General features: G+C 40.6%; 1 protein-coding gene and 3 pseudogenes across 1 annotated transcript in view; 1 reads left to right on the top strand and 3 right to left on the bottom strand.

The window, feature by feature from the left end:
- The window catches only part of FAS2 (Transducin/WD40 repeat-like superfamily protein), a 73219-nt gene extending 21535 nt beyond the window's left edge, over nucleotides 1-51684 (bottom strand). Inside the window, exons 1-8 of the mRNA XM_089432969.1 lie at nucleotides 51454-51684; nucleotides 33146-33257; nucleotides 21796-21822; nucleotides 21025-21097; nucleotides 20812-20915; nucleotides 20467-20678; nucleotides 20263-20365; nucleotides 17189-17261 (exon numbers count right to left, since the gene is read on the bottom strand). Of these exons, the coding sequence (XP_089289095.1) occupies nucleotides 17189-17261; nucleotides 20263-20365; nucleotides 20467-20678; nucleotides 20812-20915; nucleotides 21025-21097; nucleotides 21796-21822; nucleotides 33146-33257; nucleotides 51454-51567 (818 nt within the window). The 5' untranslated portion in view covers nucleotides 51568-51684. The remainder of the gene's footprint in view (nucleotides 1-17188; nucleotides 17262-20262; nucleotides 20366-20466; nucleotides 20679-20811; nucleotides 20916-21024; nucleotides 21098-21795; nucleotides 21823-33145; nucleotides 33258-51453) is intronic.
- A 6713-nt stretch (nucleotides 51685-58397) lies between these two features.
- Nucleotides 58398-141671, top strand: LOC149167393 (uncharacterized; annotated as a pseudogene).
- Nucleotides 91883-93612, bottom strand: LOC149167395 (putative magnesium transporter NIPA4 pseudogene; annotated as a pseudogene).
- On the bottom strand, nucleotides 99717-138140 carry LOC149167394 (putative magnesium transporter NIPA4; annotated as a pseudogene).
- Nucleotides 141672-144179: the final 2508 nt, after the last annotated feature.

Here is a 144179-nt window from a genome sequence, read left to right as displayed (position 1 = left end):
TAAGATATACTCTCTTCAAAGACCTTTAAATTTGTGGGGTTTCCTGTTTGGACCACAATTGACACCCTCTCTCACTTGGTAAAAGATCATACAATACATCTGCTTACCACTAGCCAAGTACCATCATAAGCTTTCGAGTGTATTATGGCCTTCTCTTCTAACTTGCTCATTGCCTTAGCATCCCTCAAAAATGCAATGCAATAACAAAAGCATGCTTTCATTGACCTTTACTTCCTACTACAATGATCAACAAGGAAATGGCCCCTTTGCAACCTCCATGCATTGTTGAAAGTCACTAAAGTAGCACCAAATAAATATATAAATATATATATAAACAAAAAAGGAAAACAAAACGTTCATGGAGCCTAAATCCAATCAGAATGGCTCCCACTAAAAGCTCAAGTGAATCAATAGACTCTCAAGACTCCAATATTACCCAAGTATTGGCTAAACATATGCGAGATCAACTATGCCTCTTATTGGAAACCCTCATTACTTAACAAGAGTAACTAGGTAAAATAATGCATGATAGGATGAGAATGTTCCAACATTTCATCACTAATCAACAACTCCAACAATTATCCAAGCCATAACATCAACCAAAACCCACTATTCACCAAGCAAATTCCATTTTTTAGAAGACTTTTAACTAGACATTAAATTGTCAACACCTAAATTTGATACGGCTCTCAACAATAAGAAGCTCGAATTTTGGATACACAACATGGAAGCTTATTTCATATCCAACCAAACTTGACACCAATGAGACTATGTTCATAGAAGTTCACATGGTGGCAGACCCACAACCAACATTCAACAACTATCAACCAACCATCGATTAACACTTTGGGATACTCTTAACAGCGTCAATTGTGTGATGTGCTAGAATCAAGGTACAGGGAAGCCTCATTGGAAAAGTGGCTATATCTTCGACAAATATAAGGGTGAGTCTACCCAACAATTTATTGATGTCTTCAACAAAGTGACCACCAAGCCCAAGCTATGGATTTCTCTTAGGAAGTATAATATATCTTTTGTAGTTAACTCATAGAAAACTAGACCTAAAATCTTCTACATCAAACGTGTCAATGAAGGGCTGGAACATAGGTAACAGAATTTCTTATTAGGAAGAATGTACCTTTGTTAAGAAAAGATTTAATTGTGATTCAGTTTCCTTTTAAATCCATTGTGGTTGGAAAATGTCATTATGTACCCTCTTCCTCAAGCAAGATTAGCTACATCTTATATTTTCCATAAGTACACCTTTGTATACATTTAGAGGTCTTTAATCATTTGTATTCCTATAAAATTAATTTAGTTTTGGTGAACACCAATATAAGATTGTAGTGGGTTCTTGATTTAGGCCACACAAACACATTAAAAGACACCCTCCTATTGTTATCTTTTCACTCCACTTGCCCAATGGACTTGACACTAATCTTGATCCTCCCATCACTTTTTTAAACGAATTCTACAACATTTGTTTCAAATAAAGCCACTCTTTGTTTCACCTTGGGCCCTTGTTGCCTAAATGTTAACAATCCTACCCCTAACTAAGCCTCATTTAAGTTGGAGAAGAGCCAACCGAAAGTGTGAATAGAGGTAAGATGGCATTGGCATCCCTCTTAGTTGTCCATAGGCTAGTACCAATCTTTTGGACTTTAATCTGAAGGTGTGCTACTTTGTGAGGTAGCATCCCTCGTATTTGCTCTCATGTGCTTTCTTGTAAGTAGTTTCTTACATTGTTGGTATTGTGCTCATACTAAATAGTTTGTGTTCAAATAAGGTTGGAGATCTTGACTACATCCATTCCAATCTTCACTTTACGTCACAAATGAATGATGAGTATCGTTCTAGGCATGTAAAGAATTGGGATATGCATCCCAGGATCCCAACTTGGAGATTTTCTTTGGATTATCCTAATTCAAGTGAACATTCAACTTTGGTTGGACAAACCTCTTGTGTTATAATTCCCACATTTTGTTCCAATCAGGTAGGTATTGTTTTGCTAGAACCATGTCACGAAGGTAGCCCAGGGTTTTGAGAACCCGCTCAAGGCTATCCTTACTAGCTCATCATCTAGCAAGGCTACTCCAATAGCTCTAAGCTCATCTTGAACTTGTCAGATCCTAGTGAGATATGATGCCACAAAATTTGATTCAGTCATCTTCGTCTTTCTAAGCTTCTCCCTTAACACCATGTTTCGATTATGATAATCACTCTGATATAGGCTCATTACAACAGTCCACATCTCATGGGCATTATCCTTCCTTGATATGCGAGGGATCACATGGTCCTTCACCCCATTCATGATGATACATTTGGCCTTCACGTCTTTCAATTCGTAGGATGCCAAAGTTGTAGCGTCTGGAGAAGTTGTAACCTGGATGATTGCAAACTCCCATAGGTTGTTCTCCTTAAGAAACAACGTATCCTCCCCTTCATGGATTGAAGTTGTAGGCCCTGTCACCCACCACCTTGTGGGTGATATCCATAAGAGATAGAAAACAAAACACAAAAGAAAAAATCTCCTAGATGGTCCTCGATCGGCAGCCAATAGCCCCTTGTAGCCACCATATAGCTCGATGTGCCATTTCTCTGCCACTTGAGCCAGCCATGTGGTCCCTTGCCCATCTATTATGATCATGTGTTTGAAGGTGGGCCTTTCGACCCCGACGGTATGGCTTTTCAATGTGTAGTTAGGTATTTTTGTTTACTTATCATGGACACTTTTGGGCATGGATTAGTGGGAGGATTAGACAGAAAGAGTGGTCTTGGTCTATACCCTTGTTTCCTCTGTCCAATTTCATGGTTAACCTTGTATCCTAGTCCCATGGAATCTCCTTTATTGGCTACTAGCTTTAGGGATGGCACTGCATGGGAAACCCCGATTTTGGTTGCGTGTTCCTGCTTCCTAGCATCATATACATCACTCCCCTTCCATTGCAACCCCATTCATCACATTTCCCATCCAGGTCCACATTTGTCCATTGGGTCCACAAGGAGTTAGCCTACCCCTCCCCATGTCCACACCTTGGGTCAGGGCTAGAACAATGCTCCAAAGGTTGATGCAGCTAAAAAGAAAGAAAAAAAAGCATAATTTGGCCTCTCAACAAGAAATGTAACATAAAATACAAAATATGGTCGGGGCATACAAATTTAGCATGTGGGCAAAAGCCAACATGAGCTCTACCCCTATCACTATGGCCATCACCATGGCTCCTAGGGCCCCTCATATTGGCCCCTTACATCATTAATTAACTCGTGATTGTCCCAACCCCTGGTGGGCGATGAATTGCCCTGCCTTAAAGGGGTATTCACTGCTATACCCTACACATCATGCTCTCATCTCCTAGAGCCCCGAGTAGTTATAAATAAAAATCAATCAAAGGCAAAAGACATATGAAGAAGGGTAGAAAAACAAAGGTCGGGGTAGCTCATGTACCACAATTGCTCCCTCCTACATTCATATACCCAAGTGTGGGCTTCCCTTATTATAGCTACCCTTGTACCAAGGCATGTGGCTTGGAGTCTTCCCCTGATGCCGCAATCCATTCCATCGTTATATCACATGCCACCTACCACTTGATGGGTGTACCATGGACATGTCACCCCCTTTAGAGGTTGAAACCACCTAATAGAGTCCTTGGTTAACCTCCTTATTGAGCTTGGAGACACCTGTACATACTAAAGCCCACTATGGAAGGGCATGCCACTGTGAAGTGTCCACTTGGTTCCATGGCTTGTAAGCTCTTTTAATCGATTACTCTAATGGTTTGTTGTATTGGAAGGTGACGGTATGCATTCGATCTTATGCAGGATTGTAAGTGGGTGTCCATCTAGTGTTTGGTCTCCTTATACAGGGTCCAAGCCCTCCAAAGGGCCATATTAGCACTTGTAGAGTGAGTATTGAGAGCCATGGGCCTCCACCATAGTAGAGAGCAGATCGCTACTTCATGGATCCCTCAGCACCATTCATTGATTGCTCGTGTTCCACCTTTTTGGATGGGGATATGCACTTGGATCACCATGCCCAGACAGCTTCACATTTGTACCATACACTTAGCAAATGATCCAAGGCCCAAATGAGGATGTGTCTCACCATAGGAGACAAAGGGAGGGCTTATGTCATCATTCTAGCCCTTACAAACTGTATACAAGTATTATTGATCCCCTTGGAGACCCATGAGGATGTCATTGTGCCCCCACACGCACTTGGGGATACCATATTTGATTTGCTTAGATATCAAGGGGCCACCCCCTTGATCACTATGTTTGGAGCCTATTCTCTCACCTTGGCACACATTGGACTTCACTTGGCTCCTTCAATGGCCCAACGACTCATTGTATATATTATTTTGCCTTCTTGAGAGGCTTATCTTTGTATTATGGAGCTATCTTGGTGGGCTTGTCACCAAGTTTTGTTATTCTTGCACATTATTTTATTATTAAGGGGCATTATTAGGCTAATAGGCTATTCGAACCCCCTTATGGATTGTATAAATAAATGAGAGGCTCATTCATTTCTCTCATCATCATTTTTGGATTGGACTATCTCTTCTTCAGAATTTCAATTAGCCTTTTGATGGAGAAATTGGTGTCTTAAATGCATTTTGATGTTTGGAAGAGTTTAATCTTGTCTTGGAGCTTTAATTTTTCTGCATCTTGATGATTGGAATAATTTCCCTATACTTGTGAGTACTCTTCTTCATGTTTATTCTTGCTATTTGTCTCATGAAATAATCTATGAAATATTTTCGTTCATGAAGCTGGTGAAGTTGCCTCAAAACTAATGTGAAGTTGTTAATTTGTCTTTGTGAGGGATTTTTCATATGATTATTGTGAAGTATTGGTGAATTATTGTCCTAGGGGTACATGATTCATGTTTTGCCTTGATAAATCATCTTTTGCAACATCAAGAAGTATAAACTCTAATGGTGACCTAGTTACAGCTTCATGAAATATACAAAGTTATTAGGAGACTCCTTGGTCGGGATTAAGTATATCTAAACATTGATTTCATTGGACTCCATACTCCCAAAAGGCTAGGCACTAGTCTAGTCCTAAGTGATCATCAAAAGAAAACTCTTTTTCACCTCATCTTCTTTTCTAAGGCATAACCCTAGAGGGTTTCCTAGGGCATCACACAAAATCATTTCTAGCCATAACAAATCCATGAAAAATGGTCAAGAACTGCGTTGGGGTCTTCTTGAGAGATCCTCCAAATTTGAGCTTGATCCGACGATGGAATTTCAAGATATTGCAAGCCTCAACTTGAAGACCATTCTTCCCCTTAGGTTTCCTTGGATTAGTGCCTCCATTTGGATCATTGCACTCAAATTTCAAGAGATTCAATTTCTTTGATCCTATTCTCCTCCCTAACTTGGTCAAGACCATCAATTTGTTGCTCAAATCCAAATCCTTGACCTTGTTTGGGTCCACTTGGGCTTCTTTGTGGTCCCACAAAGGTTGCTTAAGAAACCCTTTTCTTCTAGGATTCCTTGATATTGGGTACCTCTTTTCAAGTAATACTCCTCAACCGTAGGTCTGGGAATCCTCATATCCCTTCTAAGAGAGCCATCCATCTTGCTTCAAAAGCAAGTAAGCTTATTATCTGAGCCTCTCTTGTTAATATGCTTTAAGAATCACTCTTCATCCTATCATTGATCTATCCATCCTTGTGATTCCTCTCATACCGAGACTCCTCCCATCGGTGAAAGTCCGTAAAGAGCCGAGAGTTTTAGTTGAGGTGACAGTGGGCTATTGCTCCATTATTGCCACTTGACCTAGTAGTTGCTCTACAGAATCCCCTCCTAGGACCCCTGTTAGTTTGAGCAGTAACAGGCCCCATACAACCTGTCCTCGTACCTCAAACCAATTGATGCCATCTCAAAATTGGAAAATCGATGAAAACTTCTATCATGCCCTGATTGGTATGATCTCCCTCTCAGAGGTGACATCCACCAAAATCTAGGTCCTTCTAGCATGCTACATGTGGATATGTCTTCCACGCATCCATGTACTCGTTGTCTGGCCACCTGTTCACTCACCTTTCGAACAACTTCTCTATCATTGTATTACCATAGCCCTACCTCGGCTACATTCTCCTCACTACAAAGACGAGCAATCTTCATATCCACAACAACCGTAGTTGGCCTTACCTACACTAGCCATATCAGTCGCTTCAACTACTCAGCTTATTATGTTAGCGAGGTCGACTAGGTTGGTTGCTTCCTCTGCATCCCATCTACCGAAGTCTTTTGCTAGCACAACTAAGTCGTCTCCCCAACCAAATCTTACACGCCTCCACACACCCTATCGCACACCCTTTTTCCTTGCATAGGTGTCTTTCCTTGACGATGATTGCTTCGCCCAACTCTCAAAACCCCTTGTCAATCAGTTCCTTGTGGTAGACCTATCACTGCCATGAGTGTCGCCACAACCTCCCTTACTCCTTGGCCTTATCATAGGCTCTATTACGGCTCCTTTGCCCCAACAACATCTCAATAGATGTCCTACCACTATTGTTGTGGCCTTGACTCACCCTACCACCATTGCATCCTTCATCAACGTCCTCCTATGCTCAGACCTCTACCAATTAGTTGTGGTCACTTGGTTGTTGCGACTGTTGACCTATCCCCTGCATAGCACCACCTTTTTTTGTTTTCGTTCTCTACCAGCAACTACCCAATGCTTACTCAATCAAGGATTGGGTGGCCACCATTTTTTTCTTTTTTTTGTCTTAAACTCGACTGAATTCAACCCTTTAAAAAAAATTGCTCTTCAATTGATTTGAACAACTGACTTCTTCGGCCTCCTTTTAAAAACAAATTTCCGGCTTGTACAATCGTGGTCAAACATAGCACCTATGATTCAAAAATCAAGACTCTTCAAAGTTTTGGCTCGGATACCGTGTTAGAATTCATGCAAACCTAGTACTCAACACTTAATTCCTAGCAAATTAACAATCTACTAATCAAGTGCACAGGTAAGTTCATTAACGCAAAATTGAGCAAAAGCAAAATTTACCAATCTCAATCACGAAAAATGAGATAAAAAATTCTATTTAATCAAAGTTCTTCATTAAATTCTTTAAAACTTACTTAGGCTCTCTTCCTTGGAAAATGGTCCAACTGAGGAAATAGATACAACAACTAAATCTAATCCAGTTGATCAACCCGTCCTTCGTTGATTTGGATCTCCTTGTTGGTCCCTTACTCGGACCCAACTGTGATGCCTCTCTCAACCTTGTGTTGCTATATGGTGACGTATCCCTCTACTTAGCATTACTTTTATAACTTTACATTGAGCTAAATCCCTAAACCTAATCTCCAAATTGATTGACAATCGAGATTAGATCTCGCCTCACTTGAGATCAAGGGCTGAGATTAAAACTTGATAACTAAAGTAATTTAGTTTCATTTTCCGAAGTTTACTTTAGCTCAATAAGCCAACATAATAATTATGTGTTTTTCCAAAGTTAGACTTAGGCTAATTTACAAAAACAACTTGCTCACACCTGAGCAAGTTTTTAAGGATATCTTGGGCAACTTTTGCATGCTTAAATATTTAGGCCTGTACAAAAGTACTCGCTCGAGCTACCAACATCAACACCACAAGCAACACACTCCCAAAATACATCAAACCATTGTATGTCCAATGATCCTAACTAGGATATCTCTCTAGCCTATCTCGATTAGAGTGAAAACTCAACTTCAATTGAACATATTTTCTCCATCTTCAACCCAACAAGCAACTTACTCCCAAATACATCAAACTTCTACATATCAAATGTGTTCCACTTGATCATCTTGACATGTGAAAGTTTTTTCATCTTGTAGATTAATTGAATTGCTAAATCTATAAGTATAAATTCCAAATGCTTATTGCCCAAAATATAGTAAATAAAGGTAAATTTAGTTGTGCAATGACTGGTGAATATGCGATGTTTGACATTTTCTATGTAACTCTACATATTCATTTTCTTTTTTATCAATTTCTTACAATACATACATATATGTATAATTTGTACACACTTGTCTGACCCCATTTCTTCAAATTTCCAAAGTGATTTCGGAAAAACCTACCCATCTTGGACATCATGCACTTTTCTACTCTCCACACTTCAAGCAACTTTAGAAGTTTATGATTACAAGCTAATGCAAGTTGAAAGCAATGCATAAGACTAAGATTTGATTCTCAAGCAATGAATCTGGAAACATCTTGGGATTCCAAATTCAATGCAAAATAAAAATTATGCCTTCAATCTAGAAGGTTTCTTAGATCTTACCCCTCTGAAGTTTTGACCTTAGGGTTGTTGTAAAGATACCAAAGCAAAGGGATAAGTTTCAATCCTTTTAGGGCAACTTATCAGCTAATAACCAAATCTAAAGATACTTTTTACAACAAGTGTAGCCGCAGTGTGATAGGAATAAAATCAGCCCCATATATTCTTCACCTAGATTCAAATCACTTAACAATTGTCCTTTTACTTATGTCAAATCAACAAGACATATATGGTTGTAAATAACAAAGCATAAAAAGACATATAGTTGAAAATTAAATCTGGATTGAATAGTTTGAAACTTCATTAATGTGTTCATGATGGAGTACATGTACATACCATAGCCCTTTTTCGAAGCTAGTACAAGTCCTCTTAGCTCTCCAAATCCTAGCTAGGAAAAAAAACAAAACCCTAGCAACCAAGAATATTCAATGGGAGAGAATCACTCCAACACACCCTCTCCTCTTTTTTCACATTTCCACCCAAGGGTTTTTTCACAAAATACTAATCTCCAATCTCCAAGGATAAATCCCAACCCTAGATCTCCTAGATGCTCCAAGATAATCCAAGAAGACCATGAAACCCTCACAACTCACAAGAGAGAGATAAAGCAGATGTGAAGACTATAGAGAAAGAGAGAGGGGCTAATGTGCTCTTCTCTAAGTCACATCTCATCACAAGAGTGAATACAACTAAGAGAATTGAACGTATATTAAAGGGAAAGACTTTCTACTTCCTCTATTTATATGAAAGTTAAGGGAGGCCAACAAAACAATGTGGGCCTTGGCCCTTGCAAGCAACCTATCATGAGCACTTGTAGACCAACACAAGCAAGACAGTACACTCTAAAATACATGTCCCTGCTTCAAGATAATGTTGTGCATAATAATGGCTCCAATGTGATGTAGCTACACAGGGTAAGTCCACATCCCTCCATCACAAGCCTTCACGATCTCCATTGATCCTCATAAGCAATGTACTCCACGAAGTCAACCATCTCTACAAGATTGTTGTCAAAGCCCTTTTGTCGCCTAAATCCACACCTAGGATTATCATGGAAAAAGTCTCTAACTCCACTTGGTGTTGCCTGGGGGCAAGTTAGGGTTGTTACCCACTTCACAACTCCTTTGTCTATGCTAACTCCTAGTGAAGTCAAGGAGGGTAGTCCCTAAAGGATAAAACTAAGGCTTGATTAGTGATATGCTAAACAAGTTCTGGGAGTTAATATGAGTTACACCAATTTACAATTAACCATTACAAGATAAATATCACATGTGCTTCCAAATAGATGAATTCACAAGTACATAAGCACCACATGTACTTCAACATAAGAAATGACTTTGCAAGAACATCACATATCATTCATAACAAACATATATGAGAGGAACAAAGCAATATAAGCATATGATCAATTGAGAGACCAGTGATAATAATCCAAGTAAATGCTTTGCAACAAAAAGTACTAGGAAATGAAAGGGACTAAAAGCAAAGTACTTGAAATAGAATTTCTTGAAATAAAATGCTTTGAAATTGTAAACCAACTTATAAAATCAAAAGCAGCGATATCTAGTACACAATGTGAAATGTGAAATGTGATGAATTGTTTCTTGGTTGATTTTACAGTTATTAGGTTGTCTCTTATGTTAGATTAATTTGAAGCTACAGCATGCAAATCAAACTAGTTTCAATTCAACTTTCCCTTCCATCCTTATCCTCGTTGGCTTAAGTAAAGGTGCAAGGAGGTACAAAGGAGAAAGCTAAGGCTCTGTGCGCCCCCTAGATTCTCAATGCACCTCACTTGCAAGTAGATCCAACACTAGATTGACCCAGTCTGATTTAGCAAGTCAAGTGTTTACCATTCCCCCAATCCCATAATAAGAAGGCATAGGAGGGAAAGGGTACCTAGATTAAACTACTTCAACCAATTAAGTTGGGGGTTAATTTCCTCTAAGTGCAAAAAAAAATCAAATCTAGTAAAAACTAGCAAGTTAAGAGACTAAACTAAACTTAATTGCTCAAAAGGAAATGAAATGATTTGCAATTAACAAATTTACAATAAGATGCCTTGTATAAATAGATGATGTTATGAAAGAAGGTAACAAGATCAACTTAGATAAATAAGCAAGTGAAATTGCAAATAAAACAAGCTATGAACACTAGTTAATTGCAAGAAAAAAAGATGGATGAAATTTAGTTCTTGAGGCTCATTCAAAAGTATGCATGTAAATTTTAGACACTGTGAACCATGAAATGAAAAGTGAATGGAAGGATTACAACTAGTCTAATCTACTTTAGTGTTGAAGTAATGAAACAAACCAATCAATCAAGCAAATGAAGGCCTTCACCAGATTGGGAAGAGTGGGATGCGAAGGGGAAAGAATCCCCGAGCACCCAAAAGAAAAGGTGATTTTTATTATAGAGTTAAGATCCCCTTATATGATGATGAGGATATGGAGCAAGTCCCTTGGAGAGGTTAACAAATTGTCCCTCAAAAGGGAAAAGGTACCTCTTAAAATTCTAATTAGTTAAAATAAGCAAGTTACAACTAACCACCTCCTCTTGAGAGGAACTAAATGAAAATTAATTACACTTAGGAATCAATTGCTTAGAAATATTGGGAAATTCCAAGAAGGTGAATGTCACAAATACAAAAATGATTGAACCCTCCCTAACAGGGATTTCAAATCTGCCCAAAGGACTGGTTACTTCCCTTTCAAATCTGCCCAAAAAGGGAGCTTGAAGGTCTGTTAAGGCAGTTACAATATATCAGTCCAAAAGAGGACAAATCTGCCCACTAAAATGTATTAAAAATCAGTCCCCATAAGTAGAAAACTTCTGCCAAGCAAAACAAGTCATCACTGCCCAATATCAGTCCCAAAATGAAAGAGAGATCAGTCTTAGGAGACACTTGATCACTGCAAAAAAGGTCAGCAAAAGACAAGGTGAAAGAAGCAAAGCTTACTTAGGCGTCCACAAGATTAGTGATCAAACTAATTTAGAAAAAAATTGACAAGTTAACTACACTATAACTTGAATAAAACTATATCCTATAGCAACCAAGAAATGTTGGGATACACCAACTCTTCTTGGCCAACTTGTGGCTGTTAGAACAGCCACTAAATAGCCTTCAAATAGTTAGATTTTTAATGAATCCATACATAAGGTAACCAAAAGCAATATTTTAGAATTTTGAGTAAGGAAGAATAGACGTTGGGCCTCTTTTCATGTCCTTCTTTTGGATGCCTTTGGCCGCCCCAAATGATGGCAAGATTGCAACTTCCTAAACTTTTGAAGGTTGGTTGATCTAACCAACGATTTCCCCAAACCTCAAATCTTTCAAAAGGCAACTTGTGCTACACTTAAGATACTTGCATTCAATCGATTAGTAAATTCAAGGAAATAGAATTGCAAAAGAGAAATGACAACTTGTGCTATTCACAAGTACACAATATCATCAATTCAAGTTTGCAAATGACTATTAAAGGATAGACAAATACTTGTCTACCTCTCCCTAGGCAATATTACCCCTATTTGGGTCTTGATCTACCAAAAGAAACAAAACAAAATCAATTCAAAATAACAAAAATATACCTTCCATCAAGGAAAGATCACCAACATCACGCCAAGATAGAACCTCCAAAGACTTTTCTTTATTATCATAAGCAAGAATAAAATGACAGCATATACACAAGCATTAGCTTCCCAACCATGAGAAACAATGAGCCCATGGGTTACATTTATAAGAAATTGGGAGAAAATCCCAATGAAAAATTGATGAACAAGTGGCATTGTTGGTGGAAATCCCAAGGAAAATCTAACTCCATAGGAGGCAAATCAAATTGTTGTGAGACTCCTGTAGGTGGCAGTTTATCCTCCCTTGCTAACAGTGTACATCCTTCTCTGTGTTGATTTATGGTAGCATTGGATGTGCTCTAAGCCTCAAAATTTGCAGGGAGGCTTGGACACATGTATTCCACAATAGCCAGAAATCGTTTTGGGAAATTCCACCTGGAATCAATTTTATTAAAATAATTAATTGTTTTTAATGGGTGCCTAAATCTAAACTTAGGGAATTAAAATAATTAAAGGGTATTAAAATAATTAAAGGGTATTAATCTAATTGTAGGTGAAACTTATAAAAAAAGACGAGGATCAAGCCAAAATGATCTGAGCCATTGATTAGAATCTAATCAGGGTCGTTGGTTCTCGACTGGAGGGTTATAAGAGGAGGCTTGATGGGCATTTGGAAAAAACATCGAGTGGGAGATCAAAGATCGAATTTCTGAAGAGAGCAACATAACAATTGCCAAAGAGAAGTTTGAAGTGATTTCTTGCAGTAAGGGACAAGGATAGTTTCGATTGGAGAATTCCCCTGATCCGGGAATACACAGCAGAGGAGGCAGAGAGAGATCCAAGAGAGGCAACGCAGAGGCAGCGCAAAGCCTTGAGGAGATCCATATTTTTGCTGGAGAGGTCAATTTCTGAAGCCGAAAGTCGAGGTGCAAGACCGGGAGGACAAAATCGAAGTCTCAGAGGCAAATCGATCAACAGAAAGGGTGACATCATCCCTAGAAGCTGTGACAATGGGCCTACGCAATGACTACGCAAAGGCAGCAAGGGACAACCCATTATGTGGCTGGCTCAGTCGGGATTGCCAGTGATAGTGTGAGGTATTTCTCAATAATCTTCTGTCAATCACATTCGTTGTACTGGATAGCCAGCAAGGCATCCAGAGATGGTATTCAGAAAATTATTGCTTAATAATACAAACCCTCAGTTGTTGCATTGGTTTTCCCACATTGGGTTTTTCTGGGGACATTTGTCCAAAAATAATTGTGTAATGTGTTGTGTATTTCTTTCTTGCTCACTTACTTGTTTCCGCATATAATTTTAATTGGTGAAGGTTGTGGTGTATTAGTTTTGATATTTGTTGTAGGAAGCAGTAAATAATTGGTTCAGTAATTAACAAATAAAAGGAACTTAATCAGTTGCTGCAGTAGAAATTTGGGCTTCCAAATTTTCACACTCTGACTATGTGTTGCCTTTGTGCAACAGTTGTGAGATGAAGTGGAGAAAGGGGGGAACAAATCCCTATTAAATCAGCATTCAATTTCGTGTGAAATTTTCCTTGATGTTGAAAATGTAACTAGTATTGGTGTTCATAATTGTCGATTGGCTTATGATTTGATGTAATTATTATGTATTTGAAAAGGAGAAGAAAAGAAAATATTGTAAAGATCAAAGAAAAAATATTTTATAAGCATGGGTTTCATGCTCTAATTACTATGTTTATAGGTCAAAGCACCCATTGAGAGCTTCTAGGGTTGAGTCATGAGTCTTAATCCTTTGTCATCTTGTAATAAACCCTTCTTGGGCTTTTTGTATCAAGAAAAGGAATATGTATTTGTGTCAAAAATGTAAATTTACCCTCCTCCACCAAGTCGGCCACAACATCCATCAAGTCGGCCTCATAAAGGGAATTTGACCACACAAGAGACTATATATAAGCAGTGGATTCGACCTATTGAGCATTCATCCGAGAAAGTAATTCGATCTGCAATTTTGGTGAAGAAAAAGTGTGAAATTGAAGAAAAGAGAAGATAACCCCTAGCGAGGAAGGAACAATTGTCAAGCAAAAGAGACTGAAATTATCTCTGTTTTTGTCACGCGTGCAAGAAGTTAGGGGCTACTACACATCTGAATTGTTGCAGGCTGAAATTCAAAAGTTACACAGAGGGTTGGGACCCTTGTTTTGAAAGGGTTGACTTGTGTTGACTTTTGGAGAAATTGACTAGAGTTTGACTAATCTTCTTGGGAGGCTGACTTGGTGGATTAAAGGAGGACTTGTTGTTGTCTAAGGGTCTTGGTTGTCTCATTTGATTTGGTTCTTGAAAAAGAGAAGAGAATTTTTGTTGGGTTTTCCCCTAGAAGAGCCGTTTTTGCCTTGGCAGAGAGCCTACAACCTGTGTGCTTGTTGTTTTGATCTTCATGTATTTATGTTTTGGTAGTTGATGATAAAAAGATAAAAGAAGACATCAAGAAGTTAAATAAGACCTAACGAAGATAACAATACATAACAAATAATTATCAAGGTAAGAAAATATTTCTGCCTTTCTGATTTTCTAACACTTCGGCCATGTGTGTAGCTATTATAGACTCGCAACCTTGACAGGCCTGCATATGACAGCTGTGGGATGTGGGAGTTAACTCCACTCAAACTTTGGTTTTATCTGCCAACAAATCCATCTTCTATTATGACTTCAGCTTTGCCCCTTCTTTTGTGAAGTTTATCCCTTAAATCGTGGGATTTTGCAACCCTAACTAACTATGGGAAAAGTCAATTTGCCCCTCCCATGTGATGGCCCATTTGGCCATCCTATGTGACCCTTCAAATCAGATTTGAACACAACATTAATTTCCACATCATTCTCTTGTTCTTCTAACTTGTAGAACTATTTATTTTTTCCTCCACTTAATTAATTTTTTGAGTTTTTATGCCACATTTTGCCACTAAGATAGGAAAAGTGGGTTTTGAGGGGTTAGAAGTCATTTTTCGACCCTCAAAGTGGTCTTTAGAAGAATGTTGGAATGGAGAGCGTGATTTTTAAGTACTTATATGCCCCCAACATCTTCTAGGCTCACTTATTTACAATTTTTTGAATAATTTAATTAAAAATCCCATCTTGCAAGAATTTTAAATAAATTGAAAAATCCTATCAAAACCTAATCAAATTTCACAACACTTTAGATATGTCCTAGTATGGTAATATACATCAACTCTAGGCACTAGGACAGACACAAGGCTCAATTCTCAAGCTATCAGAAACCCAAGGCTCAATCATCAAGCCATCTCTCCAGTGTTGAATGTAGGGGAGTGAAAAAAATTAGTTAATTATTCATCGTTGAAAAGCAGGAATAATTAGCTAAGTGAAAAAAAACTCTAGAGTATACTCACTTGACGATTGAGTCCCAAGTCATCTAAGCCTTTTACAAAAGGTCATCATACTAGCGACATTTAATACAATTCCCCGCAGGGTTGCGAAATTTGAGAGCGAAAGAAGTAGAGAGAGGAGAGAAAAAAAAGGTCAATAGGTGTTTGTTGACTTCTAGTCTTCTGAAAAATTATGAGTGCCCTATATATTGGGCCATGGGGTTTTCAAGTTTTGCTTGGTGCAAGCCAGCAAATAACAAGCCCCAAGCATCCCCAAGCCGTCTCCAAGCATTATAACAAGAATTCAAGTTGCCATATGCCAAATAAGACCTGATGCCCTCTTCCAAGTTGCACAATGCTCCATGTCCCATGTAAGGCACTCTCCAAGCAACTGTATCCTTCATAAAGCCGCAATGAAGGGCATCCACCAAACTATCAAGAAAACTCCAACACCTAAGGGAAGAACACTAAGCCAGCAACCATATGAAGTCAAGCATCCATTGAGAAAGCTATCCCCATTGTGCAAATCCATCAAGAACCATCTTTCATGTGCCAAACCGTCTCAAACCATCTAGGGGTTGAGCATACACCATGTACCCCAAATCTCATGAAGCACCCCAGCATGTTGTCAATACTTCCAAAGTAACCCTAAAAATTAACAATAAGCTCTATGTTCTTTGAAGCCTTTAACTAATACAAGTCTAGGCATCCCATATCTCATGCGTTTAATCTTCTTGTTTGGGTATGACAATTGAATCTCAATCAACTTACCCATCATGGTAGAAGCAAGAATATTTAAGCAAACTCAAATTTATATTGCTCATATGTTTTTCTTTACCAAAATCACAATTTTTAAATTTGAATTTCGTAATTAGGAGTTTGTAATTTCAAAGTACAACTACTCCATTTTAATCAAATGTGTTCATTGGTGTAGCTTTTGCTTCTGCATTGACCTACAAATGCCCATCAAGCATTCAAAGGCTTGGAGCTAGTCTGAAGCATTGCAAGAACCTTGTCTGTACACATCTGAGGGGAAAAGACAAATGGTTTGAAAAGAGAACTTTCAGAATCTTGAAGCAATAAAAACTGTCACCAACAACACCAAGCACAGGGAAATTTAAACATACAACTTCATAAGCTCTTGTGCATCTTCAAGAAGCAAGAAAATCAAAATTCTGCTTAAGACATCAATATCTTATGCTTATTTCATCTTTGAACCAATAGTTTCCCTTGAGAGGCTATTGTGGTTCAATTATACCTTCTATTTGGTGTTCAAATCAGTGTTGCAAAACTTGGACTATGAAAAACCCTGACTGGGGATATCAACTCAAGAAATCAGGAAACTTGGGAAAATTCAGCAAAAGTTTGGCATAAGCAATGCAAAATACATTAATTTTGTCAATTTTTTTAAATAAGTTGAGCATGATAAAAATACAAGGTTGCTCCTTTGAAACACAAGGGAAGCTTCCTCCCTCTCGAAATTGCACAACCCGCAACAAGAAACAAGAAATCACGGGGGAGCAATTTGCTAAATAGGAGGGTTTTTTCAACCAGCAATTTTTTTCAAGAAATAGCCAAGTTTTTCAAATACCTGACCAACTCACTATTTTTTGCAGACAAGAACTCAGCAAACCTGAAACACTTGGAAAAGACCCAAGAAATGGTCAAGTTTTTCTACACAGATTTAAATTCTAAAGAGAACCATTGATATGAAATATATGCATCCCTGGTGTTTTCTTCAATTTACATTTGCATCCCATTTTGAATACAGAAATGTCAAAACTATTATAGAGCTTCAACGGGTCTGTGCAAAGCTAGAAAAATCGAATTTATTTATTGTAATAGACTACAAATGCAAAATAACTGTAACGTGAACAAGATAAAGTTTAGGAAATGATTGGATGATTAGGACGTGTGATACCCATTGAAAGACTATTCAATCTTATTTAATAAAAGCAAGCATGCAAAGTTACCTAGAAAAGTCCTTTCTAGAAAAAATATACGCCGTGTTGGAAGCTGATGAATCTGCAGAAAACTTGTGAATACCTGAAATAACCAAATTACTTGCCATTTAGAAAGCCAAATCTATTAACAGCAGTTAAGGTGTTGATTGAAATTCCTTATTGCAAAGTAGAAAGAAAAGTAAATACCAGAAACAACCTGCCATTTAGAAAGCCACATCTATTAACAGCAGTTAATGTGTTGATTGAAAATTCCGTATTGCAAACTAGAAAGAAAAGTGAAACAATTTAACTAGTTGTTCCTTTTTCTGTCCTTGGAGCATGTATTGCAATAGAGGAAAGATACACCTTCCAAGAGAACATCTGCAGAAGTTCTGCAGTATATAACTTCTTTATTCAAACAATTAAGATCTCATAAACTTGAGATATCAAAAATGGAATTTAAAACAGCATTTCCTAAAATGGTGAGAGTTTGAAGGATATCAAAGGTATCCCGACAAAAGAAGAGAAGTCAAAATAAGAACTTATCGAACCAAAATTACTAAAACAAAAAAAATCATTTGGAACCATCAGAAGCAGAAAAGCCATGACCAATGAAAGCAACAATTGGAAAGGAAAAAAAAAAACCTAGAAAATGTGCACTTTATAAGACTACATTGTCCAACTGATCCATACGAAGTTTGCAGGAGATAAAGATAAGATAATTTTATTAATGTCCAACAAATTATCACAAATAGGTCAAAGGGACTTTTGACTACGAAAGTATCAATACACTGTCAAAGATAATTCAATACAGTCAGAGAGAATTCAGAAAATTAAAAACCATTGCTCTTACTTTATAAAAAGGACAGATCTTTCATTTATTCATGTTGGGAGGTGTTATGATAGTTGAATGAGTTCTGGAAACAGTTCTTCAAAAAAATCAGCAAAGATGAGGAATGAGCTCAAGAGCGAATTCGAAGGGCCCTTGCTTGAACCACATGCGACAGTAGTAGCGTCCAAAGGCTGACCAAAGCACAGGCCTTTGCAAATCTGTAAGCCACATGCAGGGCTGTGGAACCTTGCACTTGCCACCTTAACCAGGTTATGCAGGTGAACATGCTGGCCAAGCGTTGTTTTGGCATAACTGAAAACCCTCTTGAGTCTTACATACCACATATGAGTCTTGTGTATGGGTATTTGTCTGATGATGAGAAGGAGAAGGCCATGCTTAAGGGTCAGGCTAAATTCCATGACCTCATCCGCGACACGGAATTCCAGGAATCTGCGAAGATGGCATTTGAGGCGACTAGGCTACGATGGCACAAGGATTTAGGGCTCCGTTGCACAGCATCCACTCTCCATCATCCAGATCCTGAGGCGGGAGTGAAGGTCGAGTCAGGTGAGCAGGCGACGAAGGTTGGCGGCTTTGATTTTGGAAGCATGAGGGTTTCACATTTCTTTGGCTCCCAGGTTTTGGGGAGAACTCCTTATCTTTTCCCTGGAAAACCATCATTTCAGATTGGTTATTGGATGGATGAAAAGAGGGCGGTGAAGACATACAACTCAAAGCGAATGGGTTTTAAATCTTGGTCAAAACTCTCAAGGGGCATTCTATCCAGATTTGGGTGCAAGAGGAGCAAAACATGGGGCTCACAAAGCAGATCCTTGAACAACATCTGGGGATCCTGGCAGCTCTACAACGCCTCATCTACGAAGGAAAACAGGTACAGGATCATCTACAATTGAAGTTTTATGGCATATCCCAGGACTCTACACTATTTCTAGTACTGAGATTGCGTGGGGGCATTGTAGGCTCCAGAGCCTCAGCTGCCACAACATCATATAAGGACATAGTACATGGAAAGGGGCCAGTTCAAATGGAACAACCATCCTCCATCCCAAGGCCGTATATTGTGGAGAAGGTAGATGATATGCATCCTTGGGTATTAAAAATCAACAGGTAAACCATCTTTTTTCTTTCCTTCATTCAAGGGCTATCATATGTAGATTTAATGGGTTTTGGCCAAAACCAAATGCATTGCATCAATGGATTTTCACAGCCTCGACAAAAAACTGTGACATCTATCTCTGCTCCAAGGGCTTTTTCATTGTCCAATTTGATACCCAAGAGAATATTGACAAAGTTCTAAACGAAGGACCCTAGATTTGGGGAAGAGCGAGCCTTTTCAATACTCTGGCCATTTTTAACAAAACAGATAATGAGTGAATTGAGCAAGGACTATTTACTTTTGTTCAAATCTGTATTGAAATAGACCTAACCAAAGACCTTCCCAATCGCACAATGCTGAAAAATGGAACATTTCAATGGATCCAAAGTCTAGACTACGAAAACACAGCATTCAAATGTCACACATGCTTTCAAACAGGACACCTGCAAGATTCTTGTCCATAGGCCAAAAAACCCCCAAGGAAAAGGGGCAAGCCCACAATACGAAAGGTTGGCGACCTTTTGATCCCACCTGTTCAGAGGATGAAGAAAAGGAGACCACAACTACTCAAGACAATAAAAATACCCAGAATACTGAAGGCACATCTCAGCCAACACAGAATGAACAAGATGGTGTGATGAAACATGAATCTGGTTATACTGATCCAATGGTATGCCAAAAAGTTGGGATAGACAGCACAAAGAGAGTTCATGAAGCAAGTTCTGATTCTGAAAAAGAACAACCCCCTAAGGTTACTGGGATGGAATTGGCAATAGTTCCTGTCGACTCAACTGAAGGGGGTTGGCAGAAGGTTCAGAAAAAGAAGGACAAGAAAGGGAAAAAAAAATGATTATTATAATTCTTGATCCTTATTTTTCCAGTGCTGATAGGCTTGGAATTCTTATGTAATTTTTTCAGTTTTTTTCCTTTGCACATAAGCCGAGAGGCTTATCTTACTGAATGCTTTCAGCATCTACAGAATGTAATTTTGTTCCTTGTTTAAAGTTGAATAAAATTACAGGTTTTTTCCCTTTGGAAAAAAACGGACAGATCTTTCATCACAATCAAGCAATCAATAAAAAGTTCTGATACAAATCTCTCACTAAGAAAACTATAGCTCAAAGCTTACGTCCATAATTAAGTTTTATGTTCTACCTGCTGGCACCACTAAAAATGAACCATCAGGTGACCATTCCAATCTTCTGAAAAATGATGGCAATGTCTCATCATGAAATAGGTGAAACTTTGTTGATGAACCCTGTTTCGAACACAAATAAGATACAGTTGTGTTATTGTAGAACAAAGCAAGCAAATAGAGCCATGTCTGCAAGTTCAATATTCCAAATGTCAAGAATGTACATCATCCTGTTTTTGCAATTCAGCCTTTGCAATGACGTGTTGGCACACATAGTTCAGCTTCTCCTGACTCTTAGCTCTAGCAGCCTGCGGCTTGTTGATATAAATCCTGCAAGTCCTGTCAGAACTCAATGAAGCAACATACTGGCCTGCTGGATCCCATGCAACACCTTGAACATAGTGCAGATGAGAATCCAAAATCTGCTGCACAGCACCTAGAAAAAAAAAAGGAACTATATTATCAGTAAAAAGAACTGGGTGTCGAGGAAACCAAACCGTAAGCCCTCAAAATATACTGTTCCAAATTCCAATACAGTCCAGAATCATTTGCATAAACAAGCACAATACCTTTGTTAGCATCCCATATAATACATGAATTATCAACTGAACCAGAAATCAAGAACGCTCCATCTGGTGACCATTGTATGTCAAGAATATCCTTGCGATGGAAGCTGCAGTGTAAGAACAGTAAGTAATGAGAAGCACAACCCCAATGAAGCAAAAAATTACAGTTCTTTGTGTTCCATTGACTGGGGAAAAGGACCATTAAAAGCATCTTACGAGAGTGTCCTTAGTACTTTCCAAGAATTTCCATTCTCTGTATAATGCAGTTTCCATATAAGCAGCTCCCCACCTGTAGATTCAACTATGTTATTTATGTTTCTATTACTATAGATACATCTTTCAGCTTAGAGAATCACTTCGAGTGAATACTGCATGCAAGAAAGGTACTACTGGAGAGAAATGGGAACCTGCCCTAATGGTGTGCCTATATTTTACACCATGCAAGCCAAACTATATAGAAGATAAAGGGCAAAAAATCCGAGGTAGTAGATGCATGTACCTATACTATACAACATGATGTTGAAATTATAATGAGCGGCAATTAATTGGAAAAGAGTCCCAGATGGATTGGTTGGTAAGCAAACAGTTAAATTGGGAAAATAACGAAAACTTTGACAAAGAAATAAGGTTTTAAAACATTTTCCAATGGTCAGGAATTTGGGAAAATCAGAAAATTGGAGAAATTTTTGGAAATAACGAGAAAATTTAAAAAAAAAAAAAAAAAGCATGCTAAAAATAAATATAAAAAAACAATATTTGGCATTTGGTGGAAAAGAAAGGGAAAAAAACAACATAACACTGATAAACCATAAGTACAAACTCCCAAAAGCAAGGATTTGAAAAGCTCATTATATCTTCAACTATAGAAAAATTAGATATTGCGCTCAGACTTATACTACATCGCTGATAAATATCAAGTTTCTAAAAGCAAGAGTTTGAAAGAGATTTCACCATGACAAATGCACTACTAGTTTAATAGTTACCTACCATCAGCCCCTGAACCAAGCTGCTCTCCTGCAGAAACAGAAGCTAACTGTTAGGATTCCTCGGCAGAAAAGAAATGAGGGACCATAATCCCTTGAAATATCCATATATGGTGTATTTTCTTTTTATAAATTAGCATATATTGTAAGCCTCCAAAAAAACCAGCATAGAAAATATCACCTCCAAAAGTTCAAAGAAAAACCTAAACTGAATACCAAAATTAATAATGAACTTTATGTGGACATGGCAGTCAGACCAAAGCAATTAATCACATTGCAGAACAAAACTGTAATTCAGAAGAGAACAAATTTCAAAATGAAAATAGTGAATATATAAATGTAGATAAGTTTAGAGAAAATAATTTTATTAATTTCCAAAAAGTGATAACAATAATTAGGTCAGTGCAACTCAAAAGAACAGCCACTGTATAAACTCTGAAAGTTCGAAAGCAGCCCTTATCACTACTCTATCAAAAGAAGAAAAGGAGCTAAATAAGTAGCCAGTGGAAACGAAAAGTAATGCAGATACGAAACCATGACCAGCATAAACTATAAACGTCAAGGTATGCTGGAGGAGACACAAATGAGAAGAGAGAGGAAGAAGATGGATCCCTGACAAAGTCATCAATCACCACAAAGGGACCTGTTGCCCATCCATATACATGGGTAACACTGGAGAAAATTTTATCTTACATTGCAGTTTTCCAGCCAGCAGCCCTACTATGATCCATAGATAGCCAACCTCAGATGCCTCTCATCCATTATCCAGTAAGTGCAATCATTGATCTATCCAGCTCATTCAATGAAAGGTAGGTCATGATTCATCTATTGTGAAGTAATTTAACCATTTTTGCATTCAAGTGCTTTCATTTAATTTAACATGAAGTCCTTTCCTTTAATTTAACCTTACTCATGAGACTCCCACATAAATATGGTGCACATGCTAGCAGCAAAGGCTGTCTGGTCAAGTATGAGTAAGGTAGTATATGCAACCCATTGATGATGGATAGATTACAACATCAAAAGAAGTAGGTCAATCGGCCTAGAATTTCATCCCAAAAGCAACAGAGCTAATGCATTATGAGGATAGGGGAGTGATATCTCCATGGCTTGTTGAATCAAGTCCAACACTTGATTATATGGCACAGGAAATAAGGTGATACATACATACAATTACAAACATATATACAAAATATATCTATGTGCGTGTGTCTGTCTATCAATTGGGTTTATCTCGGGTGTTTGGGAGGACTGATTGCTATCCTCCCCACCTAGGTCCAATTCTCGCAAGTGACATGATGAGCTTTGTTGTAATGGTTTCAAGCCATGTTGTTGAGTCTGAGCAGTCCCTTGAGGACCAAAACATGTATATTTCACATGTGGAATACAAAGATATTTCTCAAATATATATATATAAGCACACAGACACATGAAACAAATTGAAATTTTGTTAAGATTGGAGCCGACCGGTAAGAGTAAATTTAACTAGGCCAACCCACAATGATGACCTGAAATATATATATATATATATACAAAGGTGACCTAACAAAAATAATATGTAGAGTGAGTCGACTTGTAATATGCCTTGAATTAGATATAATGTATCAGGGCCAACCTGATTTGGACCCTAATATCATTATATATTTAGTGAGCCGACCTCTTTGAGAAGTTCGTTTTGAAAAATCCATTAGGGCAGCATTAGGGCAACTTATTTTGATTTCTCTTACTTGACATTTACCTGTGATATTATATTTTTCTTCTGTTGATTATGTTAGTGTTCTTATCATCAATCAAATGTCAAAAACATGAAGATCACAACCATGCAAAAAACGAACACAAGATATAGGCACTCAGCCAGGGCAAAACCCCTCTCTAGGGGAAAACCCAAAGGAATTCTTCTCTTCTTTAGAATCAGATCAAATGAGACAACCTTGACTTTTAGACCAACATTATACTGTCCTCCATCCACCAAGTCAGCCCTTTGATAAATCTCCTTCAATCAGGACAAAAACACCAAAGAGTAGACCATCGAGGACTTTTCCAAACAAGGGCTCGATCTCTTTAATATGGTCTGTAGTTTCGTCTTCCAATAGCTTGGACCTGCAGCAACCTTAACTCACTGCAATTTGCTTATGTTACAGAGACAGAGAAAAATTTGGGTGCATTTCCTTGATGAGTATCTCTTCTTGCTTCTTAAGGATGTTACCTCCTTCTAGCCTTCGCATAGGTTTTCTTTCTTCCAAAGTTGCAGATCAAATTTGATTGATATTGTGTGCATCATAAGGTCAAATTGCTCCTCTATACATAGTGGTCATATCTCCATTATGTGGCCGACTTGATGAGTGAGAAAACCGACTTGGTGGAGGGACTAGACTCGTAAAATAATTTTCTTTCTTGACTTAAAGAGCCCAAGAAGGGTCTAATACATAATGACAAGTACAATGACTTATGACTCAACCCTAGAATCCTTCAATGGAGGCTTGACCTAGAAACAAAAATACAAAGAGCATGAAACCCATGCTCATAAAATAAATTTTCCTTTTATAGTAATTTTTCTTTTCTTTCTTACATCATGACTCGAGAACAATTATGAAGACCGATACTAGTTACATTTCTCAACAGTTCGTTGGTTGTTTTGGGTGCTAAATATTTATTATGAAGGCCTAATTTGCCCACCTTTGGAGACTTTTGAAGGATTGCATGCCCTCTTTGGAGCCCCTCACATATCCATACTTGTATTTGAAGACATTGCTTATTGCTTTTGTCAAGGAGAAAGAGCTTTCAAGGGCCTTTGTAGGTTGGATGCTAACCTAAAAGCCCCCTATTGCCTTTTCATAGGGAGATATATGATATATCATCAGTGACGGTCGTTGCCCCTTAGTTTTGTATGTGTGGCTTGAAAGGTCGATACTTGTATGCAATTTAGATTATTTAATTGATAAGAGGGCCTTTTGCCCCTCCATAGGCTAGAATAGGGTATTTTGACTTAGAAATTAATATTGTATTTGTAAAGGAAGCTGAGCACCTTCTCTATAGATAGAGGTGCACTTCCTCTCATTTTCTCATGGCTAGACTAGGAAAGAAATCCCTTAGCAAGTCTGAAATTCCTGAAATCTTCTTTTGCTTCTTAATTTTGGCTTTGGAGGAATAACTGGAGTGACCTCTTGGAGGATTTTGTTCATATGGATGATCTTCTTTTCATGGATGAATATTGGTAGAGCTTTGAATGGATGCATGATTATCTAAGCAAGTGTTCTTTCTTCATCTTGGCTATGTTTATGGATCATGGTTATTAAATATTCACCAAAGTCTTGTTGTTGTTTTTATCTCATCATCTCTCTTGTACAAACCATCCATCAAGTTCTTTTGACATGACATGAGTGTAGCTATCCTATCATTGAGGAATGTAGGATGTCTAGGTCAAAATTCGGGAGCACATGAGTGGGTCTACCCTAGTCCTTGAATGTAAATCCACTCCATTTATCTTCCAGTGTGTTAATCCTTGACCCCATATACCCCCCCAAAAAATATTAGCAACCTAAGGCACTGATATTCTATCCTCCAACACCTTTTTCTTTTATATAGCCTTCATTACATTTTGTTGGGGCTTACTCTCTAAAATCACCTTGTAATTCCTTGATTGTGCATGTTTGGGAATGTTCCCTTTGAACTCAAATCTGGAAATTACCCTAAAAACCCTAGCAATCCTATTTTCCACCTTAAACCCAAACTGTTTAATCTTTTGAATGGCAATAATTGATGTAGAAACCTTAGGAGCTCATAACTCGGTTTCACAAGGCCATTAGACCCCTAAGATCTACTAGGAGAGAAACCCCCCTTGAGCTAGAGGAGAGTTGGCCAAAAGTGAGAAGAGGGATGGTGAGGAGACAATGGCCCCCTCTTGAGTACACAAGATCTTGCACTTGAGCTTTATGATTTTATCTCGAGAAGTGGGAGATTTTGCTATAACAAGGCTCAGCCTCACAATGAAAGAATGTAAAATTGAGAAAGAAGATAGCATTCTTCTCATTCCAAGATTAGACGGATTGCTTTAGTTCATTGAAACCGTATTTTAAACATAAAGCATGCAAAATATCAATTATAAGACAATAAACTTACAAAATCCTCCACAAAAGGCACTTCTTTCTATCCCAGAACAATGTCTCCATGCAAAAATCACATGGTCTGGCAATTCGCACCAAGAAAGGACACATTTTTGCCAATGTAGCAAAAAAGACTAGCCTGCACTTTCTTAGAGAGGAATTGAATTCAATGTGTGATGATGAGAAAAAGAAACGAGGGGATGTGTTGGAAAATCAAAAAGGCAAAAAGATTTTCTCTTGTTGATAATTACTTGTGATTATTATTATAATATTTCTTATGTTCTTTTATCTTAGTTCATCAAGCAATTACCAAAACCAAACACAAAGATAAAGGACACCAAATGTAGGCGCACATCAAAGGCAAAACCCCTATATTAGGGAAAACCCAATCAAGAACTCTTGCTTCATTAATTCAAATGAGATAGACCAAGACCCTAAACCAACAGACCTTCCTCCTCCACCAAGTCAGCTCTTCCTTATGATAGATGATCTCTTCAAAGTTACCAAGTTCCATCTTCTCAAATGCAGCTTCAACCTAGAATTTCGACCCTTAGCTTCAAAACTTTGACCTAGCTTTAGGACTGCAACTTTGATTTGGCAACTTCAATAGCTCCAGCCTAGCAACTTCACACCTTCGACCTTGATGCAACTTCACACCTTCGACCTCGATGCAGCTTCACAGTTTCGATGCAGCGTCACAACTTCGATGCAGCTTCACAGCTTCGATGCAGTTTCCCAGCATCAGAATTTCGTTGCGCATGAGAGAGAGAGATAGCTAAAAACTTCAATTCCAACTTCCTTCTTGAACTTCGCACTTTTTCTGCTCCCAGCTATTGCAATTCAAGCTTGTGTGTGATTAGTGACAAATGAGGTCGAATTGCTCCAGTATATAGGCTTCTTGTGAGGTTGAATTCCCCTGTCGAGGCTGACTTGTCCTTCCTTGAGTCTGACATGGTGGAGGAGGCCTAAAAGACCTAAAATACAATAAAATAAATTTCTTCTTTAACAAATAAATCCCAAGAAGGGTTATTTACAATATGACATGGACAAGAGCACTTGGCATAAACCCTAGAATCCTGCAATGGAGGCTATGACCTAGAAACAATTGACCCAAGCATGAAACCCATGCTTTAACAAGTCAATTTATTTAATAATAAAAATTATTTTTCTTTCTTTTGATAATATAATACATCATGACTCAAATACAATTATGAAGATCGACACTAGTTACATTCTTCAAAAGGATGCTCGATCTATATGAGACCTATTCCACTCAGTTTTTACAATAATTAGACAAAGAAGCCCTGTTGACAAGTTTACTTGGTGTTCTACAAGAAAGAGTTTCCAAGACCACCTCATGGCTCAAAAACATAACAAAAGTGCCATAAATTCCCAAAAGTGTGGGAGCAAATCCTCCTAAAGCATGACATCATCCTCCAAATAACTTTAGAATCCACAAAAAGGTGTGATATGGGCTAGTGAGTGCTCCATACTCCAAGATGCATCTCAAAGATCATGTGCAAGCCTCCAAAGGGCCTCCATAGCCAACACATCATCTCCATTGTGCCCTACATCACCCTCAAAGGAGCAAGACAAGTTATGTGGCACTCTAACTCAATGTTGCATGAAATGCCCTCCCCCCAAGGATCCAAACCGTGTCACACACTAATCCGTGGGGGATCCATCTTCGAATCCGCGATTCAGAACCGCAGATCAGGCTAGCAAAGACGACTCTTGGAAATTCGGAACCATGTCGGCCCGATTCGCGGTTCCAAATTTCCAAACAGCGGATCAGACTGACAAAGACAGTTCATGGAAATTTGAAACTGTGTCAACCCGATCCGTGGTTTCGGACTTCCGAACCGCGGATACGACGACGAATCGGGCACGGATCCGTACGGATCCTGAGCGGATCCGAAGGGAGGTGGGCAATTCCACATGGTTCTAAATTATTTTAAAATTTTTTCTTTGACTTAAGTTGGGTTAGGGCTTCTCAGACACTCCCAAGGTGCCCCCTTGATGCTCCTTAAATGCTTCCTAGATGCTCCCTCATGGTAATGTTAAATTTTTTAAGTAAAAGTGGAATTCTCCTTTCTTTCATTTTCATCCTTTTATTTAAATTTTTAACACTACCATAAAATGACTCGGGATGTTTGAGAGTGGTTCTAGCCTCATCCGACTTCATATGGAAAAAAAATAGAATTTCATATCCTATTCAAAATGCAACAAACTTAACAGTTTTCAAGAATTCAGGATCAATGGGATTGTGGCATTTTATTAGATTATATCATGTATCAGGGTATGTGATTAGCATTTAATCAAAAGCACCAAGCCCTACATGTACCCTAGTGTTGGTGGTGTTAATTGTTGAATTCCTTTGTCATGCCCTTAGCAAAAAATTACCTTTCAATCAAGTCAAAATCATCAATCAAGCATGTTAAGCTTTTTCTACCATATTTTAAGGGCTTGGATTAGGTAGTTTGACCAAAATTGGGCAATGTTGACTAATATCCCTAGACAATCGAGGTAGAGTCAAAGGCTAGACAAGAGGAGAAGAATCTAGATTCTAGATGGTTGATGCTCGAATAATTAATCATTAATGTACAATGGATGCCACATTTATCTTGATTTATGTACAAATATGCATGTTTCCATATCTGATCAGCCCAACCGTGCAGTCCAGCCCGAATACATTCCCAAGGTTCTATAGTGGAAAGTGAGGTTGAGGTCGAGTTTGAGGAAGTAAGAGGTTCTAGGTCTAGGTCGAGTAAGAGGGCTATGGGTTCTGTCGAGGTCAAGGGTCGAGGTTGCTGCAAAGAGATCTAGGTCGATGTATAGGGTGGAGGGTCGAGGGCCTAGGTTGTATGTTCTAGTGGGAGTTGTAGGGTCGAGGGTGGAGATATACCGAGTGGTTCTAGCCTCATCGGACTTCATATGGAAAACATAGAATTTCATATCCTATTCAAAATGCAACAGACTTGACAGTTTTCAAGAATTCAGGATCAATGGGATTGTGGCATTTTATTAGATTATATCATGTATCAGGGTATGTGATTAACATTTAATCAAAAGCACCAAGCCCTATATGTACCCTAGTGTTGGTGGTGTTAATTGTTGAACTCCTTTGTCATGCCCTTAGCAAAAAATTACCTTTCAATCAAGTCAAAATCATCAATCAAGCATGTTAAGCTTTTTCTACCATATTTTAAGGCTTGGATTAGGTAGTTTGATCAAAATTGGGCAATGTTGACTAATATCCCTAGACAATCGAGGTAGAGTCAAAGGCTAGACAAGAGGAGAAGAATCTAGATTCTAGATGGTTGATGCTCGAATAATTAATCATTAATGTACAATGGATGCCATATTTATCTTGATTTATGTACAAATATGCATGTTTCCATATCTTCTACAACTAATTAAATATTTTGGATGGTTTTTTAATATAAATGCAAAAAAATATAAATATATATACATATAGTAGACGCTTCGCTTCCTAGATTTTTGGGAAATAACGCTTTCGTGGATCCGCTTCCCAAAAATGTCCCCACTTCGTGCAACATTGCTCTTACTCAAGCATCAAGACTCCAAAATGATGTGCAAGCCCTCCCCTATCATCTCAAGGATGACCATCATCATCCAATCTCTGGAACAAGTGATGTCCATCAAACAACGTCAAGGCCAACCTGAGAGCACCCTAGCTCCATTGGGCACATCATCAAAATCTCCAACACCAAGCTTCATGGGCTCAGCGTTTCAAGTTTCAACATCTGGGGGTCCCTCAGGGTGGCAAGCATCGTGTGGGGTCATCAAGTAGCTCAACACTCCACTATGGATGGGCAATGTTGCATCAACAAGGTCATAATCTATGCAATGGATAAACAACCCTCGTTGCTCTACTGAGAAGTTGGGGGAATCACCTCAAGAAGCCTCTGCAATTGTGATGAGAACCACCTGGCAAAACCCTCTCAAGGTAAGCGAAAATCAACAATCATTAGGTACAATAACCATGGATGCATCATAGTGGGCCATATTAATTTGTGGGGCACAAGAATACTTTACACAAAGATCACCTTCAAATATCTAACTAGATCAAGTCTCATATAAGTGTTCCCTCTTTATGTTAGGGATAGTTAGATGGATAACCCTATTAGGTGTTTCCAGCGCCCAAGGAGAAGTGACAAATCCCAAGTTATCCCATCAATCCATAAGTGTATATTTAGATAGTGGCAACGAAGTGGGCATGACTTCAAGGCAAGGTGCCATAGCCAAGTGACTAGCTAATGGTGGTCCAACATCCTGAGTGTATAGATGTAAGGAGGGAGCAATCGTGGAGGCATGAGTTACCCCTTTCCTCGGCCTGCTTTTTCCACCCCTCTAGTGTGCCTTTTACTTCTTTGCTTTGATTTGGGTGCATAGCTCAAGAGCCCAAGCTTGTTTTTGAGATTTAGCATTTAATACTCCTTAATCATGAGGTATTTTTATCACTCATCAAGGTTGGGACAATACAAGGGTTCCTTTTATGGATGGAGTATCATGTGCTCAAGGAACTTGGTGATGGCCAATAAGGGGGAAGAGCTCATGCTAAGCTTTTGCACACATGCTAATCAAATGTCCCAACCATCTTTTACATTTTATATTTTTCTTTCATTGTGGATTTCTTTTGCTTTTAACTTTCTTTTAGTTGCATCAACCTCCAAGACAAAGTTTTCCAGCCTAAACTCAAGGATGAGGATGTGAGGACGCCAATCCCCATGACTAATAACCACCAACGTGAAGATGGAGATGAAATAAAGGGAAAGATGGAAAGTGGTAAGTATGGGCTATCATGGGCACACTACTTCATTCAGAGCCTCCCCAGTAGTGTCCTTCCTAGGACCCGAAGACCTCAGAGGAGTTCCCATTGGACTAGAGTGACTAGAGTCAGAGACTAACCTCTCAAATGAAGTGGGGGAACAAGAATACAGTCAAGATCAATAAAGTATATAGATTAGCCCCTAATTCATATAAGTATGCTCAAAACATTAGGTGAAAGCACATGATTACAAAATGGTTAAATTGCTTGTCGATGAATGACCCACCTTCCTTCAAGAAGGAATGCCAAATGGGATAGAGAAATGTGACCAGAGTAAGATGTGGAGGATCTATGGCATCATGTCATATGCTAATCAATAGGGCTCTTAGCTGGCTGGTTGGTTATCCAAGGAGGAGAAAAATTTCTCCTATGGGTTACCCACCCAAAAATGGGTAACAAGGACAAATCTCCCTAGCACCTTCCAAGTACAACTTCACACAATTTGACTTTTAACAAATCCAAAAGAAGTTTTATGGTTGTAGCTTCAGAAGTATGTTTTCTTAATTGGTATGGGCACTCAATCAAATATGATTGTTATTTTAACATGCATGGTAAGAGGAAGTGTTGCATTGATAGCACCCTCCTAATGTACACTATAATGTTTATATCATATAAGATGCAATTTTCTTCATTAAAAAATGTGTTTTACTAGATACAAGCCTTTAGCTATTACAAGAAGACATAAAATCTTCAAGAAAAATAAGCAAAGAATTAATTATCAAACAGTACAACAGCCATTTCATAAGGACAAAAGATATCAAATTTCAATGAGCGTAAGAGACCAAAATTGATTAAATTGAAAGCAACCTATAACAAAGTCAAGCATAGAAAAATCAACTTACTGTTACAAAATTGAAGGATACTCAGCATGATAAAGTTTTTCCCTCTAAAATAATGTGAAACTTTCCTCATTTTATAAAGCCAAGCAAGAATACCCCACCGCGAGTGCGAATGTAGAGCCCTCAAACTAACAAGACCGCCCTGGGCAGCTTGGCTCTCCACCTAGGGGCCATGCGTCAACCATAGCTCAGTTGTACACTCCATTAAATAACCTCATGCCTGGAGCCTTCACTATCAGTGCAAGCCATTACTACGGAGTTTGGTTTATGATGGAGCATGATGATTATAAGGTCATTCCACCTCAAGGAGAATTGTGTTGGTTTAATGCTCTGGCATGCGAGAAGATTATACATTCATTTGGTTTCATGGAGAACCACAATATGCTTTGGGTTGCCGTTCGAACCATCGTGTGTGTTTATTGCAATGTTGATCATCCTCGCAATTCTCTAGCAGCCAGCGTTGATGTCTGCATGGAGGTTGGGACTCACCATCCACTGGTCACGGCGCAATACATGACCTGTAGAATTTCTATGGATGCACAAGTGACCCAATTCGGCACTCGGGTTCGCCTTTCAAACCAGGGACAACTAGCAACTCAGCGAAGTGATTACATTGGGAGGCATTCATGGCGTTTGAAGTAGCTCCTTTGGGTTATTACTTCTATGCTCATATATGAAGGGGACAGGCTTGAAGCCGCTCCTTTTGGTAATTCTTCTTGTCAAAGCTTAATATGGCCTTTGGTTCGTCGTCCTGGTGTGTTGGTGAAGAGCAAAAGCTCTATGTCAACTGCGTCTGGGAGGTCATAGCATGTGAATGAAGGAGTGCAATTTTGTGTTGCAACGTGTCCGTTCATGGCTCTGTTGAGTTCGAAAGCAAGTAATTTTGGTTCGTTTGTTGGTTGGAGGGACAAGCAAGAGCATGATTACACGTTGGAGACATGTTGCTAGCTCGTTGATGCCTTGGTGGTTGCTTGTTAAGCCAAGGCTGCTCGTCGGTTGCGCTTGGGACAACGTCGATGTTCAAGGCTCAAGGGTGTCGTGTAAGGAGTTCCTGTTGTGCATGGTCGATGGACATAGCTTGTGGCTCGTGACTCTCTGCGGCCCGTCTATGGTCTCAGGTCATCCAAACTCAGTTAATTGGTTGGCCATCCCATATGCAGCTTCGAATTCTTTTACATAGGATAGTCTAGTCATGCTAAGCACCTTTACTGTTAGTTTTGTGGCTCTAGGCCAAAGTTTTGGTTATCATGTGTCATTTTGCAAATCATTTTCACTCCTGCCTATGGTTTTGAAAGACATTTTAGTTAAACTTAGTATATGTAATCTCAAGACTTTAAATTGGTGGTTTTGGGCTGGTTTCGCTGCTGTGCAGCCCTTAACACCAAGTAGAAATGTTTGTACTCATTTCATCAATAATTGAATGCCAAGCCTCTACACAAATAAAATAAAGCCAGGCAAGAATAGATAATAAGCTAGCAGATTTATCAAAACTGTTTGATTTAGCATGCAAATTTTTATTAATGGCTTGTTAAAATACCTACAAGGGCAAAAATATCTCACCAGATGGAGAAAAACGCAACACATTAACAGCAGAACTATGATATGAGAGGCTGCTTTCATAAGATGCCCTAGGGTTCTCCTTCTTGCTTTCACTTTGGTACAATGACCAAAACTGCAAACCAACAAAACAGCCATAACAAAATCAGTTAGCATACAGATCTTAAACCTTCATGAATAAAAAAATGCCTTGAAAATATTCTCACTTTTTAGTTCTCAACAGCACAATATTTATTGCTTAATACTATTGACCATTGTCATGAGCAAGCCTTGTAACAATCATCTTAAACTTCTACAAGAACATCAATCCACTAGAACTGAAAATAAAAAATGACTATAGTGCAAGCTTGGCAGGTTTTTGAAATGAATTAATGATAATTAATCTCTGTCAGGACTTATTGGGAAAAGAAAAACAAGCATTACTAATGCATGCACTACAAAAGCATGTGAAGAATCACATTAACTGGCTTGTGAACACATTTAGAAACTTCCCAAGATATAAACCATAGATGAAAAAATGGGTGAAAAATCACTGACATCATAATTCTTTAGGATGCAAACCCCGAGATGAAAAATCACAGTTTTCATAAAATCAGACCAAGCAATTTTTTGAAAAAATGGGCAATTTTTGGTAATTTTTCATGTCATAATGCAAAAGATCAAGGAGCATGATTTTAACCCTTTTTAAGGCTAAATTTGGTTTTTTTCATTTGTCTTTGCAACTGTTGAGAAAAAGAGAGGGAAGGTGTTCACCATCATCAACAACCAATCTTAAGAGGGCCAAACCTTTGTTCTCACAGCCATCAAAGTTTTTTATTAGACCAGGGATCAATCCCTATCTGCATATAGTTTTCATATTCTCAGCTCCTAAGTACTTCAAATTCCACCCCTTAACATGGTTTTTTCTAGATTTATGCAGGGATTTCAAAGTGCAGGTTGGTTACGTCTTATTATCATTTTTCATGGCTCATGGAACAATTTATAGGTCTGTTTTGTTTGACCGGAAGTTGTTTCTTATTTAGCAATGTTTGATGTTCAACCTTTTCATTTCCTTTTACCCTAGGTTTGAAGTTTGAAATTAAGTATTGCCTTGCCAAAATGCCAAAGCCATTCGACCCATTTGGCAGTATAGTGAAACTAAAGATGGAACAAACCAACAAAGATTGTCTTGTAAACTATGTGGGCAGCCAATGATAGGAAAGATTCGCCAATTGAAGTACACATGGCTAGACTCACAAAAGATGATCTAGGGATTTGTACTACATCAACCTCAAAGAGTATGCAAGATGCCCACGATGCTATTTATGAGAAAGATGGAAAGAAGGAAGAGGCAGCCACTACCAAAGCTAAACTTGTTGCCAATGGAGTGGCTAGATCCTCAAGAACCACAAGCCTATATGGGACTCAAAGCAATGAAAGGGACTCCACAAATTCACCTTCCATGAGGACCTCACCTTTCTTTGTTCCAAGAACCACAGAAGGGGCACGAGCTTCCATTCTATGAACGCTTTTAAAAATAAAAAAGCAAGAAATAGATAATGTTGTGGGGAGGTGTCTTTCGAGATAAACATACCTTTAATTACAAAGATCAATCCATTTTTCCAATCAATGTGTGATGCTATCACTATTGTGGCCCAAGATATAGGTTCCCTACCTACAAGGAGTTGTGAGGGCCAATTCTTCAAGAGGAAGAAAATGACATTAATACTAGATTGGGGAACCTAAATAAGTCATGGGAGGCCATTGGGTTGACAGTGATATCGGATAGTCAAACATATGGGAAGGGTAGGACCCTTGTTAATTAGTACATTGTCATAGGGGGGCAATGTTTGTTAAATATGTTGATGCATCGACACATGTTAAAGATGCAACATTGTTGTGTGAATTGTTGAATGGGTTTGTGAGAAACTGGTTTGCAACATGTGCAAATCATAATAAATAATGTAGCTAATTATGTGGCTGCAAACAAGTTGCTAATGGAGAGGCAACCCACAATGTTCTAGACTCCATTTGCTACCCATTACCTCAATTTGATGCTTGAGGATGTGGGAAATACCTTTTGTCAAGGAGGTCATTGATCAAGCTATAAGCATCACAAAAATCCATATATAACCATGCACTTGTTCTTAGACTCATGAGGAAATTCACAAGAAATATGAAGTTGTTGCATTCTGCAATCATGTGTTCTACCAACAGCATCATTTCTCTTCAATCCATGCTCAAATGTCAATTTGAGTTAAGCATGTGTTTGTTTGTGATGAGTGGCACAATTTACATTTAGCACAAGATAGGATGGGAGAGCCATTGCTAAACTAGTGTACACTAGTTCCTTTTGGGAAGGTGTGTAATCTATTCTTGAATGTCAATTTGGGTTGAAGCATATGCTTATTCATGATGAATGGCACAATTTGCATTAAGCACAAGATAGGATAGGAGAGCCACCAATAAACTAGTGTTTTTTCACTTGGTTGACAAGACTAAACCCACAATAGGTTACTTGAATAAGGACATGGACTGAACCAAAGAAGCTATCCAATCTTATTAGGTGGGAAAGAGTACCTTTGAATACGACAAATACATGATGATATGGGATATGATTGATAGTCGATGGATTGGGACAACCCATCAACCCATTCAACAAATGATACTTTTCCTCAACCCCACCTATGCTTATTCATGTAACTTTGATTTTGAAGGCAAGGTTATGGAAGGGCCCATTACATGTCTCCAAAGGACGGTGCCTACTGCCAGTGCTTGCTGAATAATTAATTGCGAGATGGAGAAGTATAGAGATGCTAGCAAACTATTTGACTTTGTCAATTCTATCCAACAAAGGAATATTTTGATACCACATAAACCATTAGAATTTGGAATTTTAATTACACGTTTTACTTGAAAGTTGAATTACGTTTTCTTTAATTATTGTTTTCCACTGTAATGAAATGTAATTTTAGTCCTTTTTTATTATTTGATGTAGATGTTTGGTGGTGAAATTGCAATGCAAAAGCAACACATTTAGGAAAAGTGCCATTCAGGTCCTCAACCAAACCTGTAGCACTTCAAGATGTAAGCACAATTGGAGTGCGTTTGAAAGAACCAAACCTGTAGCACTTCAAGATGTAAGCACAATTGGAGTGCGTTTGAAAGAACCAAACCTGTAGCACTTCAAGATGTAAGCACAATTGGAGTGCGTTTGAAAGAAATACACTCAAAGAAGCACAACAAGTTAGTACTTCAACTAAACAAATACAATTATTGTAATTTAACATATTTATGATCCTCAAGACTCATTAAATTTAGTGTGATCCTTTTACAGGTTGGATTTCAAATGCCTTAATGATTTGGTATATGTCCATTACAATCTCCAACTATGAATGAGGCATCTAGAGAAAATACTTGATGCCGTTATCATTTCCATGGAGGCATCTAGAGAAAATACTTGATGCCATTGTCATTTCTTTGGAGAATATTAGCAAATTGTGGAGTAGAAGACACGTGAGTAGTTACAAGAAATGCCGCAACAACAAGGGCAATGAAAAGGGAGGGGCAGCAAGTATGGGGAGCAAAGGAGTGCTTTGATAACATGGAGGGTTATGTGGTAGTATCAGCATCACCTTCTACATAGACTGATAAAAGTAGTCAAAATCAAATAGATGATGGGAGACTTTTAGTGGCAGACAAGCCATGACCTTTTCCCGTAAAAGGGAAAGAGAATTTATTCTAGATAGCTAGCCGCCAGATTTGTCATTACAGATGACTTATGATGATGAGATACGTTTAGGTTGTCCACATTTGAGTTCTTGATTGGACAATTATAAAGGTTTAGGATTAATATTGACTTTGACATATCTTTTTATATTTGACATCCACTAGAACATTTATATCAATGTTTTTTCCTTATTATGCACCAATATGTTTACTTGATGATGTTGTTCATTCATGTGTTTAAGAAATTGAAAAAATGAATTTATTTTGTATTTTTTAATGCTTATTGTGGTTTGTTGAATTTTGCCATTTTTCATTGATGTTGTTGATAAGTTGTATTTGAACCCTAAAAGATTTTTTGTTAATGCCGATTTTTTCAACAATGATATAAACCCGCACCTTTACTAAATAAACAAAATACAAGGAGATTGGGAAACCGTAATTTGACAAACACTAAAATGCTATTTAAAAATTAAATAAACAGTGAGTGGAATCAACAACAATGCAGTTGGCGAATCGAGGAGGGATCGGCGAAGATGGCTAGGGTTTTTGGTGCCGCCAACACACTGCAGCACTGCGAAGGAACAGAGAAAACGGAGAGACCCTGGGGGAAATCGATCGCAGGAATAACGGATCTGCACACGCCGGCATGGATTTGGTACTGTAGCGATCTTTCTGCACCAAATCGGTTCCCGAAGGCTGATTTGACTGCACACAGGTCATGGACGAGATCTTATTACCTGTCTAAGGGTTATTTTTATTGTAAACTGCTTACTTCTATTGAAACAGGTCACGGCAAGGATGATACTGCTAGCAAACGACCAGATCCGCAAACGTACTCAGAACACCATCTTGAATCAGAGGCATTATGTGCGTTTATGGGCAAGGGCGAAGCGGAACGACTGGAGATGGCCGTGTGTGCGGGAGCCAAACAGAGTAAGGATGACCAGATCTGGGGCTTTCCCATGGATATCACTGTTAATAATGCTGGATCTGTCGCAGTTCACATAGAATCTGCTACAGCAGCATCGGGTAAATCGCTGGTTGGAGGCGGACCTTTCTCTCCCACAGTGAGAAGATATTTGAACCCCAGATCTGCCATTTTTTCGCCAGATCTGGCTCATAAACCAGTGAATCAGGGCCTACTCCTCATGAACACAGATCTGATCCAGATCTTCATTAAATCGATTGAAGGCAAACATTTTTGCATGAGATTCAGTAAGGGGATGAGCATACACGATTTAAAAAAGAAGATCCAGGGTCATCTTGGAACCCCAGCTCAATATCAAAACCTTATATATTCTGGGTTCAGTTTGCAGGACAACCAAACACTCCAGCACTACGGCATTACCAACGATTCAACCATCATTCTTAATCTTCGACTGTGTGGTGGAAGCGCTGGTACCAGCTCAAAAAATACCAGCTCTTTTCGGGATGCAGTGAAAGGGAAAAAAATGGAAAATAAAACAGCACCACCAACAGAGTTACCAGGACCCTACATTGTGGAACAAAAGCCAGAATCACCAACGTTACAAGTAACTATGCCAGAGGTAACTAGCCTTCACACCGATTTATCTAAAAATGCAGTTATTTGTAGATTTAATGGTTTCTGGCCAAAATCAGATGCCCTGCATCAATGGATCTCTACAACATGGACATCAAACTGTGAAATTTACCTCTGCCCTAAAGGGTACTTCATAGTTAGATTCAACACAGAACAAGAACGTGACAGCATTATTAATCAGGGTCCTTGGTTCTGGGGCAGTGCTGGCCTCTTCCTCACCCCCTGGTTTCCTGATTTCGACGCCAACACAATGAAAGTCTCAACGATGCCGGTTTGGGTAAGGCTACATGGTCTCCCTCTACACTTCTGGCATCATAAAGTATTAGCAGCCATTGGGAATTCCCTGGGAAAATTCCTAAAAATGGATGAAGACAGAGCTATTAGGGGCATATTTACATTTGCCAGAATATGTGTAGAAGTGGATCTGAGTCAGGGGCTACCCGACCACATCACGCTAAACTTCAATAACTCTCAATGGATACAACAGCTCGACTATGAGAACACAGCGTTCCGGTGCAGGGGATGCACGCAAACAGGGCACCTTCAGTATAACTGCCCTTTTGCTCGAAAGGACCCCAGGGGAACCAAGAAACAACAGAAAAAGCCGAAAGGATGGCAGCACACTGAACCATTGGAAGAAGAGGACATAAACGTGGAGTCTACAGAGGAACAGACAGAACCCGAACCCCAAATGCAACAGACACATACTCAGGTAGAGAATGCCCAAAGTTCATACTTGGGGCCACACATTACAGATCTGCAACAAGAGCCGCAAATGGAAACAAGTGGCATCAAGCGAGCACATGGATCTGAGGGCTCAGAATCTGACAAAGAACTTCAACTGATCCCAATGGAAAATCAGCTAGCTATTATTACACCCAGTCCTGACACTGGTGGTTGGCGACGGGTTGAGAAGAAGAAGGGTAGAAAAGTTTAGCTTTGCTGATACATTTTAATTTTTATTTCTATTGCAGTAGTTTCCGGTTATTACAGGAACAGTCATATACTATTTTGTGTCTTTTTTGTTTGCTGCCTGTTACCACAGGTACAGCCATCTGAATATGCCTTATGGCATCTACAAAATGTAATTTTATCAATATGAATAAAATTACGACTTTTTCCTAGGGGAAAAAAAAAACAACAATGCAGTTATGCAAGAAGTATTGGAACTAGAAATAATAGCCTTGTTGCCACAAAATCTAGTAGGCCTTCAAGGGGGAGGGTACCCTACAAGGCTATCACTAGACTAAGTGACAACAATGGGGTGATGACCCACTGTCACCACTGTTGATTTTTTCAGTTAATAGATGCAAGTACTTTTATTTCTGAACTATAATAATTACTTCCAATGATGTATACGTTATTTAGTGCAACAAGATGATCATTAAGTAATTATACTTCAAAAATTCAACCACATAGACAGTAGAACAATAGAGATAACAATGCACAAAGAGAATAAGATTTTACCCTGGGAAAACCCACTGAGGGAAAAAACCCAGCCAACCTTTTCCTTAGAGAATCAATGCAACAAGAGATACATCAAAGTCAAACTAACCAACAAGATGACAACCACAAGATGCCCAATATGCCAAGTCAAATTTCCCAAATCTTCAAGGAGTCTTTCAATGAATTTGCTTTAGGTCTACACTAGGGTCGACTTTCGGCCTCTCTATTGCCTTAGATTTTCAGACCTTTACCACAGAAATTTTAGACCTCCAATCACATGTGCGAGGCCAACAAAAGCATTCACACGTGCAAGTAGACTCTCTCTTCAATTCGGCGTCCTCTTCTTCTCTAAGTTGGGCTTCTTCTTCAACTTCCTTTTGCGTTGTTGGATCAGAAATACACTTGAGGATGTGATGCGAAATTGTGCTTGGAGTGGAGACAAGTGGTCTCTAATATACACGCTGAAAGGGGTCAAATAGGTGCCTCTTGGGCAAGGTCAACTTCAACACTGGGAGGTCAACTTGGGCATCTTGTGGTGTCTAGAATGTAAATTCAAATTTTCATTTTTCCCGCTTTGATAAGGTCACGAAGAACATGCCTTATAATATTTTCTTTTGAATACAATAATCAAAAATATTTTCCTTTTCTTGCAAGCATGAAGAACATGCTTCAAACTAATTTTTCTTTTACAAATATAATTTAATATTTACAAGTACAAATGAACATTATGAAGACTGACCATAGCTACAAATTCCAACAACCACAGCCAAAAGCCCCTGCTATTTATGGATTTTCACCAATGGGAGGAGTCTTGGTATATAATAAGTCACTTAATAGGTCTTCTAACCTTAAAGATATAAGGTGACAAAGAGGCCTCCAATGGAAAGACACAATTTACGCACAAGGCACCAAGAGGGAGCAATTCGCTTTCCTTGAAAAGGCCAAATTAGAGCAACAGAAGACCTAGGGTTTGATTGATATGTTGAGAGTTGGGATTGCTAAAGGTCAAGATGAGAAGAAATGGTTTCTTACAATGTATCTCAACAAGGTTAAGGCACATGAAACCCTCAAGAAGTCGCCAAGTTGAAGCTATAACCAAACTAGGTGATCGATGAGGACATTGTTGAGCATCTAGGGACACCATGTTTAGTGGAGGCATGGCCTCGAAGGGGTTATCAACAGATCTAAGGCAGAGAGAGGGTCGTCCGTAGGATTACTCTTGAGCATTCCGGCAGACTCTTGATCATACTCTTGGACATACCCACCCATCATCCCCCAATGTTGCTTACAATCGCAGAGGGTTTGGTTGTTGCCCTTAAATACTCTGCATTCAAGCAACACGGCATGGGAGTCCACCCTAGGCAATTGGATGAGACACTGTGTCATGGGCCAAGAGGAGACTCTCCAGTTAAGACACTTGGTAGGTACACAAGTTGATGGTTACAGGCTTAGGGATGGCATGGTTGATTGCCAAGGTAGCATATGTTCCACCCCTAAGCTCACACTTGGGGAGGTGACTGAGAGGGAGTTACATGGTGCTTTTTCAACTGCACAACTCGAGGCGTTAGGTGAGTATGAGGTGCAGAGGACAATAGTCCTTGTTAGCAGGATGATGCCTAGGCTTCCGACAGTACCCAAGGACATCATCAGGAGTTGGGATAGCAGATCTTGCAGTGTGATTTGGCAGGCACTAAGCAACTGGATATTTGCAGCACAGGTTCTTGACGCTCAATGCCTACCTATTGTATACCTACAAGAGGCAGAGACAGGGCACAGAGGGGTCCCAACAGCTAGCAGCATATCACAGCGATAGGTAGAAAGGATTAGGGGTTGTGGACCTCCAGTATGGTTATGGGATCCAGTGGATTGGTGGGATATTCCACTCCTCAATGAGCATGGTCAGGATAACAGGCGGACTAATTCATTCACGTGCGAACACATGGGGGATCACCGAAGCCCTCACCATAGGATGAGGCAGATTGTTGCTCAGGATTGGGGCTAGCCATGGAGTGATAAGCGTTGGCACTTTTGAGTCGCTTTGGCAAGATTGGCCTAGCCTCGATCATTTCATAGATTATGGCCGAGAGTTATGGGAGAGAAGGCTTTGGTACAAGCATGCTAGGCAATCAGTCATGACCAGAGTGTCACGATGTCAACAGGATAGGTCCCTTCTGCGACGGGCAAGGGATTCTGGCATAACAAGGTTGAGCAGTTCAGCAACCCGTAGAGGTGATTTGGTTTCTACAAGGGAGGGTCATCCAAATCTTCTATTCAGTTTTAGTGATTCGTTGATGGTGTGGGGAACTTCACCAGTGTGGCAGGGTGATCAACAGGAGGAGATCAGGAGAGGCATGGGTATACGAGGGTTCAATCCCACCAGGATTGCATTGCATCTTCAGGAGTTTACTCTTGTAGTGCATGAGATGGACTACTCAGTAGGGAAATTTCATGGGGAGTTGGGCAGAGTCCTACATTATCATGATGCTCTACTTATTTCTAGTATGCAGAGGGTTTATGGTACCAATTTCTGGTTGGATAGCGAGTGGAGCAAGGTGTGCTCACATTGATTAGGCTGGCCTAGGATCTTGGTATCGAGGGATTCTTTCATGTAGGTACAGTGTTGATATTGGGGATGACTTAATGGTACATTTGGGACCCTAGTATTATTGGTGGTTACAGTGGTGATCAACAGTCAAAGAGGGCACTTGTTCAGGCATTGCTTGAGGACAAGCAATTTTTGGTGGGGAGGACTATAATGTCCCTTCCTAAATTATTTTGGAATAGGATTTATTTGTACATTTTTGGGGCCAATTTTAGTGAAGACGAGGCCCATTTATTTTTGATAAAAGACTTAGGAGTTAGAGGCAAGTTAATTTTATTTTGTTTTGTTTTGTTAATAATATGTGGGGACAACCCACATAAGAAATATGCACTCCCTAAGCCAATGATTCAAAATGCATGAGGGAAAAAAAGGCGAGAAGAAAGGCTCCACGAAAGTTATAAAAGGAAGGCAGCCATTTCATTTGGCATTCTTGGCTTATCAAATTTGATTATGTTGCTCGAGTTGTTTAGTCGGGTCATTTGTTGTTTAGCAAGAGTTTTCCAAGCGGAGAATTCACCCCTTTCTTTGGGGGACTTTGAGTGTCACCCTAGAGAGGTTCATCCATTATCATCCAAAGGAGATTTGTAGAGAGATTTCCAACATTTGTATTCAATTCGCCCCAGCAATCCATATTTCTGGAGGACGCAGTAGTGGGTCTAGTATGGCCATTGCAGCATTCTTCCAGAGGGCTATTGCCGAGAGAAATTAGGAGAAGAAGGCTCAATAGATTTGTTAGCTATTGGGTGAGTTTGAGGGCCAGAAGTGGCAGCAATATTCAGAAGTGATTTTGCAGACTTTGGGGCCAACGCAAAAGAGAGAAACTGGGCATACATGGGAGATAGAGTTTCAACCACTGGAGTGATTGCTTGCCGAGAGAAATAAGGGAAGCATTGGTGGAGTTGATTGCTACATTTCAAGAGTGTCTGGGGAGGATTTTGTTGGTGGTTTGACAGACAGCATGCTTCAACTGCTATTGGAAAGCGCAAGGCTTTTGGGGGTCGATTTTGGAAAGTCAAAATCAGGTCAAACTATTTCTGGGTTTTTGCGAGTTTTGCCTGAGCGACCTAGATATAAATTTGCAGAATTTTCTGAGTATCGGAGGTGGGGTTTTCAGCCATATCTTTGTAGCAGACAGTGCGGAATTGTTGGGGACTACACAGTGCCTATAGGGGTTGATTTTGGGAGGTCAAAATCAGGCAAAACCATTTCTGGGTTTTTGTGGGTTTTGCCTGAGGAGCCTAGATATAAATTTGCAAAATTTTCTAAGCACCAGAGGTGGGGTTTACAACCATATCTTTGCAGCAGACAATGCATAACTGCTTGGGACTGTGTAGTGCAAAAGTTGGTCGGTTGATTGTAGCTCTGGGTTGTCATTGCTTCACCTAGGCTTTGCTCCACTTGCCTTTGAGGCAAGCCCGGGTGCATTCCTTCCAAATTTTTTACTCTTGCACCAGTTTATAATAAAATGGCTCAGTTGCTTCCATATTTCTGATAGTTATGGGCGTTTTCTAATTGTTTTGAAATTTTTGTGGTGAAAATTGTTAATTTGCTTGCATATCATTGTTTTGCATATTTTGGACTTTTCATTTTGACTTTAAAGTATTCTACGCTCCCTCTACTAAACATTTGATATTGATAATAAGAAGAATTGATCAAGGGTTTTCCCCATCTTGGGGTTTTTCCTTGGCTTGAGCCATATTACTGTGTCCTCTTGTCTTGGCTTGTCTTCTGCATTTGATGTATATGTTCTTTCTTCAATTACTGTCAATATGATAATGATTCTAATGAATGGGCTAATATGGAATATTGAAGTAGCTGACCTAAGCAAAGAACATGTTAACTCAACATTAACATGATATCAAAGGACAAGAGAGGTCAAGCCCAAGCAAGAGTAACAAGCAATCTCTGAAGGGTTTGTTGACAATTTTGTGTGGCCTCCTTCCTCTTAGCCCTAGCAAGGAAAGAAGATCACCACAGTTCTAAGACCGAGCTCTTTGTCAAATTCTGGGCAGTATAGGCCAAAATCTTATCAAAGGAGAGTGAAGACTTTAGAGGGGCATTCAAACCCTGATTTCATAGCCCACACAAAATCGAGTTTGTTGTTCAAAAAATCGCAGTCCTGGGCTCAATATATAAGTTGCCCTCTCTAAGCTGCGTTGAAAGAAGATTTCAAAAGGTTTGATTTGAAGAGGTCTTAAGGTACAACTCGTTCTAGCTCTTCAGATGATGGCACGATTTTGCAATTCCTAGCATAGCTCAACGTGATCTGGAATCTATATATGGACTATACTCCTACACAGTCATTAGAAGTCTATACTATCTTGACTCTACTCTTTTGCAGACTTTTCAAGACCACTCTTTGTCTCTCACGGATGTTTTAGGATATATATGATATCTTCGTTATTGAGTTATAGTCTTCATATGGCTTCACTTTATATAAGTCTCCTCTATAGTCTCAGCAATATAATTCCAACATTGTTATTTCAGTACAATATATGGGCAATCTTAGCATCATATATGTACAGTGATCCCAGTATAATGATTGATCTCTGCACCATATGTACATATATTTTCTCGACATTCATATCTACATGGGTTCTCCACATATTTTTCATGACTCAATAATTGGTATGGTATCAGCACAACATTACAGAAGTGTTTCGACCCTTTAAGGTTCTCGACTTGCATTATTTCTATGACTCACATTTGATGATTCACATTCTATAATCTTTGGCCCGCTTGGCGTTCAAAGGCATCACTACAGGTATCTATATACTCCAACAGAAGCAAAGTTGCAAACAACGCTATATTTTTTAATGGCATCACTATATTAGCAACACCTTGTTATCCCCTGTCCATGGTAACATCAATACTACTCTATTTTGTGTCCTATCATCATGGATCACTCTAGTGGTGTGACAGTGACTCATTATGTCTACACAACAACTTTATATGTATAATAGTCTGCTCAAACTCGATGTGACCTATATCGGCCATGATATGATGGATGAGATATGACACATGGGCAGTGATACTCCGCAGGTCTCATGACAGTGACTACAATTCTAGACTCTGACCTATATGTATTGTTGTAACCTCGTGGTATAACATAATTCAGATGTGAGTGATTTAGAGCTAATCAAGCTTGAACCTGTGATTATTGTAAGCTCGGATCTCAAATCATAATGGATTGGATGCTCACATATGCATGACCTTATATGGCTTTGTGATTAGGGCATAAAATTCAAATCGTTTATCAAAGGTTTCTAATGGAAATTAAGACCTTATTTTTTTGCAGGCTAAATATGGCAGACCCATATGCAATATTTGAAGCAATCTGAGATATAAACTAGTCAGAGACGACTTACTCCTGTAATACGGCCTTATCACAGTGCCCTGAAATTTGTAGCAATGATATATGATATATCTCCTAGATCTGGGTTGTAATTTGTCAAGTATCTTGCATAGAAGTATCGTTGACAAGGTTGAGTCTCTAGCACAGTGAGCCCTATAGCTGCTGATATATGATGTAAATATAAATGGCACAATCCTAAGGGTAAAGATGAATTACAGAGGTGTGTAGAAAATCATATAGGGTTTAAGTTGAACACACCCTTGCATTGTGACATTCTTTGAAGATCTAATTTCATTAGTTGAAACGCCTCTATGGCTCAAATCTGAAAAATATAAGTTGAGGTAATCTGTCAAAAGCTTTTTATCTTGTGGAGATCACCCTTGGAACACTGTGATGATTACCCTTTTCACTTGATCATCCATAATTGTTGGTAGCTCACTACTATTGAATCTTGCTATATACCTTCTAGAGTTTGGAATATCAAGTCATTGTCTCTAAAGTAATAGCTCAAAAGGTCACAACAATTGCATCTCCAAATATTCTATTGATAGTATTTCCAAATAGTTACATTTGTTGAAGTGTATTGTGAAAGCCTTGACACTGAGATATAACAGAGTCATTGTACAACAACATCGGAGTCACTGTACAAGAATCGATGTTCTTGGTGTTGCCTAGGGTTTGACATTGAGTAAGATTTGTCAAACTACTTTATAGTTGATATATAATGCTGCTAACTTATATGGCGAGATGCATGTAGCAGAAAATGAAAGATGGATGACTTGTTGGTGTTGATTAGAAGTTCAAGGGCTTGCTTGATAGATTAAGCAGAGCTACCAAGCTTTTTCAAAGTATTTGTCATATGTCTACAACTAAATAGAATATTGAAGTAGTTTATTTGACAGAGATATTTGTATATCCTCGGAGGTCAGAATCTGTTACTACTAGTATGATTATGTATGACAATTAGGCTACAACTTGATGATGTGTGGGCCTCAGATTGTCGGGATTATAATACCTTCATCTTGCATATTGAACCTAGATTTAGTTTGTATTGTTAAGCTAGGGTATTGAGAATAAAATCGATCGTTGAGAATTTAGAATCTGTTGAGCAATAAGTAGATCATATATGTCAAGGCATATATTTGATGACAGTTTAATATGATTTGAGTAGACTTGTTCGAACAAATGATATATTTCAAGATTTGTTGTAGACCAGGGTTATATAACTAAGTTGTTGAACTAACAGTATGGTAAATGGTAAAAGCACATAGAAGTGTTGTGTCTCTTGATTTATTTCTTGAATAATTCAAAGGCTAAAGTTTGTTGCTCTGGAAGCTTCATTAAAGCAAATATATAAAGCAACAAGCATGGCTTATTATGAAGCCATTTATTGAAACTCTTCAGCAAGCCATTTGTGCACATGTTGGAAACCACCATTGTTGTATATTGAAGAATAGAGAATCATATTTTCCACAACCATTCTAAGCATATTGGCATCAGGTACCACCTTATTTGGATATGATACAGACGGGAACAATCAAGCTCCATCATTTCAGGATAGATGTGCAACTTCTTGGTAAGGTCAAGTTTATCTTCCTTCAAAGACAGGATGGGAGTCATAAAAGACCCTACTATGAGGGTCTCGATTGAACATTGTGCTCTGAGAGCTAATAGGGGCCTGGGGTACTTCTTGATGCTATGAGCGACAATAGGGTGAGTGGTTCACCTTCCCCTATAGGTATGCTAGGTACAAGGTGAGTGGTTCACCTTCCGCTGTGATACCTCATGGTGATATATGACACATAAGGTGAGTGGTTCACCTTCCCCTCTGGTGGTTGTCATGTGTGTAGGGTGAGTGGTTCACCTTACCCTACGATTGATGAGATATGCATAGGATGAGTGGTTCACCTTACCCTACGATTGATGAGATGTGCATAGGATGAGTGGTTCAACATCTCCTATGGCATATGATCAAGATGAGTGGTTCACCTTCTCCTATGGCATATGAGCGGGATGAGTGGTTCACCTTCTCCTGTGGACACCCCAGTGAGAGATGCATATAGGCATCTGCTAGTTATCACATGTGGACATGTAGGTGGGACGTGGTTCATCCTTTCCCCACATGTAGGATGCTCGTTGAATACAATCAATGGTTGACATGTGGGTGGGATGTGGTTCATCCTTTCCCCACGTGTAGGATCCTTCCTACGATTATTGATTGGCATGCATGTAGGACGGGGTTCATCCCTTCTCTACTCTCAGTGATTTGCATGCACGTAGGATGTGATTTATTCTTTCCCTACGATGGTTGTGACATGTAACCATAGGATGTGGTTTATCCTTTCCATACATGTGGTTGTGAGCAGGATGTGATTTACTCTACTGTTGCCCCAACATCATCCTACCCATGTAGTCTGGGACACATGGGAAGTACCTCTCATCTGGCCAATGAGTTGGGAAAAGTGGATTGGGACCACAGCACTATCGATGGACGCATCGTGTACTACCATACTCCCTATGTCTAGGATGTATGATGTTCAACAAACTCGATCACTTGGGATAAAGTCTGATTACGGTTTTACACCTGGTTATGTGGACTGACTTTTGTCAGTGGAGAGTGGCAAGGTCTTATGACTCACTCCCGATCAATTCTTCTTCATTATCTATATCAGTGTTCAGTAGAATTGTGACAAGATGCAGAGATGATTAATGATGACATGATGGATTGGCAGGTGGAATTCTCCCTAATTGAGAGGGAGTGTTTAAATTGGCAACTAGGGCAAAATTCCACTTTGAACATCTCATTTGATGGAGATGATTATTGCATTAAATTCCTCTTTTCAAGAGGACCAAAATCGACCCAAAAATCATCAATTTGGATAAGGAGAAATGTGTTTTTGAATTTATGCCCTCCCATGTGTAACTAGTTCATCAAGGTCGACTTGGGGTTAATCAACCAAGTTAAACCCCTCTCCATCTCCTATAAAAGGAAGTGCCCTCCAACCTCATTAGACACATCTAAGAGCATTCATCTCTGAGATAGTCGAGCTTAAGAAGAGGAGGTCAAGTTTGATTGGGACTGTTTTGTGGGTAGTTTTTGTCTCTCCAACAGGTTTGAATTGTAGCAAGGAGGAAGCCGCATTTGAGAGGGAGTTTATTATGTTGTTTGGGCTTATTGTGGTTGGGTTTTTCTCTCCTTCAGCAGGCCGCAACCCTAGTTGTGCACTACAGGTGGGCCACAAGCCTAGATATCCTTGGACATGGGGCCAAAAGGTAGGCAAGAGGCCACCAGCCTTGGATCTCTTGGACGGGAGGTTGTGACACTTATTTTGTGGCTGAATAATAGCCCAAACTAGCAGCAAATTGAAGCATAAGTGTTTGGAGGGATGCCACAATCAAGGAGGTCTGGAAGGTTTGCCAACAACCCTAACCAGTGGCCATACTTGCACCAACCCTTGAGGATGCAAGTATATGTGCAAATCAGCTTGGAGGAAGGGCGCAATCAAGGAAGGGGTCCAGGAACAATGAAAGAGAGTTGTAACAGTTTGCCATCAAACCCTCACCAAAACACCATAATGCAAAAGCTTCTTCAACAATATTTGTCTTTTCCAGAATTGCATTTTTGGGACAGTTATGTATCTAAGGCAGTGACATAGGATCTCCACATTGGCAAATCATCTTGACTTTAAAGTATTGTACTCTCCCTCTGCTAAACATTTGATATTGATAATAAGAAGAATTGATCAAGGGTTTTCCCCATCTTAGGGTTTTCCCTGGCTTGAGCCATATTATTGTGTCCTCTTGTCTTGGCTTGTCTTCTGCCTTTGTTGTATATGTTCTTTCTTCAGTTATTGTCAATATGATAATGATTTTAAATGAATGGGCTAATATGGAATATTTAAGTAGTTGACCTAAGCAAAGAACATGCTAACTCAAAATTAACAAGGCACAAATCAAGGAATCCATTCCTACGCTAATTTTCAACATACAATGGCATAAAGCTCTTTATGAACAATGTTGATGGAAGTATTTGGGTGGAAGGCAGCAAGTTCCAATGCTATATGACTACAACATCTAAAGCATGGTTAGATGCATACCTCTCAATTCTAAAGGTTTGTGTCAAGACAAGAATGTTGAAAACTAGTGCAAGGCAAAGTCCCTTATTGAACGTGTTGAAAGCTTGTCATTGCTTACTAGTTCAAAATAAGGCAAGCTTCTTGCCGTTACCAAAAAGTGTCTGATTTAGCGGCCAAGATATGTGTGAGAATCTAAACAAAAATTGCATGTAGAAGTTTCCCAACACAAGGAAGTTGCAGAGCTCTGTTATTTTCCAAAGTCTCAACCAATATTTGATGGTCTAGATCTTTCAAGATCTGCAGTGTAGAAAATGAACATTTCCCCGTGTTTGCTTGTAGCTTACACTGTTGGAGGGCATCTGACACTTGTCAAATATGCAGTAGGTGTTCATGCCAAGTCTGACCATAGACAAGAGAGTCGTCAAGGTAAAAAAATGAGAAAATGTGTCAGTCTAGTTTCTTAGAAACATGTGAAACATGAATTTTGTTCGAGTACTAAACCAAAAGGCATAGGCCCCATTCATCTTATCCCTCCTTTATCTTGAACATGGTCTTCCAGTTGTTGTTGGCATTAATAGGCACTTGGTAGTAAGTTTACTATAATTTAACCTATTTGAAAGCATTTGCTGTAGTTTACTCAAAGATTCAAGTTCATGCTGTGTTGCAGATCATCCTAGCTCTCACGATTAATGCAAGGAAAAACAGAGAATCAACAGATTTCCGATCAACTAGCTAGAGAACAGTAAATTAAACCATATAACTCAGCAACAGATCTAATCTGTACACACAGTTTCATCATGTGCATCCACTCAATCACATTCTACAGCCCAGGTATGGTGGCAGGTATGTGCGTTGACACTCAGTTGATGTGTTGTTAATATATTTTTTTTAAATATATCTGGAGGAGGCTAAGATGGCGGGCCTGACATTTGATCCATCTTAACCTGGATCTGTTATGTACCAAAATGTATCCAAAAATTCGAGGTGCCAATATCAGCATCTGAGGTTTCTAACAATCCCTTATAAACGGCTCTTCCGAAACAGACAGCCTCTTCTAAAAATAGCTGGATAATGTTATCCCATACAGCGTATTATTATCCATAACTGTCTATATGTAGGCATTTTCCATAACAGTTTATCATTGCAAATGGTATTTTACCAGATTCTTATCATGTATTATCCATCCACCTAAAAGTTAGAGAAACCCATCTGAAAAATATGCATGTCTTAAATAAAACACATCTAAATACAAACCCTCTAATAACGATACGCTCTTTCTTCGACAGCTTACTCCCTGCCCGGCCCGTTCTTTTCAAAAGAAATATAACCCTGGATAACCCATTTTAACGTACTTGTTACCGATCTTGAGTAGCAAATATTACTATAACTTTGATCGTTATTGATCTCAATAGTACAAAATCATTAATTCCTCCTGCTCCTTCACAGTTGAAGCCACGGCTCTTGTCCACATTTGAACATGGGCTTTTAAAAATTTTGTGCGAAATAGATTAGGGAAATCGAAATCGTGACAACCAGTTTCCGAAACAAGAAGAAAAGGCATACCTTAATATCGTAATCGGCACCACCGGTTGCAAGGAATCCTGTGAGACGATGAAAATCGAGAGTGAGTACAGGCTTGGAATCGTGCCACGCTATCTGTAATGTGCCTCCTTTCATGTTTACAGCGCTTCTCTCGCACTTTTTTCCAACCAGCAGTTTCACTGATGACAAACAATAATAACGGAAGAAAATGGATTTTATGGTGGACGCCGGGCTGGGCTTCAGAACTATCAATGGATTGGCGGGAAAAACAACTTATCACAACCATAAATTAAAAATAATATTTTCATGTTTGCTTTTATTTTAATATTTCAATTCCCTATTTGCCTATTTGTGGAGATACGTGGAGGGTTAGAAGCTATAATGCATCATGCAAAGGGAAACAAAATAAGGGTTTGTGATAAATCAACTCCACTCGAAAATGTAAGACATTAGTTGAGGTATTTTCATCCAATCACTCCAAAAAAGTGATACTTTGGAGTAGGTTAAGTTATATATTTAAACTATTATAAGTAAGGATGGGTTGTAAGAAAACTTGTGGGGTATAGTTTGTAATTGGTTCATTGTGATTGAGGTTTGAAAGGTTAGCATCTTCTTTGGGTGGGACTTCAAATGATTAATGATGGGATATGTATTGAAGGTGTTTTAATTTTTATTAAGTTATAGGAACTTGTTATTATTGGCTTGTGGGTTGTTGGTACTAGCTTTATATAACTTTAATAATTAAAATAATATGGGTTTAATGAGTAAAGTTTGTTTAAGACTATTATATTAAGAGAGACATCAAAAAAAAGTGTGCTACAGTAGAGCTCTCTCAACCATGTGACTCTTTTAAAAGTTGTATTGTGCGTACAATCATTGAATAGTTTTTATCCTTGATTAGTAGCATTAATTTGTAGACTTGATTATAGGCAAAGATTTGGGAGATCCTATCAAGAAAGAAAGAGCATGAACAATTAAGCCATTGAGATTCGGCATATTAACTCAAATGGCTTGTAATAATTGCTCGACATAAACTTTACATTGAGATTCGGCATATTAACTCAAATGGCTTGTAATAATTGCTCGACATAAACTTTACATGAAGAAAAAAAAACGAGTTTGTAAGCTCCTTTAAAGAAAATTTCTATAAAGAAACAGAAGATATTTGTAACAAGCCTTATATTAGCCCCTGATTTTGTAATGTTAAATGATGACTATAATTATAAAATAATTTATATTTGGTTAGCTTGAAGAGTGAGATAAGTGATCAACATTCTAAGGGAGAGATGTGAGTGGTATTCGTTGGCATAGTTAAACATGCACCACCAAACAATTGGCAAAGACATGACAGGGCAGAGGAGATGACCATGTTATTCCCTGCTTCCACGACATGAAGGGGAGGGGAAGAGAACAATCCCATGGGGACACCACGAAGAGCCTAGAGGAAAAGGAAATAATGATAAGCAAAACAGGGGACTCGAATAGTAAAACATTGAACATACAGGCACTGGAGAGAGAAACAAGTATGCAGCACAAGAGTAAGGGTGTTGTGCAGTGGAGAAAGCCTATTGAGACTGATGGGATGTAATTTCCAATATTGATGCATTGGAGTTACTAAACTGTGTGTGTTCAAGCTTTAAAGATTGGTGGGAGGCTCAAAGGAGGGATTAGGTGATGAGTGCTTGTTGAAAAGAGCTAATAAACCACTAAGTATTTGCTAAGGAAAGTAATAAACCACTTAATGTTTGGCAAGTAAGTTGATAAGCCACTCATATGCCTGTTGTAAGGGTGATAAACCATTAGGCAGGGTGGAAATCTAGTGGGGTGCTTGCTGAAAGGGCTAATAAACCACTGAGTGCTTGTTGAGGATGCAGATAAACCACTTAGTGCTTGCTAAGTAAACCGATAAACCACCCAAACAGTGTGCTACAAATTCCTCTAGTGTTGACCTTGAAAAATCAAGTTATAAACCACCTATAAAGAAAATACATACTCCTAGAAAACTAGGAATGCCCTAGCTCAACCTAGTTGGAATCCCTAAGAAACAATCCCTTGGATCATGGATTTGCCTTGGGGGTGGATGACTGCAAGAAAGACTATAGTGTAGTTGACCTGTGGTTGCATGGAGAGTTTAATTTCCCACCTTCAGTTTCTAGCGACTCTACCCATTCAGATAAGGGTCATGACTTATGTATATTTGAATATGAGTGATTACATGACTGGTTTGTTATTGGTCAGTGTATGGCTTTCTGTTAACTCCTGAATGGTTATTAAAAAGTGATGCATGTCCTTGATGTGCAACTTTGTATGTATGCCCTTTTGGTTGAATTGAAAAGTCAGTATTACGTGGATGATATAAATGTTTCTTGATTTTATAAGTAAATGTGATTGATTGCATGAATACATGCAATTGACTATTAATTCTAGTACTCTCATAGTCGACATGCTTATGAAATGAAAGACTCGCTGCCTTATTTAATACAATAATGTATTTTGTTATGCAGAGAATGGATTATGCCCTGGTGTAACGTGCAATACAGGCATATGTAACAATTTAATGAGATGATGTTGTAACTAAACTTACTGAGCAATAATCTGTTAGTGCTCAACTCGCGATTAATCTTTGATGGTAGAGTAGTTTTGTGAGTTATTGATGTTATTAATTATTCATATGTCATCTATAATGCATGTTATTTCAAATGGAGTTTTCAATCTGATCGCAGGTATGTGCTAGATCTCGCTCAAACCCAAAGAAAGCTCGATAGAGTCTCAGGAACTCTTGGAGTTTTTATGTCTATGTATTATAGCTACATACTTATATTTTGGTTGTATAAGCCTTTGAATGGCCTTACATGAAATAACTTAGTCTTGACGAAGATCTAAGGGAGAAGACGAAGATTTCCCCGTTATTGGATGGACAAAAAAATCATGACGTATTGCACCTCCCCTGGTTTGTGGCATGCGTTGCCCATTCCGACTAGGGCAATATTAACAGGGTGCAAGACAAAAATATTCTCGTCGTTCGACATCAAACTTCACGTCATGTTGCATCACTCTCAGTATTTGTATACGATGTATGCTTTGGAAACATATGTGTTTGACAAAGGGTGTTGGATATAGTTTCCTTTCGTCACTTGACAATAAATTATGCATCGCACCTCGCCCGGTTGGTATAACACCTTATTGTGGCATTATAAAATTGTGGCAGGACAAAAATATCTCTGTCTTGAGGGAGAGAGAAATGAATTAGCAACTAATGATACAATTGTGTCATGGGCACCAAATTTTGTATAATGTGAAACCACAATTTTGCATGAAGTGTGTGACACCCTTAGAATACTTTCCCCCTTATTTTTGTAATGTAATGTTACTATGAATTGTAAATGGTTGTATTTTTATTAATGGCCTAAAGAGTGGGACCACATATCCATGATCTAAGAAGGAAGAGGAAAATGAACTTGTGGGGTGTTAGTTAGCACCATTGCTTATTTAATGGTGCAATTAACAAGAAAGATTAGAAGAAGGTTCCAAGAGGAACATGAAGAAACACACAAGAAAGATAATAAAAAGGCATTTGGACAGCCAAAGAGGGGATGGGATTTTGATTTTAGTTCTTATTCTTCTTTTGGTCTTTTGATGGATCATGGGTTGAAGGAATTTGATTTGGTAAGGAGCTAAACTTCAGTACATGAGGAGCGTTGGTAAGGCTTGTTAAGGCTGAGGGGATGGATTTCCTTGTGTTTTGAAACTATGGATTGTGTATGTGTCCAAGCTTGGAGAAGCTTAAGAAAATTCTAAGGAGATGGTAGATGAGTGTTTGCTAGAATGACTGCAAATCACTCAAGGTGCTTGCCATAGTCAATAAATCACCCGGTAATGTAAATTCCTACAGTGCTTTCCTAACTAATAAACAACTTGTGTGTGTGTCTGTATGTGTGTGTGTGTGTGTCTATATGTGTGTGTGTGTGTGTGTGTGTGTGTGTGTGTGTGTGTGTGTGTGTGTGTGTGTGTGTGTGTGTGTGTGTGTATATGTATATGTATGTATGTATATGTATATATATATTTATATGTATATGTATATATATATTTATATGTATATGTATATGTATATGTATATATGTACATATACATATATACATATACATATACATATAAATATATATATACACACACACACACACATATATATATAATTCCCATCCTCCTTGAGCTGAGTATGGTTTTTTACTGAAGTTGTCGAAGGAAATCACCTTGGATCGTGGATCTAGCTCGTGGGTGACAACTACAACTGATTTTGGCTACAATTAGTCTAAGGTTGGGTGGAAAATCAAAGTCTCACCTTAAGTTTTTGTTGCTTTATGGTAGAAGAGTGCATTCAGCTAAGATATGTGAAATTAAAGATTGTTTATTGTTGACTTTAATGTATAACTTTGTGGAATATTGCATGATTGTAGGAAATAGGTGCATGACATTAATTGGTTGAATTTCCTTGAATGTCATGTGGATTATATGACTTTTTGCTATGGGGTTATAAGTTAAATGCCTTGAATTCCCATGTAAATTTATTATATTGCATGTGGTCGTGCAGGTTCTGTGATTTACAATTACTTTCATGCTTAATTTGTATGTGAAATTGAAGACAGGTGGTCTTGATATATGTTGAAAAAACGAGGTCTTGATTTTGATATGCATGAGTATATATTGCATGTGGGCATGCACAACCTTGTGAGCATAATTTATTTGATGTTTAGTTGTTTATTGATTTTTGATGAATGTTTGTCCTATTTAATATTGTTAAGGGGTTTCTTGTTCAACTCGTGCGCTTGATTTAAAATAAATGTAGATAAAGGATGGAGCAACATGTTAAAGTCTTGTGAGAGGAACCTTGATCTTAGTGTTTTCGTTCTATAAGAATGTTGTGTTTTGAATTGGAAATAAATTCCCTTTGTTTAATGTATGCAATTTTTGGGTTGGGTCGGTTTTTGAGAGATTTAAATTTATTCTCTGAACTAAGTTCTACAAGCATTGGAGGTGTAAAATATTCATATTAAAATGACAAATTTTCCTTTAAATGTTTCATGAATGCACTAGATGGTGGGGCTCTATTAGACCAAAGGTCGAAGCTTAAGCATGTTTTTTTACCATGCAAATAGCATAAAAGGTCGACCATCAAATGGCTTGATCTGGCCGAATGCGCCAGATTATGGGGCCCAATTAGACTGGAGGTCGGGTCGAGTGGAGGTCGGGCTGAGTGGAGTTCAAGCCAACTGGAGGTTAAGTCATGTAGATGTTAGGGCCCAAGTGGATTTCAGACCTGAGTGTGGATTGTTTAGGTGACAGATGCCACGTAGGCTTAACTATGGACATGTCAGTGCCAAAGGGGTGATGTAGTATTAGTGGGAACCACGTGGCAGGGTTTCTAATGGTGAGACTTTAATTAGTCATAACTTTTGATCCATAAGTCAGATTGAGCCAAAATTTATATCATCAAAAAGCTCTAGATGAGTTGGTTGTGATGGTGGTGTTTATTTTAGATTTCAATAAGGTTGTAATTTGAGGGATTTTGTGACCCCATTTCCATAACAAGACCTAGAGATCGGGTTGGCTCGATGTAACGCCCTCCACTACCGAATATTAGTCTAAGGGAGTAGCAAGGTGTATTACAAAGGGCTTGGCCCTATGGGACCCCCTAACACAGGTTGAGGTGGCAAGTGCCACATAGGTCGAGCAAGGCTACGTGGATATTATGTGGATGGTGACATGGAATATTCTTGATGTGGCGCTTTCGTGGCATGACACATGGTAAGTGGAATTGGCTCTATTGGATGTCCAAAGAGTCAATTTATGGATGACACATGGCACTATTAGAGGATATCATGTGGTAAGGTTACATCACCTTGACGTCAACAAGAAGCAGGGGAGACAAGTGACATGGCATCGGATAATGTGGTCGCCTGGTGGCACCACGGGTCATGCCACATTGGAGGTAATAAAAGGCGCCACACTAATTTATGGTGTTAAGGAACAATAAATTTTATGTTCGCACCACTCATCTAATGTCAAGCTCATTTATAGCACCTGCAGGGTGTGGGTGCGGTTGTTGAAGAGCACTAAATGGTAATTTCTCTACCAAATAATGGGAAATTCACTATCACACTATAGAGGTTTGAGTAGGGTATTTTCTAAAGGAATGGCGTAGTGGTGCTATGATGTGGCAGGAGCCATGCTAGATTTTAAGGTACATAGTAGAGCCATGTGTGTCATTTGCCATTTCCATGTGGTCATGCTTATTGATGTGGAAAGGATTATTAAAAAAAGCTTTAAATGAGCGTAACTTTCAACCCATGTGTCAGATTGAGATAAAAATTATATCATTAGAAAGCTCTTGACAAGTTGAACACGATGGTGCCATTTTTTTTTAGTTTCAAAGAGGTTGGAAAAAGAGGATTCTATGACCCCGTCTCATAATAGGCCTTGGAGATTGGGTTAATTTTCATGTAACACCTTCCACTACCCAGGAATAACTTAAGAGGGTGGGAGGGTGTGTTTGATATAAATGGAAAGTGGCATCCACCCATTGTAACCACTCATGATATTTACCCATGTTATTGTAACTCAAGAATGTTATAAACACTGGGCCTCACTTTATAAAATGACAAATGGGTCCACATATTGTAGTTGTAACAACTTTCCTTATTTAATAATGAGTTTATTTTTATTGCAAAATATGTGTTTCTCTTCTCCCTCTCGATGGTCAAATCCCTTTGATCTTGGCACTTCATGATCTAGATCAGTGGTATCATAACCAAGTTACAACTCCATGACAAATGATCGACCTGAAGTTGATAATAAGCCCTTACCTAATAAACTAGGCAAAGGCAAAACAAGATTATAGCCTCCATTGACCAATCCCTGGTAGTTAGTGCCGCAGAGAAACATACACAATGAATTTAATGTGAGCGAGCATGGTAGAGGCCATGGAAGGCACAATCCAGGCCATGGACATGTGGGCCTTAAAGAAGATGGTGCCAACCTTTGAGCATTGCCTTCACAACAACCTGGAGGTCACATGAAATACGTAGAACAGTTAGACAAGTATGTCGACTCAGAGCTTGAGCTCCACAAGGAGTTGGTTTGGTTCAAGGCCCTAGTGGTGGCACTAGAGCTCTACCCATATCTTGTGCACCACAATGCCACCCCCTTAATTATTGGTCTCCTTAGTCATAAGAACACCAATATATCCATGGATGTGGTGGGACTAATCTAGGACTTAACATACGTGTTTTTTTCCACGATCCCGGTGTCTAGAATAGAATCTTAAGTCTTTGATGCTTTCGAACCAAGAATCACAATGAAGCTACTTTACATAGTGGAACAATGTACAACAATAAATCTACTAGGGCACAAAATATACACACATTTTTACACAATTTTGGACAATAATTCAATCTCTGTTATATTAATATAACTGAATAATGCAACAGTCTTGATCCAAGTGGATATTGGTGGCCACCCACCTATTCCACTTAGACCTCCAGTTGGTTTCATTTGTTTCCTTGATAATAGTAGCATTTACTATTTTTAGCAGTTTTTTGGGTCCTGGACTTCCAGAGTTGTTTTGATCCCCTCAACGACATTTTTATTGAGGTCCTGTTGACAGGCTTAAATGTAATCCAACAACTAAAGGGGTCTCCCCGGTGTGAAGTCCCAATTAGACCTCACATTGTTTGGGATGGGAGCCCCATCCGGTATGTGAGCCCAGCTACCACCATGAATGTTTATGCTCTTGGTTATCAAATGAGAAGGTGTTAGAGTGGGACACGAATGAAATGAAATGCTCAGGCAGTGAAACAAAATCGGCCCAAGATTGACAAATTGTAGAAAGAGGTACAAACAAGTCTCAATGTCAATAAGAAGAGATATGCCATGAGAGGGATTAGTGAGCTAAAACCCCATTAGACATAATAAACGGGAACATGTCAAATGTTAATAGCAAAGCGGTTCACAACAGGTCATCGACATGGCAAGGAACAAGTAAACACAGATTTGAAAGCGAAAAATACATGCAACCACTATGTATCAGTCCATAACATATTGCATATATGAAAGCGCACACACAAATATAGTGAAGTATCAGACAGCTAATACAACCACCATTAGCAAGCATGGGAATCAATGCCAAATATAAAGAGGATCTTATTTATGTCGCTACAACTACAAATACATATCACCCAAATGGTCAAAACCCAATAGTGGAACATGGGCTGCTCATACCATTGCCCAATGCCAAAACCCTAGCCCCACTGCAAACCCACTCTACTGGCTCCCAAGAAATGAGTGGCTCTAGCTCTTAAGCATAAATCTGCTATGTATTCCTAGCCTATCTTCAAGTGTTAAATCTCCCCTCTCTTTTAATGCGACATGAGGGTGCATTTATAGAGGTCAGGTGATGGTTCACCTACCGTGACCTTTGACCTCCCCTCATGACCTTTCAGCTACCCTTGCGACTCTTGAGCTTCCTCCTTACACTCTTATGCCTATTGTTGATATCATAATGAGAAGATTCACACACTAGTAGAAGAGAGAGAGAAGAGAAGTCTTGAGAAACCCTAGGGTTGGTCCTTGTCACTGACATTGTCGTGAAACTATGAAAACCTGCATGAATGGTTGAAATTCTTGTTGCCGTGCCTTGCTTGCATCCAATCATCTTATGTTGTTGTGTTCCCAACATTGCCGCCAAGTTTTAGGAGCTTAAATGGTTCCAGTCAGTCTCATTGAAACCCCTATCACATAGATTTTGTGAAAACCCTAGCTCCCTTTGTTACAAAGAATTTTGTCACTGTCCCTATACTCCTCGTTCCTTGATCCTGGAGGACCTCTACAGTGAACCCCGCATGCTTTACCTTCATGAAGAAACTCCCATTATGTTCCTCTTCGTGAGCAGATCATTTCCCTTTTGCACCGTTTCCTCTGAAACTTCTGTTTTGCCCAATTTACAAGACCGACAGTAATGGCCTTTGTCTCCCCCACGCCGATGTGCATATATTAGCACTATTCATCGCGCCGACCGGAGTGACTGAGCTATGTTCCAGTTGCGCCGATCCTGTTATGAAAAGTTTTTTAAATTAGAGCTGAAGCTTCCAGCTCTAGAAGCTCCACAATGGAAGTCTGGTAAATGGTTTAGCCGGATGGGGTTGAGGATGACAGTTTGGGCTCCTTTCTCCTATAATGATGGAACTACCTCAAGGCATAAGTCCTTCTCCTATGAGAAGAGGATCCATCTCCCATCCATATTTCCTATATAAACCTCCCTTCTTCCCAAGCACAAACCAGTCACAGTTGATAGTTTTTGGCTGAGTGTGAGTGTTATAGTTGCAAAGTGTTGATGCTATTTTGGAGTAGGAAAGCAAGCTATTACTAGTTGTAGCTATCTAGTTGTGTGAGGGAGAAGTGTGTTTTGGTTTGGAGTGAAGCCTAAAGGGAAGAGCTTTTAAACTATTGTTGTTTGAAGCCATCGTGGAATGCTAGCAGAAGTGTGTGGGAACCTGGTCTTGTCAGAGGAAGACTGCAATGTCAAGATGAATGGTTGTAATCTCTCTTTGATATTAATATATGCAACTATCGATTGATTTCCTACATGTTTTGTAATATTACATATCCATGTCTTAATGTTTCTTGACTTGTTAAGTAGGTTGAATTGCAATTTGTCTATTATTATGTTTGTGTGTTGTTGTTGTTTACTTGTTTCAGGAGCTTGAAGAAGGAAGCAAGAGATTGCTGGAGCGAGCAAGCGAGGACATCATCAAGAAGGATAAGTGACCAAGAGGTAGGCCCTCTTGATTGATTTTAACCTAAGGAGATCTTCCATAGAATGTATCTGTTGTGGCTATACCCATTATCGAGCTAGAGGAATTTGTTCGTGTTCGCACTTATAATTTTACTTCACCACAAATTGGCAACTCCGTTGGGGAACCCAATCCTTTTGTTTGTTTTGGATTTCATGATTTCGTGAGGATTTTTCTAGTTTCACGTTTTCCCTTTGGTTCTGTTTCTTTCCTCTTGCTTACTGGCCTAAGTCTAAAATTCATAGTAGCAGATATGGTCCCTGTTTTGAATTTTTATTTTATTTTTTTCCTTAGTTACCTCGGCCAGCGCGCTTAATCCACTGACAGTTGCACCGACCAGCGCGAATTGCTGAGTAACAGTCACGTCAACCAGCCTCTGGCACTTGTTGTCAATTAGGCAGTCACGCTGATGCCTGTAAGTGAAGATTAGGGTTTGACCCCAATCTTGGCCAGTGTGTTCTGCTCTTGTGTTTTTTGACCCCGTAAGCTTTTTGGATTGTTTTCTCCCTGATTAGAAAGCTACTGTTCATTTGGTTTTGCTGCTTGTTGGCTTGTCGTCTTTCTATTTGATTGATTGATTCATTGAGTGGCCAGCAACACTAGGGCATCTAGTTGGTCGCCCATTCAACATTTTGTGAACTCACTAAGTTGGGTTGTAGGTGTGTTTACTCCTTGCATTTGTTTTTGGTCCCTTTTACGACTTTGACCTATTTTTGCACAAGTTTGAAAAAGTTTCGTTTACTAGCTTGAACGTCTCTTTCCAGCATAGATTACATCATCAGCCTTGTGTTTGGTAAAGTCGGTGTTTCTACTTGAATGAACTTCTCTTTTCATGTTTTCATCTACTTGAAGAGCTCATTGTCTTGAAAACTTTTTCATTGAAAGATTGTATGCGAAAAGTTTGTTTCGTTGTTTCATGAGAAAGTGTGAAATTCTAGCTTGTTGCATCATTATGTTATGATAATTTGCATCTTTTTAAAGACTAGAATTGCATCAACATTTGAAAAAGGAAGAGAATTTTTCGTTTTGAAAGGACTAATAGATAAGTGCTTGTCAAGAAATTAGGAATTGGAATGCATTTTTCATTAGTTTATTTTTTGAAAAAGTAAGGTGGTGAAAGATCATTTGGTTTTCAGTTGCTTGATTGCTTGCATTTGATTGAGTAGTTTCTACCCTCTCTAGTGTAGGAATTTCATCGAATTGAAAGGGTCTTGTCTCATTTAGTTGCATTTGAGGTTTTTTGAGTAGCATCGCTAAGACCTGAAAACTAAAACTTAACTCAAGATCAACTCTAAAATGAATTCAATTAACCTAAGGCGCATTTGACATTAATGATCATATCTAGAAGGTCTAGGCTAGAGACTTGTTCCGACGTCTTTAAACCCAGGAGTTGTCGTTAGCTTCGGCATTAGACAACGTTGACACGAATTTGTGTTCCCCGTATTGTCGAGTATATAACGGGAGACCCCACTAGGCTGCAATCCTTTTATCCTTAGGAAGTCGAGTCGGTCGCCTTGCGAACGTGATACACCGAACACAACATTCGGGGAGATTGCCTGCTCGTACTTCTTGGTTTGCCAGGAGGTATTATGCAGTTCATGGTTGCCTGGTAATCCTATTTACCTAGATCATCCAGAGTAGTCATTTGATATTTTTGACTTATTAAATTTAAAAGATCATTCGAGCACTTGTCCTTTCGAGCTCGTTTCCAATCGAAAGCGATAGAGTCATCTTTGTTTCTTTCTTAACTCTTAAAAAATGAAAGAACATCAGTCTTTTATGCATCTTAATAATTGATTGCGCAGGATCCAAAACATCATGTTAGCCTTTTTGACCAAATCGTGAGTTCCCTTAAAAGGACATTTTAAAGCCTTGAAGTTATTTGTTCTCTCGACTAAGACAAGGTCATCGTGGCTGAACCATCTGGGTAACCCAATTCCTCTTCCTCTCCTCCGTCTAAAAGATTGTTTGAGGAACCATTTCCTGAGTTATCAGAGTCACTTGAGGACCAAAATGTTGAACTCGTAATTGTTTTAAGTGTTCAACCATTGTCATCTGTTGATCTTGGCCTAGAAACTTTGAAGAATCCCGTTCGAACTTCAGAGAACCCGCCGACCACTGACGGTCAGCTTGGACTAGTTATCTATCCTCTGAACCCTCTGTTTGACTTTGTTGAGATATCACCACAACATCCTTACAGTCCATACGACCAGCCGTGTGTTCCTTTGGAACTATCCCCCAGTACACGTTTGGTCATTCATCGTCGTTGGTTTGCAAACATGGAACCCAAAGGCGATGCCCCAACCACATCTCTAGATGAGTCCGAAATTTCTACTCCACACATTGTTGAGGGGGAAAAAATCCAATTGCAGTTTCCTCCCGAGGGTTTCCCTTTTTCGGAAGGTATTCCCGCTAGCTTGCCACTCAACTATGTGTCTCTAGGGCACTTAGTTTCAAGCACACCTAGTGCCTCATCACTGTACCACAATCTTGTATGGGCATCAGGCGTCAGGCCTACGTTAAGTCTATTTGTCACGAACACGACTTCCCAATAGGTTGTTACTTTAGTCCTGGTGCAACCTACCATTCCAAATACTCTTGTATCATCGATCCCAGTTACACGTTAGTCGCAACCGGCAGTTTCAAAGATTGTCTCTGTCAGTTCTTTTGTCCCATTAGTCAGTGACCAGATTGTGCCACCTCCTGGGAGGCAAAACCTGAATTTTTCTATGGTGTCAGGTGCCACTAATGTGAGTGGCTCACAAAATCACATGCTTGGTATAAACCAACCCTCTTCTGGTATTATTTATAACCCTGCTGATCCCACTAGATCAAGCAATGTCCAGTACCAACAAGTTCAGAATCTCGTTGGTCCATCTGGATCGAGCAATGTTCAGTATTAGCAGCCCTATAGGGCTCAAGTCCAATGCCAAAATCCTTACGTTCCATATGGTTCTCAAGGATTGGTTAATCAACCTTACACCCTCCAATCTAGGAAGTACATCCAGTCTAGCTACAGCCAGATTGAATTCGGCAATTTCTCGGGCACTGTTCAAGTACCCTTGCAACAGCAAGGACGACCTTAACAACAACCAGGACAACCTTTGTTCCAGCAAAGGCAACCTTTATTGCAGCAAGGGCTCTCCGTGCAACAACAAGGGCAAATTATCCCGCAGCAAGGTCACCTGCAACAACTGCAAAGTCAATCCTTACAACAGTTGCAGCAAGTCGCACAGCAACAGATGCACTGTGCTCCGCACACCTCTCAACCCATACCCTCATAGGGCTAACCTCTGCAACCCCAGGGACAAATTTTGCAACCGCAAGGTCAACCCTTGTATACAGACCAACAAGGTCAACCCTTGCAGGGGCAGGGTCAAGGTAAAGTCCTGCAGCAGCAGGCCCAAAACCCTCTTGTCATAGGTCAACAGGTTTAGAATCTTGCCGACCAAGGGCACCAGGTACAAAACTCGTACGTCCAAGGCCAACAAGTGTATCAACCTTATGCCTAAGGGCTGCAGGTCCAGAATCCTCTTGTTCAGGGACAACAGGTTCATCAGCCCTATGTTCCAGGACAACAGGTCCCATATCCATATGTCCAAGGTCAATAGGCTCAATAGCCTTTTAACCCATATGTTGCCTATAAACAACCTATGCCTAGACAGTTTCAAGGTATTCAGGGTCAAAATCCTCCCTATGGTCAAGGTAATCCGCAATTGGGTCAGCCTTAGGTGACATATAGCCAAAATCCCCCACTGTGGGGCCAATCCTTACCAGCAGGGATGGGCTCCTCCCTTTGGGCACACTTATCGGCCTCCCATGCCTTTTAACACTCAATTACCTTTCTTGGCTACACTCGAGTTGCCGGATGTATCGTGCCTCACGAATGATTTGATTCTTCATTAGTTTTACTGGCCTCCGGTGTCGTCCAAGATACCAAGTGATTGCCCAAAGTTCTATGGAAAAGCTAAAGAAGATCCTCAGGCCCATGTGATGACATATCACCTCTGGTGCTCGTCGAACTCGTACGTGGACGATTCCATTCATCTTCGTCTTTTCCAACAAACCCTCATGGGTGCTATAGTGAAATGGTACATCGAGTTACCTCAAAGTACTTAGCATGACTTTAATTCATTAGCCATGGCTTTCCTCACGCATTTTTAGTTGCCGGTTCGCTATGAAACTAGCACCTATTTGCTCACATCGCTTAAGCAAAATACTGCGACACACATCTCTAATCACATCCATGAATGGAGACGTAGACGTCGCCTGATCAAATTCGAGATAGTTGATCAGTTGCTCACTGAATGGTTTACCAAATCATTCGTAGCCCTAATTGCTCGCAATATAGCTATGGGTGGATGCGTCACTGAAGAGCAAGACATCGCTCGTGCCCAGTACTTAGATCTGGTTTACTCCCAGTCTAGCACTTTATACGAGTTGTTATCCAATGCTCTCCGGCTATCATCCGATCCCGCAGCATCAAAGTCACCAGTTGTTCCTCCCATTGATGGAGTCATTGGTTCAGTGTCCCAGACCCCTACTAAAACTTCTTCCAAACAGAAGTCAGTCTCCAATGCTGCTCCTAACAGTTCATCTCAGAATCCACCTAGCCCTGGTAAAACCTCAGAGGTCCATGTTGTCCATTCTACCGCAGCGGACAAATCCTTGAAAGGAAAAAAGAAAGGCAAAGGCAAAGCTAAAGTCGATGCCTCGAAACAGCGTCCTCCCAAATCGTGTGATGGCGAATCTTCGCAATGGAAACCTAAGTATCCCTGCCTCATTTTTGAGGAGGATCACTACACTAAGGACACTAAGGATTGTCCTCAACGATTCGAAGTTAGTCACCTGCTCAAAGGGACCCCTGTTGTCCTTAAAGAGCCATTTCCATCTTAGTAGACCCAAATGGTAGACCAACCCCGATTTGCTTCCTCCGGATCTCAAGTGTTCATGATGAGCATGCCTATTAATGTGGCTACCCGATCGAAAGATTATCAAACTCCAGCTCCGGCAGCTGGGAAAGAAAAAGAAGCTGCACCTTCTTCTTCTACCCAAGTTTTGGCCCTTTGCAAATTGAGCACCCTAACCCTGATTCCGCTACGCGGCCACCCTCTCGAGGTGTGCTGCGGAAATCCTTGTAAAATCCCAATGCCCAGCTGCTCAACACTACAATATTATTGAGGACTTGGCTCAGGCACCATCAGCCATGTCAGCTCTCGAGGTACTCCAAAGCTGGCCATCGCTACTCATGGATCGATACTCATCATCGCTCCTCGTTCCTGCCTCGCTCGGCGATCATGTCTACCGCTTTCGAAGAGTCCTCTTCTCCTTTTGCGCCACTGACTGTTACTCATGAAGTATGGTCGTAGGGAAATCTGGGTAATATTACCCAAACAATGCCGATTGACATTTCTATCAAACCCGGTGTCGTTGAACATGTTCATATAGGGGTATCTTGTTCCCTGGATGAGATCAAGACATACTCGTCTATTTCACGAATTCCATGATGTGTTTGCGTGGTCTTATAAAGAAATGCTTGGCATCGATCCTAGCATTGTGGTGCATGAAATACCAATGTATCTGCACACAAAGCCCGTTCGCCAATGGCTTCGCCCGGTGCACCCTAGGAACGTCGTTGCTATTAAGGGTGAAGTCGAAAGCTTCTCAAAGATGGGTTCATTTATCCCATCCCCCTTATAGTTTGGGTGTCCAATATTGTCCCGGTGACTAAAAAACAAGTGGTGATCCACGTTTGCATGGATTATCAAGATCTTAATCGTGCCTGTCCTAAAGACAACTATCCAACTCCTTTCATTGATCAAATCATTGATGAATGTGCCAGGAGCGGAATCTTTTCCTTTATGGACGGGTTTTCTAGTTATAACCAGATTAACATCGCACCAGTTGATCAAGAAAAGATAGCCTTTATCTACCCGCAGGGTACATTTGCATATAAGAAGCTCCCTTTAGACCTTAAAAATGTTGGGGCCACGTTTCAATGGGCAATGTCCTACGCGTTTCATGATATTCGTAACATTGTCCAACCTTACTTGGATGACCTTCCTGCCCATTCTCGTAAGCGCCAAGACCACCCAGACCATCTCCGACATATTTTTCTACACTGCAGACACTATAACATTCGGTTAAATCCACACAAATGTGTTTTCTGCGTGGAATCAGGACGACTCCTCGGCTTCATCGTTTCCAAGGACGATATTTGCCTGGATTCGCTAAAAGTTGAGGCCATTGTAAATTTACCCCCTCCTTCTTCACTGCACCAACTCTAGAGCCTGCAAGGAAAGGCCAACTTTCTCCGTCGTTTTATACCCAACTATGTCGGGCTAGCCACAGGATTTACCCGGTTACTCAAACAAGGAACGCCCTTTGCATGGGACGAGGTGGCCCAAAAATCTTTTGATGATCTTAAGGTCGTCCTCATAAATGCTCCTCTGTTGCATCCACCAGACTATTATTGAGATTACTTCCTTTACCTAGTCGCGGCCCCTAGCACCATTGCTATGGTTTTGGTCCAAGACGACGATGAAGGCAGCGAACATGTAATCTACTACCTTAGTCGGAATCTCCTCGACATTGAAACACATTATGTGCATGTCGAGAAGTTGGCTTTGGCTGTCGTTCAGGTTGTTCAACGCTTTCAACACTATATCCTTTTATGTACGACTACAATGATTTCTGAATGCAAACCTATGACTTATATCCTGACTCGTCAGTTGTTGGGGGGAAAGTATTCTAAATGGATTGTTATCCTGAAAGAATTCGATTTGGTCTTCGCTACAGCCAAATCTAAGAAGTCACTTGTTTTCACTAAATTGATTTGTTCCCTCCCCTCAAGGCTCTCCTTGCTGGTGCAAATGAACAACTTCCAGATGAGACCCTTTTCCTGATTAACACCCTTGATCCATGGTACGGTGATATCATCGTGTATCTCTAAACCTCCACGTTTCGGTCCACGTTGACCAAGGATGATCGTCGAAGGATTCGGCATCATTCCAAACCCTACCGTATTATTGGCGATAATTTATACCACGTCGATGTCGATTCTGTTCTTTGTCGATGCCTCACAATCGAGGAAGCTGAAAGAGCTTTCAATGATTTCCACTCTAGGACATGTGGTGGTCATATGTCTAGTTACGCTACAGCTCAAAAAATCCTTGGCGCTAGTTATTTTTGGTCATTTATCTTCAAAGACTACATTCTTGCTGTCCATAAGCGCCACGAATGCCAAATTTACCAACATAAGATGCGCGCCCCACCCGCTCACCTACACCCTGTCATTACCGTTGGTCCCTTTGCCAAATGGGGCATCGATTATATGACATGTAACCCTTGTTTGGCCAGGGGTCATGGCTATATTATCGTCGCTGTGGATTATTTCACCAAATGGCCGAAGCGATGCCTCCATATTCTACATATGGTAATATGATGGCTCAATTCCTTTTTAACCATGTTATTTCTAGGTTCGGTGTACCCCAAGCCATTGTCACAAACCATGGCTCCCATTTTAGAGATTTCATGATGGCAGAACTGACATCTGCATTGGGCTTGTGCCATGATGGCTTGACCCCATATTACCCTCAGGCCAACGACCAAGTTGAAGCTGTGAACAAGGTTTTGGTCACAATGCTTCAGCGTACTATTGGGATGCACAAGTCAAATTGGCATCTCATGCACTTTTCAGCTCCGTGGGGTTACCGAACTTCAACCAAAGACATAATTGGTTTCACGCCATTCCAGCTGGCTATGGTTTGGAAGCAACATTGTTGATCGAATGTGAGATTCCTTCACTCAAGTTAGTTGTTGAACTCCTCCCCAAAACATCACCTCAAGAGGAATGCCTCTTATATTTAGAATGACTGGACGAGACTCGTCGTCTCACTGCCTTGGTCATCGAAGCACAAAAGAAATGGGTCAAATCCCATTTCGATCAGTTGGTCTCCCCTCACGCATTCTCTGAGGGTGATTTGGTCCTATTATACGACCAAGCTAACGATAAGCTAGGGGCAGACAAGTTTGAACCTATGTGGCATGGGCCCTATATTGTAAAACGCGTTTTGTAGAAAGGAGCCTATGAGCTTATTGATTATGAAGGAAATCCTCTCAATAAGCCCCGAAACGGGCTTTACCTCAAAAAGTACTATGCTTAGGTCATATTGCATGGTTACTTATGTACATTAGTGTGTGATTCATTTTTGTACAGCGTGGTTTTGTGTGATAGTTTTCAAATAGCTTTCATGTTTACTATGCTTTTCTTGCTTTGCAGATGTTTGCGACTCCTAATGTTGGTTTCACCGATGGTGCTTGGCCTAGTACCCAGAACCTATCATCCGCGACATGGGCTATCTATGACCCCAACGGTGAGTTGATTGACCTTCAAGGTATCTGCCTAGGTTGTACAACCAACAACATTGTTGAATACAGTGCGGTCATGGAATTGTTATCAGAAGCCATTGCTCTGGGCATCAGAGAATTGGTTGTCAACTTGGATTCATAGCTTGTCATCCTGCAATTCAACGGGCAATATTTCATCAGGAACCCTCAAATATTACGAATGTATCTCCGTATCTGTCTAATGGAAAGACATTTTGATTATATTACATATCATCATATTCCTAGACGCATGAATACATTGACAGATGGATTAGCTAATTACGTGTTGGATAGACATTTACGAAACATGTAAAAGATAAGACAACCAATTTGTACCATAATAGACAAGAAAATACAACATATACATATATGGTGAGAACGTTTGATACATCAGAACCCCAAAAAATAATATGTGTGTCTAAAATAACATCAGCGGCTTGCAGGCCTCATACATTCGCAGCACGTAGGCCTAAAAAAATATGTAAGTGTTGGACCTAGGAACTAATCAGCATGGTGGTCATGGTAGCACGAGACAATTCATGCAATGCGACTCAGCAGTCGGCGAATCCGATCTAAGACTACCACCATGTGCCTGTGGTATTGACGGGGCATGTCTCCTATCCGAGCATGCTCTCGGATACCATGAGTTAACCCCTCAAGGTTCCTTGCGATCTCCTCCTCGTTGTCACTCCCTTCCTAATAAGGGATGACAACATCAATAGGACAGGGGGCATGCCTGTCTATTGGGGACATCTCGGCTGGCTGCTCTGGTCCAACATCTGCATAAACAAGAGAAATGTTATAAGCCCACATGTATCAAAAACAATAAAAAAAATCTCAAAATTAAAAATTTGATCTTTTACCTTCATCATCAAAGTCCTCTCCATCTGGTAAGGGCATATCTGTGCCGCTCTATAGCCAATATTCCACGACAATCTTCTGTTATCGTAGCCATGAGAAGGATGCAGGTCGGTATGACATGTTCTGACCCCCATTGATCCTGGGCATCAAACGACTCCAACAGGTCATCCGCGGATTGCGTGGCGTAGGAGGAGCTACCTTAGTCAACTGATACTGGAATAGTGGCACTCGCTCCAAGAATCAGGTCACAAGTACAGATCCGAAGCCAAATTGCTTCATATTCCCCGCCTTGGCCTTGAACAACTAGCGCTTGATGTTCATCTTCATGGCCTCTGCCCAGTTGAAGATCGTAGGAGCTATGCAGTCAATAACATAAAGGAACTTCGACTTGTTAGTCTCATGTTCCGCCTAGGACCCCGCCACTCTGTTGATAGTCAAAAGAAGCACTCACAGTGTCAAATCCCGCACACTGGAAATCTCTATCTTCCCATTCTTGGATTTCAGGGCCTCAGGGCAGTGTTCGACAAGCAGGGAAGATATGCTTGCCCTGATCGGACGTGACCCATACAAGTTCACTGGCTCACCTTTGTGAGACAGTCTAGTGATGAAGTAGATATCTGAAGTTATCAACTCCAGCTCCTGGTCCCCAATGAGAAAAATCTCTCGATTAATGTCCTAAAGGCTTATCAAGTATTGAAGCAACTCGGGTTGGGCCCGCATCCCTAGTGTAAGGAAGAATTGGAGGAGCCTGCAAGCTGTCAAAGCCTCCAGGCAATTTGGATCATCCATTGCCTGGGTGTCAACATCTTCATGTTCCCTTTCCTTCTAATCCACCATTTTCGGTGATTCTTTCCTGCAAAAGTGGTTAATTTGAGTCAATAATCATCCTTGGCACATAAAATTCAAGACTAAACGGTCATTTTTTGAGAACATAGGGGTTTTCCCTATCCACGGCGTTGATGCGCATGTTTTAAAAACAGTTGCGCCGATCGGCGCGGATGGCTTTGCAAATCACCCTCGACTTGCTCAATTCCGTGCCCGAAAATCACATCAACCGAGGGGGAAAAAGATTTTAAAAAAGCCTCCTTAAAAATCCGAAAGAATGACTAAAAGCATAAATAAATGGCATGGAAGTGGAGCTCAGGGCTTCGGTTGTTACCTGGAACTGGCAGCTCGTCGATTGACCTCTCGGATCTTTTGCAATTTGCTCCAAAACAATTAGGGCAAAAGTGGGTAAAAAGTTTTCACAACAAAGGTAAAATGGTAAATGGTAAAAATATATTTACTTTTCCCCTTTTTATTCATTTTTTCATGAAAATATCAGGTTTTGTAAATATTTTTGACCTATTTTACCTCAAGGACTCGAGAATACACTTTACCTTACTTGTGCAGCGACAAGTGATGGATGTTCGACGATGACGATGAGTCATGTTTCAGCTCTTTTCTCGACTCGTTAGACTCATATGAAAAGATTGTAGAGTATTTTTTCCCTTTTTGACTCGTTAAAGAGAATAAAAACTAGGGGTCCGCTTTCAGCTCTTTTCGGACCCTTTAAAAGCGAAAAGATGGCTGAGCCCTTGTCATTTCGAACTCGTTAACGGATGTGAAACTTTGTGTGCCCAGTATAAGTTTATCCCTTTTTCAGGCTGGGAGGCACTATTTACGAAAAAGGTACTCCTTGACTGAAATGGTCAAGCGGTTCTCTCAAGTATTGTTTTCTACCTTTTTGGGCTCGAGAGACACAAATGTATGAAAAAGGAACATGTGGAGTTTTCTTTTACGTGTCTTTTTCAAACTCTCTAAACATGAAAAAGATACCAAGTTACACCTTTGTCCTACTCGTTAAACTATTAAACGACATCGGATTCATCACCATGACGAACATGAGCTTCTCCCTCCTAGGGCTCGTTAAACTTACTAGGTCGGATTCGTCCTAAGAATGAAATTACAGTGCAAGCATATGATATCCCCTTCAAGCTTGTGATTAAAAAATAATTGGGGTACTCACCAGAAATGGTGGGGGGGAAATTTGGAAATCTATCAGTCATGTCGGCAGCTCACTCTTGAACATGACACTCTTTTCTTCGTGTCGGGTTGGGACATCCTCCTTTGTATCGTTGACCTCCTTGGGTTGGGCTGATCATTTTTGCCTTCCATTTGATCTCTGCCATGTCATCATGACCACGAATCCTATGGATTCAAAAGCTACCAAACTTCCAGTTATGTCACCGATATGTTCAAGAGTTGCCCTTCTGCAGTTACACTTACCTCTGATCTCTGTGTCATTTTGCATCCTGCCGTCTCGCATCGATGATGTGGGATTCATTGTGGCCCTCCTTCGACACAGTCGCTTTCTGTTAACTTCAACTCATTATCTGAGAAGTTGATCGAGAGACTCCCTCCGGTACCTTAGAGCTTGCATGCCCTAATGGCAAGTTCTTCGCACTCGACGACAAGTTCGCGTCATTGGCTTTTGATCGAGTGATTTCATTGGTGTTCGACTTTAGTTATTGTATTCACATTTCGTGAATTGTTCTGATAGTACCTTGAGGACCATTGTCATTATTGATGGTTTCTCTCGCGCTTGTTAACAATTTACATCATTGATTGGTAATCAAGTGACTTTCTAGCATGTTTGATGTCAACACATTCATTCGCATGCTAGAATCTATACTTTGATTGGATCGTGTTGGAGTGCAAGACCCTAGACTTAGATCACAAAAAGTCCAAGTTGTGAACTCAAGTGACATGGTTACGATGATATGCATGTCTCTTTCAGATGGTTGGCTGCGACCAGACCGTGAGTTATCATATGTGATCCTTCTCATTATTGGATGACTGTGACCATACCTCGGTTTCATTATGATCCTCTTTGAGGATGGTTGCACCCATACCTGGATCCATTTACATGATCATTCTCTAGATGGATGTGTCCATGCCATGATTCATGTATCATTTGATAAAGATCTCAGTTTATGTATCTGTACTTGCTTGTAGGTTTTCCGACAGCAGACCGGTTCCCCACACTAACTTATAAAGCATTTCATCCCTCACTCCAACTCGACCTTCACACTTTAGGGGGCATCTGTTACACAACATTTTGTCACTGTCCCTGTACTCCCCATTCCCTGATCCTGGAGGACCTCTACAGTGAACCCCGCATGCTTTGCCTTCATGAAGAAACTTCCATTATGTCCCTCTTCATGAGCAGATCATTTCCCTTTTGCACCATTTCCCTTGAAACTTATGTTTTGCCCAGTTTATAAGACCGACACTAATAGCCTTTGTCTCCCCCGCGCTGATGTGCAGAGATTAGCACTATTCCTCGCACCGACAGGAGTGACTAAGCTATGTTCTAGTCGCGTCGGTCCTGTTATGGAAAGTTTTTTAAATTAGAGTCGAAGCTTCCAGCTCTAGAAGCTTTGCAACGGAAGTCTAGTAAATGGTTTGGCTGGATGGGGTCAAGGATGACAGTTTGGGCTCCTTTATCCTATAATGATGGAACTACCTCAAGGGATAAGTTCTTCTCCCATGAGAAGAGGATCCATCTCCCGTCCATATTTCCTATATAAACCTCCCTTCTTCCCAAGCACAAACTAGTCACAGTTGATAGTTTTTCGCTGAGTGTGAGTGTTATAGTTGCAAAGCGTTAATGTTATTTTGGAGTAGGCAAGCAAGATATTACTAGTTGTAGCTAGCTAGTTGTGTGAGGGAGAAGTGTGTTTTGGTTTGGAGTGAAGCCTAAAGGGAAGAGATTTTAAACTATTGTTGTTTGAAGCCATCGTGGAATGTTAGTAGAAGTGTGTGAGAACCTGGTCTTATCAGAGGAAGACTGCGACATCAAGACGAATGGTTGTAATCTCTCTTTGATATAATATATGCAACTATCGATTGATTTCCTACATGTTTTGTAATATTACATATCCATGTCTTAATGTTTCTTGAATTGTTAAGTAGGTTGAATTGCAATTTGTCTATTATTATGTTTGTGTGCTGTTGTTGTTTACTTGTTTCATGAGCTTAAAGAAGGAAGCGAAAGATTGTTGGAGCGAGCAAGCGAGGACATCATCAAGTATGATAAGCGACCAAGAGGTAGGCCCTCTTGATTGATTCCAACCTAAGGAGATCTTCCATAGAATGTATCTGTTGTGGCTAGACCCATTATCAGGCTAGAGGAATTCATTCATGTTTGCACTTATAATTTTACTTCACCACAGCCTTTTCTAGGCCAATGCTCTCGCTTTCCTCTGCACCCTACCACTGAGATTGACATAATGCCTAGGAAGTCACACAGGTCCAGTGAGAAGTCCTAGCTTCTTCACATAGACCAACATTCTCATCCCTTCCCTCTACTTGGATTTCCTTTTCCATCACTTTTGGTCAAGCATTAGCGCACATAACAATCATCTCCTTCCATATTTCAATCCTGCAAACAGACACACACACACACACACACTAATGAAGAACCAGGATGAATACCTCTTAATAAAATACAAAGAAATAACCACAAATAAACATTAAAAGGGTGAGGATTTACAGCCCTGAGGTGCTGATATGCTAAGGCTCATTTTTCTTTGGTTCTGTTATCACACCGATACTCTCTTCAAGCAATACAACTCCACAAATCAATTGTGTATGTTGTGTCAAGGTGTTTGGAAATCATCATATAACCTTGCTATATAAATTGTGAAGTGAATAAATTCGTTATAGCTTTTCTTTGGGAGCCCAAAATCCCATGGCAAATTTAGTAATGTTATGGGCATTTTTCTTTTTTAGTTTTTTGAACACTTATTTTCCTCTTCCTTCAACTATATTTGTAAAGGGGTTGAAATCATCTTCAATGGAGGAAATCTTCGTATTTGCACAACCCAGGTGTTGGGCTCTAGTATTGCAGCAATAATGCTACAACTCCTGGGACTCCCTTCTTTACTTTTATCAACCTGGTAGTTCGTAACAAACTTGGAAGCGACGGTGCTATATGCACAAGTACTAGCTCTTGCCGCAACTATCACTGGATCAGCTGGCACAAGTCTGCTAGGAGCTTAAGCCAACTTCTATGAGCTCTTAGAAGAAGATTTTAATGGTGATGGATGAAAGCTAACTCAAAGGAAGCTAGTCTACTTGCAAAAAGAAGCTGAAAGTGGAAAAGGAATGTAAACCCTAGCAAACCCTAGCTTTACAGACTAACCCTACCAGTACAAGGAAAGAGATGAAAGCAGCGGAAATGGATGCCATTGAATTCTAGAAATGTAGAATGCATGTGACTAAGCTACTCTTGCAGTGAAATCTAAAAAGGAATGTCTTTTTGTATTTTTGAGTAATCTTGTAGAATTATTATGCATGTGCTTAACTGTTTTGACTGTGCAGAGGTTGATTGATGGAAGGAAATGGTGAGGGCACTTGCAGGAGGTTGGGAAGGTGAGAAGAGGGCCTAAGGGGTCCCTAACACCCTTCCAAAGAGTTTCACAGTGATCGGATCTCGAAAAACCGCTCTCGTGATCTTCTACAGGAAGTCTGCAGGGGTTCTACAGGATGTTCTATAGGATGTTCCAAAAGGAGATTTTGGAGGGTTGATGGTGGAAGAAAGGTGGAGAAGTGGAAATGGAGGTTGGATGAGGGTGTGAAGAGGTTTAGAACCTGGCAAATGAAGCTGAGAAGTGATGAGGATGGTTGGATTTTTTCTAGGAGGGGTAAAGTAATGTTGCACAAAAATATGGAAATTAGGTCAAAGTGAGAAAGTGTGGCAAATGAAAGGCAAGAATCTGAGTTAGGGGATGGAACATGTTGCGCTGATGGAGGAAGGGTAAGTAGGGAGGTTTCTCAGGTGTTCTGCACACTACTTCTTGAAAGTGACCAAACAAAGATCATGCAAACCAAGTATCTAGCTATTCTAACCTAATTTGACCTAGGAACTAGCAACCATGATGAACAACAATCCCTTGGTAGAAAATCATGTGAAATAACTTATGAAAACCAAGCAAGAATGAATTTAAGCATGTAATCACATCTGGTATCAACTTTTGCAAATGAGAAACTAACACTAGCAATTGCATGAAGAAGCAAGAACAATGTTTTTGTGGCAGCAAGGACACCGTGGTCTCAGCTCATGGTCCCGAGGAGGGAGAGGTGAGATCCAAGGTTGCTTGATGGCCCTTTTTCGAAGATCTTTTCTGCTATCAACCTATCACATCACTCTGAAACATGAAAGCTTTTTCAATCATCAAAACTGACCTAGAGAACCAAGCAAGATTTTAATCTACTAACAGAAACTATTTTATGAAGACAGTAAAAAACATATAACAGTACATAGAGGAAGACCTGGCACTTGGGTTGGGCCCAACCCCAAGAGCTACAGGCTCCTAAAAGAAGCTCAGAATTGATGCAACATAAAACTTGTTTCCATTACTAAAAAAAAAACCATGTCCAAAATGTGTTACAGCAGAAGCTCCAAAATGGGCTCAGAAACAAAGCAGCACTATAGTGCGAAATACAAATGTTCAACAAGTAACCTACGAAGGTTGGAAGCCTTCCTACTTATGCAATATGAGGACCTCCAACAGTCCTCATTAATTCAAGGGGCTTGGCTACTCAAAACTGCAGTACTCAGCCACTTCATAAAAGCTGCTTGGTTGCCTTTGGAAATCAACTTTGGTGGGCTGCTGAACTCCGAGCTGATGGTGGAGAACTCGAGGAAGGGATCATTTAGTGCAGGAGACACCCTTCCTATGAATCCTCAGCCTTGTCCCCTCATATTTGGCTATCAAATGGTCCATAAATTCTTGACCTTGGTCCAAAAGTTGTCCAAAAATCTACAACAAACACGTATTAGCCTTCATGGTCAAGTGACTATTCTCATTCATTCAATTAACATAAACATACTTCAAAAGCATACATAAACTATGAAGAATGGTGGATAAATGGAGAGAAATAGGCAAAATGAGCCCAATAAGTTACCCATTTTTGGGGCTCATCATCACCCCCCTGCTAAATGGGTTGCTCATCCTCTGAGCAACTAATCTAGCTCATCATCCTTGATAGCTTTGACTGCCTCCCTCACGTCCCAGGCCTCCAAGGTGATGTCTTCTTCCGATCATGAAATCCTACTTTTCTTTCCACTTCCTCCCACTTCCTGTTTTCTTCTTCTTCCTTAACTCCTTCCAACAATCCCAAAAGCAAGGGAGGACTGAACTTTAGGCCGATCCAATTGGCCTGCAGATTTTGCATTGACTGTTTATAGAGGGGTACCCTTGCCAAGGCCTCCCTAATCTTGGTTGGAGAGTGGTATTCTCTTATTTTCAAACTGTGGGGCAGTGTGTTCCACCTCCTTGTGCAAGAATGAATGCAGTTATCCCCCAACATTCTTTCCATGTCCTCAAAGTGGGCATTGGCTTGAGCTTGTCGTTCAATGTAATCTGGTAAAACCTGAGGGTTGTTGGCCAGGTGCTGATGGGCACATATTAGAGCTGATGTATTCTTTGGTTCTGCCTTGATCATGATATCCCAAATCTCTGCTGTTCATAATATCCCGAATCTCTTCTGCCCTCTTTTCCTCATGATTTAACCAAGAGGCCATGGCCATAAGTTGCACATCTCCAAATGTAGCATTGGGGTCCCAAAGAGTCATGTTTGGAAGGGCCAAGTTGTGTAAATAGAATTAAGATAACTTAGCCTTATCTTCTGCTGAGCTGCTGTCACACAAGGTCATGAATTCATGGTAGCTTTGAAATGGAATGGTGCCCCTTTGGGCCAAGGTGTTAATCTGGAACTGCAACCATTGATCTTTAAGATATAGGGCGTATGACTTGGCAGGTTGCCTACACTGCAAGGCCTCTACTACATGGCCAGTTGGGCTTCCTTTTCTTGTACCTGTTGCTTTAGAGACTGTATTTCCTCAGCTGCCTGTGACTCCTTCTCCTGTAGCTGTTTTGTTAGCGCCTCAACCTCGGCCTGCAGCCCGTCCACTTTTTGTTGTTCATCAGAGGTTTCTTTGTCTGCTGGAGGCTTTTCCTATTGCTGCTGTTCTCCTAGAATGGAGGGCCTATCTTCCTTATGAATTCCCTGTAGCCGTAGCTGCTGTTTCAGCAGCTCATTCTCTTCCTGTAGTTTGGCCCTCTGACTGCTTTCCACATGCTTCACCATGGCCAATTCTTTCCTTGACTCCCTGAGTTGTTCTTCTAGGGGGCCTATGTCTGCCACACCCTTGGACTTGGCAATCCTCATCCAAGTGTGAGTCCTAATTCTTTCTTCTTCCAGTGCAAAGAATAGTGGCACTGCAAATTTCTGGGGAATTATTTTCCCGGCTTCTAACAGGTTATAGTATGAGCCCAAGCTAGGCTGAGGGCTTGGTTCCAATATTTCCTTTGTCCTTTCTTCTTCCTGTGATTGTTTGGCCGCCTTTTCCTCCAATTTCTCGGTCTCTTTTAGCTTAGCCCGAGTTTCCTGTAGAGATTTCTCAGCTTCCTGTAGAGTTGTCTTTGAGTCCATTGTCTTCATTCTCTCTCTCCAGGTGGAAGTTTTTGGGCTTCCTCGTTCATAGGTGACGGATATCTTTGAAGGAGACCCTTCTTTTGGTTTAGGTGTTGTGTCCTCGATGATAATTGGCTCCTTTGACTGCGGCTAGGGTCTGCCTACTTTGATCTGTGTGCTCCTTCTTGCTTTAAAGTACATGGAGGTTTGCCTCTTTCGCTTCCCTTTTTGTTTTGGAGGTGTTTTTAAGGCGACAAGCACAACTGCTGCCTCTCTTGCCAATATTTCAGGTGATTTCCCCCTTTGCTGTTCTTTTTCCATGCTTCCTGTAGAAGTCCCTATGTCAACTGTTTCTGTCTGTATTGCAGCCATTTCAGGATCTATCTTTCCCTTTTGTTTCGGTGTGACTGCTTTCGCTGTGACAGCCTTCACCTGGGGTTTTTCTGCCTTCTCTGCACTCCTTTGCATTCTCTTTTCCCTTGGGGTTTGTGCTGTTGTTTCTTGCTCTGTTTTAGGCTCAGCAATCTGGCCCTCTCCCCCTTTTTCTTTCTGTCCTTGTTGTGCTTGAATGTCCTGTGTTCCTTCACCATTGGTCTTGTTACCCTCTTCAGTGTGTTCTCCCTCCTCACTGTTGGATGAGGTGATGTCTTCGGCCAAGATTCCAATATCGTCATCCTGGGACATGTTTCGAAAGATTTCCCAAGATATGGGGACAGTGTAGGTATGCAGGGAATATTCCACTAATAGCTTAATGAGCCCATGATGGGCCAACTGATCTGGGGTCCCTTCATTCAATTTTGTACCACATTCAATTAGTGACTAAAGAAGAAAATAGGGAATGCTCAACTTCTAGGCTGGAGGTGAATCAATCCCATGCCGTAGTTTACACATCGACCTAAAATGATATCCATAGACAATGCTAAACCTTCCCTCACATGTAATGTACTTCATAATTTGGAAACTGACCTCACTCCAGAGAGGAGGCAAGCTGGTTCTCCTAACCCTATTTTTGTCTTCTACAGGATGTTCCTCTGGTAGGAAGAATGTTTTCTTGGCAACCTGGCCCAATGACCTCTTTTCTTTGGTCCAAGGGAGTCCTAATGGCAGACCAGTAACACGACTGATGAGCTCAGGGGTAAGTTCTAGGGTCAAACCCCTAAAACTTACTGTGGCCTGTGTCTTTGATTGAGCTCTCAAGGACATCAAGAATTCCTCTGTTATCTCCTCGTCATGACCCTGAATTTTGTCAAAAAATGTCATCCAATTGGCCCGGGTGAAAAGGTCCACCACCTCAGGATGCTCGTGCAGTTTGCTGGTGTCCGAGGGTTCTTTCCTTATGAATCCCCCTAACATGGTGAGAGTGTTTTTCTTTTTGCTTTGATCAGAAAAAGGAATGTTGTTTATGGTTTTCCCCCTTAACTCAAGAAGGGATTTCTCGGGTATCAATATTAATTAACAGCTATTCCCTGGTTTTCAAGACTGTTGTTGCCCAGAACTCGGCTGCCTGTTTATGACAGGAAGAGTTTCGTTTTTACAGACAGAGTACAGAGCTCAATTTTTCTCCCCAGCACATATACAGATATACAAATTCAAAATTTTCATACACAGGCTGACCTCCACAGTTTCATATCTTCCTACAGGAGAATTTAAAAAAAAATAGGAACGTGGAGGAGAATTTGGATGCAAAAACAACTGAGAAACCCAGTGCAACACACAGGCAAATGTTTTACTTCCAATCCCCAGGCAGATTTTTCTCTGGTTCCCCACTCTGATATCATTCAATTCACCACCTTTTCAAATCACACCATGCATAAAGAGTTTTTCGAGCCTACCTCCCTTGGAGCTCCAAATTCGATGAAGAAAAATCCCAGGTTTCCTTGCTTCGGAAGGCTGTGATGGGTTTCCTGTAGAACCCTTCCTGTAGAAGACTCCTCGGTTCCTGTAGAATATCTCTGTGCCTCTCAGCGAGCCCGACACGTGGGAGATTCTCGGAAACTGGTAGAAAAATCGGTGGTGGGTGACTGGTTAACATTTTCTAGAGCGGAGGACACGTACTTCAGTCGAGGACGTTGCAAGTGCAAATGAATAGAGGGTAGTGTGAGTTTCAGCTGAGCATCTTTTAACTGTGGCATAATTCGTGGCGAGGGGGTGAGGTGGCCGGACTAAACCGTTGATCCAACGTCACGACCATAATTTCTCTACGTGTCTCTAGCCACCATCACCTCCCCTCTGCCGTTAACCGCTGCCACCACTCCCAGTCCCGACGATTTCTCCCCGAGTGGACACTTCACACGTGTTGGCTACGCGTCTTGTTGGAAATTTGAATGTAACTGAGCTTGTTCGGACCCCACGAGGCTATGTAACTGGCCGAGGGTGGCCAGTTAACTGGCCACCGATCCCATTCTATCCAACCATTTCCATAGGCATGTAGCTCTTTAAAATATAGTTTATGTAATTGACGAATGAGTTTAGACACTTACCTGCGTGGTCACGGCCGCGTTATGCAGATTTCGGGTCTCGGAACCATTTCTTCATTTGCTGCTGCTTCCTGCACGGGTTTTGGAACCAAATCCTTCAGTCGTTGACGCTGCATGCACGTGCTTCAGAATCCATTCCATTGGTTGCTGTCACTGCATGCTCAGGTCTTGCTGGGTTTCGACTGCTGATGATGTTTTTGCGTTCAAGACGAGCTCTTTGCATGTCTCCTTTGCTATTTTTCGGCTGTCCTTGTCTCCAGAGTATGTCTTCCAGAGGGATCAGCTGCTACAGGATTCCTGTAGGGTGTCCTGTAGCTACTTCTCCTCCTAGGATGCAAGCTAAATGAGCAGGGCTATACTGCTGACGATGGATTCGGCTAATGAGGAGTCCAGATGGGGGTTGACAGGTAGGGAGAGCAAAACACCACTGCTAGGTTTGTCACTCAAAGTTCTTGCTGGTAGTATGTGGAAAACATGGGTTTTTTATTATATTTTTTTTGTGTGATAGTGCAAGCATAAATAACATAATGGGTGCAATAGAGGTGTGAAAGATGAAACAGGGTGATGCATGGCGATGGACGTAAACAGGGGTGGTTGCAAGCTTAGCAGGTAGATTCCAACCTTCGGATTCCCTTCCATGATCAATTTATGCCTGTCTAGAGGTTCTATAGGATCTTCTTGTAGAAGATATAGAACTTCCTGTAGAAGGTGAATTCTTAGCCTGAATGTGATCAAATCCTAGGAAAGGGGAGTGGTCATGGAGGAGGTGTATGTGAGGGATGTTTGCAATCTGTGTTGACATTTGTCCTTGTTTTGCGCACCCCCCCCGAACTTGCAATGTCTTCCATGCAACCTGCAATTATTCAACAGAAATTAGGCCTATTTCCTTTTTTTTTCTTTTTTCTTTTTTTCTTTTTTATTTTTTCTTTTTTTTTGTGAGACCGATGGGGCGCCTCCAGGAAGTTTTCACCCTCACTGTCTGCCCCAGGTGCCTCTAAGAGGTTTTCACCCAAGGATATTTTTATTCTCTTCTATTTTTTTTTATTTTTTATTTTTTGATGATCAAGGTGTGGGTGGAGTAGAGACAAGGCCCTGCTCCACTACCAGCACTGACTTATCCAGAGTTTCAATGAACTCCTGCTTGGAAAGGGGCTTCCTGTAGATTTTCAATCAGTGCCCGTTGACAAGCATGGGGATGACTTCTTCATCAATGGTCCTGATAAGGACTAAACCATTGTCGTTGCATTTCTCCATTGCATACGGTCCCAGCCACCTTGTCCTCAGCTTCCCTTTGAAATCCGTGTATCTTGAGTCATATAAGAGCGCCCAATCTCCTCACTGAAATTGCTTTTCGTTAAGGTGTCGGTCATGCCATATCTTTCTCTGGAGTTGAACTACTTCTGAGTGGAGGAGGGCCTGCATTCTCTATTCATCTAATCCATTCAACTGTAGTAACCTTTCCTGTTGCGCATGGCTGAGATCCAGGTCCAGCTGAGCTGCCAACCTTAATGTGTTGTATTCGAACTCTATGGATAATAGAGCCTTCTTCCCGTAGACCAGCTCATAAGGTGTGAAAGCTGTTGTGGTTTTCCAAGTGGTGTTGTAGGCCCAGGTGGCCTCAACCAAGCGATCTGCCCAATCATTTCTGCTACTGCTCACCACCTTAGTCAAAATTTCTTCTAGAGCCCTATTAGTGACTTCCACCTACCCATTTGCTTGCGGATGATAAGGGGTGGAAGTTCTGTGCTTGATCTTGTGATGAGCGAGCAGGTCTTCAATCAGGTTAGAGGTGAACTGACTTCCTTGATCTGTGACTAATTCTCTTGGGTAGCCAAATTTGTAGAAGATATTTTCCCTTGAAAACTCAACCACTTTTTCTTCTGTTGCTGCCTTGATTGCCTTTGTTTCTGCCCACTTTGTCAGGTAGTCTGTGCACACAATGATGTAAGACTTTTGCTTTGAAGGATGGTTGATAGGACCCACAAAATCCATGCCCCACTTCTCGAATGGCTTGAAAGTCACTTGAGGTTGGAGGGGCATTTCATCCCTCGGAGTCAGTTTCCCCATCCTTTGACATCGGTTACATTGGCTGATGTATCTTCTGACATCTTGATGAAGAGTGGGCCAATAGTAGCCTGCCTGTAGACTTTTGAAGGCAGTCCTTTTTGCTGCAAAGTGGCCTCCATAGGGTCCATCATGACAAGTGAGGAGAATGTCAAAAACTTCCTCCTCCCTAACACAACACCTCAGGATCTGATCTGGGCTGAGTTTGAACAAGTTGCCCCCAATCCAAGTAAAGGGGGCACTTTTCCTCACAATTCTGCTCTTTTCTTTCGAGGATAGGTGTGGAGGGAACTGTGCTGAGACCAAGTAGTTCGCTATATCAGCAAACCATGGAGAGAGTACTGAAATAGCAAACAGGTGTTCATCTGGCATCTGGTCATCCACCGTCCCTTCTTCATCTGCAGGCAAATCTAATCTAGACAGAAAATCAGCAACGACATTTTCCTTTCCTGGCTTGTCAACAATGGTTAAGTCAAATTGCTGCAATAAAAGTAACCATCTAATGATACGAGCATTCACATTAGGTTTATTCATCAAATACCTTATCGCAACATGATCAGTGTGTACAAATGTTTGATAACCAATGATGTAGTGTCTGAACTTATTTAGGGAATGGACTACAGCTAGGAGCTCTTTCTCGGTAACAGTATAGTTTAATTCTGCCTTGGACAGGTTTTTGCTGACAAAGTATATGGCATATGGTAGCTTCTCTTCAATTTGTCCTAAAGCTGCCCCTATGGCTTTGTTCGAGGCATCAGTGTGGATGTGGAAAGGTAGGGCCCAGTTTGGACCTCTCAGGATTGGGGCAGTTACCAGTTTATCTTTTAACTCATCCAGAGCCTCTTGGAAGTTGTCAGTCCATTTAAACTCAACATCTTTCCCCAAAAGACCAAAAAATGGTGAGGCTAGCTTACTAAAATATTTGATGAATCTTCTATAGTATCATGCTAAGCCTAGAAAACTCCAGACATCTCTTACCTTCTGAGGAGGTGGAACCTTTTGGATGATAGCAATTTTGTTAGGATCCACCTATAATCCTTGATGAGAGATTGTATGGCATAGCACGATCCCTTCAGTCATCAAGAATTCACATTTTTCAGCACTGAGGGATAGGTTCATCTCAATACACTTGGTTAAAACTTTTCCCAGGTTAGTCAATGCTTCTTGGAAGTTGGACCCATAAGGAGTAAAGTCATCCATATAGATTTCCACCGAATCATGAACCAGCTCAGCAAATATGCTCAGTACTGCTCTTTGGAAAGTGGCCGGAGCATTGCATAGCCCAAAGGGAAGGACCTGGTAGGCAAAGGTACCCCATGAACAAGTGACGGTGGTCTTATCTTGGTCTTCCGGGCTGATTTGTATCTGATTATACCCACTGAACCCATCTAGGAAAGAAAAGAACTTCTTCCCTGCCAGCCCATCTAGCACTTGATCTAAGAAACGCAAAGGGAAATGATCCTTCTTGGTGGCTTTGTTAAGTTCTCGATAATCTACACAGATTCTCCACTTCCCATTTTTCTTGGGCACAAGCACCAGAGGAGAAACCCATTCGCTGTCCGAGATGGGGTAGATGAATCCTGCATCCAACAACTTTTGCAATTCTTCTTTAACAATGTCCTTAAGGGCTGGATTCATTCTCCTCTGAGGCTGCCTAACTGGTTTACAATCCTCTTTAATGTAAACGTGATGGGTACAGTCTGACGGATGGACTCCTTTCATCTCCATATAGCTCCAAGCAAAAGCCTCCCAATGGCGGTTCAATAAGCTACATAGTTCCTTCTCTTGAGAGGGAGGTAAGGATGAGCTGATCTTCAAGGTTCTTTCAGGGCCAAATTCCACATTCTTAACTCTGGGAGAGGTCGGATCAGCCACACAGAGGTCCACTAAAGTGCGGGCTTGGGTACTTTCCACCAACTTCTCTAATGGCAGCACACCGGGAGGCGGATTTTGAATCAAATTCTCAATTAGGTCATCTTCGGTTTGAGGACCTCCCCGGGTGGCTTCCATTGTGCACACTGGTGCAAAGTAGACTTCATCCTCATCTTCCTCCTCCAACTAGAGAGGTAAGTCATGTTCTAGCAGAGGTTGGGTAGGAGGGTATAGGACTAGCTGTTTGGACATAGGCCCATTCTTGATGGTCATGCTCCCAGCTCGACAACTGATGTAAGCATCCATAGTAGCTAACCAAGGCCTTCCCAAAATGAGGGGGTATCCAGTGAGTTTGCCTTTGGCTGAAGGACCAAAAAGTCCGCAGGGTACTCCCAAGAATCAACAGAGACCAAGACATCCTCCACAATCCCTTCGGGAGTCACGGTGGAGCGGTCTGCTAACTGCAGTACTGTCGAGGTCTTTCTTAAGGAACTCTGGAGGTTGAGTTTGAGCATAGTGTCCCTGGTCATCACATTGATGGTAGCCCCTAGATCGATCAGGGTGTGGGGGATTATGGTGCCATTGATGTGGACATCTACTACAGGACTCCCAGGATCCAATTTTTTTGGATAGATTATTTGCCCCAACATCAGATCGGACAGTTGTCCTATGACATTGATAGTCGGGGTTTGCGCCTGCCTGGGTGCCTGAAACACTTCTCCTTGATCAATTTGTTGTAGATTGGTACATCTTTTATGGCCTGGAGAAGTGGGATTTTCACACACAACTGTTTAAGTTCTCCCAAAAGTTCAGTCTCCTCTGGGTTTGGTTGCGTGGCTACTATTAGTCTCTCAGGAAAGGGTGGAATGGCTTTGGGTTCACTTTCCTGTTTCCCTTCCTCATCCTCCAGGGGAGGAGTTTGGCGATCTGGAAGGACCTTTCCAGATCGTAGGTTGATCTCCTGAATCTCCACAGCATAGGTAGGGCATGTCGTCTCTCTAGTGTATACCTGCTAAGCCTGTCTATTGTTGGGGTGCGGGTTCGGTTGAGCAGGCATCTAGGGTTGTCTTGGAGGAGTAGGAGGTAATGGTTGTGGTTGAGTAGGGGGTGGAGATAAAAGAGCGGGAGGAGAGTTGTATTGGGGCCTCCACCCCGGTTGAGGTGCATTCCACCGAGGTTGTGGCTGAACATGAGAGTGAAACGAATGAGCAGCAGGTTGAGTATGGTATTGAGATGGATAAGACCAAGGGGGAGGTACGGACCAGGAAGGATGAGCAGGGAGGCCCCAAGAAGGCATGTGAGCAGATTGGTTGGGGTTGTAATAAGTTTGGGATGTTCCTTGCATCCCCTGCTGGTAAGGTCTGGATCCATGCAGCCTCCTTTGGTTAAGGAAGTAGAGTGGCTCAGTGGCTCCTTCAGCCCCTTGGTACATGGCTTTAAGTCTAGGTAAGGTTGGGCACTAGTTTGTGGGGTGGTCTTCCTCACAAACGAAACATACCTCCACTGAGTGCAATGGACACTCATTCTTAGGATGCTTCCTTGTACGTATCGGACAAAAGATGGCCAAAGCCTTCTCAGCTTCCTCTTTCTTCTGTTGGATTCGGAAGGTATCCAGTTGCATGGAAATGGTCTGTCTCACCTCACTTTTGAGGTCTTCCATTTGATTTGCAAACTCATGCTTGGAGAAGGTGGCACTAGCTAAAAGTGGATTCCCCCTACCTCTTTTCCGTGCTGCCCTAGGGTGGTTTCTAAACACAGTCTTTATGTCCTCATAAGGTAGTTGGTAGATGTCTCCTCTAGCTAGCAGATGGAGGGTATCTAGAAGGTCTTTAGGGACTCCTCGGAGTAGGACCAACTTCAGAGATTCGGGGTCCAGTGTGCACCTGGCCCTTTTATAACTAAGTTGGAACCTTTCTTCATAGTCTTCTAAAGACTCATCACTTCCCATGGTCATTCGAAAGATCTCTCCCTTCGTTTCCTTTAACCTACAGTAGTCCCGGTATTTCTTGTTAAAGGCTTGTTGCATCTGAGCCCAAGTTGTGATATTGTTTCCAGGTAACCCCATGAACCAGCGTAATGCTGCATCCTTGAGGGTAGAGGGAAAGAGTTTCAACTTTTGCTCGTCTTCTGCATAGTCATAAGTTCGACAAAGGACAACAAACTCAAATAGGAAGGTAGCATGGTCTTCAGTGGTCAATCCATGGAAATGAGGTAAGGCTGAGGGACTTATGTTTTTCATTTTCATGTCCCCGTTGGTCTCTCGGATGGGAAAGGCAACTTCTATTCTCTCCTCATCTTCTCTACCGTTTCTGTTTTCAGCCATGGTCTCAAGAGGAATGTTTTCTTGCTCTTCTTCTGTTATATGATCTTCGTATATCTCTGGAGGTTCACCTATAGGTTCTTCTGGATCACTGCCACCGAAGAAGAGAGAAGGGTGACTCGGTGATGTGGTGGGGGTGTTGGGTAAGAATTTCCCTGTAATGTCTCTATTCCTACGAGGCATGAAATGGAATATTTTTGGTGGAGTTTTGGCGTTTTTTGTTTTTTTCTTTTGTTTTCTTTTGTTTTTGTTTTTGTTTTGTTTGTACCTGCAAAACTGAAATAGATTGAACTCCAACTAAGTAAAATCTATCTTGCTGAAATGAAAATGCGGAATTGAAATGAAAGCAGGAAAGGACTAGTCTATTTTGCTAAAATGAAGTTGCAGGAATGAAATTGTAGGCTACACTTACAGAATTGAAATTGCGGAATTGAAATGCTAATCTATGAAAGCGGGAAATATCTAATCTATGCTTGCTGAAATGAAATTGCAAAATGGAAATGAACCAATCTACTCTACGCTTGCTGAAATAAACTACTTAGCAGAAGGTTGTAGTAGAAAATAGAAGAAAAGCAGCAATCATCAATACTCTGACACTTCCCCAGCAACGGCGCCAAAAAGATGGTGGGCTCCAGTATTGCAACAATAATGCTGCAACTCCTGGGACTCCCTTCTTTACTTTTATCAACCCGGTAGTTCGTAACAAACTTGGAAGCGACGGTGCTATATGCGCAAGTACTAGCTCTTGCCGCAACTGTCACTGGATCAGCTGGCACAAGTTCGCTAGGAGCTTAAGCCAACTTCTATGAGCTCTTAGAAGAAGATTTTAATGGTGATGGAAGAAAGCTAACTCAAAGGAAGCTAGTCTACTTGCAAAAAGAAGCTGAAAGTGGAAAAGGAATGCAAACCCTAGCTTTACAGACTAACCCTACCGGTACAAGGAAAGAGATGAAAGCAGCGGAAATGGATGCCATTGACTTCTAGAAATGTAAAATGCATGTGACTAAGCTACTCTTGCAGTGAAATCTAAAAAGGAATGTCTTTTTTTATTTTTGAGTAATCTTGTAGAATTATTATGCATGTGCTTAACTGTTTTGGCTGTGCAGAGGTTGATTGATGGAAGGAAATGGTGAGAGCACTTGTAGGAGGTTGGGAAGGTGAGAAGAGGGCCTAAGGGGTCCCTAACACCCTTCCAGAGAGTTTCACAGTGATCGGATCTCGAAAAACTGCTCTCGTGATCTTCTACAGGAAGTCTGCAGGGGTTCTACAGGATGTTCCGAAAGGAGATTTTGGAGTGTTGATGGTGGAAGAAAGGTGGAGAAGTGGAAATGGAGGTTGGATGAGGGTTTGAAGAGGTTTAGAACCAGGCAAATGAAGCTGAGAAGTGATGAGGATGGTTGGATTTGTTCAAGGAGGGGTAGAGCAATGTTGCACAAAAATATGGAAATTAGGTCAAAGTGAGAAAGTGTGGCAAACGAAAGGCAAGAATCTAAGTTAGGGGATGGAACAGGTTGCGCTGATGGAGGAAGGGTAAGAAGGGAGGTTTCTTAGGTGTTCTGCACACTACTTCTTGAAACTGACCAAACAAAGATCATGCAAACCAAGTATCTAGCTATTTTAACCTAATTTGACCTAGGAACTAGCAACCATGATGAACAGCAATCCCTTGGTAGAAAATCATGTGAAATAACTTATGAAAACCAAGCAAGAATGAATTTAAGCATGTAATCACATCTGGTATCAACTTTTGTAAATGAGAAACTAACATTAGCAATTGCATGAAGAAGCAAGAACAATGTTTTTGTGGCAGCAAGGACACTGTGGTCTCAGCTCATGGTCCCGAGGAGGAAGAGGTGAGATCCAAGGTTGCTTGATGGCCCTTTTTCGAAGATATTTTCTGTTATCAACCTATCACATCACTCTGAAACATGAAAGCTTTTTCAATCATCAAAACTGACCTAGAGAACCAAGCAAGATTTTAATCTACTAACAGAAACTATTTTATGAAGACAGTAAAAAAACATATAACAGTACATAGAGGAAGACCTGGCACTTGGGTTGGGCCCAATCCCAAGAGCTACAGGCTCCTAAAAGAAGCTCATAACTGATGTAAAATAAAACTGGTTTCCATTACTCAAAAAACAACCATGTCCAAAATGTGTTACAGCAAAGCAGCACTATAGTGTGAAATACAAATGTTCAACAAGTCACCTACGAAGGCTGGAAACCTTGCTACTTATGCACTACAAGGACCTCCAACAGTCCTCCTTAATTCAAGGGGTTTGGCTGCTTAAAACTGCAGTACTCAGCCACTTCATAAAAGCTACTCGGCTGCCTTTTGAAATCAACTTTGGTGGGCTGCTGAACTTCGAGCTGATGGTGGAGAACTCGAGGAAGGGGTCATTTAGTGTTGGAGACACCCTTCCTACGAATCCTCAGCCTTGTCCCCACGTATTTGGTTGTCAAATGGTCCATAAATTCTTGACCTTGGTCCAAAAGTTGTCCAAAAATTTGCAACAAACACGTATTAACCTTCATGGTCATGTGATTATTCTTATTCATTCAATTAACATAAACATACTTCAAAAGCATACATAAACTATGAAGAATGGTGGATAAATGGAGAACAATATGCAAAATGAGCCTAATAAGTTACCCATTTTTGGGTCTCATCATTGGGATGCACCAACTTTGGGTAGTGCCCTCTTTATATGTTAACCTGACTCGTCCAAATCCATGGCTTTTGATTACAATAGGTTTTAGAGTTTTCTCTGTTATTGTTGCATTGTTTCAATTGCTCCACCATTTGAGAACCAAGACTGACAATATGAAAAAAGGATCTTTTCGTTACATTACAACTGTTAGCTCCTTTGGGCACTTTTTGTGACTTTCTTACCCTAGAAGGGGTCGCGTAGTCGCACCCAGTGGAGGTTGCATCTTTTATCCGATTCTTGAGACAACGACTTGTGTAGGTCGCCTAGTCACACTTGAGCAGGTCGCATTCCTGACCATCTTAGCGGGCACACATTGCGACCCGAAGAGGTATCGCACAAGTCACACCAGCTACTGGCTTCTTTCAATTGCAATTATGTGACTTAACAACTTTAGGGGAGGTCACATAGTCACAACTTTGGTTAGGTCACATCCCTAGCTATCTAGTTGCGACTCTGAAGTGCGACTTAGCGATCTGCACAATTCAACCCATGCCTTGACTCTCTCGATGCTTCAAGCATCACCAAACAGATGCAGTGTGTTGTGTCGAGCGCATGATGGTGTTGTCACATCATAACGGAGAAGATCCTTTCTGTCATTGGGGATACGAAAATGTTTATTTCGTCTATGTATCAGTGGTCCCTTGCAGCACTTTGTTGCCACTACTTATGATTCATATGTAAGGTGTTGATGGTATGCCCATGTTGTGCCATGACTGCCATGCGAACCTTCTATCACACCTTTTCAACTCCTGTACTACAGCATTACAATTATTTGATACTCCCAAAGGGCATTGTTTCATGTGCCTCAACCAAACTCTTACCTTCTCCCAGGTTTTAATGCTATTGAAACAGGATACAGGCTACGATTATCAGTGTTTTCATTCCGCCATAGAGACCATGGGAAATACTAAGAAGTGAATTTAGCTGCCAACATGGGGTTTCTTCTACCAAAATCCCCTAGACTCCAGCTTTGGCATGTGTCATGAGATGCATGTTTGACAACAACCCCCATATACGCATTTCATGTTTTACGATCTTTTGAAAAACACATCTCTTCATTCATGGATGTGTAAAACATCATAACACCCCTTTGGCGAACCTTGGCATCGTGCCTTTTCCTCCAAATCGACTTGTTGTGAGGTGGTGGTGTAACCACGTCTCTTGGTCGCATAGTTGCCGAAGAAGGTGGGACGGACTGGACATTGGCTTGCCCAAGTGCGATTATGTGACTCGTCTACCACAAAAAAGGTTGCACAGGCGCATTATAGTTGAGGTCGCAGATTCTTGATGGATGAGGGTCTTCCTAGTGCGACTTCGCGATTTTTTGGAGGGGTCGCTAGGTCGCAACTCAAGTTGGGTCACAGATTATGGTTAGGTGTTGAGGGCATGGGATGCGACCTAGCAACTTTCCAGGATACCAATGACTTATGCAGAGACATGGTTTCATACCCATACAACTATTGTAACAAAACCACATGTTTCAATCACAAACTGAGATGAATTTTGTCTATCCCAATCCTTAGACATGATGATACTCGCAGGGTTGTAAGGGATGTGAACTGGAAAATATGGGATATACTGTGACGTTAAATGTATGTGCTTCATTTAAATGATTTACCTAGGCACTAATACAAGTAATAACCACCATGGCAAGGAATCAAGTATGTGGGTATATTAGCAGGTCGGTCCTTGAAAAGCCAGCTTAAAAGGAATATACAATACTTTGACATTCTTAAGTGAAAGCGATCTCACAAGAGAACTAATGCCGATGTACATCAAAGCATGCATATGGCCATAAAATGGCACAGAGTGGAGAATAAGAACATAAGCCCAGGCTATCACAGGGATGCGTAAAACAAAACGTTGGGTCAGTAGCAAGGTTACACACTTCCTCGACAAACTCATTATCCCTTTCCTGGGGCGTGAGTAGAACAAATGTGGTCGAGCCGATAACACAAGGAACACAACCTAAAATGCCAAATATTGAAGTGCCTCCCTTAAATAATATGTGTAAGAACTGCGATGTCAATGATGTCGAGTGCCTTCAATGGAGTCGGAAGAATAGCTGGAGCGAAAGCGTAAGCTGCGAAGTTGGATACCTCTCCAAGAGACATGGTAATCATTCCTGCTCGCCAAAGTGGCTCATACAACTATGATTAGCCTCTTACTCTTTTTCCTCCAAATCTATCATCCCATGAACCCATTTCACCAGCGTTCATCGATGGCGCATCATTGCTCCAGGCATGAAAACTATTCAAGTGAGTGTCCTTACTTTGCGAAAGGGATTCATGAAATCGCTATTATGTTTTTGAGGAAGTTTGGTTTGACCCTTGATGTGACTTCATATCATTTCAACATCAACCTGTCGTTTATGCCTTGTTCATAATTTAAGTGTGGTTGGTTATTGCGATGGCAAAGTATGTGCTTTAGGAGGGCTCTTGGTAAAAGTAATGTCCACAACATACGACTGCCATAAGGATGAAAGGTGATGTTTCAATAGTGCGACCGCAAAGGGGAAGCACTCCTTTGTATAGGGGATGTGGCCCTTTGACTATGCTTTGGCATAACATAGAAGGTGTTGTCTTCACAGCCCTACATAACACAATAATACCCGTGTTATTGTATGATATCTATAATAATAATAATAATAATAATAACAATTCTTCACGACTCACTAGAACCAAAGCCTAGGGTGCATCAATGCATTCTCAATGCTCTTTCAAAAATTTCATGCTTTGGATTTTGGTCCTCTTACACCAGTTTGTCTAGTTTCTGAACACATGAGTTAACCTAACATCCAAGGTGGCGTTAACATATCAAGGGAGGTTCTTGTAATGATGCAAATCCAGTGGGATGTGATGTTAATGGGAGTGTACGCATGGGGTCATAAGGGCGAGGTTGAAGCATGAAGGTGACTCTCATTTTGGCAAGTTAGGGTTTCAAGGATGTGCATGATGAGGACAATGATACTTCAACCCTAATGAGCTTTGAAGGAATGAGGGTGACAGTAACGCGAAGTCATCGACAAAAGTATTCCCATAAGCCCTAACATTTATTGATGTGATCGTGCTTCAAGGTGAGATGATAAGGGTGAAGATGATAAGCATCTTGGAGAGTGAGGATTAATTTAAAACAGGGTTGGGCTTGCAATCACATACCTTTAGAGTTACCATGATGCAAGACGAATACGTAATTCTCGTAAACCCTAATGAACATGCTGAGGTGAAGGATCTACCAAGAACCTGGGGAAAATGTTATGAAGTGACTCTCACCATGATGCCATGTGATGTTGATGAGGATGCACCCTTAGAGGCATGTGAATTATGTAACAACAAGAAGGGGATCACTCCCTTGACAATCTAGGGTTTCTCTCAAACCCTAATATTATCAATCGTAATGAAAGCTAAATTGAATGCATGCTTGTCCAAATATAGGGCATCTACTCATTGTGATGCATATCATGTAAAGGTGAGTTTCAAAATTATGTGAGACTCTCAATGCTTCAATGGAACTGTTAGTGTCGGTCTTGAGCCCTCCATCAGTGATCAATAACTCTTTGCATATGCATTTATAGGTGTCTCATCAGTGTCAGTTTTGCATCCCACTAGGCATGCCATAACACTGAATGGAGGAGCTGGTCTTGGTCCCCTTCTTGGCTTTGCTGGATCAGGTCATACAACAATGTAATTGAGTCAGGCTTGTTCTTGTTTTTGTCTTGAGGTCCCATGGTCTTAGGTCTAGGGTTTTGAGTCAAAATCATTTCAAGGTCATGAGTCATGGTCAGTAGGTGCCCAGCAAGCCGGAAGGAGTCTTGTACATACGTTTCATTATCATTTTCTTCAGCTATAGCTCATTTTATGCCTTGGGTTTAAAAACCCTGTTTTTAAGTCCAAGGCCATGTGGAAATTTGAAAAAATAAAGAAACAATAACCCTGGTTCCTTCGCTACAGTTCATCAGGCGGTCAAACTGCAAAAAGAATGGAGTCAAACGCATCAAGAGAGCTCATTTCAGGACAAAAAGACTCTAAACAGTGTTAAAGAGAAAAGCAAGTTCAAAACATTAGAAAGTGGGTTCTAAAGTTAAATTTTTTTTAAATGAACCTATAAAAGCTAATTTCCCTCTCTAGTCACTCTTATTGTGCACATGAAAGTCAAAATTTCGTGCTAGAGGCAAAGGAGGCAAATCGTGGCAATTTTCTGCAAGTTTCAGCACTTGGGAAGGTGCGCGACCATTCCACAGGTGTGCGCGACCATTCTGGGGAGGTGCGCGACCAAAAAGTCTGCCCGCCTTAAAACTCACCCAAACGCCAAATCTCCCTCAAATTTGCTCGATTTTGTTGAGGTATGTCTCTTCCACGTGTTGTGTGATGGTTTTGTGGTTGCAAAGGAAGGTAATGCTCATGATTTTATGCAAGGAATCAATAGAGAATAAGCTAAATGACTTGATGTTTTGCAAGCAATATGCATGGACAGTTTGTTTGTTTTCAAGGCAATTTTTCCCTTATGTCCCTCCTTTCATTTTCCCATGTAAATTACATATGTTAACATGTCATATTTATTGATCTCATTTGCAAATTAATCATACCAACCCTACCCCTAAATCCTATGAAACCCTAACCCCTTCTAAACCATTTCAAACCCTAATTTTTTACCATGTTATATGCTCAAAACCTAAACACTAGTATACACCGCAAATTATATATCAAATGCACAGCAAAAGAATGAACAGAAAACATTGTAAAAAAACAAATAGAAAAGTGATGACAAGGCATGCACTCAAAAAATTGTAAAAACAGTGAAATATTCCATTTTGCATAGCCTCAAAAAAAAAAAAAAAAAAAAAAATAAAGAAAATGTCATCTTGTTGTATGATGTCAAGGACTTGAAAGCTGAATAAAGTCATGACAAAATTCATTTAAATGTACAGCTGCATAGTTATCAAAAGAAGCAGTCTTGCTGTGGTTAGAGTTTGCAGTAACATGGTATCATCTCCCTTTCCTAGAACTCTGTTTTTCCCTATCTATTCCCTATATTAAAACCCTAATTCAATTGCATTTCCCTTCATGCAAAACTCCTCATGCAAATTGAATGTCCCTCCCTATGATCAAAGCACACAGTGAAACCCTAATTCCCCATGGTAAAAGCATGATGAAGCTGCCACTGTCCTAAATGAATTGCTGTTACGAAAATTAGTTGGCAGTGATTATTAAAAGGGTTTCATTGTCCCCCTAAACCTAATTCCTAATATCCTCTCTTTTCCCTAATTCCCAAGTTACCAATTCCCTCTCCCTTCCATTGTAACATAATCACAGCAATCCCCTCTCCCTTCCTCTTGCAATCAAACACCCTAACTCCCTGTTTCCCAAAGCATCAAATGGCCATTCCAAAAGTTATAAAAAACAGAGTATGCTCCTCAAGGACATGCAAAAGCAAAATGAAATGAGCTGCCTGTTACTTGTACATAAGTGATGCTGCCCTATCCCCCTATGCCCATGACATCAATGCTCTCATTCCCTCCATCATGAAAATTTATATTGTCCTTTCCCTTGGTGATCATAACACAGTTTCCCTAAATAAAGTATTGATTTGCAAATGGTGAGAGATGGAATGACATGTTTAGCATTATGTGATGTTTTCCTTCAAAATTCCCTGCTTATATATATTTTTCCCTTTCCTATATGTTAAATTCCCTCCCCTAACATTTCCCTCATGATTTTTTCCCCTTGAAAACAACATACTTCACAGCATTTTGCAGGCAGGGCAGCGGTCATTTTGACTTGTTGATTCCACCTTGCTCAATAACATCAGGTCAACCAATGAGACTAATGAGCAAGGTGATGACCGGTCTTCTTCAACGGAGGTTGAGACACAGCAGAGGCTTTTAGAGAAGGCAAATCATGACAAAGAGCTGCTACGCAACATGAAAACACATTATTGGGCCAGAATGCATGTTTACAAAGCAAGGATGAAGATCCTTCAACGGCGGTTGAACGAGGCTCTCATGAGGAAAAAGAAAAGGACAATACCCGTATCTTGGCTGGGGCATCCCTCACTCATCATGGTACTCATTAGCCTTGATCTAGCATCAAAATCTGAAAATTTTGAGAATTTTGGAGCATTTTGCAAATTTTTGGTGAAATTACAGGTTTTGCCCACGGTTTGGTCTCACCCCGGGTGAGACCATTTTGGAGGACTGCTCGGAATTTTGAAAACTTGGCATTTTTGGAAAGGGCATGCAAAAAGAAAAATTACCAATACTTGGGAGAAGCCTGATTTTGAGTTTTGAGCCTCCAAAAGCTCAAAATACATCAAAAAAATGACTTTCTGCCCACTTTTTGAGTTGCAGAAAGTGACCTTGGGAGAATTGATTTTTGAGGGGTCAAATCAACACCAAATTCAGAAATTCCACTTGGGATGGAAAGTAGACAGGCCAAGCTTTCCAATGAGCCATCTTACACCTGATTTGGATCAGTGGAACCCACTCAAAAGTAGCTGCAAAGGGGCGCGACCAGAACTTCCAGATTTGCCAGAATTGCCATTTTCGGTCAAAAAACACTGTTTTGACTATGGTTGACCATTTTTACTTGTAGATGATGGATGAATGTAATATTTTCATGGCACTTTGATAGGTTTTATCTTTATTTACTCTTCTAGAAGCTTCTTTGATGTAAATAGTGAATAATTAATGCATGGATGAGTTAGCTAAGTAATAGAGGCAAGTTGTTTGGCTGCCTATTTTCTAGTTCTTAGTTTAGAATTAGTTGCAACAGCTCCTAGGAAGCTGAGCTCGACCCCTAGAGGTGGGGAAAGAGGTTTGACCTTCTATATTATGCCTTCTCTTTCTCATTTTGATGGTTGGACTCTAGAGGGAGAAGTGCTATTGTATTTTTGACTTGTATTTTCTGCAATTTGAGGAAAAGGAAGGCCAGGGTTTTGCAGACTTCATTGTGGATTCTTGTGGATTATTATGTTGATGGTGTGTCTCCTACTGTTATTGTAAGTGTGTTTATGTGTTCCATTTCTTGATCTCTTGCTGCTATTTAAACAAAAGAAGTGATAAAGTTTGAATTCATGCATGCCATGCTCAGCTTTCAATTTTGTTTAAAATTTATGTTTTCCACTGTCTAGAGAGGATTCGAATTCATTGTTTGCCCTCTTTAGCCTCTTTTCTTTCTTCCCTGATCATCTCTTTCAGTTAAAGGCATCAGCATAGACTCCTACCTTGCCCCAAAGACCCACCTGCAAAAACTGAGCTCAATCCCCGCACCCTAAATTGCACTCCCTCCAATTGCCACCAAAAACCCAAAAAATCTTTAAATCAACCCCCCTTATCAATTTACTAGCCTAATATCTTTGATCCTAATTGGTCAGCTTATTATATTATAAGATCTATCAAATCTGACCCGAGAGAGCCTTCTCATACCTCGTAGGGCTAGCTACGAGGTGAAATGGTTTGATGTAGCCTTGAGAGTTTGTCTATCTCAGCCTAGGTGAATTCCAAGCGCTAACAGGAACTACTGACCTTCAAAACCCTAAGGTGATCCTAAGGCATATGTCTAAGATAAAACATGATGTGCAGATGCAATGTATGAAACAAGAGAGGGTGCATCAACAGGGTTTGCTAGGAAGGGTCACGGGGAGAGTAACCGGTTGAAGGCCTTATTGAAACCCTAGTAGCCCGGGGCAAGAAGTGGGGTGCCCAAAATTTTGTATATGCCCAAAACATTTGGGTGGTGTTGTAGCGGCTACAACAGGTCTGTAGTGGGCCTGCGACAAATCTTGTCGTACTAGGATGCACCAACTTTGGGTAGTGCCCTCTTTATACGTTAACCTGACTCGTCCAGACTCGTCCAAATCCATGGCTTTTGATTACAATAGGTTTTAGAGTTTTCTCTGTTATTGTTGCATTGTTGCAATTGCTCCACCATTTGAGAACCAAGACTGACAAGATGAAAAAAGGATCTTTTCGTTACATTACAACTGTTAGCTCCTTTGGGCACTTTTTGTGACTTTCCTATCCTAGAAGGGGTGGCATAGTCGCACCTAGTGGAGGTCGCATCTTTTATCCGCTTCTTGAGACAACGACTTGTGTAGGTCGCCTAGTCACACTTGAGCAGGTCGCATTCCTGACCATCTCAGCGGGCACACCTTGCGACCCGAAGAGGTATCGCACAAGTCGCACCAGCTACTGGCTTCTTTCAATTCCGATTATGTGACTTAACAACTTTAGGGGAGGTCACATAGTCACAAATTTGGTTAGGTCACATCCCTAGCTATCTAGTTGCGACTCTGAAGTGCGACTTAGCAATCTGCACAATTCGACCCATGCCTTGACTCTCTCGATGCTTCAAGCATCGCCAAACAGATGCAGTGTGTTGTGTCGAGCGCATGATGGTGTTGTCACATCATAACGAAGAAGATCCTTTCTGTCATTGGGGATACGAAAATGCTTATTTCGTCTATGTATCAGTGGTCCCTTGCAGCACTTTGTTGCCACTACTTATGATTCATATGTAAGGTGTTGATGGTATGCCCGTGTTGTGCCACGACTGCCATGCGAACCTTCTATCACACCTTTTCAACTCCTGTACTGCATCATTACAATTATTTGATGCTCCCAAAGGGCGTTGTTTCATGTGCCTCAACCAAACTCTTACCTTCTCCCAGGTTTTAATGCTATTGAAACAGGATACAGGCTACGATTATCAGTGTTTTCTTTTCACCATAGAGACCATGGGAAATACTACGAAGTGAATTTAGTTGCCAACATGGGGTTTCTTCTACCAAAATCCCCTAGACTCAAGCTTTGGCATGTGTCATGAGATGCATGTTTGACAACAACCCCCATATACGCATTTCATGTTTTACGATCTTTTGAAAAACACCTCTTTATTCATGGATGTGTAAAACATCATAACACCCCTTTGGCGAACCTTGGCATCGTGCCTTTTCCTCCAAATCGACTTGTTGTGAGGTGGTGGTGTAACCACGTCTCTTGGTCGCATAGTTGCCGAAGAAGGTGGGACGGACTGGACATTGGCTTGCCCAAGTGCGATTATGTGACTCGTCTACCACAAAAAAGGTTGCACAGGCGCATTATAGTTGAGGTCGCAGATTCTTGATGGATGAGGGTCTTCCTAGTGCGACTTCGCAATTTTTTGGAGGGGTCGCTAGGTCGCAACTCAAGTTGGGTCACAGATTATGGTTAGGTGTTGAGGGCATGGGATGCGACCTAACAACTTTCCAGGATACCAATGACTTATGCAGAGACATGGTTTCATACCCAGACAACTATTGTAACAAAACCACATGTTCCAATCACAAACTGAGATGATTTTTGTCTATCCCAATCCTTAGACATGATGATACTCGCAGGGTTGTAAGGGATGTGAACTTCACGTAGAAAATATGGGATATACTGCGACGTTAAATGTATGTGCTTCATTTAAATTATTTACCTAGGCACTAATACAAGCAATAACCACCATGGCAAGGAATCAAGTATGTGGGTATATTAGCAGGTCGGTCCTTGAAAAGCTAGCTTAAAAGGAATATACAATACTTTGACATTCTTAAGTGAAAGCGATCTCACAAGAGAACTAATGCCGATGTACATCAAAGCATGCATATGGCCATAAAATGGCACAGAGTGGAGAATAAGAACATAAGCCTGGGCTATCACAGGGATGCGTAAAACAAAACGTTGGGTCAGTAGCAAGGTTACACACTTCCTCGACAAACTCATTATCCCTTTCCTGGGGCGTGAGTAGAACAAATGTGGTCGAGCCGATAACACAAGGAACACAACCTAAAATGCCAAATATTGAAGTGCCTCCCTTAAATAATACGTGTAAGAACTACGATGTCAATGATGTCGAGTGCCTTCAATGGAGTCGGAAGAATAGCTGGAGTGAAAGCGTAAGCTACGAAGTTGGATACCTCTCCAAGAGACATGGTAATCATTCCTGCTCGCCAAAGTGGCTCATACAACTATGATTAGCCTCTAACTCTTTTTCCTCCAAATCTATCATCCCATGAACCCATTTCACCAACGTTCATCGATGGCGCATCAGTGCTCCAGGCATGAAAACTATTCAAGTGAGTGTCGTTATTTTGCGAAAGGGATTCATGAAATCACTATTTTGTTTTTGAGGAAGTTTGGTTTGACCCTTGATGTGACTCCATATCATTTCAACATCAACCTGTCGTTTATGCCTTGTTCATAATTTAAGTGTGGTTGGTTATTGCAATGGCAAAGTATGTGCTTTAGGAGGGCTCTTGGTAAAAGTAATGTCCACAACATACGACTGCCATAAGGTTGAAAGGTGATGTTTCAATAGTGCGACCGCAAAGGGGAAGCACTACTTTGTATAGGGGATGTGGCCCTTTGACTATGCTTTGGCATAACATAGAAGGTGTTGTCTTCACAGCCCTACATAACACAATAATACCTGTGTTATTGTATGATATCTATAATAATAATAATAATAATAATAATAACAATTCTTCACCACTCACTAGAACCAAAGCCTAGGGTGCATCAATGCATTCTCAATGCTCTTTCGAAAATGTCATGCTTTGGATTTCGGTCCTCTTACACCAGTTTGTCTAGTTTCTTAACACATGAGTTAACCTAACATCCAAGGTGGCGTTAACATATCAAGGGAGGTTCTTGTAATGATGCAAATCCGATGGGATGTGATGTTAATGGGAGTGTACGCATGGGGTCATAAGGGCGAGGTTGAAGCATGAAGGTGACTCTCATTTTGGAAAGTTAGGGTTTCAAGGATGTGCATGATGAGGACAATGATACTTCAACCCTAATGAGCTTTGAAGGAATGAGGGTGACAGTAACGCGAAGTCATCGACAAAAGTATTCCCATAAACCCTAACATTTATTGATGTGATCGTGCTTCAAGGTGAGATGATAAGGGTGAAGATGATAAGCATCTTGGAGAGTGAGGATTAATTTAAAACAGGGTTGGGCCTGCAATCACATACCTTTAGAGTTACCATGATGCAAGACGAATACGTAATTCTCGTAAACCCTAATGAACATGCTGAGGTGAAGGATCTACCAAGAACCCGAGGAAAATGTTATGAAATGAATCTCACCACGATGCCATGTGATGTTGATGAGGATGCACCCTTAGAGGCATGTGAATTATGTAACAACAAGAAGGGGATCACTCCCTTGACAATCTAGGGTTTCTCTCAAACCCTAATATTATCAATCGTAATGAAAGCTAAATTGAATGCATGCTTGTCCAAATATAGGGCATCTACTCATTGTGATGCATATCATGTAAAGGTGAGTTTCAAAATTATGGGAGACTCTCAATGCTTCAATGGAGCTACTGACCTTCAAAACCCTAAGGTGATCCTAAGGCATATGTCTAAGATAAAACATGATGTGAAGATGCAATGTATGAAACATGAGAGGGTGCATCAACAGGGTTTGCTAGGAAGGGTCACGGGGAGAGTAACCGGTTGAAGGCCTTATTGAAACCCTAGTAGCCCGGGGCAAGAAGTGGGGTGCCCAAAATTTTGTATATGCCCAAAAAATTTGGGTGGTGTTGTAGCGGCTACAACAGGTCTGTAGTGGGCCTGCGACAAATCTTGTCGTACTAGGAGAGATCTTTCCAACAAGGTATCGTACGCGCCAAACAGAGATCATATGACCATGTTACGACCCCGGGAAGTTGGCTACCCAACTAACCCCAATGGGGCCCACAAACTATTGGTGTTCCATCTCCCGGGGTTAGGGTTTTGGTTATTTAGGGTTTTCCCTTGTTGTTTGATAATAAAAAGGCCCTTGAGCCTCATTGTAACATAGTTCAAATGCATGTCGTTGCCACATCTCTTCTCAGAGATAAGATACCATCACCAGAGCTAGTTTATTTTCATTTTGTATGTAAGCATATTTTAGTTCTTTGATATTAATGAAATGAATTTTTATAAATGTTGCATCTTTGTGTTTATGTTTGTATCTGTATTATGTTGCATTCCTATATAAGTATGGATCAGTGGTATTAGAGCGGTCTGCTCTCTCTGTTTTTCTTTGCATGTCCCCAATGAGGTCAGGATATAAGGAGTTAGAGCTCAAACTAGTTGAACCTTTACAAGACTAGCCCCGTGAACCATGACGACCTCCCATGGTGGAAGAAAAGAAAGACTAGGGGGCAGGAGATCCTTTCAAAATATTGCTCGAAGAAGCCCTTAAGTGACAGAGGAACGCGATGATGGATAACTTTGCCCAGATCCTTCGGCAGATACCCATAGGCGACACATCTTCATCTAGTAGCCACTCTGGAGGCTCCACTCCCTTTAAGGTACAAGTCAACTTCGACATTCCCATATTTGAAGGCAAGATAGATGTAGACGCCGTAAATAGATGGTTAAATTTGTTGGAAGGATATTTTTTCGGTTCATGACTTTTTCAATTGAGAAAATATTACTTTTTCACTTCTTAAAGTCGGCCCCCATATCAAAGACTAGTGGGAAACCTACTGTGATGTAACACCCTCCTCCCACATCCACCCAAGCAACCATGCCAACCGGGGTAAACATGAGACGAGAGGCTCCTATGATCAGATTCGACCTCCTATGTGACCTTAAGGAAGTGGAATTGACAGAAACATCACACACAATCATCCAACATACATAACCCTCATGGGACATGTCAGCCACTCAAACAACGTGTCCCTGGCTCCCATTGGTGTTTTGGATCTCTTAGGCCATAGTTTCTCTCATGTTATGGGAAAAGGAGCGACCAACAACCTAAAGTTGCTCTCATAGGCTTGCCTGCCAGCAACCAGAGACCAAAATTGCCAGTTCTATGCCAGCGACCTCGAGCTTTAAGCCATTTTTTCAGGCCCAGAGCCCAGGCCATTGCCCAGAATGGAGTGATAGCTTGAAGTCAGTAAAAAGACAGGGAAACATTGATGCAAAAACAATAAGTTGAACAAGACCATAACCAGACCCCTACTAGCCATGCCAGGCATTTCGTCAAACATATCATCAACATGTAACCTACAGGTGTAAACAACATAATTAAGTGTAGGGATCTCATACTTATCTGAGAATCGCTATGAAGCATTGTTCCCTCATGTTATTTGCTGCATAATCATCTACTAGGCCATATATACACTATCCATTCATTTACAAGTAAAAACATGCTGAGAGCCATACATGGTTGTTATCATAAAATATACATATAACCAACATAATAGGAACAAAATTACCATAAACATATCAGCCATCGAAAGCCACATATACATCAATACATTTTCACGTGGAAATCAAGGGAATGAATTTCTCATTAATGAATGCAATAAACCAACCGAAGATGGGACTACCACGTTCCACCCGACCATAGAACGGTTGAACCAAGTCTCTCTTCAACCAATCAGCCCCGTGCCATATTCCAAGCATGAATGTGTGAATCAAACCAAAAGAACCAACTAGGGCATACCGGGGCTAAACCACCTCACCCTCATCAACAAAAACCAGGCTTTACCATAATCCATCCCAGATCACTAGGCCAACACAATGAACACATCATAACAGGCATTACCATGATCTCCACCAAATTTCTCCACCTACACCATGAGGAATTTTCTTGTCTCCTAGTCTCTTGAGCTTTACTGCAATCCAAACCTGAATCATTAGGCCCTAAACTGAGACCCACTCTCCAAGCTTTACCACATATCCCAAGCCTGATATTACTAGGCCCAATGGAGAGCAAACCACCTCTTGGATTTACCGTATATCTTGCCATTCACTGGCAAGGATTCCTAGGCCCACCAAGGCAACATAATCATGGCTTTACCGCAACCCACAGTCTGGCTCAGGGGTCACTAGGCTAGTGGCTTTACTGTGATCCACAGTCTAGTTCAGGGACCACTAGGCCATGTGCTCTATCATTCGAAGATCCACCCCACTCAGCTTCGAATCCATCCAGCAACCCAGCTCAACCAAAACATGAGAACCCCATCACACCATGGCTATCTGGAAATGGCAAGGCTAGGTTGAAAACATTGTTACACCTAGAAAAACCCATGCCATGGTAGAAAAGAACCACATGCATGCCAAAGCTGGAAAGGAAAATACACATGCAATTTGATACCTGCAATGAAGCACGTTGTAGCTGCTTGATCCTGCCTTTCCCTGCTTGATCTTTACTTCCTCTTGCCTTCTTTGCCTTTCTTGCTCCAATGCCAAAGTGCTCCAAGATACTCTAAGTATCCAAGAGTAAGAGAATGAGAGATAATAATGAGAGAGCTCCAAAACTACACTGACAAAAGGTTACCAACTAATCCTCAGAAGCCTTTTTATGGATGAGGTCTCTATTTTCTTCATTTTCCATTATTTTCCTTCATTTTCCTCCTCACATGCAACCTGTGACCTTTCACCTCCTTTTTCTCCTAATTTCAATTATTTTTATAAATAATTGTGCCAAAAATGCCATTTTTCGTTTCCAAAGCCTTAGCCATAGACAACCAAATGAACACCCCCTAGGATGTATTGCCCAACATTTAGCTTGGAATAAGTGTCCCATAAATCGTGGTTATTGTTTCTAACTTTTATTACATGGAATTTTCACTAGGGCTGTTACAGAGGGCTCCCCCTTGGGGGACACCATCCTTAGTGTTCAATCACACATATACCTCAACAACTTGCTGAGAGAAGACATACCGCTCATGGAGCTTTATAACACAGCTTGATGCAGTATTTACAATGAAAGACATGCTCAAAACAAAACATCATGACAACATGATAACATACCGCATAATGGAGCTTTATAACACAGCTCATTACATATTTACAATGATCATCCTATTGAATACCAACCCACATGACATCATAACATCATGATAACATAACCACATGATAGCATAGTAACATGACAACATAGTCATAATGACATAACACCCATACTGCATAGTGGAGCTTTATAACATAGCTCATGGCAGTATTTACATCCATATACATATGTAAATATAGCAACATTACCAAAAATATATATCAAAACATATACCAAAGCATATATCAAAACATATACTAAACACCATATCTAAGCATATATTAAAACAAACATCATATAGCATATACCAAACCATCATAAAGCATATGCCATACCACCGTATCGAAGCTACTTTGCCTCAACCGACAAACAAGGAAGGATACATAGCCCGCATATGATCCACCATCTCCCATGTAGCTTCATCGGGCCCAAAGTGTTTCCACTGCACTTTAACTTGCTCGCTTGCTCAGTTCCAGAGCATGAGCACCTTTTTCCGCAATATACACTAAGGCTCTGACTGAAATTCTCCATCTGGTTCCACCTGCAATACAAACCAGTCAATCACATTACCAATGTCCTTAACATACTTCTTAAGCAAATATACATGGAAACATCATGAACTTTCACTGTCGGAGGCAACGCAAGTCAATAGGCTACTGACCCAATCCTCTCAATGATACTGAAGGGTTCACAAAACTGTGATGCCAACTTAACACATGATCCAATCCACAAGGATCCCTTTTTCAATTTGATGCGTAAGTACACCTGTTCCCCAACCTGGAACTCCTTGAACAACTTGTTCCTATATGCATAACTCTTATGTCTATCATGTGTTGACTTTAGATTATTCTTGATCACTTGCATTTCCTGTTCCATGTCTGCCAACATATATGGTCCAATCAAAACCCTGCTAACCGAATCACTCCAACTTATAGGAGTGTTACAACTCCACCCATACAATGCCTCAAAAGGACTCATCCTCAATGACTCTTGATAATCATTGTTTTATGCGAACTCTACTAAGGGGAGATACTCTTCCCACTTCCACTGCTGACGCATCACATACATCCTCAACATGTCCTTCAATATCCTGTTGACCCTTTCTATCTATCCATCTGCCTGCAGATGATAAGTTGTACTAAAGGCCAACTCTATGCCCAAACTTGCAAATGGCTCCTTCCAAAACTTGGACGTGAACTTTGCATCCCTGTCTGACACAATCTTCTTTGGAACACCATGCAACCTGACCACATCTCTAATGAATACCTGTGCTACATCGCTAGCTAAGGATGTATACTTCACTGTAATTAAATGTGTAACTTTTGTCAACCTATCCACAATGACCATGATGGAATCGTGTTGCTTCAATGTCTTAGGCAACCGTGTGATGAAATCCATGGAAATAACCCCCCATTTCCTCTCTAGAATCGCGATCAACTGTAGTAGTCCACCTGGATGTTTACACCCTACTTTCACTCACTGACAGGCGAAACATCTAGCCACGAACTATGCTACATCCCTCTTCATGTTTGGCCAATAGTAACATCTCTTCACTGTTGTCAGTGTCTTCTGGTAGCCTGGGTGACCTAAATAAGGTTTCGCATGAAACTCCATCAAGATCATCTTCTTGAGCTCACTGCTATCCATACATATAACCTGACTCAGAACCTGACCAATCCATATGCTATAATAAAATAATACATACCTTGTGCACCTTCACCTGTACATATACCTACACTTGCACTTATACCTATACATGCACCTATACCTGCACCTGTACCAATACCCTATTGCAACTTGTGCACAATCTCCATATACCTAACATCCTGTTGACCTGCCTACTGGATCCTATCCTGTAAGTCTGTCCCATAGGAGCTCATAGCTGCCAAGTGATGTACCTATACCCATCTACTGAGAGCCTCTGTTACCCATTCTCTTTACCTTTGATGTACCTAATCTCGAAATCAAACTCGTTGATCGTGGCCAACCATCTAGTCTGCTTGGTGTTCAAATTCAGCTGGTCAAACAAATACCTCAACCCAATATGATCACTCATTAGTACAAACCTCCTGCCAAGAAGATAGTGTCTCCACATCTTCAATGCATGTATGATCATTGCTAACTCAAGATCATGTGTTGGGTAGTTCTGCTCGTGCTCGTTTAGTTTTCGGGACTCATAACATACTACCTATCCATCCTGCATAAGGACTCCACCAAGCCCTCTCTTTCAAGCATATGTACATACCACAAACTCTTTGTCCAGATCTGCAATCTGTAGCACTGGTGCATGTGTTAACAATTGCTTAAGTTGCTCAAAGCCAGCCTCGCACTCATCAGTCCATTCGAACTTCTTACCTTTCCTTTGCAATGATGTGATCAGATGAGCAATCTGCAAGAAGTTCTTGATGAACCTCCTATAGTAGCCTGCCAAACCCATGAAAGATCTCACCACATCCACACTCTTAGGAGCTACGCACTCCATTATGGCCCTTATCTTCTATGGATCTACTGCAATGTCTTCCTTGGAGACAACATGTCCCAAGTAGTGTACCTCAGTCTGAAAGAAACTACACTTGTTGATCTTAGCATACAACTGATTCTCCCTCGACATCCTCAACACTGCTGCTAAATGCTCGACATGCTCTTCCCCATTTTTAGAATATACTAGTATATCATCAATGAACACAATAACAAACTTATCCAAATATGGACACAACACACTATTCATCAATCACATGAATGTAGCTAGAGCATTATTTAAGCCAAATGGAATAATAACAAACTCATAATGCCCATACCTGGTCCTGAATACAATCTTGTAAATGGCCTATTCTTTGATGTGTACTTGATGTTACTCGGACCTCAGATCGATCTTTGAGAACACCGTTTATCCCTTCAGCTGATTGAACAAGTCGTTAATCCTCGGAAACTAATATCTGTTCTTGATAGTCACTTTGTTCAACTTCCTGTAATCAATGCATAATATGAGATTACCATATTTCTTCTTCACGAACAATACTGACATGCCCCATGGTGATACACTTGGCCTAATGTATCCCTTGTCCAATATTTCCTTCAACTGCAACTTCAGCTCAACCAACTCAGGTGTGCTTATCCTCTAAGGTGCTTTTGATGCTGGAGCTGCCCCTGGCACTAACTCAATAGAAAATTCTACCTCCCTCTGAGGTGGCAAATCTATAATGTCCTCAGGAAATACATCTTTGAACTGCTGTAAAACTGGATACTTGTTGAACACATCTACGTCCTTAGCCTCCTTGCCCTTATCACTATAAATGTGTACTGCAAATAACATACACCCTTTCCTGTAGCTATGCTTTACTTGCATAGTTATCGCCATCCTAACTGATGTGGCTTTCTTCTTACCCTGCAAGATTCTTGGTTCTCCATTGTCATCAACACATTCAATAGTTTTGTCATAACAACGTACCTTGGTTCTATGAAGATATGACCAATCCATGCCTAACAACATACTGTATGATCCCAACGGTAATACATTCAAATGTGTTGTGGTAGGCATACCATTTAAATCAAATGCACAAGCTCTAACCTAATGATGAACTCGCTTCTTTGTACCTGTAGCCAACTGCACTAACCAAGACTCTGCATGCAATTCCTTACTCAAACCACACTTATCCACCAAGTAAGGACTAACAAAGCTATAATTAGATCCAGGGTCAATCAAAATAGAAATAAATTGATCACAAAGCTTACCGTCCATCTCAATGATAGATGCTTGATGTTCTACCTGTTTATTGTCCATGAGGAATGCTTTGCCCTACATCCCCAACAATCTGCACTTCTTGTGCAATGTATATATGAGACCTACCACCCTGGTTTTGTGGAAAACCTCTCTTAAGGTGTTCCTTGCCACATGTCCAACACTCCAACTGACCAATACCAACACCTCTATGATGTTGTTGCAGCTCATGTCCCCGTCTAGCTACATTAAATCTCTTTTGCGGTGCCACAATCTCTTTCTCATTTGCATGTGAAGGCCTTGTCCTCTTCGGCTGCCATTTACCTTTACCTTTGTCCATTCCTTTCCATCCATGCTGAGATTATTCTTACGCTTTGATTGTTCATAGCAATGCTTCAGTTTCCCAATGACTTCCTGAAGTGACAGAGGCTCGTCATACTCAATACGATCTTTAAATGCTAATGGAAAACCACTGACAAATCTCTAAACTTTAGCCTTCTCATTAGTAAGATACGATACATACCTCAATAGCTCCAGAAACTTGGTCGTGTACGCTTCGTCTATCATTGATCCCATCTTTAGCTCATAGAATTCCTTAGCATTACTGTCGTAGTACCTTTCTCACAAGTACTTCTTCCTAAAAAAACTCTTGAACTCTCGCCAACTCAAGTCATCTGTCATGATGTCTCTAACCCACTTCACATCTTCCCACCAAATGTCTGCTTTACGTTTCAAGCTGAAGATAGCTACTCTGGCCTTCATGTTATCTGTGTACTCATGAAACTTAAAGAATTTGTTCATTCCAAGTATCCAAGCCCCTGCATCTTCCGACTTCTTCACATATCCATCAAAATTAGGTGGCTTCGCTTTCTTAAACTCATCGGGCAAGTATCCCCTATCATCCCCCCTGTAAGGGTGATAGCAATGACGATCATGATGTATATCAAAACCATAACTAGAATAGTACCTATACTCATCACCCCTCCTATCCAGAATGTCCAACAACCTGCCATCTCTCACTGTATCAGATCTATCTGACTTGTGTCTACCAGGGGCCTTAATTCCATATGCCCCATTAGTTCCATCCCCATGTCCATGGATGATCTGAAGTGGCCCTTGTCGCTTCAAGTCTGAAAAACTCTGAAGAAGTATAGCATTAACCTCTGCTTGCTTCTCTTGTGCTTGTATGATCCAGTCATTATCTGCATTACAATTCCTTATCTCTTCCTTCCAACTTTTCAATGTAACTACCAAATTGGAAGAGTTCCCAACACCATGTTGCTCTTCGGATTCATAGGGAGAGTCTTTGTAGTCAACCATCTTGCTAGCCATTTGAACTCTTTCCTGCAATGCGTAATATGTCACATTAACCAAATAATCAACATACCTCAATATAGCTTGGGGAGGATACCTTCTCTGCAAGATCACCAAATCAGCATGATACATGTATAACATAGACATAGTAGCATATAGTCATACAACAAGTAAGTGCATCAACGTATAAACATCATTCTAGCTAGGGTCCAGTCATCAATGCAAGGCCATATCAACAATGCATGCTATGACCTCATGCATGACAACAACCATTACTCCATTATACACATTGCCACATGCAACCAACAATATGCATAAGCAATGCCTAATCAACTACACATATGCATAAACACATGTAGTCAAACATAAGCGATCAATTCTTGTAATCAACCTACAAGATTGATACATGTAATCAAATTGTTCAAGAATGTAACGTAACATACAAGGATGTAAGTAGGCGACATAAAATCAAATGTAAGTGACATATAATCCATATGTAACTAATCACATACTCATGAATAATACATTTCACAAAATCAATATTAAATTCTCCATGGCAACATTACTACAACCATAACCAATCATCAAGCAAATGCAACAAGCACATGAAATGCAAGTGTAAGAGACACGCATGCAACTGACATGCATGCATGACCAACACACACCGTCCATCGAGTCTAAGGGGTGAATCATGCTCTGATACCACTCTGTAACACCCTCCTCCCACATCCACCCAAGTAACCGTGCCAATCGGAGTAAACAAGAGAGGAGAGGCTACTATGATCAGATTCGACCTCCTATGTGACCTTAAGGAAGTGGAATCGACAGAAACATTACACACAATCATCCAACATCAGTAACAAAACCCTCAGGAGACATGTCAGCCACTCAGACAGCCTGTCCCTGGGTCCCACTATTGTTTTGGATTTCTTACACCATATTCACTCTCATGTTATGGGCAAGGGAGCGACCAACAACCTAAAGTCGCTCTCACGGGCTTGCCTAGTAGCGACCAGAGACCAAAATTGCCAGTTTTGTGCCAGCGACCCCGGGATTTAAGCCACTTTTTCAGGCCTAGAACCCAGGCCACTACCCAGAATGGAGTGATAGCTTGAAATTAGTAAAAATATAGGGAAACAATGATGCAAGAGTAATAATTTGAACAAGACTATAACCAGACCCCTACTAGCCATGCCAGGCATTTCGTCAAACATATCATCAACATGTAACCTACAAGTGTAAACAACAAAATCAAGTGTAGGGATCTCATACTCATCTGAGAATCGCTATGAACCATTGTTCCCTCATGTCATTTGTTGCATTATCATCTATTGGGTCATAGATGCACTTTTCATTCATTTACAAGTAAAAACATGCTGAAAGCCATACATAGTTGTTGTCATAAAATATACATATCACTAGCATAATAGGAACATAATTACCATAAAGATATCATCCATCGAAATCCACATATACATCAATACATTTGCACATGGAAACCAAGGGAATGAATTTCTCATTAAAGAATGAAATAAACTAACTGAAGATGGGACTACCACATTCCATCTGACCATAGATTAGCTAAGCCAAGTCTCTCTTTATCCAATCACCCCCGTGCCATATTCCAAGCATGAATGTGGGACTCAAACCAAAAGAACCAAGCAAGGCATACCAAGGCTAAACCACCTCACCCTCATCAACAGAAACCAGGTTTTACCGTAATCCATCTCGGATCACTAGGCCAACACAATGAACACACCATAACAGGCTTTATCGTGATCTCCACCCGACCACTAGGGCAAACAAGCATGGATACCACCGGATTTATCCACCTATAACATGAGGAATTTTCCTTACTCCCAGTCTCTCAGGCTTTACCGCAATCCAAACCAGGATCACTAGGCCCTAAACCGAGACCCACTCTCCAAGCTTTACCACATATCCCAAACCCAAGATTACTAGGCCCAACGGAGAGCAAACCACCTCTTGGCTTTACCGTATATCCTGGCATTCACCGAAAAGGATTCCTAGGCCCACCAAGGCAACACAATCCTGGCTTTACCGCAACCCACAATCTGGCTCGGGGGTCACTAGGTCAGTGGCTTTATCGTGATCTACAGTCTGGTTCAGGGACCACTAAGCCATGTGCTCTATCACTCGGAGATCCACCCCACACAGCTTCGAATCCATCCGATAATCCAACTCGACCAAAACATGATAATCCCATCACACCATGGCTATTTGGAAATGGTAAGGCTAGGATGAAAACACTGTTACACCTGGAAAAACCCATGCCATGATAAAAAAGAACCACATGCAATGCCATGCATGCCAAATCTAGCAAGGAAAATACACATGCAAGTTGATACCTGCAATGAAGCTTGTTGTAGCTACATGATCCTGCCTTTCCCTGCTTGATCTTTGCTTCCTCTTGCCTTCTTTGCCTTTCTTGCTCCAATCCCAAAGTGCTCCAAGAAACTCTAAGTATCCAAGAGTGAGAGAGAGAGAGAGAGAATAATGAGAGAGATCCAAAACTTAACTAATAAAAGTTTACCAACTGACCCTGAGAAGCCTTTTTATGGATGAGGCATCTATTTTCTTCATTTTCCATTATTTTCCTTCATTTTCCTCCTCACATGCAACCCGTAACCTTTCACCTCCTTTTTCTCCTAATTTCCATTATTTTCATAAATAATTGTGCCAAAAATGTCATTTTGCCATTGCCTTTGCCAAATTCCTTAGCCATAAACAACCAAATGAATTCCCCCTAGGATGCCTTGCCCAACATTTAGCTTGGAATAAGTGTCCCATCAACCATGGTTATCTTTTTTGAATTTTATTACATGGAATTTTCACCAGGGCTGTTACATGTGAACAAAAGGATGAGAGGGAATCCTTGATGTTATCAGTCACACCCACTTGGAATTTTTTTCGAGGCACCATCACGGAACAATATCACCCTGCTAGGAGCTATGAAGATAAATACATAAAGTGGACGATGATGCGGTAGGGAAGGGACCAAGACGTGCCAGAGTTTATGAATATTTTTCATACCCTTCACATGAAGTTGGGTATCAAGGATTCTAAGCGGCACTTGGTATTCAATTACTATGATTATCTACACAAGCACATCCAGGACGAGATGGAGTTCCTAAATATCTTCTCGTTTGGCATCACCTATTGATACAATGTCAAAATCGAGCAGAAAAAGCAAAAGTTTGGATTTGCAAATTCGAAGCAAGGGAAAGGTGCCCCCAAACCACATAACAAAGGGAAAAGGCAAGGCAAGGTGGCCTAAGATAACTCGCCGAAGTCACAAGAAAATAAAAACACCACGAAGACAAAGAAGGACACAAGGAAATGGTGTGAGTTCCATAAGAGCCCCACTCACAACACAAGTGAGTGTCGAGCCAAGTAGTCATTGGTGGTTGAGCTGAAGGCTTCTAAATCAGATGCATGTTCCGACTTTGACTCAGAACCTGACAAGGGGAATGACAAAGGGAAGTAGATTATCAATGTGGAGCCCAATGCCACCATTGCCACCACCAAGATCCAAAAGATTGAGCTTAAAGATTCAAAGGAGGGGGAGCAGATCTTCCACTCACAAATGTGGGTGAATGGTTCTCCATTACAGTTCATTTTCGAGAGCGGAGGCTAAAAGAACCTCATTTTAGTAGAGGTTATGAAGCGGTTGGGCCTACCAACCACACCACACCCGTAGCCATATACCATCGAGTGGCTTCCCCAAGGACGAGAACTCTGCATCAGTCAATAGTGTCACCTTCCCTACATCATCAAGCCCTTCACAGATGAGGTACTATGCGATCTTTCTCCTCTTGAAGTTTGTGATGTATTATTAGGCTAAACATACTTGTGGAAGGGTCATATTGTGTACAAGTATAGGCCTCACACTATTATTATTTCTTTGGGCAATAAGTTATACAGGATACTAGAGGTAGCACCTCCTACTGCCATCTCTATGATCTTTGTGAAGCAATGCAGTGAGATCATTTCTTGGACTAGGAAATTTGCCTTCCTTATGATTCACCCTCAGGGCAAGAAGAAGATTTTTGCCTCTTCCATGACCTCCATACAAGGTTCCTTCACACGGCAACAATAGATGGACAAGGTCGTGGAGGAGTATAGGGACATCTTTGCCTCACCCACGAGGGTCCCCTACACTATCATGTCAAGCACTCCATCGATCTGACCCCAGGTATGAAGCTACCCAATGGGTCGATCTATTGATGTTCTGTTTCGGAAAATGATGAAATTAAGAGGCATATTTAATAGCTGTTGCAGAATGGGCACATCAGGCTCTTGGTACAAAAGAAGGACAGGACATGGAGACATTGTATTGACTATCGAGCACTGAATAAAATCACTATCCGGAATAAGTATCCTATCCCATGGATTGATGACTGATCCAGGTGGATGTTGGTGGCCACCCACCTATTCCACTTGGACCCCCACCATTTTTATTTTTTGTAGCACAATTTACTAATTTTGGCAGTTTTTCGGGTCGTGAACTTCCGGAGCTGTTTTGAGGCCCTAAATGACGTTTTTTGGGGAAAAGTGGGACCAGCATAAGCTTTTAATTAATGTTGGTCATTCAAAAGTTGTATTCCTCAGATAGATCTTTCTAACAAGGTATTGTGTGTGTCAAACGGAGATCGTATGCCAAAGTTACAACCCCGAGAATTTGATGTACCAATTTACCCAAACAAGGCCCATAGATCTCCTAGGGTTAGGTTTTTGGATGTTTAGGGTTTCCATTGTTTCTCAATAATAAATAGGCCTTTGAGCCTCATTGTAACATAGTTCAGAGGCATGTAGCCGCCACATCTCTTCTCAGAGATAAGATACCACCGCCTGAGCTAGCCTTATTTCCATTCTGTTTGTAAGCATATTTCAATATTTGATATTAATGAAATGAAGTGTTATTTCTACTGCATCTTTGTATTTATGGTTATATCTGTAAGTTGTTGTGTTCCTATTTAAGTCCGAATCAGTGGTATCAGAGCGGTCTTCTATTTCTCTATTTTTCTTTGCATGTCCCCAACGAGGTCGGGATATAAGGAGTTAGGGCTCGATCTGGTTGAACCTTTGCAAGATCAGCCTTGCAAACCCTGACGGCCACCCATGGGGGATGAAAAGTAAGACGAGGGGGCAAAAGATCCTATCAAAATGTTGCTTTAGGAGGCCCTCGAGAAACAAAGGAACGCGATGATGGATAACTTTGCCCAGATCCTTCAACGGTTGTCCACCAGCGGCACATCCACATCCAGCACCCACTCTGGAGGCTCCACTCCTTTTAAGGTACAAGTAAAATTTGACATTCCCATATTTGAGGGCCAAATAGATGTAGAGGCCATAGATAATGGTTAAATATGCTAGAAGGATATTTTTTCTGTTCATGATTTTTCCAACTGAGAAAAGATTACTTTTGCTCTTCTCAAATTCGCCCCCCACGTCAAGGACAGGTGGGAAACCTACTATGAGCAGAAGGATGAAAGTACAACCTCACCTTTTTCAGCCGCACCCACTTGGAATTCCTTCTGGGATGCCATTAAGGAGCAATACTACCCTGTCAGGAGCTATGAGGATAAATACATAAAGTGGACAACGCTGCGGCAGGGAAGGGACCAAGATGTGCTAGAGTTTACCATGTTTTTCATACCCTTCGCACGAAGTTGGGAGGAGCGAAAGCAAAATTCTTTTGGTCTTAATCTCAACAGAAGGCATTCACAGAGTTGAAACATCACCTCTTCTCTGCACCAGTGTTCACTTTACCAGACTTGCAACAACCATTTGAGATCGAGACAGATGCCTCTAACTATGTTATTGGGGCAATCCGTACTCAACAGGGGCATCCAGTGGCCTATCATAGTGAGACACTTTGAGACACAGTCCGAAAGTATCCCACTTATGACAAAGAGATGTATTCCATTGTGTAGGCCTACCGACAATGGAAGCATTATATTTTGGGAAGGAAACAGTCATCCACACAGACCACCGACCCCTACAGTTCATATAGATGCAACGGAAGTTGAAAAATGATCGCCATCAGAAGTGGTCCACATACTTGCAACAATTCCATTTGAATATCAAGTATAAAAAGGGTAGCACCAATAATGTTGCATACTTCCTCATCCGACCATTGATCATGGCGTTAACCACTGTGCTCAACTCCTGTGGGCACAATACTTTGATTGGCCACTTATCTACAAAAGCGACCCAGAATTCGGCCACACATACCAGACGCTCTTGGAGGGTCAGCAAGTTCCAGATTTTCACCTCCAGGATGCCCTACTATGCCACTTGGGACACCTTTATGTTCCTTTAAGCGAGCGATCCAGGATGATTTGGGAAGTGCACTACAGTCGAGCTGTTGGCCATTTCGGGGTCGAGAAAACAGTGGCAGTAGTGCAAAAATATTTCTATTGGTTGAATCTTCGACAAGATGTCGGGAAGTACATTAGATCTTGCACTGCCTGCGCCATTACAAAACCAACCATCAAGAAACAAGGCCTCTATACTCCACTGCCTACCCCTAGTCAACCTTGGGAATCCATCTCCATGGATTACATGTTGGGCCTTCCTTCTACTAAGCATGGCAACGATTGTGTTTTTGTGGTTGTCGACAGATTCTCGAAGATGGACATTATGGCGGCATGCAAGAAGAATATCACAGCGGAAGCCACTGCTAAAATCTTCTTTGAACGAGTATAGGTACACTTTGGGATTCCATAATCTATCATCTCAGATCGGGACAACAAGTTCCTCAGTACATTTTGGTCTAGTCTCTAGTCGATGTTGGACACCAAGCTCACTGAGTCCACAACTTTCCATCCCCAAACTGATAGCGAGATAGAGGTCATCAATAGGATGATCGTACACATTTTTCACATGTGGAACTCAAAGAATCCACGCACATGGGATGAGAGCCTCCCCTATGTCCAACACAACTATAACTAGGCACTCCAGAGCTTGACTAGCCACAATCCTTTCCAAGTGGGCTTGGGATTCCAACCACTGTGTCCCATTGATGTGGCCATACCATTTGCAGCTACTCAGGCAGATTCGGCTCATGTCCAGTTGGAAGTTAATAAGGCAAAAAAAATTATTGAGCACATCCAACATGTCTACCAACAGCTCCATGACATTCTGGAGAAATCAAATGTTAAGTACAAGCAGCGGCATGATCAACATCAAGTGCCACACAAGTTTCAGGTGGGCGACAAAGTCTGGTTGCATTTGCAGAAGGAATGCATTACCGGAGTCTATTGGAAACGCAGACCACTCCAATATGGTCCTTACACCATTACCAAGGCTATGGGAGACATTGCATTTTAGCTTCACATTCCTCCATTCCTTGGCCTGCAGCTAGTGTTTAATGTGGACCGCCTTTGACTATACTTCCCACCATTGTTGGACACATCAAACATTACATAACAACTCACACCTACATAGATAAATCTAGATTGCATGGAACAAGCCACAAGTGATCATATCACGGACATGCATATTAAGAACACATGATAACAAAGGATCCAACTATATCGAGTTGTCAAAGCAGGCCAACTCCTTCACTAGGGCAAGTGGCCCAACAAGGACCAGGTTCAGCAGAAGTTTCCTCATCTCATGGAGGAACTCAACGGAATGGGGAACATTACTTCCTAAGGGGGGAGGTATGAACTAAGTAGAGAATGGTGGCCACCCGCCTATTCCACTTGGACCCCCACCATTGTTTCTTTTAGTTTTTCAGTTTCCTTATTTGTAGCACAATTTAATATTTTTGGCAGTTTTTCAGGTCCTGAACTTCGTAGCCATTTTGAGGCCCTAAATGATGTTTTTTTTGGAAAACTAGGACCAGCATGGGTCATTTATTGATGTTGGTCATTCAAAAGTTGTATTCCTCGGATATATCTTTCTAACGAGGTATTGTGTGTGTCAAATGGAGATTGTATGCCAAAGTTACGACCCCAGGAAGTTGATGTACCAATTTACCCAAACGGGGCCCATAGTTTAGCGCTTCATCTCCTAAGGTTACGTTTTTTGATGTTTAGGGTTTTCCATTGTTTCTCAATAATAAACAGTCCTTTGAGCCTCATTGTAACACAGTTCAGAGGCATGTAGCCGCCACATCTCTTCTCAGAGATAAGCTACCATCGCCCAAGCTAGTCTTATTTCCATTCTGTTTGTAAGCATATTTCAGTATTTGATAAATGAAGTGTTATTTCTACTGCATCTTTGTATTTATGGTTATATCTGTAAGTTGTTGCGTTCCTGTTTAAATCTGGATCAATGACTTTCTGGACCACCTCAAGGGGTCCAAATATTTGAGCAAGATTGACTTGAAGTCTGGTTATCACCAAGTACCAATCGAACACTCCAATGAGTGGAAGTCCACTTTCAAATCCAAGGAGGGTCTATTTGAATGGTTGGTCATGCCTTTTGGGTTGACAAATGTCCCACAACCTTCATGAGGCCGATGGACGACATCTTGCGGCCCTTCACCAACTCATTCGTGTTAGTGTATTTGGATGACATATTTATCTTCAGTCAAAGTTGGGAAGAGCACCTCCATCATATTCGACATGTCCTCCAAACCCTGCGACAACACAAATTGTGTGCCAATTTGGAGAAATTCACTTCCAGTAGGACCTAAGTTCAATATCTGGGGTACATGATTGATGAGTAGGGTGTGCATGTGGACCAAACCAAGATACGAGTTATTCGAGATTAGCCAACCCCAACCACTCTAACAGAGCTCTGCAGCTTTTTGGGTCTTGCCAATTTCTACTGTAGGTTCATGTTGGGGTTCTCTCATATCACTTGGCCTTTGAGTCAAGTCACTAAGGGTGTAGCAAAATAAATGTTCTTTTGGTCTGAATCCCAACAAAAGGAATTTCCCGAGTTGAAGCATCGCCTATGCTCTGCACCAGTGCTCACATTACCAGACCTGCAACATCCATTTGATATTGAGATAGGTACCTATAACTATGCTATTGGTGCAACTCTTACTCAACAGGGGCATCGAGTGGCATATCATAGTGAGACACTTTTAGACACAGTTTGAAATTATCCCACCTATGATAAAGAGGTGTATTCCATTATGCAGGCTTGCCGACAATGGAAGCATTGCATCATGGGGAAGGAAATGGTCATCCACACAAACCATTGACCCCTGCAGTTCATACAGACGCAAGGAAATTTATAGAATAATTGCCATCAGAAATGGTCCACATAGTGCAAGACTTCCATTTGAACATTAAGTACAAGAAGGGAAGCACCAATAATGTTGCAGACTACCTCAGCCGACCACCGGTCATGGTGTTGACCATTGTGCTTGACTATTGTGGACATGAGACTTCGGGGTGGGCGCATCTTTACAAGAGCGATCCATAATTTGGAAACACATACCAGATGCTCCTTAAAGGCAAGCAAGTTCCTGATTTTCACCTCCAGGGTGCACTATTATGCCACGGTGGGACACCTCTGTGTTCCTTCAAGCGATCGTGCCAAGATGAGTCGTGAGACGCACTACAATCAGGTCATTGGACATTTCGGAGTAGATAAAAGAATGTGCTACATAAGTATTTTTATTGGTCGAATGTTCAACAAGATTTTGGGAAGTACATCAAATCCTGCACTACCTACGCCATTGCCATATTGACCATCAAGAAGCAAGGCCTATATACTCTTCTACCTACTCCTAGTCATCCTTGTGTAATATCCCTGGGTTAAAAGTTCATGTAATAAAAGCTAATAACGGAAAAGAAGACCAAGGTGAAGCGACATGTATTCCGAGTTGAATGTTTGGGAAAATATCGTAGTGGGCATCACTTGTTGTGTATTATGGCTAAGGGGGAATTGGCAAAGGCAATGGCAGAGGCTTTGAAAAGGGAAAAAAAAAAGTATTATTGGAATTTTTATTTATGAAAATAGAAGAAAAGGGAGGTAAAAGATCATAGGTTGCATGTGAGGAGGAAATTGAAGGAAAATAGAGGGGAAATGAAGAAATTAGAGGCATTAATAATAAAACGACATCAGAGCATCAGTTGGTAGCCTTTGGTCAGTTGATTTTCAAAATTGGTTTTCAGAGAGGAGAAGAGCACCAAGAGGAGAAGGAAAGTAAGCAAGCAAATGGAGGATAAGGAAGGAAAAGGAAGGACAGGAAAACAAAAGAAAGCAAGGATCAAGCAATGAAAGGTTGGATCTAGCAACTTCATGTAGGTAGTAGGTTGCATGTATGATTTCCTAGCTGGTTTTGGCATGCATGGTATGTGCATGTGTGTATTTGGTTTCCTAGCTGTCGGTGGCATGGATTTTGTCGGGTTTTGACAGTGGTTTTTTGCCTTGCCTTGTCATTTATGGATAACCATGGTGTGATGGGATTCTTTCTCGATTGAGATCTAGATTATCGGAAGTTTTTGGATCTGGGGGAGGTAGTCTCAAGAAAATCTCAAGGGTTGGGGGTGGAGATGGTCTTCTCCAGGAAGCCCTCAACAAGTGGGTGGAGGCAGGAAAAATCCTCAAGGGATGATGAAGGAATTATGAGGCATCCAAGCTTAGTTGGTTTTATCATCTCGGGACCAATTTAGATGAGATCACGGTATGGCGAAGGTGGAGGTGGTTTAACCTCTGGATTCCCTTGGTTGTTTATGGATTGGTTTATCCATGAGATTCCACATTCATGCTTGGAATATGACATGGAGGTGATTGGCTGAAATAGAGATTTGGTTCAACCTAATCAATGGTCAGGTGGTACCTGGAAGTCCCTGACTTGGTTGGATTTTGCATATGGTTAAGAAGAGCTAAGTTTCTCTTATCTTTGATAAGTAAATGTAGTTGTTATTATGTGGCTTTAATGGTTGTTTTATCATTGTTAACTATTTGGTTATATGTTGGTTATAAGCATGGTTATATGACAGATCTAAGTATGGCTCTTATCACATTTCATTCAATGAATGTCTGGTTAATGAATGCATGACCTAATTGGTGTTATGACAACTATTGTGAGAAGGCATAAATCCTTCTTGTTAAACCTTAGATAAGTTTTCAAATCCTTATGTTTAGATATGCATTCATGACCTATAGGTTGCATGTTCATCATGTGTTTGATGGAATGTCAGTCCTGGTTGGGAGAGGTCAGGTCAAGTCATGGTTTAATTTTTGGTTTGGAAGCCTTACTTCTATGTGATTCATCATTTTTTGGAAGTTTCACTGAGTTCTGGGAAAGGGCCTGAGTCTTAACTCTGAAAAAGTGTTTTGGAATTTAGGGTCTCTGGCATAGAACTGACTGAAAAAGTCCACATTCACTAGGAAGCAAGCCTATGGGAGTGATTAGAGGGTTACAGACGCTTAGAGGCCTTTACAAAGGAGTGACTAAGGCTCTAGGTCAATGAAACAAAGAGTAAACTCAGGGGTTGGACACTTTGAGGGATTGGGTTGCTTGTGGAGGTCATGTGGCTCCTAAGGGAGGTTAGTAAAGTCTTATGTTTTTGACTCCATTTCCTTAAGGTCATATAGGAGGTTGAGTCTTATCATAGTGATCCTCAGCTCATGTTTATGTTGGGTCCCTATAATACTAGTGATTACCCCATTACTATTGTAGTTATACCCCTTATTTATATTGTTGTGCCCCTATTACCCACATATTGTTATTTCTGTGCCCCATAGAATCCCTCTATTATTATTTTTGTGGCTTTATATTATTATTGTTAGGTTGGCTGGATTATATTGTGACTCCTTAGACTCCTATATATAGAAAGGAGGTTTTGTCATTTGTATCATCCAAGAATTGTTCATTTATGTAATGTAAAGGAGGTTGCCCCCTCGAAGAGGCTGAATTCTAAGGCGTTGATCTTTCTTTTCTATCTTTTCTTGAGCTGGTTTCATAACATTTCGTATCAGAGCTTTGGATTCTAGGGTTTCGCTGCTCCAAACAGGTCATAATGGCATTTTCGCTATAACTTTTTTTCTGTAACGTTTCAGAAGTCGCAAAAAAAAACCCATTTGAGAAGAAATCGCGCTGAACCTTGGGTACGAATTTCAGAGTTTTTCGCGCGATATTTTCGGAGATATGATCTGAGGAAGTTGGTCTTTTTGCAGACTCCTGAATTACACTCAAAACAGGTGACCTGGGGAAAATCGTCATAACTTTCTTTCTGAGCATCGGATTGAAATTTCGTAAGAAGTTACAGAAAGAGGACGAACTGTAGTTTTCTTTTATATATTTTTCAGAGTCAAAGGTTGAAACAGTGACACGTGGCACGTCATACAAGTTCGCTCTACTGAACTAGTCTATAATCAAGTCACTGTGGGAGATTTCGCATAACTCTTCCTTGGAGAATCCAATTTGGGTCAGACTTGTGGCATTGGAAAGAGGACACAGAGGGCTACTACAGGTCACAAATTCAGAACTAGATAATCAGAAAGTACATAGATACATCAGAGGCAATATCGAGCTCCTACAAAGTGAAAAAAGGTGTGTAGATTTTCTTTAATTTTTGCTTAAGCTTGGTTTGAAAATTTATTTTGAAGGAATTCAAAGGGCATATTAGAGAATTATTATCGGTAACTGATGCCCCGAGGAAAGAAAATGCAAACACCTAGTAAAGAGCCTGAAAGCTCTAGCATGACTCATGAAGAAGAAGAAGAAATGCTATATGATATATCAAAATTACAAGAACAAGTGCAACGAGTGTCACTTGCACAAAAAGCAACAGAATCTAAAATGGATGGTTTAAGGAAAGATGTAGAAGCTAAGATGGACGGTTTAAATAAAGGTGTAGAAGCTAAGATGGATGGCATGGAAGCTAAGGTGAATGGCATGGATGCTAAAATTGATGGCATGGATGATAAGATGGATAAGTTGCTACAAGAAATGGTCACTAAGGGTGAAAGAGTACTAAAGGAAACTCATGATGAGAACAAAATAAATGTTAATCATGATTCCATAGACACTAATGTTGGATCGAAGACTCACCATGTTCCAAAAATCGATATGAGGAAGTTTGATGGCAAGGATCCCGCCACATGGATATTACAGATGGAGCAATTCTTCGATCTCAATAATGTGCAAAACACACAAAAGGTACGTATGGCAACTTTATATTTGGAACCAAATCAGTTTGTATGGTATCAATGGCTTTGTTCTCGTAAACAGTTTATCACTTGGGCAATTTTTACGGAAGAATTGATAGCACATTATGAGGATACAAAAAGCAACACTTTTTTTAGCCAATTGATAAGTCTCAAACAAAAGGGTTCAATAATGGAGCACATTGAGGAGTTCCAAAAATTGAACATAAGGGTAAAAGATATTCCAGAGGAGCATAGGATTGATGTGTTCATAGGGTCTTTAAAGGATAATATCCAACAGGATGTGCACCTTTGGGAACCTGATTCATTAGAGAAGGCATTCAGGTTAGCAAGAAAAATGGAAAGCAAAATTATGGCAACTAGGAAGTATACCATTCACAACTATAAAGACGGAAGTGTTGTTGCCCATAGTCTTCCACAACCTACAAGGTTGACGCCACAACAATTGGAAGAAAAAAGAGCAAAAGGGCTTTGTTACAATTGTGATAGCAAATACACAAAAGGTCATAAGTGTGCTGAGAAGAAATTATTCTACATAGATTGTGAAGAGGAAGAAGAAAAGGAGCAAGAAAGGTCAAAAGAAGAGGATATATTCCAGGAACAAAGCCTAGATGAAGAACAAATAAATCCGACCATATATTGTAATGCATTGGCGGGAATTACCACTCCTCAAACCATCAAGATAGAAGGACAAATCAAGAAGAAAAAGGTAATAGTGTTGATTGATTAAGGAAGCACCCACAATTTTATTCATTGTAGGGTAGCAAAAGAATTGAATTGCTTCCTATATCCAACACCAGAGTGTCAAGTGATGATTGCAAATGGAGGAACAATAAATTGTTCTGGAAAGTGCCATAATATCAAGCTATCCATGGGAGAATATGTATTGACTAGCCCAATGCTTTCCATTCCAATGGGAGGTGCTGATGTTGTACTAGGAGTCCAATGGCTACAATCCTTGGGTACAATAGCTTTTAATTTTCAAGAACTTTTCATGAAATTTTCTGTGGAAGGAAAGGAAGTTGAATTAAGGGGTATTGCAGGGAAACCAGGAAAGATAATCAGCTCTAATGGCATGACAAAGCTTCTAAAAAAGGAGCAAAGAGGTGTAATTGCACAATTATGTTCGCTAGATGTTTCCACATTGGAATCATCTATTTCTCCAGATCTCCAAAAAGTCCTGGACAATCATTCCAAGGTATTTGAGACTCCCAAAGGTCTCCCACCTATGCGTGATCATGATCATGCTATTCATCTGATTCCAGGAAGTGTTCCTCCAAACATCAGGCCGTACAGATATCCATATGTCCAAAAAAGTGAAATTGAACGTATGGTTGCAGAAATGCTAGAGGCTGGTATAATTCAACCGAGTCAAAGTTCTTTCTCAGCTCCAGTAGTATTGGTGCACAAGAAGGATGGATCATGGCGCATGTGTCCAGATTATAGGGAGCTCAACAAGCTCACTATTAAAGATAAGTTCCCCATTCCTGTCATTGATGAATTACTGGATGAATTGCATGGATCAATTTACTTCACCAAGTTGGATCTTCGTTCGGGATATCATCAAATCAGAATGAAGATTGAAGACATTTGAAAACGGCATTTAGAACTCATGAGGGTCATTATGAATTTTTGGTCATGCCTTTTGGCCTTACCAATGCACCTTCAACATTTCAAGGTTTGATGAATTCAATTTTCAAACCATTCCTTAGAAAATTTGTGTTAGTATTTTTTGATGATATACTAATCTACAGCAAGTCTTGGAAGGATCATGTTGAACATGTTGACAAGGTGCTACAACTATTGGAGGAGAAACAATTATATGCAAAAAGATCCAAATGTTTCTTTGGAGTCCAGGAGGTGGAATATTTGGGTCATATTGTATCTCATGAAGGAGTTAAGGTAGACCCTAGCAAAATTAAAGCCATTAAGGAATGGAAAATCCCCACATCCATAAAGCATCTGCGAGGATTTCTTGGGTTGACAAGGTATTATCGCAAGTTTGTTAAGAATTATGGGAGAATAGCAGCACCTCTAACAACATTATTGAAGAAAGATTCATTTTCATGGACTCCGGAAGCAACAAAGGCCTCTAAACATCTTAAGGAGGCAATGTGCCAAGCACCAGTCTTAGCTACGCCGGACTTCAAAAAAACCTTTATTGTGGAATGTGATGCTTCAGGAAATGGAATTGGTGTTGTTCTAATGCAAGATGAAAGACCCATTGCTTTTGAAAGTCGTCCAATCAAGGGAAAGTTTTTAAGCAAAGCTATTTATGAGAAGGAAATGTTGGCAATACTCCATGCACTTAAGAAATGGCGACCCTACCTAATGGGAAGACACTTCAAGGTAAAAACGGATCATGATAGCCTTAAATACTTTTTAGAACAAAGATTATCCTCTGAAGAGCAACAAAAGTGGGTCACAAAGATGTTGGGTTACGACTTTGAAATCATCTACAAAAAAGGGAAGCAAAATGTGGTGGCAGATGCACTCTCAAGAAAGGATGAGGATATGGAAGCATTGTTGTGTGCCATTTCTATTATCCAACCAGATTGGATAAACGAAGCAAAGGAGGAATGGAAGAATGACGAAGAAGTGTAGGCACTTATTCGAAATCTACAACAAGATTCAAGTACTTCTGATACATTTAGCTGGAAAAATGATTCATTATGGTACAATGATCGCTTATACCTCTGTAAGAATTCCCAGCTAAAACAAAAGATTCTTATGGAATTGCACACTTCTCCCTTAGGAGGGCACTCATGATTTTTAAAAACTTACCACAGGGTTAAGAAGGAATTTTTTTGGGATCGCCTTAAATCAGATATTCAAAAGTTTGTAGCGGAATGTTTGGTTTGCCAACAAAATAAAGTTGAAACAATTAAGACACCGGGTCTATTACAACCTTTATCCATTCCAAGCCAACATTGGGAGGAGGTTTCAATGGATTTTATCACAGGTTTACCCAAGTCTGAGGGAAAGAGTGTCATCATGGTGGTAGTTGACAGACTTACCAAGTATGCACACTTTTGTGCATTATCACATCCATTTAAAGCCAGTACAGTTTCTACTGCATTTATGGAAACAATTCAAAAGCTACATGGAAACCCAAAGATTATTGTAAGTGACAGAGATCCCATTTTCACTGGAAATTTTTGGACATAATTATTTTCTTGTCTTGGTACTCAGTTAGCTCATAGCTCATCTTATCATCCTCAATCTGATGGGCAAACTGAGATAGTAAACAAATGTTTGGAAGGATATCTTCGTTGCTTTGTATCTGATAAACAGACACAATGGGTAAAATGGTTGCCTCTGGCTGAATGGTGGTATAACACTTCCTTCCATACAGCAACAAAAATGACCCCATTTATGGCACTTTATGGGTACCAACCACCATCAATCACATCATATTTAAGAGAAAATTCTAAGGTTCAAGCAGTGGAACATCACGTGGAACATCAACAACAAGTCCTCCAACTCTTAAAGGATAAACTCGTGTTGGTACAAAATAGAATGAAACAACAGGCAGATCAACATCGCAGTGAAAGAAGTTTTGATGTAGGTGATTGGGTATTCCTACGGCTACAACCATATAAGCAAATGTCCTTAAAGCAAGCTAAGAAGGATAATAAATTATCACCAAAGTATTATGGTCCGTACAAGGTGTTGGAACAGATTGGTACTATGGCATACAAATTGGAGCTTCCTGCAGCTTCTCGATTGCACCCAGTTTTCCATGTTTCATGTTTAAAGAAGGTTATAGGCGACAAGCTCCCAGTTCAAACAATATTGCCAGAACTTGACGAGGAAGGAAAAATTATATTGGAATCGGAAGCAGTCACAGAAACAAGAACTCGGCAGCTACGAAATCGATCAATTTCAGAGTATCTTATCAAGTGGAAGAACTTATCCACTGAAGATTCCACATGGGAGGATGAGAATTTTATGCAGAAGTATCCAGAACTGCTCAAGCATTGAGGACAACACTTTTTTTGAAGGAGAGGGGCATGTTGGGTCCCTATAATACTAGTGATTACCCCATTACTATTGTAGTTATACCCCTTATTTATATTGTTGTGCCCCTATTACCCACATATTGTTATTTCTGTGCCCCATAGAATCCCTCTATTATTATTTTTGTGGCTTTATATTATTATTGTTAGGTCGGCTGGATTATATTGTGACTCCTTAGACTCCTATATATAGAAAGGAGGTTTTGTCATTTGTATCATCCAAGAATTGTTCATTTATGTAATGTAAAGGAGGTTGCCCCCTCGAAGAGGCTGAATTCTAAGGTGTTGATCTTTCTTTTCTATCTTTTCTTGAGCTGGTTTCATAACAGTTTACCTCGGGCAAACCGGTGAAAGTGGGTAAATGTGGGAGGAGACGGTTACACCTTGGGAATCCATCTCCATGGATTACATGTCAGGCCTGTGAAAAAATCTAAATAGAAATCCAACTGTAGTGACTGATATTATTTCTTCTACTTATGATTTCATAAATAAGTTATTCATAGTGTTTCTACAACAATTATCGAAATAATTTCTACAGTAGCCTTCACAATGAAAATACTGCAGAAAGTAAATGCAAGGAAAAATACTAGCACAAATATAATCACAATGATAGTTATTTTTGGACAACTGTCCCCGAAAAAACCCAATGTGGGAAAACCGGTGCAGTAGACGAGGGTTTCTTTATTGATCTTTAACAAAAATCTCGTGTACAAGATACAACCAGTAAAATAGAAGAGGAAATTCTGTGAGAAATATTACAGATGGTATTCTCACACTTCTCAGCTAGATTCTGACTTTGGAGAGGACCTGTTGCCCTCTCTGCGTCTCGTTGCATCATCTTTTGCGTAGGATTGCACAGTCCCAGCATTAATCCCAACATCAAAACCTTAGTGCTGACCCTCCTCTACTCCGCATCTTCTTTCTACTCCTGCCTCCTGACCGATGTTAATGCCCTCTCTCCTTCTCACCTGCAACTCTCCCTTTGTTTTGATTTCCTCTTGCCGAACTTCGACTAGTGAGAAATTAGATCTTTCTTGTGTAACTGAGTATCTGCCCGGTGTGTTCTCCAAATGCGCATCGAAATCCTTCTTATAATCCTCAAGTTGAGTAATCAACAATCCATATTAGATTCTAATCAATGGCTCAGATCATATTGACTTAATCCTCGTATTCTTCTAGAAGTTTCACCCACAGTTTGATTAATACCCTTTAATTATTTTAATTTCCTAAGTTTAGACTTAGGCAACCAATAAAAATAATTAATTCTTTTAATAAAACTGTCTGCGGGTGGAATTTCCCAAAACCATCTATGCGTATTTGTGGAATACATGTGTCCAAGCCTCTTGGAAATTTTTGAGGCTTAGAGCAAATCCGATGATACCATAAATCGACACTCCCTCTTGGCGAGGAATGTTTTCTAGTAATGCAACCTGTTGAAGCATCACTATGATTATGAAACATCTCCCTCTATGTTGCTGATGTCTCACACCACTATCCATCAACTACTGCACAAATGTTGCATTTGTATTGTTGTTGGCCTTGCCACTGCCAACACTGCATCTGTACTGCAACTCCCCCTCATTTCTTGCTACTATAACTGAGAGCCCACTTGTTTGTGCTACCGAACTGAATTGTCTACCATGCCCATTTTCTCCCTAAAGTGAATGAATTTAGCTCTTCCGGAGCTTTGGTGAGTACATCTGCTACCTAATTTCTTGTGGAGATATACTGCAACTGTACTTCCCCATGCTAAACAGAGTCTCTGATAAAGTGGCATCTGATATAAATGTGTTTCAACCAATCATGAAATAATGGATTCTTAGAGAGTTTAATACAACTTTGATTATTGTAGAAAATACTGGTCGCTTCCATCCTCTTCCTAAATAAACTCACAAGCAGTTTTCTAAGCCATATAGCTTCACACGTAGTTGTGCTAGCCACCATATATTATGCTTATGCTGAGCTCATAGCTACCGACTTCTACTTCCTATTGCACCAAGAGATCATTCCTGATCCAACATTGAAGTAATACCTGGAGGTACTTTTCCGGTCTATTGAACTACCTGCCCAATCTGCATCTGTGAATCCATTCAATCTAATGCCATCTCCTCGGGTGTATTTCAACCCATATCCCACTGTTCCACGCACATACATAAGAATGTTCCTAGCTGCTGCCCAATGCACCCATTTTGATTCCACCATGAACTGACTAAGGGTGTTGACAACGAAGGAAATGTCTGGCCTAGTGTTAACCAAATACATGAGTGACCCAATGAGCTGTTTGTACAAGGTGGGGACCACCTCCTTGTCTCTTGATGCATATATTTTCTTCTAGTTGGTGATCATGGTCGTAGCCATGGGTCAACAATCCTGCATTCTGAATATCTTCATAATCTCTGTAGCATATCTTCCTTGCCCAAGGAAGATCTCCCCATTCTTCTGCCAAACTTCCAACCCTATAAAATAATGCATCAACCCTATATCCTTCATGTCGAATTCTGCTTCAATATTCTTCTTATAGTCTTTTATAAGCCTAGATGACCCTATTAGAAACAAGTCATCCACATATAATGCAAGAATAAGTGGCTCATTCTCCACCATTATATAGTAGAGATTGAGATCAACATCACTCTTGATGAATCCCAACTGCGACAAGTAATTATCAATTTGACCATGCCATGCTCTAGGTGCCTACTTGAACCCATACAGGGCTTTCTTTAACCTACATACATGAGTTCTCTTTTCATGAGTTTCGAAGCCTTCAAGTTGTTCTATATACACCTCTTCTTCTATCACCCCATTCAAGAATGTTGTCTTGACATCCCTAGTGAATCTCCCATCCCATTTGAGTTGTTAGGGATATATCGGATATGATAGAAGTATATCTGGATATTGGGGTGAAGGTATCCTCATAGTCTATTCCTTCATGTTGTGTGTACCTGTTAGCGACGAACCTAGCCTTGTAATTCTCTATGTTGCCATCTGCAACATACTTGATCTTGTAGACCCACCTTGATCCTACAACTAATCTATCCTCTAGTCTAGGTACCACTTCCCAAACATCATTCGTCATGATAGAACTATTCTTCTACCATGGCATCGACCCAAACTTGGTGTTGTCCGACTTCCTGAAAGTTGGAGGGTTCTTCAACCTGTGCTACCAAGGCTTGATACCTATCAAGCTATCTAGGAGCTCTAAAAAACTTCTATGCATCCCTCATCATCTTTCGTATTTCCTTGTAGGTTCTACCACTGGTGGTGGGAGCTCGATCAAGTCCCCCTCTTGTTCCTATTGTTCCATCTGCTATGAACTACCTGGATTTCCTACTTATGAGGAAATACTAGTGCTGGTCACTATGCTCGATCTAGGTGTCTGTCCTTCTACTTCTCCTCCTTGCTTCCCCTACTACTGTTGGACTAATGGAACATCTACTGATTGTCCTTCTGCTAGCATCTCTCGAGATTTCCTAAAAGCGCTATCCTCCATGAAATTTCCATCCCGTCTTACTACAATCTTCCTGTTACTATAAATGTAGATTTTGTATGCCTTCGAAGTCTTGCTATATCCTAGAGGTACCCCTTTTATGTAGTCTGATCCAGTTTACTACTCTTCTCGTCTGGAATGTGACCATATGCCACACTTTCGAATATCCTGAGATGACTCATCTCCGTCTTCTTCCCTGTGAACACACCTTCAGGTTTTTTCTTCCCCAATGCTTGAGGAGTTATATTTTGGATATACACCAGTGTGTTGCAAGCTTGTCTCCATAAGAATCTAGGCAAGTCTTGGTCATACAACATAGCCTTTGTCACCCTAACAATAGTTCTATTCTTTCACTTTGCTAATCCATTTTGCTCTGGATTATATGGAGCTAACCATTCTCTTTTGATGCCCTCCTTTGCATTGAAATCTGTGAAGTCTTTGTCCATATACTCTCCACCATTATCTGAACACAATACCTTTATCTTTTTCCCTGTCATGTTCTCTGCAAGAGCCTTAAACTCTTTGAACCAATCAAAGACCTCATCCTTGGTCTTTAAGAAATAGATCTAGGTTTTTCTATAGTGATCATCAATATAGGTGACGAAGTATTTGCCACCACTAAGAACTCTTATGGACGTTGGGTCACATATATATGAGTGTATCAATCCCAATATGCCTTCCACTCTGTTGTTACTTCTGGAAAAAGCTGCTTTAATGTACTTCCCTAGAATGCATCCTTTGCATACATCATCATGCTCAGTACTAAGGATTGGAACTCATGTAACAGTCTCTTTGAGCATCTTCAGTGGTCCATCGTATAAGTGTCCTATTCGCTTGTTCCACAGTTCATTTAGTTCCTTTTCACCATTATGATTGATGCCTATCAGTTCCATTGGAGACTTGAGCTGCAATCTATATAGTCTGTTGCTACGAGCTCCAATTTATCTCTTCTTCTTCCAGCTTGGATGTTTGACATATACTTTCCTTCAAATTAAATATACATTGTATCCCTTGTCTTGTAACTGGGACACTGAAATCAGATTCATTCTTAACCCAGGCACATGCATAACATTAGTGGCTCGAACGCTGGTTCCTGCTTTCGCCTGAAATGTTACGGTGCCTCTCCCTACTGGAGTACAATTCATTCTATTTCCCATAGTAATTTGGAAGTCCATTTGCTCTTCTTGATAGCTCAAGAAATATTCTCGTACTCCAGTCATATGGGTTGAAGTCCCACTATCAATATACCAAACATTTGCTGACGTTGAACTTGACAAGCATGCGAATTCTTCTTCCAATCTGGAAGATAATTCAGAGACATCTTGATTTTCCATCCTTCTTTGTGTTATTTTTCTTATCGATTTCTAACATTTTTTTTGTCCCAACAACTGCTGCAGAAAACTGCGTCTTCTCCTGAAGACTGATTTGAGGAAGCTTCTGTGCTGCTCCCTCTGGAAATGGCAATCTTCAATCTGGAAATCTCCCTCTCTGTCGACTCTCTCAGAGAGAGATTTTCCTGTGAAAATTTTTCCCTCTTAGACTGGACTGCGCAATTCCTCTGGGGATTCGATTTTCTGCCTATGCAACAATTTCAAATTCCCTTCTTCTCTTCAACGTTGGCTCTTCTAGTCTGCACTCCTGCTTAATTCAACTCTGATACCATGTGAAAATTTCTAAATCAAAATCAAATTGCAGTGACTAATATTATTTCTTCTACTTATAATTTTAGAAATAAGTTATTCATAGTGTTTCTACAACAAATATCGAAATAAATTCTATTGCAACCTTCACAACTAAAATATTGCAGAAAGTAAAATCAAGGAAAAATACTAGCACAAGTATAATCACAATGATAGTTATCTTTGGACAATTGTCCCCAGAAAAACCCAATGTGGGAGAACCGGTGCAACAGATGAGGGTTTCTTTATTGATCTTCGGCAAAAATCTCATGTACAAGATACAACTAGCAAAATAGAAGAGGAATTTTTGTGAGAAATATTACAGATGTTATTCTCATGATTCTTAGCTAAATTCCGACTCTGGAGAGGACCAGTTGCCCTCTCTGCGTCTCACTGCGTAGGGACTACGCAGTCCCAGCGTCACAGCCTCAACATTGACCCTCCTCTGCTCTATGTCTTCTTTCTGCTCCTACCCCCTGACTGATGTTGATGCCCTCTCTCCTTCTCACCTGCAACTTTCCCTTTGATTCGATTTCCTCTTGCCGAACTTCGACCAATGAGAAAATTGATCTTTCTTGGGTAACTGAGTATTTGCCCGGTGTGTTCACTGTTCTCTAAATGCCCATCGAAGTCCTTCTTATAGTCCTCTAGTTGAGTAATCAACGACCCATATTAGATTCTAATCAATGGCTCAGATCATATTCACTTGATCCTCGTCTTCTTCCAGAAGTTTCACCCACAGTTTGATTAATACCCTTTAATTGTTTTAATTTCCTAAGTTTAGACTTAGGCACCCATTAAAAATAATTAATTATTTTAATAAAACTCTCTCCGGGTGGAATTTCCTAAAACGATTTCTGGGTATTGTGGAATACATGTGTCCAAGCCTCCCTACAAATTTTGAGGCTTAGAGCACATCCGATGCTACCACAAATAAGCAGGGCCTTCTTTCTATGAAGCATGGCAATGAATGTGTTTTCGTGGTTGTCGACAAATTCTCTAAGCTGGCCATTTTGGTAGGCTGCAAGAAGAGTACCATAGTAGAAGTCATTGCTAAGCTCTTTTTTGAACAAGCGTGGGTACACCTTGGGACCCCACAATCCATTCTCTTAGATCAAGATAGCAGGTTCCTAAGTACATTTTGGTTAAGCCTCTGGTCGATGTTGGATACCAATCTCACTAAGTCCACAACCTTCCACCCACAAACTAATGGCCAAACAGAGGTCGTTAACAAGATGATCATGCACATTTTGAGCATGTACAACTCGAAGCATCCATGCACATGGGATGAAATCCTCCCCTATGTCCAACATAGTTACAACAGAGCTCTCCATAGCTCAACTGGCCATAATCCCTTTCAGGTGGGGTTGGGATCCCAACCACTACGTCCCATTGATGTGGCCATACCATTTGCAGCTACTTAGGCAGATTTGACTCATGTCCAGGCCAAAACTGACAGGGGTATCAACTTGATTGAGCACATTCAGCACATCTGCCAGCAAGTCCATGACATATTGGACCGAGCTAATGCTAAGTACAAGCAACATCGTGATCAACATCGGGTACCACATAGGTTCAAGGTGGGTGACAAAGTTTGGTTACATTTGCAGAAGGAGCGCCTCCCTGGGCCCTACTGCAAACTTCGCCCACTCTGATATGGGTTGTACACCATCACCAAGGTTGTAGGAGACAATTCCTTCGAGCTCAAAATTCCACCGTTCCTTGGCCTGCACCCAATATTCAATGTCGACGGGCTACAACCATACTATCCCCTATTATTGGACACATCCAATGTTGTTGAGCAACTAACACCATAAGATCTCAACCCAAGTGTCATTGAACAAGAAACAACTAATAGGATCATGGACACACATATCAACAACATTCACCAACAGAGGATCCAACTACATCAAGTTGTCAATGTAGGCCAAATCCTTCACCGGGGCAAGTGGTTCACCAGGGATCAGGTTCAACAAAAAAATCCTCACCTCATGGAGGCTCTGCACGTAATGGGGACCATTGCTTCCTAAGGGGGAGGATTGATCCAAGTGGATATTGGTGGCCACCCACCTATTCCACCTACACCTCCAATGAGTTTCATCTGTTTCCTTGATTATAGTAGCATTTACTATTTTTAGCAGTTTTTTCGGGTCTTGAACTTCCAGAGTTATTTTGACCCCCTAAATGACATTTTTTAAGGTTCATAGCAGGCCTACTACTATGGGCCCACTATAAATATTGTAGTACTCAGAGATATCTTTCCAACGAAGTATCGTACGTGCCAAACAAAGATCATATGACCAGGTTACGACCCCGGGGAGTTGGCTACCCAACTAACCCCAACGAGGCCCGCAAACTCTTGGTGTTCCATCTCCTAGGTTAGGGTTTTGGTTGTTTAGGGTTTTCCCTTATTTTTCAATAATAATAAAAGTCCCTTGAGCCTCATTGTAACACAGTTTAGAGGCATGTAGTCACCACATTGCTTCTTAGAGATAAGCTACCATCGCCCGAGCTAGTTTATTTCCATTCTATATGTAAGCATATTCCAGTTCTTTGATATTAATGAATGAAGTTTTATTTCTTTTGCATATCTGTGTTTATGTTTTTATTTTTATTCTGTTGCATTCCTTTATAAGTCTAGATCAAGTCTAAGGCTCCCGTACCGAGTATAATGGCCCTCAAATATCCATAAGTACAAGAATACAAAATACAAGATACTCTGTCGATCTAGCTAATGTAGCATGCAATCACAACTTCTTTGTCATATACTATACACCTATAGGTCCTTCGCTTCCATTCTGCAACACAACCTCTCAATGCTCCAAGTTCATCTGACCACTAAATCTTGGCTATCCAATTTTCTCTCTCGTTGATCATTTTTCCATCAACGCATCAACACATTGAGACTCCTATTGAATTGTTCACAACTTCATTTGTGAAAAAATCACAACTGCCCACTGTTGCTCCTCAACTACTCAGGTACTTCTTCCTACTATAGTCTTCATGCGTTGCTTTAATGAAGAGTAACATATGATAGGAAGGCTGCCACCTATCACGATCAAATTTCGCTTCTCCAAGGGTGAACACAGGGTCCAACAAATAACTTCTTTGGCTAGCCAAACCTTGAGCTCCATTATGCCTCCTCTATAAGTAGCCTCATTTGTCCACCAAGGAACTACTTAGGTTATAAAAACTTCACCCAACTCATAATTATCCAAATTCCTTCTTTTCAACTGTTGTAGGGATACTTTGGACACCTATTTGTTTCCCTCCACCAACCGCAAAATGTCCAATACAAACGCCCTAATGAGGACACCATCCACCTAGCATCAACCATCAACCAAGATGACTTCTACAATTCACTATTGCTGCCTCTTGCCTTGGGATTTGTGCATGTACTAGTTTAGTTATGGCACACCAACAACCCTACACAAGTGCCCAATCTCTGTGTTCACCTTCTCCAACTAGGCTACTTCACTTGCTGTTCATTCTAAGCACCAAAGCACAATAGAAGAGCTTCAAGATCTTTCTCACAACACCCTACAACATACTTGTACCTTCCAGTAACACAAATCTTCCAAAACTCATGGAGGTAAGGTTTGTTTAGGCTGTGGCCTTCAAGAGATGAATGTGGCTGGGTTAGAGGTTCTCTCTTAGGCCTCTCATCCCACTCAAATATCCCTCCTCACGCTGTAGCAACTTCCTTGATCTGCACCTCAAACAACATGCAAAAATACACTTAAACAATGCACAGAACAATCCCTATCTCACCTCTAACCCAACGGCTTAAGATATGCACTTATGAATACTTCAACCAAGCCAAGACATGTCCCAATTGTTCATGTTCATGCCTCAGACCTGCGACCCTATTCCTCATAAATCTGCACTCCAAAAATAGGCCCAAATTTCATGCTCCTAACCTCTTTTGTCCTCTTTTAATCTTGTTGTCCAATCACAGAGGTATTTGATGACTAGATGCTCATGTGATGTGACAAAATGACTCCAAACTCACCTCAACTGATATTTTTATTGAGGTCTTCATCAAAACATACATGTGGGTTTGAAACTTGTCACAAGGCCTCTTAATCTCTTAGCCGACCTTGACCAACCCCACTCATTAACTTCAAAAAATAATTTCTCCACATAGACAACATGAATTTCGATGATTTTTGATGCATATGGTTTATCTCGTCGTCCTTTATCATCTCCATCCGTCACATGTCCAAATCTGATCACAAATTCACACCCACATGCTTGGGTGCAAAGCCCACACCTTAGGTTCCAAGCCCACAAAACCCTCTTGTGGCACTCCAACCTCCAAACTCCAAACCCTGGGGCTTGGAGTACCTTCCAAGCTACAAATTTCAACACTCCCTCTTAACGAGGGAGGTACTTCCAAGACTAGGTAGTAGCTCATCATCATCACTGTCACCACTTGCAATGCTTGCCCAACCCCTGGCACCCATGATCGCAACAATCCCTGTAGCATGTATTGCACCTCTCTCGGAAGTGTCATTGTCATTGGAAGTCTCCTGCTTCTTCTTATTTTCTTATATCATTTTACAATCCCTCCACGATTCCTTCTTGCCAAATGTAGAAACACCCTTGCTCCTCACTAACCACGCGCTCTACATGGGATGCAAAGTCTCCTTCTGAACCTGCAAGCTCCCTCTGAGCCTCTGGAACCTGGATCTTTGTCTTTGGAACCTGTAAATGCTCCTCTGAAGCCTACATTTGTACCTTCTTCGCTGAAACCTGGTCCTCCTCCTTCTTCTTCTCATGATCTATAAGCTTGCCCATTAGAATGTATAGACCATGTTCTCTAACTCCAATCACCGCACCTTCGGAGCTAGAACCTCTGGGCCTGAGTCTTGCCTTCCCACTCTGGAATAAGAACTCAAACCCCTTCCGCTTGATTGCCAATACATATACAAAGATATATCTAAGTCTTGGTACAAATAGTATATCTTAGACTCACATCACCTGTCCTTAATCCATCTTGAATGGCATGACTCCTGATCCTCGGATCTCCTTCTGACTCTTGTCTCCCAACACCATGTGCAACTTTGTTTCCCACTTATATAGAGTCTAAAATACCTCCTGTGACCCTGCAATATGCATCAACGCTCCATTGTCCACGTCCCATGCAACCTCATCGATGGTACCCTGCAATAAATGAGAGATCAAGGCAAAGTCCTCCTTCTCCAATTTCCCAGAGAGATTATATATCTCAACATAATTGGCGACACTGACGACTTGCTTCCATTTCTTCTTCTCATCATCTCCCTACTTCTTCTTCATTGAACATCTTGTCGAAAAATGACCCATCTCACCACAGTTGAAACACTTGATTTTACTAAATTCCTTCTTCTACTTCCTCTTAATTCGTGTTGCAAGTGCCACATCATAATTTGAAGTCTTCTTCTTCGGATGAATATCCTCGTCTTGCAACTCTTCCTGAATGAAACTATCCCATGACCTATTCCAGTCTGGCAACTTCTCTTTGGCAACGATCCCCTTAATGAAGGGATTCCATTCCTCGGTGAACCCTTTCAAAGTAATCCCCACCATATCAGAATCTGAAATATTCACACCGATGACGACAAGGTCATATCAGACTTGTGACAACCTCATTAGATATGAATTCACTCCTTCGGCCTTCATCATCTTGGTGGACTTTAACTTGTCCTCCAATACCAACACCCAATTATCGTTCTTATTTCGGAATAAATTTTGAAGAGCCAATGACATCTCATGGGTTATGTTCTTCCTAGACAAATGAGGTATAAGGGCATCCTTGACACCATTTAGGATAATCAATCTTACCTTCGTATCCAACTCCTCGTACACTTCTAGCTCCTTAGAGTTAGTTGGCTTCTTGATGGATTACTTGGTGAATTCCTAGATCCTGTTGACATCCAAGACCAACTTGATCCTTTCCTTCCATGGATTGTAGTTGGACAGACATTCCAACCTATCCTCATACTGGATACCAACCTACAACTTCGACATTGTAGTGAGTCCTTCACCTACAATATGACCAACTCCCTCTTAAGTTGTACTTCACTGTGCACACTCTGATTCATTGTCCCTTCAAAGTAGCTCAGACACACTTTGATACCATGTTGTTTTTCCACAATCCTAGTGTCTAGGATAAAATCTCAAGTCTTTGACGCTACCAAACCAAGAATCACAATGAAGCTACTTTGCACAACAAAAAAATGCACAACAGTAAATCTACTAGTGCACAAAATATACACAACCTTTTTACAAATTTGTACAATAACCCAATATTCGTTATATTAATCCAACCGAATAATACAACAATTTAGGGCTCTTTTACTAGGGATAATGGACCTCAAATATCCACAAGTACAAGAATACAAAATCCAAGATACTTTGGTGATCTAGCTGATGTGTAGGTTTTAACCCCATACATAAATTACCTGCATACGAATTCTAAAACACATAAAATAAACAATGCGAGAGCATAACACATAAAACACAATACACAGAGATTTCCCCTGGATCTCAAAACCGAGACTACCAGCTTGATTTTTCATTATGTTCCTTTCAATGTTACAATACATATTTATATATGCCGAAGCATCCAATACCATGGACCGGAAACCATCGCATCCAAATCCATGTGTGAAAAACATGCACAAAACCATAGGTAGGTCCGCCCAACCTAATATAGGGTCCAAAACCAAAATTTCCCGGGGCAACCTGCACCCCTCAAACCCCCTGTGACTCCCCCTGCTACGCAATCGACGCAATGAAAGGGGGGTTCCGCCCCCCGGTTAACTACGTGGGCTAGTCGTGGAAAGAATATAACACAACCCAACATGATGTAGCATGTAATCACAACTTCTTTGTCATATATTGTACACATGCGGGTCCTTCGCTTTCGTTCTACAACACTGCCTCTATGAATGCTCCAAGTCCATCTGGCCACTGAATCTCGGTTATCCAATATTCTCCCTTGGTTATTGGTTGTCCATCAATGTATCAACACATCAAGGCTCCTGTTGAGTTGTTCACAACTCACAACTACCCATTGCTACTCCTCAGCTACTTAGGGACTTGTTCCCACTATAGTCTTCCTGCCATGCTTCAATGAAGACTAACATAGGGCAAGAGGGCTGCCACATATCACCATCAAATGTCGCTTCTCCAACGATGAACACGAGCTCTAACAAACTGCTCCTCTGGCTGGCCAAACCTTGATGTCCAATCTACCTCCTCTAATAGCCTCCTTAGTCCATCAAGGAGCTACTTAAGCCACCAAAACTTCACCAAACTCCCAATTGTCGATAGTCATGCTTATCAACTACTCTAGGGCTACTTTGGACACCTACTTGTTTCCCTCCACCAACCACAAGATGTGCAATACAAATGTCCTAATTGTGGCACCATCCACCTAGCATCAACCATCAACCAAGATGCCTTATGCAACTCACTGTTGTTGCCTCTTACCTTGGGATTTCTGTATGTACCAGTTTGGTTAGGGCACGCTAACAACCCTACACTAGTGCCCAATCTTTGTGTTCATCTTCTCCAACTAGGCTCCTTCACTTGCTGTTCATTTTAGGCTTCAGGATCTTCCTCACAACACCCTACACCATACATGTACCTTCCAACAACACAATTCTACCCAAACTCGTGGAGGTAAGGTTTGTGTACGCTGCGACCTTCAAGATATGAATGCGGTTGGGCTAAAGTGACTCTCCTAGGCCTCTTGACCCACTAAAATCTCCCTCAAGGTTGTTGCAACTTCCTTGATTTTCGGCCTAAACAACATGCAGAAACACACTTAAACAATGCACAAAATAGTCCCTAACTCACCTCTAACCCATTGGATTGGATATGCAATTATGGATTACTTCAACCAAGCCAAGACATGTACCAATTTCTCTTATTCAGGCCCCAGACCTGTGGTCCTATTCCTCGTAAATCTGCACTCCTAAAACAGGTCCAAACTCATGCTCCTAACCTCTTTTGTCCTCTTTTAATCTTCTTGTCCAATCATAGAGGTATTTAATGATTAGATGCTCATGTGTTGTGACAAAATGACTCAAAGCTCACCTCAATTTATATCTTTATTGATGGATTCATCAAAACATACATGTGGGCTTGACAACTTGTCACAAGGCCTCTTAATCACATCACTGACCTTGACCAACCCCACTCATTAACTTCAAAATTTAATTTATCCACATAGACAACTCAAATTTTGATGATTTTTAATGCGTTTGGTTCGTCTTGTCATCCTCTATCATCTCCATCCATCACATGTCCAAATCTCCTCATAGATTCATACCCACGTGCTTGGGTGAAAATGCCATACCTTAGTTCCAAGGTGACAAAGCCCTCTTGTGGCACTCCAACTTCCAAACCTCGAACCCTAGGGCTTGCAGTACCTCCCAAGCTACAAATTTCAATAGGATGAGGAGGTCGTGGGCCTCATCTGGGACTTGACAAACGAGGATGTGGTGGGCCTCATTTGAGACTTGATGGAGGAGGAATTGGTGGGACTCATTCAAGGCTTAATGAAGGAGGACATGGTGGAAGAATCCAATGAGGCGGGTTATGTGCTTTTGGAAGCCCTAGTGGAGGATAATGTCTTGGAGCTCCTTAACCAAGACCTCACTTGGGTCGATGAGGTTAACCCTGACAAGTCAGTTGTGATCTACAACACCCTAGCCATGCTAAAAAAATATGATTGAGGTTTGCCCCGCAATGTTAGAGTCTGTCTATGAGAAGAAAAATCTCTTGTGGTGGATCCTAATAAGAATCAAGCTAGGCGAGTTCAACAACAACATGTAGTACACCATAGAGATCCTAGACATCCTCCTTTAGACCAATCTCGCAAAGTAGTGGTGTCTTGGGTAGATGAACGAAGTCGACACCATGTTGCAAGCCATACAAGTGCTCATAAGACTTGACTCCCTCAGAATAATTTTTCATCATGGGCATTCTAATTCCCATATATGGGCTCCTACTTTACCTCCAGCGGCCTCTAATCCTAAATCAAATACAACATTTGAAATGTCAGTAGTCTCTAGTACAACTCTGGGAAACACTCTATATTTCATATAACTCTTTGTTGGAACTCCTCCTCAAAATTTTTGCCTATAGTAGACACAAGAAATGATATCATATGGGTGAATTACAGTTCCTGCCAGATCTTCCGCTCTTTCAATACAACATATCCTCATCTTTATAATATGTATTGTGTTACGCCAGAGAATATGATGCTCTGTCTCCCATGGTATCCTGCAGGGATGAGCCTAAAATGACTTGAAAATACACCCAAATCTACTTGGACAACACTTTCATCACATGCCCTTATATCCTTGAAATAATTACATTGAGGTCAATATATAGGAAGCTATTGAAGTTTGAGCATGTCTGGATGGGATGTGGAATAGATAACCAAGGCCATACAAAAATTGGCTTAGGAGGCCTACTGGGATTTATTATCAACTTAGGATGGACAACAAAAGTGTTGAGAAATATAGTGAATGTTACGGTTTCGAAAGCCATGGCATTGTTTTACCCAAGGGGAATGGACTTAGACACATATATCCCATTGTAAAGAGCAGTAACCACCTCTTTGTGAAGTCTCATTCTGGTTTCATTCTTGTTTCCTATCCTCGAAACTCTACGAGTATTAGCATGGGCATTGAATTTAGGAGGAGAGGGGGACAAATTTATGCTTCATGTGCTCATTATTGCCTCATAGTAATGGAACTCGTCTTGCCATTTGGGAATAACTATGATTTTGTCCATGTTGCAACTTATGGCATAAAATTTGTAAAAGCATCCTGGGGCACATGGGATTAGTTGCATGAAAAAGGGCTGGAACCCATTATTTTCAAGACCTCATAAGCCCCATTTGCTTTCTCAACAGATTGCAAGTGGAGCGTCATGGGTGATAGTAAATGGATCATGAAAATTTGTGAAACACAAAAGCTTGACTACTACAATCTCCTTGTTTTCCTTTTTAATTAGCTATTTCATGGGTTGTGAGTGTGCGTACTACATATGCTTTGTGGAGAACCATGAAAATAAGGAATTCGACAACACCATTCTTGATTGGGTCAAAGATTTTCAACCATTTTGCTATTGTGAGGCTCAATAATGATTGTATGTGTTGTACAATAAGAGGTGGTCTTTTGCGAATGTTTTTAGAATTGGTGAAAACAAAAATAGATAAATTTGATCTTACAGTTCTTGAAACAACATGTATTGCAAATCTCGCATTGATAATTTAGACATTATATGTTGAAGATAAGATTGCATAACACATAAGACTTGGTGGGGTTATTCATCAGTTGCATGCTACTCTTATACATGCACGAGATGCTCTTCCTACTACACAACCATCTATATTGGCCCCACAACCTCCAAAAGAGAAACTTTTCAATCCCCTTATTCAATAATGTTTGGGTGTGGTGACTGAGCATAAGAGGCTAAGACAAAGTACCCCTCTCGATGATAAGGTGATGTCATGGCAGGACTATTAAATCACAACAATGGGAACCAAAAATATGGAACCTGATTTTACCACATCTCATTAGATAGTGAGAATCTACAAAGATAAGACACCAGAATTCTACCAGGCAGACTCGCAAGCGAACTATCTCGAGGTTCATTTGCTAGGCCATGCAATTTTAGTCTCGCAATTGGCCCACAATCATTACAAAGTATCTCTATCCTCAAACCCTCATTCATTATGGTTATGGGTCATCCACAAACCCAAGGCCATGGGTCAACCACACAAAAACCTTACCATCAAATTCCATTTGTTAGGTCATACATTGTTAGTATCACATTTGGCCCACAAGCATTACAGGGTATCTCTATCCTCGGATCTTCTTTCATCATGGTTATGGGTCATCCATAAACCCATTATTACGGGTCAACCACACAAAACCCTTTTCCTCAACAACACTTGGTTTTGAGTCATCCACAAACCTATGTTTATGGGTCAACATGCAAAACCCTTGTCTTCAACAACACTTGCTTTTAGGTCATCCACAAACTAGCGATTATAGGTCAATCACACAAAACCCTTATTTTCATGGGCTCATATTCAACAAATGCTTCTTAGGAGGGATGTCCACGCAATGGGGGCCACTGCTTCCTAAGGGGGGAGGATTGATTTGAATGGAAAGTGACATCCACCCATGGTATTGCAACTCAATAAGGCTATAATAATGAACCTCACTTTCTAAAAGGACAAATGGGTCCACATGTAGTTGTAACAATTTTTCTTTTTTAATATATAGTTTTTTTCTTTTGCATATTGTGTGTTTCTTTTCTCTCTCTTAACGGTCAAATCTCCTTGATATTGGCCCTCTAAGATCAGGATCAATGCTACAATATTGCCCTAGGTTTTCTCTTGTCTTCAATCATTATCAGTTTATGTGTGGCATATTATGAGAAAAAGGCTCTTGATAACCACCCCTTAAAGCCTAAATGTTGGTCTATTGATGGTTCTTGTATAATTTGGCCTCATCAACATTCTATTTTTCATGAAATTCTAAATATATTGACAAGATTACTCTGATTATCTAATTTATCATGGAGATTTAGAATGAA

Source organism: Pinus tabuliformis, chromosome 5_1 (assembly GCF_031772625.1).
Source record: "Pinus tabuliformis cultivar Carrire ecotype Pingquan chromosome 5_1, CPIR1, whole genome shotgun sequence".
Classification (NCBI taxonomy): domain Eukaryota; kingdom Viridiplantae; phylum Streptophyta; class Pinopsida; order Pinales; family Pinaceae; genus Pinus; species Pinus tabuliformis.
This window is presented reverse-complemented; position numbering and strand designations above follow the sequence as displayed.